This window comes from Xiphophorus maculatus, chromosome 17 (genome assembly GCF_002775205.1).
Source record: "Xiphophorus maculatus strain JP 163 A chromosome 17, X_maculatus-5.0-male, whole genome shotgun sequence".
Lineage (NCBI taxonomy): Eukaryota > Metazoa > Chordata > Actinopteri > Cyprinodontiformes > Poeciliidae > Xiphophorus > Xiphophorus maculatus.
This window is the reverse complement of record NC_036459.1, coordinates 8819393-8940584: the sequence shown is the minus strand read 5'-3', so window position 1 is coordinate 8940584 and position 121192 is coordinate 8819393. Positions and strand designations below refer to the sequence as shown.

At 38.5% G+C, this 121192-nt stretch overlaps 5 protein-coding genes across 10 annotated transcripts in view; 3 read left to right on the top strand and 2 right to left on the bottom strand.

The window, feature by feature from the left end:
• Positions 1-6824: 6824 nt before the first annotated feature.
• On the bottom strand, positions 6825-54101 carry ppp1r12a (protein phosphatase 1 regulatory subunit 12A). Of its 4 annotated transcripts, none has more exons than XM_023350053.1 (26): positions 53774-54101; positions 34906-35036; positions 29905-30023; positions 26540-26699; positions 25281-25425; positions 25129-25203; positions 24948-25039; positions 24700-24857; positions 24479-24606; positions 21841-22065; positions 21351-21442; positions 21094-21207; positions 20349-20501; positions 19007-19165; positions 18751-18924; positions 17617-17707; positions 17205-17384; positions 16935-17109; positions 15770-15891; positions 15582-15647; positions 14862-14878; positions 14653-14770; positions 13845-13949; positions 13700-13747; positions 12788-12838; positions 6825-8514 (listed from the first exon to the last, which is right to left on the bottom strand). In XM_023350053.1, exons 1-26 carry the CDS (start codon positions 54008-54010, stop codon positions 8428-8430), a joined length of 3222 nt encoding a protein of 1073 aa, XP_023205821.1. In that variant the 5' UTR covers positions 54011-54101; the 3' UTR covers positions 6825-8427. The 4 variants fall into 4 exon arrangements, with proteins under 4 accessions (XP_023205821.1, XP_023205823.1, XP_023205820.1 ...); XM_023350052.1 differs by lacking the exon at positions 6825-8514 and adding an exon at positions 10004-11079; XM_023350055.1 differs by lacking the exon at positions 20349-20501.
• Positions 54102-69008: 14907 nt separating this feature from the next.
• rps16 (ribosomal protein S16) lies at positions 69009-70821 on the top strand. Its single transcript, XM_005799965.2, has 6 exons — positions 69009-69064; positions 69156-69207; positions 69881-69982; positions 70141-70237; positions 70317-70364; positions 70636-70821. The coding sequence occupies exons 2-6, from the start codon at positions 69160-69162 to the stop codon at positions 70779-70781; spliced, it is 441 nt and encodes a 146-aa protein (XP_005800022.1). The 5' UTR covers positions 69009-69064; positions 69156-69159; the 3' UTR covers positions 70782-70821.
• Positions 70822-103101: 32280 nt separating this feature from the next.
• myf6 (myogenic factor 6) lies at positions 103102-106141 on the top strand. Of its 2 annotated transcripts, none has more exons than XM_005799967.2 (3): positions 103102-103656; positions 103916-104006; positions 105802-106141. In XM_005799967.2, exons 1-3 carry the CDS (start codon positions 103138-103140, stop codon positions 105909-105911), a joined length of 720 nt encoding a protein of 239 aa, XP_005800024.1. In that variant the 5' UTR covers positions 103102-103137; the 3' UTR covers positions 105912-106141. The 2 variants fall into 2 exon arrangements, with proteins under 2 accessions (XP_005800024.1, XP_005800023.1); XM_005799966.2 differs by having other exon boundaries at positions 103913-104006.
• A 4173-nt stretch (positions 106142-110314) lies between these two features.
• Positions 110315-112519, top strand: myf5 (myogenic factor 5). The gene is made up of 3 exons (XM_005799968.2): positions 110315-110825; positions 111600-111672; positions 111880-112519. Exons 1-3 carry the CDS (start codon positions 110373-110375, stop codon positions 112074-112076), a joined length of 723 nt encoding a protein of 240 aa, XP_005800025.1. The 5' UTR covers positions 110315-110372; the 3' UTR covers positions 112077-112519.
• A 3763-nt stretch (positions 112520-116282) lies between these two features.
• lin7a (lin-7 homolog A, crumbs cell polarity complex component) overlaps positions 116283-121192 on the bottom strand; it is a 30659-nt gene continuing 25749 nt past the window's right edge. The window contains exons 4-6 of one of the 2 annotated variants that reach the window (XM_005799969.3): positions 119913-120122; positions 119305-119520; positions 116283-118079 (exon numbers count right to left, since the gene is read on the bottom strand). In XM_005799969.3, coding sequence (XP_005800026.1) covers positions 119305-119520; positions 119913-120122 — 426 coding nt within the window. In that variant the 3' untranslated portion in view covers positions 116283-118079. The remainder of the gene's footprint in view (positions 118080-119304; positions 119521-119912; positions 120123-121192) is intronic. The other variant, XM_023350359.1, reaches the window with a different exon arrangement.

Below are 121192 nucleotides of genomic sequence, written 5' to 3'. Positions count from 1 at the left end.
AATATGCACAATTTTTAAAATAAAAAATATATTTATTCATCCCCTCGTTTACGCTTATGCGCATCATTAACCAAAATGCTTTCACAAGGCATCTAATTAGTCTATAGGAGCAACACGCGTGTAATTTAATCTCAGTGTAAATACAGCTGTGAAGTGGCGGTGGAAGAGGTTTGCTTGAGAACATTAGCGAACAAACAACATAGTGAAGACAGAAAAACACAGAGGACGGGTCAGGTATCAAGTATAGCTCAGAAGAAGCTCAGAAACTTAAATCATCTCACAGAGCACTGTTTAATCTTAAATGAAAACAACTGTAATCGTACCAAGTTTAATTTAAACTGACAGGTGGAGCAAGAAGAGCATTACTCAAAGAGACAGGCAAGAGAAACAGAGTCAGAAACTTTGAAGGAGGGGCAGAGTTCAAGAGTTCAGATGGGAAAATTTGTTGAGAGCAACAAGTAGTGCAATCTACAAATTTGGCGTTTATAGAATATCAAGAAGAATGCCATGGTTTTCTTCCTGTGCACACCTGCACCCAAAGCAAAGTCTATAAAAACACAAATTATATAGTTTTGTGTTGCCTGTCTTTCACAAAGCCCTGACCTCAGCCTGATAAAACACCATTTGGAGGAAGTAGAGTTGAGGTTGTGATCCTCTCATCCGACATCAATGTCTGACCTCACAAATGGATTTCTCAAACTTTCAGAAACATACTCCTAAACTCTGTGAAAAGCCTTTCTAACACAGTTGAATCTGTTATAGCAGCAAACTGGTGCCATAAATCATTATTAAACTCTGTGGATTAATAATGAGATGTCACTGAAGTTCATTCATCTGTGAAGGCAGACAAAAGAATATTTCTGGCAATCACATATGCTCATAGATCATTTGTTGTAGTAACCCGAGAGTCTCTGGATTAAGAATCACACACAAGTGGATTTTTAACCAAAATAACCATCTGCTATTAATAGTAAAACAACTCGGTTTTAGTCAAGAGGCATGGCACTCCAGAGATATTCAATCATTTTTGCATTCTGCCATTTTCACTTCAAGCAGTGATTTAAACCAGCTATAGGGGTTTAGTACCAGAAATCTAATTTCATGCTGCAAAAACAGACCTACACTCTGCTCTGCTCAAGGGGATAACGTTAATAGATTGCGTGTGCACAACTGGTTCCCAAGGGTGCACTGACTTTCATGGATGTTTGTCACCATTACCCAAACCCGAATTCTTCCTAAAGGATGCATTCACGTCTCCATAGAGGTAAACTTCGTTATTTTTTCCCTTTTTGGCCACGAAGCTCCAAAAACACCTGACGTGCATTCACACCCCACTGGTGAGTGCAAGCCAGATGTTCAGCCATTATCTCTGCACATGCCAGCCCTGATACAGATAATGAGAAAAGCAGGGTGGAGCGAGCAGGGGAGGCACTTTTCCTAAAAATAAACCCTGATCTATGGGCAAAGGTCGCACTGCTGCATATTTAACATATTTCTGCATTCTGTTGGAAGAAAAACGGTGTAAAGGTTGTAGCTGAGCACTTTCCATTCATGCCAACACGAACACCTCTGTCCTGCCGCCAAATAAATCCCCAAAGCACTCCAAGCATACACATTCTCACACTTTACTAAGAATTTTATTTAATATTTATTTAATGCTCTAAACCCAGTCTAATGGGTTTGAATTGGTTTGTTTTCAAGGAGTCACTGTGTGTTTTGCGACCATAATGCATTTAGGGTAAACAAATGAAGCGCTTGCCGGGCTGTAAAATGAGCTCAGCAAGCAGCCACAGATTTATATTCGACATAACGCAGCACGATGGCTGCTCATGCACTCACACATTCCCCTTTTATTTAGCAGTAATGTCTCACTCAGAGGCTATTAGATGCAGCGAGGAGCCCGCATCACGCTCACTTTTCCATGAAATTGTGTATCCAGTAAGAAAGCACTCAATAAACGAACAACGACCCAGATGTTGGGTTTGCACGCAGATGTTCAGTGGGCCTGGAGAGGTGTGGAGACCACTGGAGGGGTTTCCCCTACAAGAGAAAACTGATTCTGTGCTGCCTTTCTTGAAGGGAATGATTGTCAAACTTCAGAAAGAAATTAAAGTAGGTCGATAAAACAAAAGCAAAAAGCAGTTCAACTGCCATGCTAAGGAGGATTAGTGTTTGATTCACCTTTCACACCCTGGTTCCCTTCAGATGATCCTGGATTTGATCTGCTGAGCTGCCTGTTACTGCTGCTGGCCTTTAATCCTCCTCCAAGTCCAGGTCAGGGCAGCTCGGCACCGAGCGACAAGGTCAGCAGCAGGAAGGACACCAAACAGAGATTGTTAGCTGACACACTTTCAATGAATTTCCAGAAAAACACTTCATTAAATCACTGATATGTTCTGGCTACCTAGTATAAAAGAATGAAATAAATACTCAGACATATCAGGTTAAAAAAAAAAGTATTTGAAATGTTTAGCACACTCGCTCAGGTTTTGTCCATATACATGCTGGTGTCGTTTGTGTCGTATAACTTGTAGCGATCCCTCATCCTGACCAAGTATGTGGCAAGACTAGAGAGGAACAACAACTTTCTAAGAACCACATAAGATCCTGCCTGGTTGAGACACAGAAAACCCAGCAGCGGACATTTATGGCAGCTTTAGCTCTGTCAGTATCAGCTGATAGAAACATCAGTGGAATAGGAGTACTTTCAAAGAAAAATATTCATTTAGTAGCTCCATTTATGGCTTAACCAGCAGAAAGACACAGCTAAACACAGAAACTCCTCCCCTAAAGTACTGTCTATAAGACAAGTAAATCCAAAGTGGTACAGATACTTAAACGCAGCAATAACACAGCCAAGCACATTTTCTGAGAAGGAAACACAGCTATGCAAAAAATATTTTCTGAACCAGTTATACTTTCTATAGAAAAATGAAGAGTGCACATAAAGATAAGGCCGTAAAATTTCCACCAATGGTTGTCCAGGAAAGAGACAGGATTACTGGAATTGCCAGGCTTGAAAACGTTTAGAATGGAAAGAAAAACTCTGAATGAATTTGCACCGTGACTACAGAGTATTTGTGTATTCCTGACCTCTGTTTGCATCAATCTGTTATGGAGAAATACAATCCAGCAAAATGTATGCTTCAGAACAGCAATTCATTCATTGTGGTGTAACTGCTGAAAAATCAGCTCATTTTTCAGTCATCTTTACCTCACAGATTTTGCTCTCTCTATCGCCGGCTGTTGCCTCCAAGGGTTCAAATAAAGTTCTGGGTTCAGGTCAGCATGTGTTTACAGTGATGATGTTCGTTGAAATGAGGGTGCCAGGGTGCCATCTTTATCTTCTGGTGCTGAGCTGGCAGCACATAGAAATGTCCTTGAGTTTGCTAAATGATTAATCAACATTTGCATCAGGTCTTTTCTGGTTGCTCTGATGTTTCTAAATCAATAAAATCAGTTTAGATCAGTTTAATATATTTTTTTAGTTTTAATTGGGTGGTATATTAATTTTTTGATGTTTGCTTCTTGGCTCTTTAAAATAATAATAATAATAAAAAAGATTTCTTACATTTCATTTTGTTTACAAAAATGTGTTTTGCGTTCACATCAAATCAGAAGTGCTCTGCTGCCTCAGAACTGATACAAACTCCAGGATTATACTGACAGTGCAGGATATTTAGTTTCTTGCCGTTACAACTCAGCCGGAGTGTGAAAGACGTCTCTATATCCTGTTTTCGACATGCATCCACAATAATCTGCCGTTGCCTTGAATTGCATTTCTCTAACCAAGCATGTTTATCTTTGTTTCGGCGACAGACTCGAGTTGTCACATCATCCGGATGCCTCGATTTGTCATTGTTTGTCACTGGAGAGAAACTCTGCTGCTGTTTGTCCTCTGAGCAGAGTGGTTTTGCGCACCGAGTGTGTCTAAGTCTAGCATTTAAGATTGCAGCTGGGGAGGAGGTTTGTTTGGGCTGCTGTGCTTTCCGGTAGAGGAGACAGGGGCGAATGTGAGTGTCTCTGTGTGTGACTGTAGTTGCAAAGGTCCCATTTCATGTTCATGAATTATTTACGGTGTGAAAAAGCAAAGTTTCTTCTTATAATTCCAACAATAGTAAAAATATGTAATATTTGGGGGGGTGGAAGATAGGGTCTGAGGTTGTGCAGAGTAGTTATGGGTAGTCAGCATCTTCTAGAGGGAATTTTAACAAACAAACTGAAAGTGATTTAAACAGATTACAGAGAACACTAACCTATTTATGATTCAGCATTTGCAATTTTTTCTTTGGAATGCTAACACAGAAAATCCCTCTATTAGCAGATTTTTTTCCTACAGCATATCTAAAATTAAATCGACTCAAGTCATGAATTTTAGTTCCCAAAAAGAAGTACTTATACTTAGTTTCATACTCTTACCTTTTTAAACATTTTGTCATGTTATTCCTACAAACATCAATAAAGTTTATTGACACAAATGAGCAAAATGTGAAGTGAAAGAAAAATAAATGTTTTTTTTTTTTATCAGATAAAAGTGTGGCTTGTATTAGCATCCTACTTTACTTCTCTCATTTGTCTCTACCACTGTCTTGCTTGGTTGAAAAATGCTCCAGGGAATGTTTTTGTGGTTGTAAAATGAAAATGGAAAACACTTCCACTTCACAGTTCCATGAAAGTTGGATTGAGATGTATTTCTAGGACCAGTATTTTATCCTCTTTTCCCCAGATGAATGTTTCTGTGAAGATCTTGCAATCGAGGCATGTTCATGTCACAGACAAGACATGAAGCATACTCGTTCAGAGAGGGCAATGGAAAATCCAGAGGCAAGACACTTAACGTTAGCATGACTGTGTAATTACAGCGCATAGCACAGCTTATCCTCTAAGCTTTATCTGAACTTGGGAGTTCTGGATCCAAGGAGGCCTCAGCAGTGACAGTATGCAACAAGGACCTACAGCAAAGGTGGCTCCTGTGGAACAAGGGGACATAAAAATCACAGTCTGGTTCAGCAATGAGAGCTGGCAGCGGATGCTCACCACGGCTTAATTCACGTCATGGTTGTGTGTACATGTTGTCTGACTCTGGGCTGCGCTTTACTTGCTTCAGACACGCCGTCATGTGGTGCCAAACAGTGAGGCGGTGCTGAATGATGAAAGAGAGCCGAGTCTAAGCTTTAGATTTCTGTTTGGAGACAGGATGTCAGCTGCCTGTTTCAGTATTCAGATCATATTTACATGCTACAGAGAGTACAGAGGAGAAGTTCAAACCACGTCTACTGAAAGTGCATAGAAAGTACACCACCTACTGGTAAAACACGGCATGGCAGCTGAAACCAGCGACATGACGACACTGCGAGGATTCCTAATTAATTTATGCTAATTTTGTAATAACTGATAAGTAGCAAAAAATTGTATTACGAGCTGAATATTTATCAATAAAGTAAAGAAAAAAAAATCTAGCATGCCATTAAATGTAAAAGCTTAAGTGGAGGGAAGCCATATAAACCCTTTGACCTGAGAGGAGAAAGTTATTTATATGTCTAATCAAAAAAGCATTTAATATATGTCGATAAACATATATATATATATATATATATATATATATATATATATATATATATATATATATATATATATTAGTTCAAACAATCTGTTACATCAATCATGAGTCAGCATCATATCCCCGAAGGCAATGTCTTTCTGCCCAATAGATTTTAAGGAGTAATACTGCCACCTTCCCAGGATCCTTAAACATAACATCCTATAAAAAATAAAGAAAAAAAACTTTAAAAGACAAAGGAAAAAAATACATGTAAACATTTTATTTCACATCAGCTTATTAAATAACCAACATACAAAAAGGTCACCTTGTTACTTCCATAAGACTCCATTAAGTCCTTCCTAACCTGCAGCAGCACACCTGTTGCATGGTTAATGAAACATCTGTGTGCTTAATTTTAGATGAACAAAAATCTCTTTAAGGACTCGGAGTATGGGACTGCCACATATACACCAAATATGTACAGGTAATAGTCCAACATGATGTAGAGAACAATTATGGTTCTACAGCAGCTCTGATGTTTTGGGGGACAGAAAACATTTAGGTGGGAGGAAAACAATGCAGTTCCATAAAACTTTAGAGCAATAAAAATCCAACATGGCCCCCTGAGTCAATACTGAGTAAAAAAACCTTTTGCGACAAACATAGCAAAAAGTCTTTTGGGGGGTCTCAAGTAGCTCTGCTAATTCTTTGCAATATAGATTCAGCTTAGTCAAGTTTCACAATCTAGGTCTGGGCTTTGACTTGGCCATTGTAACAATTCAACTCTAAATTGAATCATGCAAGTCTTTTCAGTTTTATTTGAAAAGACTTTCAAATAAAGTCTTTTCATTCAATATAAACTGAATGTTGAAACATTCAGTTTATATTCCAGACTTCAATTAACAGTCCTGTATCTGTGCAATTTAAAGTCCACAGTAACGTCGACTCTAAACCCTTCAAGTTTTAGGCGAACAGCTGTTCCACTGTATCGCTAATGCTAGATTTTAAAATATGTTATAAAATATGCATATTAACTGAACATATACACATATAATCCACCATCTTGGCTAATCATAAATTGCACAAAAAAATATATAGTTTTTTTGTTGCAACACCACAAAAAGTAAAATGTGCTAAAGGCACTGCAGTGTTTATCTTTGACTTGAATCACTTTGTATATATGAGGGATGTATCTAATCACCAAGTTCTTGTTAAAAAGAAAAAAAATAAGTAAAAACAAAAAACATACATATGAACAAACATGAAGGAAGTAAGACACGGGAACTTTAAAATGTACAAGTTTATTTTTAATTAACTCTTCAGTGGTTGGTAGTCACAGCACAGTTTGCATGTATTAAGCCACACACCTATTTTACAATATGACAGAAAAAAAGGGGGAAAAAAGCCTATGCCAGAGCAGACAGCAATCAGTCCATCTGCAGTGATCCTTCTTTAAACTTATTGGACTAAAACTTCCTTAAAAGGCCACTGAAATGCATAAAATGTTGAGTGGAACAGCTGATGGTGGCGTTTCGCTTCAACCTCACAAGACTCCTCACATGGCATTGACAGTGCATGTAGACGTTGTAGAAAGGACTGGGTTAGCAATATCTAAGATATCCTTTTATTTTATTTTTTTTTTTTCAAACATTTTATTTTAGTGACAATACCTTGCCTATAATACTACAGCTTTTTTAAAAGAATGGGAAACAAAATTAACAGCACTCGTCCAAGATACTGAATACAATGAAAGTGAAATGTAGTGAAGCGATTACTCTTTAAATTTCACCATGATGTGAACCAAAAAACAAAAACAAAAAAAAGGGGAGGAAAAAAAAAGAATTTGTATACTTTTAATAGTAACAGACAGGATCCATAAACGCATGCCATGTGCTGCTCTCAAACAAAATACATACAGGTATTTACAGAATCACTCAGTACCTGCTAAAACAAAGTGAGAAATACAGAGTATAAACCGACTACAAACTTAAAATAAAAAGAAAAAAAGGAGCAGAGAGAGAGAGAGATTGAAGCGTCAGGAGTGAAAATCCTACTTGTGATGGACTCATTAAAGCATTTTTAAGAAGAAAGCGAAGAGAAAAAAAAATGCATATTGCACATACAGTGAAAGCTTAAACTCCACCAGATCTGCGAGAATTCGAATGTCTCCCTCTTGGAGGAAGACGCAGAGAGGGACGAGGACGGGGGACGAGGACGGGGGGAGGGGCGAAGGTGTGTGCTTAAGAGAGGGGAGGAAAACAAATAATCAGGATAAATTAGGTGAGAGAAGCCACAGGGAGCAGTTGTCAGGCAGAAATAGCTCTTAAAAAAAAAAAAAAAAAAAAGATGGAGGAGTGAATGTGGGAACCGCACAGCACACAACACGTTTAGAGGAAAAGGAAGCAAAAATTTAAAAAAACAGCAACAAAAAGAATGTGGCACAAGTAAAAATCAGGTGAAGGATAATATCTGTTCTTCAGTGATAGCTGAGAGAGGAGATCAATGCAAGTGTTTTTTTTCTTTTTATGTACAACTAAGGCTTATTGGTTAAATAGTTTTCAGGCTTCCCCGCCCACATTGCTCTCACACAACCCTTCCTTCCTTTTTGCTCTGTAAACTCAGCACTTCTGTCAGAGCAGCAGCCACACCAATCGAGAGAACCACAGCCGAGGAGGATGGATGAACGGATGGATGGATGCTGCAGTGGTGGTGGTGGTGAAGGAGCAAAAAGGGAGAGCCGGAAGGAACAGAAAGCAAAAGGAGGAGTCTCGTCTCTGATGTCTGTTGCAATTAATATCTAAATGTGCAATTCCATTAGTCGCTGCCATGGGGACTAGCGGGTGCAGAAGACCGGGCAGGGCAGGGTGGGGCGGGGGGGTTGGTTTCTACTTGGAAAGCTTGCTAATGACTCGAATGAGCGCTCCGTTCTCGTCCTTTAGTCTCTGGTTGTCTGCTTTCAAGTCTGGGAGCATCTGAAAGGGAAGAACGGGGAACACGGGGAGGCAAGGGCGAGAGAGAGACAGAGAGAGAGAGAGAGCTTAGACGAATCTCAATACATCGTTCAACCAGTCAGGCTGCTGGGCAGTGCATTACCAGCAGCATGAACAAAGCAAGCTCAGGAGTCACACAGCATCTCACCGTTTGTCAGAAAGTAAAACAGGAAATAACGTCTTTAATCCAAGTCAAAAGGGAGAACAGTAAAGGGCGAACACACCACAGGCCAGAGATCCTCAGAAAGCCATGCAGAATCTGAGCGGCTGCTCACCAGCAGCCGGGAAATCACACACAGCGAGGAGGGAAAGTTCTCCTTCCTCAAATCAACTTCAGCTCAGGAACACAGAACCGGCCGCAGACACTACTTCTACAGTACGTGGACTGAGTAAGTTCCACAGCAAGTGGAACAAGATGCAACATTAAATAGGTGATAACTGAGAATCATAAACACAGATTTGGATGTGTGTTGTAGCAAAATGAAACCGGTCATGTAATTCTGGGCTCCAAATATCCAATCTGGATCACAAAACAAGTAGAAATGGGCAGAATGTACATCAGTATTTTAAAAACTAAATTTCATTCAAATTTTGTCTCAATAGTGCTTTCAGGTCTTTCAATGGATTTATTTATTTATTTTACCCCTCCAGGGTTTTGTTTTTGTGGGCTCTAATATCCCTTATATGAAAGTAGGCTGACAGGAAAGGGGGAAGGAGAGGAGGGAAGACATGCGGCAAATATTGTCGGATCGAGGAGTCGAACACGCGACGTCGGGGACTCAAGGCCTCCAAACATGGGTCGCGCTAACCCCTACGCCACCACAGCACGCCCACCTTTCAATGGATTTTAATGGAGATTCTGACTTACTTCCCCTGACAGTTAAATCGTTCCATTATTCTTTTGATTTAAGATGACAAAATTTCATGTGTGCATAAAAGTTCATCTTCATCAAATTTTTACAAAAGTATCTAAAATCTTAGGAGTGACAGTTCAAATGAAAACATTTTAAAATAGACAGGTTTGATAACCTGTGTATGTTAGAGAAACATGCAATAATGTTCAAACTATATCTTGACTTTCACTCTGTTTAGTTTGCTATGTGCTTATGATAATAATTTGCTTTCTGAGTTAGAGCAACATTTGTATATTGAATATAGTGAACTAAAAAGATTCACATTTAGCTTAGATTTTTTTTTCTTTTAAGAAATGCACAACGAAACCAAGAGTTGCAAAAGTATTAATACTGTTTTCACTTTTCCACATTTTGTCACATTTCAGTCACGATCATCAAATAATTTTCCTGGGATTTTAACTTGAAAGTGGTGCATACTTTCTGTTTTGCAAACAGAAAAGTCACATGGCAGACATGATTTTTTTCTTGCAGTCACAGCTGTACATTTTTCCAGGATACAGCTCCCAGTTTTACACATCTGGAGAGTGAAATTTAGCCCAAACTTTTGAAGTGCTGTGAACATGATTTTATTTTTTTTTTTTTTGTGACAAACTGGCTTTGACTGTTTGTCAAATCAGAGATGAGTATCTGGGATTGGCAAAGATTATCCCCCTGCTTCCAATTAACAGTGATCAGATGTTCACTTCCTGTTGAATAAAAGCAGCAATCCAGCATGATGCTGCCACCACCATGTTTAACAATGAGGATGGTGTGTTCATGGTTCAACCTCGTCCCTCTAAGCTGCTTATTATGGTTTTCTTCTTGACACTTTTGGACAAATAGTTGTTTTTTTAAAGTTTAGTTTACTTTAAAACTATATTTTTTCCCCCTACCTTACAGTTAATCATTTCTTTATGTCTTAAGTCCCAATGACATTCTCTGATGTTTCTGTTTGGAATCCTCAAAATGTGAAAAATTCAAGCGGTGTGAATACTTGACGTCCTATTTAAAGTGCATTGGCTGGTAGAGGGGTTCTGTGACCCTTTGGGTCAAATCAAAGTGATGCCGCCGGTAGCTGCTTCATGCAATAAAACCAGAACAAGTCAAACTGATTTACTGAGCTACCTCTGAGGAAAGCATCAAACTAGAAACCACAAAAGGACACTTTCCTTTACAGCGCTTTCAAATACGTTAAAAAACTCACCTTCGCTTTTCTCCAAGTATCTTTTTAGCATGTTATTACTATAGCTTGTTAAGCAGTAGTTTTCTGAAAGCCCACCAACAGTAGCGGACTGTAAAAGGAGAGTGTCCTGCTGGAAAAGGCAAACGGCCTCCCCAATCTGAAAACCAAAAGCTCTGGGGAGGCAGAAGAGGAGAAAACAGTCGGAGTATGGCGGCTGGACACCTGCCTGTCTACGGGTGCGGGGCAGAGCACAAATGGAGCATGAGAAGAAAGAAGGCAAAAAAGGAGGAAGAAGAAGACAGAAGGAGGAGATGGTGGACAGACAGACGAGGCCTAGAGGTCGCCGGTGGGCAGCTGGCTGCAGGCCGACTGGGAGAGCTTGGCCACAACGCGGGCCAGCGCCCGGTTCTCAGCCTGCAGCCGCTCCTTAACTTGCCGCAGGGCCTGAACCTGCTTTACCTGGGGGAGGTTCTGAAGGGAGGGCGGGGTGGAGAAGAGAGACAAAAGGGGAGCAGACAGAGGGTAAGAGTGGCAGAAGAAGAAGAAGAGAAATGCGTTTTAAGACCAAAACTCAACAGAGAGAGGATTAATAAATAAATCGGAAGATAAGACGGGAGCAGGAGGAGGGAAAAAAAGGGGAAACAGGAGAGGAAGATTATTAGAAAATGGGACAGATTTGGAAAACAGGAATGATTTAGAGCTTTCTGTTTCGGCTTGAAGCTTGCAGATAGAATGGTAAAGTGACACTGATAAGCTCAACATCCTTTCCTCAAACTGACAGGACAACACACTTACCAGAAGTTAGCTCTATTTTTATCCTCCCTCTTCCTTCAATTAATTTCCCAAAAAAAAGGAACCATTAACTGTGCTTGACAATACAGGACACTAAACACTGATGGTCACAGATTATAAAGAGGCTAATATTTGTTCAGACGAGCAGAAGCAGATACAAGTCGAGCTCAGTGTCTGACATGGCCATTATGGGCCAGTAATATTTAAACTTTATAGAAAACTTTCTTCACAGCTCGTTTTAACGCCTGACTTGCTCTGATTTCTGTTGCAGTAACTGCTCACACACAGGTGCATCTTAATTTATTCTAAGTATGATTCAAAAAAGGTAAAACTCAAAGATTTATAGTTGCTCATTTCTGTTTATTTTGATGGTTACGATTAAATTATAAAGTTATCCCTGTAGCTTTAGAATTTAGTACACGCTTTCCTTTTAGCATGTACTTTTTTGTTTAATTCTCTGTGGACATAGAAACATGGACAGTCAGGTTATTTAGCAACAGACCTTTGTGTCTTCCCAGCTTTATGAATTTTACAAGAAAGTATAGTGGAAGGAAAAAAACAGGGTCAATTTAGGATGTTAGCCAAAAGTCAGCTAATAAAAAAAATTCCAAAAATCAAAAGTTTGTTGGTTATGTATTGCTTTTCTGACTAAAATTTTAAAACAGTATGGAAACAAAGTATATCAAGTTTCACTTTAATTGAATTACTTGATATAACACTTTCATTATATTCAAATTTGTCAAAGACACAAATGTGTTTTGTTTATAGTGATGCACCAATCGGTTAGTGATCTGAGCTCAAGTCTACGGCTTTGACCAGGTCAAAACTGACAAATGGATATAAATATATATATCAATATATGCATCAAAATTGCAAACACCCACTTCTTGTGATCAGTAAAAAACAACAACAAAATGGCTAGTTCAAAATCAAAACTGGACAAAAATCATAACCAACTGGCCAGACCTGGGTTTTAATACAGTGCAGTAAAACAAATTGATTGGTGATTGGAGCCGGTCGATTTTAGGTCGCCTGGGAGATTTAATAAAAACAAGTCTTACCAAGAAACTGTTTCGGTTACCAACAGAAGACAACCTAAAATTGGCTATTTTAAGTATCACTGTAGTGTTTGAAAATAAGGTCAAAAGAAGCATAGACATCGAGAAAACTATTTAAAAACTAAAGTATGAACAGATATGTCAGCTGTTCACTCAGGTTGAAAGAGTTTTAGCAGATAACAGGAATACTGAACGTGTATCATAGTAAAGCTGTCCTGTATTATTTTGAACCGATAATTAGTGCATCTCTAATTACCAAATTCAAAACTTAGGAGGACAAACTCCTTCTGTAATAAATAAAGTGAATTTATGTATGCAATTTTTGGTACCTTGAGTTCCTCCTCCATCTCAGAAATCTTCCTTTCTAGAGCTCTTCTTTCCTGTTGGGACATAAGAGGCAGATTAACACTGAACTAGAAAAAAATAAAAATACCAACAGATTTAATGAGTGGTGGCAGATGGTGTTGGGTGATCACACACACACTTCACTCGCATGTCCTGTGAGGGGTGTTCAAGCAACAGCCAGCTTACACCTAAACAGTAAGTGACTGAAGCTGTAGTCAACTTTCTACAGGCAGGAATGAGTCTGAAACAGGCAGACGGTCAGTTTGCCTAAATGACTGAAAGACTCAACTGTTTATTCAGATAATTAAATACAGCTTCCTTAAGTGGATTTAAAATAGAGGATTAAGAACACAGATCGGCTGGGTATGAACTAATCAAACCAACTGATATCTAAAAGCATGGAAACACATGCACAGGGTCTGCTAATGTTTCTTTTTTTCAGCATAAAATTGGATAAATACACTTCCACATGTTAAAAACACACGGAAATAAGCAGTCAACAGAGATAGTGACCACACACTGCCACTAATGTTTAAGTACAACAAGTGGAAAAAAAGAGAAATAGTAAAAAACAAAGTGTAGTGTTCTGGGTGGAGAGCCTGACTGATGCCAGCTACCACAGCACAAAGTGAGCCTACAGGCAGCAGCAGCAGAGAGCAGACTGTTATAAAAACTCAGGGTAAGATCATACCACCACCCAGTTGGTAAGAGGGTCTGCTTGTTACCTTCAGACATAAACCCATTAGCAGTGTTACTGGGATGTTTCAAATACGTTTTATTTTAACAATAAATTAGTCTTAAAACACACAGGAAACAGAAAGGATCTCATTTTAGTTGATGGTTATGTAACAGAGGAGTGAGATGGAGGTGGTTAGGTGAAGTAGTTCTGCCATTACCCTTTTCTCCATCTCAAGCTGGGATCGGTCAGCGTAGCGTTCCTGCCTCTGCGTTAAAAACACATCATCAAACTTTAGTTGCTTTTCCAAAACAGTTGTTTTTTTTAAAAAAAGAAAAGATGATGAGCAGTGTAAGTGTGCATACCTGTGTAGCTTTCTCTAGCTGTAACTTCAAGTCTGTCAACTCCAGGTCAGTGTCGCGTAACTGGGCCTTCAGCTTCTCGTTCTCAGCTAAGATCTGCTCATAGAGCTGAGAAAAAAACCCGTCAAAACATGTTTACAGCCCCATTTACCGCCTAACAAAGTGCTGTGCAAGTGTTCGCAATTAATTTAGATTGATTCAATTCAACTTTTCATTTGATGCATTTAATGGACAGACATTTGGAGCCTATTATGGAAAATGATGGCACACCCTCTTTCATTGCCGAGATTTTAAGGTAAAAATGACCTGGACTCAAACTGGGATGAAATTTAAATCAAAAACAGAATCCATGTTGACATTTAAAAGAACAAGGTGAAGGCAAAAAGAAAAAGCTGTGTGTGAAAAACTAAGTACACAAAATAAAATAACAGCGTGTAAAAGAATATTTGAGAAGGAACAACTAGATGTAAATATTCTGTATGAGCTTGGCCTCAATTTCTTAAAAACTTTAAAGTGTTTTTTTTTTGTATGTTTGTCTTCTGTATGTTTAAATTAGAATAAAAAAATAGGTCCACATACAAAAAAAAATAACTTAAAGAAGGTACATCTGATTTTTCCCATGACTGTTAGGAAATATTCACTAAAAGAATTTCAGACAGCAAGATGTAAAAGTTCTGCATCTTACATGAGAAGGAGACCAGAATAACTTTTTAACTTTTAGTTTCTCATGCAGATAACGTCTCGTTTTTCAGGATTTCTGACATGCAAATTTAAATAAAATAAAAGTACAACGCTGAAAGTGGCTGCATACCTTTTTGTAGTCGGTGGTGTCGTCTCTATCCAGTCGGCTGGAGTACGGCCTTCGACTCTCACCATAACTACGGCTAAAAAGAGCATCGTTGCGATCTAAATATGAAGTGCTCTCATTTCTGCAAATAAATAAATAAAAACAGGCGACATTAGCAACCAAATATTGCAGTTGAGCAACAGCATTCAAAACACGGTGATGCTGCAACTTACCTGGACAATCTGTCACTCTGTAAGGAAACAAAAGAAATGTCAATATAAAAGAGCTAAAAATAATAATTACATTTGTCTCACCTAATCAGTCTATGTAGATTTATTTAGGAATAATAAATTAAATAATATTTGCTACTTTTCAGCTCTCTGTTAGTAGCTGGAGAGGCCGTGACCTAAAGGTCTTCCTGTATCCAGAGATAAACACTCATTTCCTCTCGTGGTTTTGCTGCAGTTCCACCCATCGTAAGTGACGGCTAGCAGCTGGAGTTCCTCCTCCTCCTCCCTGATGGCTGACTTCAAACAACAACTGTGTCTCTCTCTGTTAAAACTTCAGATAACCCTCTCTTCCAAACAGGAAGCTCACCCAGAAACTAATGAGTTTGCCAAGCTCCATTTTCTGCCTTATGTTGTTGCATCATTAGTGAACGCCATGAATGTCATGACTAATTTAAAAACAACTTTAAATTTCACTAAAGTTCAAAGTATTTTCATTCCAAACACATTATGACACCTAAAACTGAAGCTAACAGTATGTTTGATTCCTAAGGTCAACTAAGTGACAGACAATTACCAAAAGATTTAAAGAAAAGGAGCAAAAGACAAGAATAAAAAATAAAAGCCAAAGAGCAAAAATCAAAGGGAGAAAGAACAGGACTACTTTGATCTGACTGACAGGCTGAAGTTCGACTTTCCGCCCTCAGTGTGTGTGAGGTTAGTTACCTGCGGTTCTCCCCTGGTGCTGCCCTCCTCAGAGTCCGACTGCTGCTCAGGGTCATCATCTCCACCCTGGAATTTAAAATCAAAATGAAAGTGGTCGTTTTTGGTGTCACCATCAGAAGGAGCACAGCAGAACATCAAGTGTCCTGACCTGCAGAGTGTAAAAATGATAATAATAAGAAAAGTCTTACATCTTGAGTCCAGAAGGACACCCCAGTGGAGCGTCTCTTCTCCCGGGGCCGCCTGCGATCCCGTATGGAGCGGGGCTGAGACTTGTCCTCCCCTTCCTTCTCCTCATCCTTTTGGTCTGATTCTGTCATTGGAAAAGACATTTTACATTTCTTCACATCAAAAAATAAACCTTTAAGATCTCAATATTTGACCTCTAAGTGTATGTATTTATCTGGCAATTTGTTAGAATCATTTAAATGTGAAGTCAACAAAGTTTATTAAACCATTCACTAATTTATTGATAAACCTACACCAAACATCTAGATTTCCTTTACAAGTGCCTCTACAAATCAAAAGGCAGCTTAGGCATTCAGTGCGTCTGAAAATAAAACAGAAACACACCTGCATTTTATAGCACAACATAAAAATATTTATCTGTATGGTTTTATTTTATAATTACTGTGTGAAAGGATATTGAATATTTAAATAAAGTTAGAAAAGACTTGAGCTGCAACAAAGTAAACCATAGACTGTGGATTCAGGTGAACTAAAAAGTTATTTTTTCTTTCTAAAAATCAAAAAAAAAAAAAAAAAAAAAAATCTACTCACATTTGATCTTTTTAATCGTGACATTATGTACTTATTGTATATCAAGTATCCTAGAAGAGTCCAAGTATAATAGCATGGAAGACAATCATTTTTCTTCAAAAATATAGGAAATAAGAAAGATGAATTCACAAAAAATAGTGTTTACTTTGATTATGAGAAGCTATGGTTGTTTCAGAAATGATACCAATTAGTATCTTATTTTTTCCCCTTGCCTCCCCATGAGCACCAAATTCAACCTTTTTATTTAGCATTGATGTGCAAAACAATTTTTGAAGTAAAACATTTTTTTTTTATCCTAATTAAAAAGTGTTCAAAGTTTCTGTGACAGAACCACATTGTCAGTGTTTTCTGCTGCTGAAAGAATAAAATCAGCTTTCTGTTTTCCCCAAGTAAATTTTATTCATGTTCATTTAAAAGGAAAATCAACCATTTTCTGCATCAACCTTCTTAATCAGCTTGTGGCGGTTTTCCTGTTGCTGTGGATCTTAGGAGCTTCACACAGGTTTTCATCTACATATCTTTGCATAAAATAGTGTAGCTCTTATTTATTTTGAAGAGATTTTGAAGAGGACCGACCTTTTTCTGTGTCTCGAGAGGACCTGCTGTAAGATGAGGTGATCCCTGTCAGACTGTTGGGCCTGTTGAGGGCGCTGGACCCAGAGGACAAAGAAGAGCTGGAGTAGGGAGCAGTGGAGGCAGTGCTGACGGTGGAAATGGAAGAGGAGGAGGACGAAGACGCAGACCGATAACGCTGCGGGAAAAACGAGGCATGAAGAGGAGAAATTAAAAATGTGTTAATTACAGTCACCCATCTCAAGAGAGCGATGACAGAGGTGAAGCAGGTACCTCTTCAAAGCTCCGGTACTTCGATCGGTAATCATCCTCCTTGGTCTCCGTCTCCTTCTTCTCCTCCTGTTTCTCCTTGTCTTGCTTCTCTTTCTCCTCCTTCTCCTCTTCGCGGGTCTTTTGGGGACGACTCCTGCCAATTGTTTTTTCAGCCTCTTGCAGGTCAGTAAGAGTCACACCCTGGAAAAACAAGGGGCATTTTCTCTTTAGAAAAATAATGCCATTAAAAATAGTTTCAGCCCTGCAGCAGCAAAGAAACGTCACGACATTTAAACCCTGATGCAATACACAACAGCTTAGGTTCATTTTAATGATAAAAACTCTGCTCTCAATGTATTTTAACACTGAAAAAAAAAAGATTCTTCTATCTGGTTAAGTAATAAGATGAAGTATAAAAGCATTACTGACTGACCTGGGTGGAGCGCCTCGACTGCCGGGCCTGTCTAGATCGAGCTTTCCTCTGAGACTCCGACTCCTCGTCTCGCACCGGTGTCAGGTACGACCTGATGCAGGAAAAAAAAACAAACAAAAAAAACATTTTAAACGTAACTCTTATGCAAGACAACTCTCTGCAGAATGAAAGTATCATGATTGTCCCTTTCATCTTGCTCGGTAAAAAGATATATATTTTCCCCCAGAAGAATTTTTTTGTCCTGGCACTTCATCAGAAATGTGATTTTTCTTTGTTCATTATGTCAAAATAAATCTACAAATTAAACTCGAGCAAGCTACAACTGATCTTGTGGGAGCAGAAATGCACCTGAACTGCTGGAGAGGAAAAATAAATAAATAAATCAAACCAGAAAATTTTTTAAGTAATGTTCATATTAATGTTGAATTCTTGTGTAATGTTGGCAGAAATCTCCACGCTTTCTTAAAGCAACAGTATTATGTGTTTTCCAGCCTCATCGTGCTACTATATAATCAAGTAACTATGTTACCTTCAGTTGTTATAAAAATGCTATATACAAGAAATAAGTTTTTTAAAGAAAAAAAATAAGGTTTTTAATCAATCTTTATTGTTAAAAAAACAACAGTACAACATAGTCCTGAGATAAAATTCTAAGTCCATATCACCAACCCTTCTTTAAACACGAGATAGAAAATTCCTAATGGTGAAAAAAAACAACAAGCAGCAATCAAGTATTCCCAGTTTAAAACTCAAACTTATTTGCAAAAGAACAAACAGAAACAACAAAACGTTGTGGTTAACAGCATGCTCCTGTTGGCCACACAGCGATACCAATGACCCTCAGCCTTCAGCCCACCGTCCTTATATGGGGAAGCAGCTGGAGCGGTCCAGACTGTGAACCTGCTCACACACAGACAGGTGGCTTGTTTCAGCGAGCCACTCAACTAAAGCAGACTTTCTCTCCCTCAGCGTGTGTGGAAAAGAAAATTACACAGAGGAAGATTATTAAACTGGGGGAAAAAAACATCTAGATTGCTGTGAAAACACTTCCTGGTTAATGTTTTAAGCTACTTTAGATACATTTTTCAGAACAACTAAGCTGCAGCGGGGGATTAAAAGTGAAGTGTGTGTTACCTGCGTCGTTCTGGGCCGGTGCCGATGCCAGTGAGGGCAGTAGTGGTGGATATGGCGGTGGTGGTAGTGGTAGACGTGGTGGTTGTGGTAGAGCCAGTATTTATAGTGGGTATAACAGCAGCCGAGTCCTTTTCCTTCTCCTTTTCCCTCTCTGCACTCTCCTCTGACCAGTACCTGTTATCACAGTGAGCATTTTACCAAGACTGAATAGTTTGTCTCTATAAGCTCCAACTGACCACAGGTGGAAGAAGTTTACCTGCTGGTGAGACTGGTGAAGCCAGTTCGGGTGGAAGAGGACCCCAGGCTGGAGAGGAGGCCGCGGTGGCCAGTGGGCGAGGTAACAGACGAGGAGGTGGTGGTGGCTGTGGAGGAGGTGGAGGAGCTCAGGTCCTCGTGTCTTCTGCCGAAAGAGCCGCTGAAGGGACACAGATGTTACATAAGTGATCAATACAACCGGTCTGCTTTTTTCTGTCAGCTCTTTTATCTCCATGCATCGCCTCTGTGCTGCTCCTTTGCTGAGGGTAGATTGAAGACGATCCGCCACATAAATCTGATGAGTTTAGGAGGCCGTGTTCACCAATTCCCCAGAAAACAAACTGAGTCACCAGACTCAGCCGAGTGTCAGTGAGACTTGCACATAAAGTCAGAGCAGCTGACGCCTCTTAAGGGAAAATCCAGCATCAGCGTTACTTAGAGGTCCTTATTATAGGACTGGTGGTAGGATTTTATTGCCGTTTGTTCTTTAACATTATGAGCGAGAGAACAGGTCAGACTGAGACTGACGAGAGTTTGAGCTTGGTGGGCTGAGATGACTCAGATTAGCAAAGACCTCAGCTGATTAGGGAGGAAGATTGCAGATCAGTTATTTTCATTTCTTATTTTCAAAATGCAGTTACAGAGCTTTGTAAAAATATCCATACCGCACTTTTTTCCCCACATTGTCTCAAATTACAATAAACGTGAAAGTATTTTAGTAGGATTTTATGTGATCAACCAAATAGTTAATATTTGTAAAGTGGAAGGAAAAGATTACAAGTGGAAATAAAAACCTCTTAGTCAATACTTCATAGAGCCGAATTACAGCTGTAACTCTTATGAGCCCATCAGTTTTGAACATCTATAGATTAAATTTTAGCTAATTTTTGTTTATCCAACCTGATCACCTTATTCCACATACCTAGTGCCTCCCATATGAATTTTCTTGACAATGGCCTTCTACAAGCCAATCATTTAAAGTCCTATTAGTTTTCCTGTTAAAAAGAATTTCCACCTATTGCTATTTTTTTGTAACTATTGCTTTTATATTTAGGGGTATTATACTGAATGGTTATAAAAACACAATCTGGAATTTATTTCCAAAATTTTCGTAGCTTGAAGACGGGATGTTAAGAAGTTCAGGGTTTTTGAAAGTTTCTCCTGTATTTCAAGTATTCTAGATAAACAAAAATCCTTGAACTTAAACTTCAGAGAGCTGAACAATAAAAACTAAAACTCAAGAGTATGAGACGTTGCTGCATAAACCGAGGGAAGACAGAAAACGTCCAGCAGAGCAGAGAGGCGGACAGAAAGGGCAGCTGGGTGTGGAGGCAGCGGTGTACCTGCGGTAAATGCTGTAGGACGGGTAGTGGGAGGAGGGTGGCTGCCAGGGTTTAGTATTACAGGTGTTAGGATCCAAGCTGGAGGTTGACGAAGACTTGGCTGGCACGTCCCGCGTGCTGCCGCTCCGCCCCAGCGCTAGAGTATGGGACGTGCTAGTGTGTCGGCACGCAGGTGGCCAAGAGAGTTAGCGGTGGAGGTGCGCACGCACACACAAACACAGACAAACATTTACATATAAAACACACAAAACATGTGTAAGTCTATGAAGTTTTGACACACTGCTGCTGCATTCATAGCAACACAAAACTTAATGACTTCTGGGAATAAAAGAACTTTACATTCTGCTTTCTTTTCTTGTAATATTTTCGGTAGGGAGACAGAAAAACAGAGTTTCCAAATTGAAGTTGTTTTTAATAGATGGCTTAAAGCCATAACTTGTCAGGATATGAATGCAGCTTTAGTCTAAGCTTATGTGTCATAAACAGGAATATGATTTATCTGATGCAACAAACAGTAGCTAGGCTTGTTAAAATATCTAAGTGGTGCATTTTAACTGTGGTTTGACAGAACAGGCACAGTCATGCAACAAACTGTGGCCGGGGTTGAGCGGCTACAAATAAAAGCATGTACATACATATCGGCTGATCTGACAATGAAAAGCAACTAGTGGCGATTGCAGCAGGTCAGATCTAAAGGAAGAGAGCAGATGCTGAGGTGAGGGATGGAGGTTTAACAGGAGCTAACCTGCGCTGGTAGCTGGAGGTCCGGTTGGTGGAGGAGCTTCCTTCGCTGTTCTTCAGGTCGTCGTCCCAGCGTCGCCGGGTGTATGAGCCGCTACGTATCAGAGCTGTAGAGTCCCTGGGGAACCACAAGCTCTTTAAGTACCTTCCATTTCTTTACCTCATCATTTGCTTCTAATAACTTCTATAATCAAAGCATTAGCGCATTGAATTATGTGAAATTCTTTTGCACAGAGTCGCTACTCTGCTCCAGGGCTTCACCTGTTTTCCTTCTCGTCGATGTCTGAAGTACTGGCAAGTCTCCTGGGGACGGTTGGGGCCACATACGCAAGTCGGGTTCCTTTGTCTTTCTCCTGTAGAAATCAGAACAAACAAGAATTATGTTAGCAATATAAAACAAGAATTTCTTGTTTAAGCATGACAAAACATTAAGTTATATATATATATATATATATATATATATATATATATATATAACTACCCTGTTATACTTCTAGGCTAATTAACACTTGCTTGGACACACAACTTTCACAAAATTTGGTCTATTTATGGGATAAAATTAAAATAAAAGCCATTCCAGAAAGTTGTTAAGCTCAGTGTGTACTGATACTTTTGCAAGAAATGGTAAAAGCTGGATTACACGACCACAAAATTATGTGTCTGACAAAATAGGTATGAAAGCATTTTCTGCTCGCAGTAGAAACGGAACGCTGGACTGAAAAAACAAATCATCCAACTCATCACTGCCAACCTTTTCTTTTTCTTTGTTGTCCAGGGATGAGGTGAGGCGAGGGCTGGAGGCCGACCGCATCACGCCTGTAGTGTCCTTTTCCCTCTGAGCTTCCTTTGTGGCTGTGATCTCAGAGAGCGCGCCGTAGCTGCCTGTCTTCCTCAAACCCAAACGCCACGAAGCCGGAGACTCGTCCTTCCTGTCCTCCTCCACTTTGGTTGAGACTTTTCCGGCAGGCTGAACGACCTGGAGAATGAAAGGATGATGCAGCAGCTTAGATAACACTGAAATACACATTTATGTTCATGACTATAGCAATATCCTTAGTAATCTTAGTAAGCAACAAAGGGGAATCACGTCAAACGCTTGCTGATTAATTTATAAGTATATTTATCTCCTTGCATCTCTTCCCATTTTGTCAGGTTACATACAAACATAATGTATTTTATTGTGTCAAAACAACACAAATCTGATTACACGAAGAGCAACCTAAGACTTAAGACAGCTCTTTACTTTGACTGGGCCATTTGGACATATGGACATGCTTTCATCCAAGTCATTCCATTGTCATTAGGGTAGAAGGGAAACCTCTACCCAATGCAGGTTTTAAAGGATGGCTTTGAATTGACCATCAGCTCCAGTCAGTTTCCCTAGCCATGCTAACTCATGTAGCATGATGCTGCCATCACCAAGAAAATGCACAATTTGACTATTTGAACCTTTTTTAATAATGGATCTTTCTTCCCACTCTTTAATAGAGACGTGATTTGTGGAGAGACAACCACAGTTAGCTTACCCTCTATATGGGATACTGATTACACAGAATTTTATTCACACTTTTCAGTGTAAATCAGCTGAAAACACACTTTATTTTTTTGGGTAATTAAAAAAACCCCATCTTGCATCATCATGTTTCTTTCTTCAATGCAACTTTCTTGGTTATAATACATAAAAGTCTAAGAAAATACATTTTAGTTTGTCATAGTAATGCGACAAAATGTGACAAGCTGAAGGGGAACAATTACTTATGCAAAACACTTTATACTTTGTTTTTAAGGATAAAACCCCAAGAAGAGAAATGATCTTCCTATTATATTTACGATTTGGCTTCGATGTAAGGTTTTAGCAAATAAAACTTTGTTTCTATACTATTTTAACCTCTACCAAAGGATAAAAGCAGTTGAAAACACAGGAAACACACAAATACAACTTAAAATAAAATATTAGTAGTGCGTTTGTTGATTACAAGTGGAAAAAAGCACCATGTAATGTTGATGAGTGAAAGGAAAGTTCAATCACTTGTTGGATTTTTCCACTAGGGTAGAAGCCATGGTTAAATATAACTCAAAAAAATTCTGTGGGGAATTAAAATTTTTTAGTTTTTGCACAATTATACAAATATTTACTTCATTTGTAAGTGAAAACATAATTGAAAGCTGAAAGTAATTAATAATGTGGTATGTGCAGGTCAAAAGCTGCCGACCCCTGAAGAGATCACAATTTACTGCTGCACAAAATTCTTTAACAGGCCAACCCCAGCAAGTGGAAAAATCCTACATCACCTGGAACAGGTGGGGAGTTAGGGGAGACTTTAGTGCTTTGTGAGTGCACAAGTGCATGTAGGATGAGACAACAACTCTGGTGCACACCAATGCCTCACCATGGGTTTTTTGGGCACAAGAGAAATGCCAGTTTTGCGCAAACCTTGACGCCACAATGCAGGACAGCCTGGCTCCGCCAAAGGCATGAGAGGTGTAATGTAATCAAACTAAAAGGCGACCGTGGCAAGAGCCGAGGATGATAAAACGGGACGGACAGGGAGGAAGACAGAAAGGTTGAAAAAGAAAATAAGACAGAAGCAGAAGCAAAAGACACACACTTTGTGCGCGAGGACTTCAAAGCCGAGTCACACCATCTGGTGCCGAACTAATGGTACTGATCAGATGAAATAATTGCAGTCGGTTGGTATGAAAAAAGCTCAATTATCAATCAGGTGTGGTGTGTAAGAACCAGGCTTTAAATAAGGTCTGGAAGTTTAAGAAGCAGAACTACTAAAGCAGACAGGATGAGTTCAACTCAGTGACTGAGTTCAACACTTCCTGTGTCGATTTAACTTTTCCACAAAGCTCTTGATTCAGTCAGCAGCTCCTGGCCATCCAAAACAGTTCAGTTGCTTTTCCTTAGTCACACAAGCAGCCACAGCAGCTTACATTTGCCATGCTCAGTAATGCTAGAGGAGTTGTTGTGTCTTTTTGCCAGCAGAGGGCAGCAGATCCAAAAGTGGCAACAACACAATTGACCAAGCAAAATAAAATCTACAGCTAAAATCTGGAGATTTTATAGATCCAAATTTTCCAATAACTCGTTCTGAATGCGAATTCCTTTTTGTTAAAGAGCCAAAGAAAAAAAACTACAACTTATTTAACTGATTTTAGTTAAGAGTAAATTAACGTCAGCACTGAGTTTAAAAACTACATTGTGCAATCCTGACCACCTGCATTCACACACAGTGCCTTGAATAAGAAATTACCCCCTTAAACGAGCAGGATGACCGTTGGATCATGCCTGAGCTGCAACTCTGGACTTCCTTAAAAGGTTTATTCAACAACATCTCAAAGACTAAACTGTTTTAATAAGAAATTCACCCGAGAGGTTTTACCTTCTTAACTGGTGAAGTGGGCGTCGTCACCTGATTTGTTGGACTCGTTGGAGACGACGTGCTGACGGTGGCTGGGGTCGTAGTTGTCGTTGTGCTGCTGGTCACCACTGCTGGAGGCTTGCTCTTGTCTTTTCAGCAATAAAGAACATTTTCAGCTATGTCAAAATGACAAATATTCAGCAAGATGTCTTAATTCACATTTTTCTTTTTGTGAACATCACCTGCTTCAGTTTCAGACTCTGAATCTTCCTCCTCCTCCTCCTCACTCGAGCAGCTTGATTCGTCCTTCTTCCCCTCTTCCTCTTCGTCCACCTTCTCCGGTTCTAAGGTCTCGATGCGCGGCGCAGTCTTTTCCGGCTCCAGAAGCAGCGTTTCTTTGCTGAAGCGGAGATTAGAGCAGAAATGTGATCCTGTCATGTAAATATTTGCACAGATTTATTTTTCCTCTCAGGATAAACCCCCCCTCTACCTTTTGAGTGGTTTCAGTGATTGGTTGTTGTCCCCTGTGGTTGTCACCTCAATCAAAGGAGACTTTTTAGCATCCTTCTTCTCCCTCATCAGCTGGAATAAAGACAAAAAGCATGACAATTGGTCTCAGAAGCTCGTCCAAACTCATTAAGCTTGAATGAATTATCCAGTCAGTGACTCACCAGGTTTTGTTTCTTTTGTAGCTCTTCTAAATATCCCAGAACATCTTCATCAGCTACATCAAAAGCCGTCTGGCCCTGAAGGGAAAGAGGTAAAAAATAAGTCAAGTACTGCACAAACACTGCGTGAGAAATGACAAGCTTCCATTACCCACCATTTTATTAACAAGCTCCATGTTGCACAGATTCTCCACGAGTATTCTACACGCCTCCTCTTTGCCCCAGTGTGCCGCTGCGTGGAGAGGCGTCCAGCCATCATAGTCCTTAATATTTATGTCATAACCTGCTTGGATTAAAAGCCTGGACAGAAAGAGTGTGTGAATTAGTCAATGTTGATTCTGCAAACCGATCCTTTAAGTAGCTGCCAGAAACGACAACCTTGAGTCAGATTAACAAAAATCTGTGCCTTGGATTAAAGTAGCTAATGATCACAAGCAGCAGAATATTTCAGTAGAATCGTTTGTGGCGCACCGGGACTGCACTGTAAATAATCTTCACTGCAAAAATATTAAGTAACTTTTATGCAAGATATAAGTCAATAATTACTTAATATTAATAAAAATAAACTAGTTCCACTGGTAGATTATTTCCCTTATAATTTTGGAAAAACATCCTCTTATAAGAAAATCTGCCAGTGGAACTATCACATTTTTAATCAATATTAAGGAATTATTGATTTAATACAAGTTTCAATAGTTTATTGAAGTTATTTTTAAGTTAATTTTGTCTTATTTCAAAAACTCTGAGATATTTGCACTTGAAACTAGACCAAAAAATACTTGGTAAGACTTTGAGTTTTTGTAGTGTTGAATGTGTTTTATCCTAATCCCGATTTAAGCTTCTCCACAACTTTATCCCCGACCTCTCTGGCATTTCCAGACTTTTATTTGGAATAAAAAGGGGTTAAATGCAATTGCAAGAAACACATTTAGGTTCACTGTGGGTTTGTCTATCACATAAAGTACCCTAAAACATTGAAATTTGTGGTTATTATAAGAACGCATGTGACAAGGTTTAAGGGATATAACTGTTTTGCAAGGAACTATGTGAAAACTTCCTTTTAAACTTTGTGAATTGTGTGTTTTATTTCAATTATACTGATAAAACTGGATGGATGGAGAAAACCGACAGCTCAGTGTCACACAGGACCTCGAAGAACCACAGGCAGCGGCGTTCTGGCTGCCATCCCGGAGCCGAGGAACAAGTTACTGCCGCTCCGATGCTCACGCGGCGCAAAGTGTATTAACGACCCACAGAAACCATGTCAAAACAAAGCGAAATGATAAGACGCAACTACGCTGGGAAATCTTGTGTTACGACCGCTGTCATAACCCAACTCCGTCCCTAGTGCTCCTCTGAATGCACCCGGTGAACCGGCGTCATGCTGCAGGTTGCTACATGCAGCGATGCTTACTTTAAAACCTCCACGTATCCTTTGGCAGCGGCTACATGGAGCGCCGTTCCTCCCGACTTCGCGTGCCTGGTGTCTTGAATCTGACCGCTGTTCAGCCATTGCCGGGCATCTCTCAGCATGATGCGCTCCTCCTCTTTTCGGGCAGCCTCTATGTCCAACCCTGGAGCAATAAAGACAAATTAAACTGTAAAGACTACCTGCATCCAAGGAGAAAGCTGCTGCTTCGCCAAATATATTCCCAAAGTGGAAATAGTAGAATAATTCTTGGCACTTTTATCAACTTTTCCACACATCTGATTGGCATGCATACCAGAAAGATGTCTCACTTTGCTTTATTTACAGTTTGTCAGGTGATGTCAGTCGAACTTCTACAAACGTGCACACACACACACACACACACACAAACCGCAAACCACATAATCAGCCGCAAAACAAGCCACAGTTTCAACCATAGGCATCACTGTAATTATCTTCAGTCAAGTCTTTGTGCTATATGCTGCATTTCAGGCTCTGGCAGAGGAAAACCAGACCGTAGATAATTATAGTGCCACCTCTGAATACAAGGGCTTTGTTGAGTACTTGGTGATGCTTTGGGGAACAGTTTGTGCCAATATCCAATAAATTAAACAACACGAAAGTTGCAAACATAGACGCTGCTTAGCTGGTTAAGTGGGTCAGTATGTCAGTGTTATACAATCCATACAAGGAAGCGGTGAAAACAGCCCTGACTTAGTGTGACACCTGGCTGAAACATGGCCTGAAAACTCACTGCTGCGTGCTGCGCTGATTTTCCAGCTGAGCCTCAACTGCATTACATAAACAAAGACCTAAGAAGTGTTCTGGGGTCGGAGCCAAGCTTAAGCTCATCATACAGCTTTTTTGCTCCATTCTGATCAAAAGCTAAAAAAGGAAAGTCTGTGACTGCATGCTCGGGTTGGCAAATGCTTGGTTGAGGAAAAACCGACATTTTAAAGAAAGTTTTGAGAGCAGAAGGAGGAAAGTTAGAGTCACGCCATCTTATTTTACTTTAAACTGGTTCGGAGTTCGACTGCATTCTTATTTTCTCAACTTACAAAATATTAATGTTTTATGATTCAACAAAACAATCAGTAAAATAAATTGTCTGCAACTTGAAGCTCCAGAGCCACATGTTGCATTTAAGACTCCACTGTTGATCTCAATAACTTTGGCTACAAATGCTAAAGCATTAGGCAATGTTTTAAGATGCAAAGGTTTTAATTTATTTATTTTTTTAATCAGCTTTGGCAACTTTTTATATGTATTTTAAAGTAACATGCAAAACATTTATGTATAAAATTACAATAGCAGTGCAATAATAATAATTACTAAGCAATTTTTGTCTTTGTTGCAAATGATGTATTTTGACATTTAAAAAAAAATCTCCAGACTTGAAGTAATTGGCCTTTAATTTAATAGAAATAAATTGTATAGTAGGTTCTATTAAGGTAATTTGTTTCTCTAAACAGATTTTGTTTAGCTGAACCAAAGGTTACTGACCTCTGCTCTAGGTGGTACCACATGGTAGAGACCCATTTGAAATGAATTGCAGCAATAACTGCATTGAAAGGTGGTTGTACAAAGTATCACCTTGGAGACAGAAAACGGATGCCAATCCCGCAAAAAATGATAAAACCAGGCATTATTTTTCTTCACTAAAATTCTGAATGTCTATAACAAACTCTTACTAAAAGCAGTAGAGTTTATCCCAACATGATAACATGAAAACGTTCAAAAAGTTTGAATGTCTATGCAAGGCACTGCATTCAATGTAATTCACCAGAGCATGACAGCAAACTGATGCACATCATTTTACCTAATGTAGAGAATCAGGGCTGACCGGGTCAGCCAGCATCCTTTGATCTCTACTGAAGCAGACAACACAGTCTATAAAAAGCATGGAGCCTAATGGCCTCTAAGCAGCAACACAGAGCAAGAGCTAAGTGGAAAACTTGGCACTTCACAGCTGATTTTTTTAAGTGAGAGAAACGAGTCTACCTAATGTGAGATGACACAGATCGCAGTGCAATATTGTAATATTTGATGATAACATGAAAGCGATGCCACTGCAGCATTAATCTCCAGATGTCAGCCATTACAATTTGAAGATGGAGCTTTGGGAGTTCCCGCTACAGAATCGAGGACAAGCTTTCTAAGATGAGCGATTCTGTTGGCCGCTTGCTAACAAGTTTAACTCTGTGGTGTCCATCTTAAAGCAGAAAAATCAAACCACAAACGCAGGGAAGTGTTACACAACAGCTAGTTGCATAATGCTGCCTACTACCTCTATGAAAAAAAAGAAAAAAGAAAAGAGCAACTGCCCTCAGGACAGGATCGCTGTGAATTCACTCTCCAGTGGAGCTTTGTCATGAAAGCAGTTTCTGCAATCCTGTTTTAAGAAACAAAACTTAGATTTTGCTCACTGAGATCTGGACACTGCAAACAATTTAGCATTATTTAATAATAGAGGATTTGGCTGAGAGTGATCAGAATAAGACAGGAAGAGTTTCCCGTCTTATTCTTAAGTACCTATACCTTAAGTATGTGATACTTAAGGCAAATAAAGATGCCTTAAGTATCACATATAGATCTGTTGAGGTGGCAATGTGTGTACATGCATTGTGACTTGTTGACCGTAAACAAACAAATTGATTTAGCAAATTGATTTAGCCAACGCAGTTGATGCCTCAGACAATGAACCAGATCATCAGGTCTTTTTGTATGAATACAAACTGATGTGCTCTGGACTGGAGCCGGGTGACACGTCCATGAAGGAGTGCCCCAAACAGAAATAGTAAAAACTCAGCTTTTCACTTTTGAATCATCACATGACAGTGAGTGACACAGATGGATGACTTTTCTATAACAAGTTAGTTATATTAGGGATCCAGGAAAGCAGCAGGTGGCTGATGCACCGACTCTTTAGTTCATATTTCAAAAAACACAGACTTGCATGCATGAAATACCAAGCGGCTCCTTCAGGCTGCCATTAAAATTTAAGTGCATTGTCTGATTCTAGACATTATGTAATAAAGTTAGTTCCAAATATCTATACATTCATATTTTCTTTTACATTCAGTTCTGTGTTTTGAAATAGCGCCACTAACAACAAATGTCATGAAGGCATTTATTAACTTCAATTCAAATTGTTCCAATGCAATCCAATCATACAGTAAGATTCAAATCCATTCACACACAGTCCAATAAACCAATCACAAAGTCAAATGTAGTAAGTCATACTTTACCAAATGATAAAGATATTTGCCAACAGCACATTTTTCTAAACTGAGTAATGAGAAGTTTCGTCTCATCCCACAGGGAGTTGGTGGATGGACGACATACTGTACCTTGTCGGTTAATCTCATTTTGTAGAAGTTCCTCCATTGGTTCCTCCTCAGCGATGTCCAGAGGCGTCTCCCCCTCACTGTTCACAACTCCAACATTAGCGCCTTGGCTGATCAGATACCTGCAGGAGAGAATTTCAGAAATTTAATTCCTCAATACAATGTGAAGGGAAACGTTAGCTCCTAAAACCTCTGAGGAAACTGTTAGATAGGAAGGAAGTTTTGAATAATAAAGTTAGCTTTTAGTTCAATGCCAGTGGTGTAGCTCGCTGGTGCATATTGTTTTACAGGTCAGCTAGTTCCAACACTTATAGAAGAAATTGTAATCAATCAATGGCAGTTAAATAATAATAAATGTGCAAAAGGAACTTTCATAGAAGTACTTGCCACAGGAGTAATACCTTACACTTTATTCTGCAACAGGGTTACATAATGAGCCAATAAGATGACAATGTTAGATTATGAATGTTGTATCTGCCAAAGAAAGAAAACAATACATGTAGTTTGGTACCAAGCTTATTCTGGTCAGTAAACATGGCATCAACTGCACCAAATAAGGATCAGAACCACAATCAATGGAAATTGCATAAATATTTAAACATTACATGCATTTCCATAATTACAAAGAATTCATTAAAACGCCCAAATATGAATTTGGGATAGTTTCCGCACAGACTTGCAAGGCACCTTAAGACATTGCAGTAATTTGCTGTCTCCATTTTGCATGCATTGACACTGGGATGACTAGTCCAGTCAAATACATTGTGCGGCTCTAATATTTATTAGCCAAGATCTTGATTTAATTGTATTTGTTTCTCCATGTCTCCTAAGGCTATGAAGAAAGCGCAGCAGATTTAAAACTAAAGCATAAAAAGATGAAGTCAGATGAAGAAAATGTCATTTTAATTTCAAGGCCTTGTTTCCTGCAGCAACTGAAGACATTTAAACCATTAAGCCTCTCTTGTTCAGCTGCCTCCAATTAAAGCGGTGGTCACACTCAGGCCCTTCTCCTTAGATCAACAACCCACTTCAAACACTCTTGAATTTCACACAAATAGAAACTGACCAAGAACAATTACGTCAAATTTTCAACCTTTTTGATTGGACGTTCAGTTCCTTCTCTTCCAAGGTTGGCTCAATAGGTTCTGTGGTTTTGTGGTCTGCAGTCCCACTGAGTTTCTTACCCAGAGTCTGAATTAGGTTGACCGTGGTGAGAAGGGAGCTAAACAGATCTGGCTCTGTTCATTGACTACAGCAATTGTGAAAGAGGATGCTGGGATTTAAATGGACCTACTGAGAGCTCCCAGCCTACGTCAGGTTGTAGAGTTTCTCCCTCTGTGACATGATGTCTCCATTAGTCACCCATATCGGCACAGCCACTTGACATTTTCCCTTAAAATGTTCAACAAATGACTTCTTGTTTTCTGTTACACTGCCTCTTGCTGGTGTGTTCCTGAGGATCCACTCAGAACTGACTGATTATGGGGCGTGCTGTGGTGGCGCAGGGGGTTAGCACGTCCCACGTTTGGAGGCCTTAGTCCTCGACGCGAACGTTGCGGGTTCGCCTCATTCTTTGAACTCCCGGAGACCTTTGCCGCATGTCTTCCCCCCTGTCTGCCTACTGTCGCAAAAAATACGAGCCATTAGCGCCACAAAAACTCTTCGGAGAAAAAAAAGAAAAGAACTGACTGTTCATAAACCAAAACGAAGCAGAATTTTTCAATACGTTATTTAATACGTTATGTTTGTTTCTCCCCTGCCAGCTGCAGTTTTTGGGAAAAACATATCAGCCCAGCGCTAGACTTCTGAAATGTAACCCTAGCAAAGCAGGTCAAAGAACACTCCCACTATGCTGAACAATGAGTACTACTGAGCTCCTTTAGCCCCTTCAGCCTGTTTAAATATCTCCTGATAACATCTATGTATTGGTTTATGCCAACATGAGCCATCTTCTTACCTGACAAATACAAAAAGGGCAAGAAATACTAGAGTGCAGCTCTAGGTGTAGAGAACGACCCTAATCTCTTACAATTCAACAACAACAAAACAGAGTTTCTATATCAAGAAGACACCAGAACTAGTAAATATTGAAGGAGAGTTTAACAAATAGCTATAGGGAGGTTACTGGAAGCGAGAATGCAGCGGTTTTAAAACAACCTGTTGATGTTCACTGCTGAATGACAGAAGTTCTCTGTTCCCTGTCTCATAAGATAAATACTGCGTTAAAAAGTGGGATTAGCAATTTCTTTTGTCGCCAACAATTGTTTGAAATATTCAACATTAATACATTTTCATTTTATCTGTTAATTCAAATAAGTATTCTACAGTCAGACCTAGTAAATAGTTTATACTTGCAACTTTCGCTGCATTCTTTATGACTGGCAGCAATGTTGGATATTTTGTATGGGGTTGTTTGACGAGAATAGACTTTTTCCAAAGTACGTTCTTGTGTTTTTACCACAAAACCCAGAAAATTTTTGTTTGTAGTACTAAAAAGAACACACTATTAACCACAGGGAGTATTTCTAGATTCAACAAAACAGGCACTGCTTTGAAACTGAAGGAGCACCAACCATAACTCTGGATGAGGTAATGCTTTTTTTTAAAACTAGAGTTGACTGATTTAAAGGATTGTCTTTGCAGGAGTGATAGTGGTGCTGCTTTAGTTTCCATATCCTGAGTGTTCCCAATTTTGTGGCCTGAAATATTTTCAAATTAATACAAAATTAGAATGTGACAAATACTCCCCAATGCTAAAACACATCTGAACCGCAAAGCCCAGCTAAAAAAGGAGTCACCCCCTAAATTTAACTTAGTAAAGATGAAAGAACCTCCTGTTGTAAAATTACTGAGATGGCTATTTTGTTTCAGCTGGCAACAAGTCATTCAACCCTCACTGATGCGAGGAACATCGCCTCATTCTTTGAACAGCAATCTTACATGGTTTGAGAACATCAGGATTCCAACTTCAATTATGAGTGAGAACTTCAAGGTCAAAAAGCCCATTAGTTTCACAGTTTGGACCTAGAAGTGATAGTTTATAATTTTTTTATGTTTTCTTGAAAAGGTTATTTTAATCTCAACAAATAACTGTTGGTGTCTAGATTTAAAATATACTCAGAATTGTTGGACCTAGAAGCTGAAGCTAAGGCTAGCCAAAGAGACGGCGCTACGACCAAAGCACACTTCCACAACCTTAAAAACAACTCCAGTTTAAAGTCATAGTCACACTGTTTGATGAATCTTTAAAGAGCCCTGTTTGCATTATTCAGCAATTTACACATAAGACAATTATTTACACCAGAAACAGATAGGAAACAATGTGAAAAACAAAAATATTCTAACACAAAGTGAAGAAATGAGTTCAACACCAGAACATGTTCTATTCTTGGGCTGTTTGACACAATCAATGGTATCACACCATTTACCTCCATTTCCTGTGTAAATAACTCCACAGTGACATTCTGGAGCAAATGAGTTTGCAAAAATTGCGAGAAGATGGCAGAAGTCTGCTTTCATATTGGTTAGCCGTTAGCTTCAGCTTTAAGAACCTCAATTAAAAAACTCTGAACTCTGACAACCCTAACATTAACACAAACACACAATCTCTATGGAAATTCTAAGCAACTCTGGATGAAAACAGTTTTTGCGGCCTGTTGTATTGGAAATCAGTTTGAGGGGCCCATTAATGCTGAGTAGCATAATATCTGTTAAGTGTTAGATTTGTTTCAATCACCAATATCACAGTTGGAACTTTATATTTAAATATTACACTTCGCGGTACAAATCACTAGCATTTCTACATTCCTGAGAACTTGAGGAAATTGTGTCACAATAAATGATTTATTATCTAAATGAACGCCTTTGTTATAAGTGAGTAAATAAATTGTCGCTGCTTTTGAAGGATCTCTGGGGAAAAGAAAAGCTTTGTTTGCAGCTGGAAGGAGTTTGTATGCACCATTAAATGCATTAGTTATTTTTTCCATGGGCTACGTCTTTTGGCTTCAATCAAGCACTGTTATTAATTAAGAAAGTAACTCGTAGGGAGAAAAATTGCTTATAAAAGTACGACCAGGTGAAGGGTGAAATTTATCGACTGATGGTCGATAAATTTGTCCAATCTTAATCTCCATCTAACGCCATATCAACATCTTCCTCGGGTCCCTTTCTTTTCGTCTGAAAATATTTTAACATGCTCATCTGAAAATGCAACCAGAAATGAGTCAATAGAAAAAATACCCGACATTAACCCATATCGTGCTGTCCCAAATGTAAGATACATGAAGACCAAACCGCATTAACTATGTTACCGTCATTCAAATGCAAGATGCATTGATGTTAAAGTCGTTTTCACAGGCATGAACCGAAAATGCATTTAACTTAAGCTTTCTTAGGTACCTTTCTTTCACCTTTTCTCTCCCTCTACTGTGGACTGTCGTCTCTAGTTTTCCTTCACTACTGAGAGCAGCACAGCATTCTGATCAGAAAAACTGACAGAAGGGAAACAAAATCAAAGAAAGCCAAAGACACTGCCAGCTTATGTGAAGATGGTCAGAAAAGGTCAGCTGCTTGCCTATTCTTGACCGCAGCTCAATTGTTAATAAAAAAATACATGTTCTATTGATAATAGTCGAAGAGTGTAATACAAAGAATTTACCAATAAAAGATAGTTGTAAGCACCGTTTTGTTAGATTTTGCCAGCATCAGCACTGATGTGGTAAAATAACATTGAAAAATATCTTAGCTGTTTTGCTCTGTGTGTTTTAGTAGTGTTAAGGAAGTTTCATCAAAATCAGACAACACGGCAAAGAAAATAGTAAAATAAACAGGCTCAAACTGAATTCATGGGTCCAACCAGTCATCCATTTTTGTTTTGATCTTTAGATTAAAGAGTGCAGCATTCAGTGTAAAAACAAGACAGGATGTAAAGGATGAGTAAGCAGAACTCAAATCTGATGAAGCTGATAATGTTTCCAAGAAAGAAAGAAAGAAAGAGAGACTTACTCTGCTATGTCTAGGTATCCACAAGAAGCTGCAGCATGGAGGGGGATCCATCCCTCATTGTCAGGCTGGTTGACGCTGGCTCCGTGTTCCACCAGGAATGTCACCATGTCAATGTTGTCATCTATGCAAGCCTAAAAGAAAACGGGAGCAGAATGAGACCACAAACTTCTCCACACACACACACACTACGACGCAAGTTTATGTCAGTGGGAAAGAGCATTCGAGTCCTGCTTATGGATCGCTGTGTGTCCAGAACTGTTGAGGAATTTAGGCAGCTGGAGCTTTAACCAAAATGCCTGCACATAGCAGGGGTGCTTGAAATACCGCAGAGTGTAACGCTACGCTGGCTGATACAGCCGTTGACGTGTTGCGTTTATATACTGATAATTTATGAAGAGAAGGGGGAAAGTGAAATAGGTCAGCTATAAATCATAGCCAAACATTTTGTCCCAGAGATTCAGGTAGTTTCATCTAGATCAGTTCTACAAATTAAGTTTTATAATTATCAATTCATATATAAATATAAATGATACCAACTCATTCATTTACTCAATAATTGCACTTTTCATTAATGTATTGGCTCCAACAAATTTTAATTAGTATAATAGATTTTGAATATTTGCCTGATTATTTATTGGATCTTATGAACATGATAAAGTACATTGCCCAGCAGATTTTTTCATGTGGAGAAACAGAATGTTTAAGTAACCTGAAAAAAAAAGAAAGAAAAGTAAAACCACTAAAATCTCTACCAAAACAGCTCCGTTCATTCGATTAAAAGTTACACGTAAACCACTTTGTCACCCCTGGAAGCAAAACGCACAAATGTTTCCTTTGAATGAAAATGAAATCGGTGAAAACCATCTCAAATTAGACAGCAGTGCTGTTCGAACCGTGTCCTAACTAACACCACCCACAAACCAAGCTGACAGTGACAACACAAGTGATGCCCACGAGAAATAAATAAAAAGAAAAAAACAGCAAGTGTGGGAGTTCTAATTTAAGACTGATTTAAATCATGATGGAGGCGTTATGATGACTAAGAATTTGCACAAAGAGTGAGCAGGCTTGAGATTCTGACGTACATTTCATTAACTGGTAAGGATTATGAAATGCTGGATGGAAAAAGTATGGCGATTTTACACTGGTTTGAAAAAAATATACAAACAGTGTTATGTTTTGAAAAATGTAGTTTTTGTTTTTCTTAAATGCACGTTTTCTGTACTGGTGGAGTTCCAAAAACAGAAAAAAAAAAAACAACAACTGTATTTTTATTTTGTACAAAGAAATCCCTTTCAATTAAAATACTTTAGGTCAAAGATACAGTTAGCTGCGATTTACTTTTAAGAACAACAATAATAAACAGTAATAAAAAAGAAAAATACAAAAGAAAAAATAAACAAACGCCTCCAACCCATGACCCCTTAGCTGCACTCTGAACCATGTGCCTCTCTTCTCGAGTTGCTATGACAACATAAGCATCCACAAGAGAAACAGACACACATGAACGCATGCCGGCCTCCTGTTCAGGGCACACTACTATCTGAGTGGAATCCTTGTCCAAATTTGGACCGTTTTGGAAGCACTCTCCTGGCTCTGAAGCATTAAAAGCCTCGCTGCGCTTATCTGACAGTAACCGTCTATTTGTGTTTGATGTGCATGATATAATTGAGATTCATTTATATGGTCCGGCTGTACGTAGGCGATCAGTTCCTAAAAGAGAGAAAGCTGTAATTCACAGGGGGAATTTTTCACAGACTGTACGTTTTGGATTTTAAGCAGTTTTTTTTCTTTGTTATAAAACAGAAAGTGATGATTAATTAATAAAAGTTGAAGTAGCCTTCCAAATAGAGGCAAGACCTCCAATTCACTGCACATTGTACTGTTACAATTCTACAACTATAAAACAACAAATCCTGGTGGTCTTTATTGATTTCAGATAAGAATATCCAAAAATATCAAAACTCTGTAAAAAAACAAAAAACTGTTGAACAGATATTTTTCTTCAAGGTTTCTGGTAAAGAGCAGCAAATTGTTCAGTAATTGAGCAAAAGTCCCACACCATTAAACTACCACCACCATCATTAAAAGTCAGTATTAAGGTGTTATTCTGAAAGGCTGAGTTGGCTTTACACCAGGTGTAGCAATAAACACCTGCCAAAAAGTTCCACTTTTGTCTCATAAGTCGGCAAAATATTTTCCCACGTGACAAACGTTTGTTGGGTCTGGAGTGGTTTTGGTCTTTAAAACGGGAAGGATTCTCGTTCTTGAATTATTCTTGCTAAGGCATGTGAGAAGTGCTTTTAGTTGTTGCTCTGTGTTCCTTTTGGACCACCGAGTCGTCAATCTGCTCTTTGGGTAATTTTGTTAGTTAGCAAGGCACGCCTGGAAAGAGGCAATACTTTTCCGTGCATTCTCCAGAGCTTTGTAACTCTTTCCACACAGATGTCACTGAAATTAGTGAAACTCAATGAAAACCAACAAAAGCAAAAAATAGATTACTGCTCTTTCAAAAAGTATGGTGGGTGGGTGATTATTCTCCCAAGGTGGTTTGGTTAGCTTTTAACTCTAAGTGTAATCCTCATTTGAAAACTAGTTTGTCTTTACACAAGCTGGTATAAAGCCTGATATTAACATTTGATCATCTGAAACTCATAAGTGTTACTACAAAAAAAAAAGGACCGATACCTTTTTACATGACTATTATTCCTGTGCTATGTGTGTGCGTTCTCTAATATAATTTGATTTGGAACAGGTAATCTGTACTGAAACATACTGTAAGTGTTCAACAGCAGCCAAGACGGTAAAGGAAAAGAAAAAATAAAAACATTAATTCTCTGCATAGTGAATAGTGTTACATCACCCATTAGTGCTGTCTGAGTTTTCACTTTTACATTTCCATTAATAAATACCCATAACAAAGAAAATCACCAAAGTCTCTCCTTATTCCCCTTCAACTTGTCACAATGTGTTTCAGTTTGTATTTGAGAATTTAAGGGGGATTATCTATGCAGATTATGATCATAGGGGACGTTTACACTGTATGTTTGTCTTTCTACACGCTTGAGAAAGCTTGTAAATTGGCAGCCGCCCGTTTTTACGAGACAACAAGATGAAAATATGCAATCACGGTCGCAGAATTCTGTCTTCTTCCTCGTCGAAAAATAGAAACAAGCCTCTTTAGGCGGCCATTGATGATGGCGAACGTCCCTTAAATGCGTCAGAGGCCTTCCTGTGAGGACTGCTCCAGGCAGCTACCATTCTAATTCCTTGTCGTGTTTTGTGGTTGACAATAAGGCTTGGTGTCGTAGCCTGAAGGGAACATTTTCAAACATCCCATCTAAAAGCCTGCAATGTGAATATTCTCCTACAAATAGTAATGCATGGAGGCAGCACACATTTTTGCATACTGAACAGACCTAATCAAGCTTTTGATACCAAGCAGCAGACAGTCATCACACACTAAATAAAAGGGTATCCAGGTAATTAATTGAATTTATACCGGGATTCTCATTAGCCAATCAACTCAGCCACTGAAAGACCTGTGCTAAGCCTGCATACATCAAACGTGACGCAAGTCCTCTTCCTACATACGTAATGCTTTAAACCTGTTTGGGTGGTGTCATTCAGAGAGGAGGAGCCGAGAAGGCAAGCCAGCTTTAAACAGACCAGTGTACGCAAGAGAAAGCAGGAAGAATATCTTTTAAACAGAGTTTAAAATTATCATTTATAGTTTGTTTGTTTTTTTTAAACCAAAAACAAAATGGTTTTAAATGTCATGTAAAAGTGTAATAGCCTCGACTCAGTCAGCTGATGAGCAGTGAGGGGGGAGTGCTGAACCTCACAGCTGGAGAAAAGCGTTTCGTCCTGAATGTAAATGAAATAATTAGTCATACTACTCTGTTATGTTTAAATTGGATCTATTTATTGATTCTTTATTAAAAAAAACAACAAAAAAACAAAACAAAAACAGAGCACATAAAAAGGAAAAATTAGCTGAAACTCCCAAGCATACAGACCATTAAATGCACCATAATTGATGTCACTTAGTGAGACAAACAAGCTGCGTTCCCGCCGCTGGATCTGATTTAAAAAAAAAAAAAAGCCCGTGGATAATGGAAACTGACACTTCTGGGAAGTTGATGCAACAGCAAAAATACAATGAAGCACTACGCCAAATCAATGGACACAGGAAGCTCCATTTAATTGGTCGATACAGTTTAATGTGGGCTGTGTGATCAGCCTCTGAAAACAGCCCTGCTAGTCCATTAGGGTGCATACAGGGTGCTTATCAATGCAGCAGCAAAATAAAGTCAGAAATGCAATTATATAGTAATTTCATGTTACAATTTTGGAAAATGTGCAAACGAACATGCAGATAAGTTTCAACACATTTGCTTTTTTAATTGCACTTTAAAAATATCCTGCATTTTAATATATACAAGTGTTTTTAAATGCAACTTATTACCATTTTGCTATGATTTTATTTAAATAACCCAGGTGTACTACAACCATACTTTCTGTAAACTTATCCTATTGGAGGCCTGAAAGTCCAGACCAAACATTGATCTACATAGAGATGTGCACATATTTTTTATACTTTATCAGTTAAAAGTTCTCGCATCTGACTGATGTCAGACACAGCCATGGGATTATCTTGGAATGGAGTGGATCAGAACCAGGTAAGTGCAGAAGGTACATAAGGAGTTGTATAATCCTAAAATAATAAGATGGAATTAAAGTGGTGTCGTCCACTAGAACCTTAAAACAAAATGGACAGCGTCATTCCACTGGGCACCAAACAGACAAATGGGTTGTTGTTTGGCACTACAGCAGAGCCAAAAAAAAAAAAAAAACACAAAGAGAGGGCATGGGTTGAGGTTTTGTTTGATTACATTAGAAATGTAAATAAATAGAGAAAATCTCATTTTAAAACACAGCAAGGTTCCATGGAAAGCTCACAATGCATTTCTTTAAGCAAACTACAGAAAAACAAACAGCAGACCAATGTTAAACGGAGCATATCTTGCTAACTTTAAGATTTTTCCTTCTAATATACGTGAGAGGACAGGTATTGCTATTTTTGGTTTATTATCTAGGAAGCCTTTGTGAACAGAAGTCCAAATTTAACATCAAGGAGACACTTGAAGACCCCTCCCATCCTTGACTTCCTCTAGCTGCTTCCTCAGATGTTCAACTCAAAGCTCAGAGAGATAGCGGTTTGTGGGAGCTTCTTCTTCTTCTCTCTTTACAGCAACAGCCACTTCATGTTGCTGCTGGAAGAAACCCATCTAAAAGAATCACTGTCATTACTATAGAGGAGACATTAATAACTGGCATTACACAACAAAGATAAGGTTTATTGCATATCAGCATTATACAACACCAATAGAGTATATATGAATACTAAAAAAATGACTTTTGACTAGGGAGGAAAAAAGTATTCATTGGGAATATCTACATCCAAATAAAGTCTAGGTGGGTTTGTTGTTAAAAGTTCACTGAGAAATTGGCTTGTGTCCGGATCGGATTATTTACAGCGCGACCTGCCCTGATAAGAGATAGAGAGTCAAGAACCTTTTGCCTTCACTGAAAGCAGCTGGTAAGCAGTACATGCTAGCAAGCGTTGGTAGGTATTGCTTACTTCCCATTTTCAGTATCAGCGAGGGATCTAAAAATGAAGTTTGAGAACGCATAAAGCTATAAGAAGCTATAAAAAGAGGAAGCGGTTTTCTAAAATATGCCAGTGGGTCACCCAGGTTGTGAGAGAGCAGGACTTAAAAGATATGAAGAGCTTTCAACTTTTATATCCTAAAACTTGCCAACTATAGAAATAAAGACTCATGTTTTAGAAATGCTAGCAATACTACTAATAGAAGATTCAGAAAACTGTCAAAATATTACTTTCATAATAATAGGAATGCCCTAAAAAGACTCATGATAAGATCAAATGTCTACAGCAAGTCAAAGCTTTAGAAAAAGTGGGGTTCACAACTTCCACACAACATTTCGAGTTATTCTGTTTCATTTAATAAATAAAACTGAAAAAATAATTTAAAAAATATTGTATGTAAGGGGAAGCTGTGGGAAAATCTTTAACAGAGGGTCAGAGTGTTCTTCATGACTGTTGTGATAAATTTTAGTTGGAATTAAAGTTCTAACAACCACAACACATTTGGACTATCTTTAAAAACATGATATAAAACTAACACATTTGGTTAAAGAAATTCTCTTGCTTTGTGATTAATGATTATCAATACCATTTTATACAATGGGAAGTTACAATCCGGCAGATTTATATAAACTGCCATTTTAACACCTAGAAATTCAATGCCACACTATTCCTGTGGTTTTAATGAGATGGCAGAAAACATGCTGCAGATTTACCTCCATTCACACACTGCCACTTTTACAAATCACTTCAGTTAGAGCAGGGGTGTCAAACTCCAGTCCTCGAGGGCCGCTGTCCTACAGTTTTCAGATATGCCACAGGTACAAAACACTGGAATGAAATGGCTTAATTACCTCCTCCTTGTGTAGATCAGTTCTCCGAGTCTTAATGACCTAATTATTCTATTCAGGTGTGGTGCAGCAGAGATGCATCTAAAAGTTGCAGGACTGCGGCCCTTGAGGACTGGAGTTTGAGACCCCTGAGTTAGAGGTTTATTCTATGGATCAAAACCTAAATAAGTTAAAGTTTTAAATAACCTTATTTTAATTAGAATAATGACCATTTTATTTTTTCTGCAGCCCTATGAATAATTCTTGCCTTTCCATTTTAAGATCTTCAGCACGCTATACGTTTGGCAGGACATTTGGGTGGAATGGCATCGTGTAAACAGCATTTCTTACTCAGGGTTATAATAGTCAATACTCAACAATAACTGCTGTGATAACGTATTTATGATTGAAACGTTCAGAGGAAATAATCATTCAGATAGTAATCTATGAGCTTCATGTGTATATAAACATGTCAGAAAGGAGGAAGAGGATATATAAATTTAATCTAATTAATCCCGCATACCTATTTTTGAAATGTCACCTTTCTGTTTACAAAAAAAAAAGATAAAAGAAATTAAAGACTAGTTCCCCCGACCCCCTGCAGTAGTACTGCTACTTTCCCCAAAACTACCTAGTCAGTAGGACTAGCATACCAGGGTAAATACGGTAATACTCCTAGTCTTGAGGCTTCAGGCCTCGGTGCTCTGGCCCCACCTCCCGGCCTACGTCATTGGCTCAGAGGTGCACAGTCACTTCCACAAAAGGAATTCCTTCTTACAGCCTGCATGCAAGTATGACTGCATTATGTCTCTGAGTTTGCATATTTCTGAGCACTATCAAGGTGAGCCAAGCACTTTTTAATTGAAAATGCAATAAAAGCACACAAATATGGATTACTGGGCCTCCTGTGATCAGAGTACAAAGGTTTTATTGGTGATGTGGTGAAGCCTACATCTGTAAGCGTGAGTGCACCGACTCCTGAGACAAAGAACTCGCAGCTCCTGTGCAATTGGCAGGATTTGGGAGGCCACAGGGTACAAGGGGAGGGGGCTGGGGGCGCTGCAAGGCGACCAGCTGGGTCCCTCAACTAGACGAGCTCTGTTTGGAGATGGAGCCAAACTACAAACACTCTCTCTCTCTCACACACACACACACACACACACACACACACACACACTCCTGCAGCCTTCGCCTTCAGCACTCCAACTCCTGCTGCTACCGAGGACAACCATATATGGCCCTGGGATTCCCATGGACAAAAAGAAAAAAAGAAAAAAAAGAAGACCAGTGGGGGGAAAGAAAATGCCAGCAAGATTTTAACTGTACATTTCATCTTGGCTTTCGCTCAGCAGCTCAAATAAAAGCCCCGCTTCAGAGCCAACTATGTTTCCATGTGAGGGGTCAAAAGGGGAGAGAGAGAGAGAGAGAGACAGAAAGACGGAGAGACAGAGAGAGAGAGGTCAAATAGTCACACAGATACAACTTCTGTTGACGTATTCACTAACAGAGCCCTTATTTGCTGGCTTCCGCAGCGGCAGACAGGGGATGGAGACTCACTGACAGAGCCAGACCACAACAACCTTCTCTGGCATTACGTCGCTCCTCATGCCAACAAGATCAAAACCCAGCAGGTTAAATAGATGGCATGGACACCTGAGCTCGCTTCGCAGGACTCCAAGTGATCATCAGCAAGGATTAGATATTTATAACGTTACAGAAGCACAACTAATTCAAGAATGAAGCAGTGAGGAAAAATGTAAATAAGGATGATCAGTTTCTCTTAGGCATGGGCTGAATGTTTGTAAAAAAAGACATGGCAAGATTTTTATGTGGTACAGTTTGAATAAAAAAAAAAATACATCCTACAGTTTCACATGTTTTTCATTAAAATGGCAGAAAAAGTCAGAGTGTTTCCTTCCCCTACCTGTTGGAAACAGGTAGGGGAAGGATTTAGTGAACGGGCAAATTTAGTGAACGAAACTTGCTTTTCCTATATTTTTGCTTATGTCCATGCTAAAAAAAATAATGTTTAACATATTTGTAAAAATAATTATTTGAAGCAGCAGAAATAGTTACTATTCTGTTAAAAAAAAAAAAAGAAATCTGATCATTCCCCTTCATTAATCATTTGTGAAAATATTGATACCAAGTGGACAATGTGATGAATTTGTTCCCAATCCAATAAAATAAAATAAAACAGTAAACTGATGAAACTGCACCATTGTTTGGCGGGGAGCGCAGACAGATGTGTGAACCACTACAAGTGTCCATGTTCTGCTGCTGTCAGTGATTAAAGCTGAGGGAATGGAGAAGCAGGCTCACAAGCAGAGTCTCAAAGAGGAAATGAGAAAAATAAACAGCCACTTCCTGTTCCTCTCGGGCCTAAAATCGCCAACACAGATCCCTCCTACCTTGACCACCTTCAAGGGGCAGATGAGCAGCAAGTAATATTTCTCAAGTTTAAAACACCGAAATTAAAAGCACCAAATTTTGCTTTCCTTCTAGCTAAATGTACGTTTAACTTTGTCAATTTTATTTTCTCTGAACATTTTAGCAGTCTCTTTTCAGAACTATAAACTACTCAGTTTGATCATGACAATATAAGGAACATGACTAACGAGCTATAAACACCTCCGCCCTACATAGAGATCATAATTTATACAGATTGCATGCTGTTGAATTTTTAGTGTGCTGTACAGCAGCCTGAGTGCTTTGGGTCATTAATTATTCATTTTATAGTCTGTTAACTTCACAGCATGACTGACCCCAGTGACCTCACATTTATGCTCTAGAAAACATGGAAACAGGTCTTTGTCTGAGCAAACTACAGTCATACAATGCATTCAGTTTCCTTCCTCCCAACTTAACGGTAAACATTTGAGCTTTGTCTCTTGTATGCATTATGATCTAAAATATCAATATGACTTACGACGACATGCAAATGAACTTGGAATGAAGATATTAAAAAAACACCCACACTCTGACATGAGTAAAACCCACATTTGTTTCTAGTACTGGGTTTTAAAATCTAGCAGGTGTAGCAATGACCAACAGTTTAAAAGAGATGAAGAAATGTTCTGTCAAATTGTGCGCTACCTGTGTGTCTCCTTTTGCTGGCAAAAGATGCAGCTGCTTTAAAGAGTGGGGGGGAAAAAAGCACTTCCACCGACAACAAGTGGACACGTGCATTTTCCCTTAATTGTGCTGGCAGCTCTGGAAGACAATGAGCAACTCGTGAGCTCCGGGTCCAGGTGTTTTCACTTTAAAAACCAGCTCATAAAAACACACTCAGCGTGAGACATGCGACTGCCGCCAAGCTAGCAACAGCAGAATGGCTTCAAGAAGACCTGGCTCTAGCGGAAGACAGGCACACAGTGCCACAGGGTAGGAACAAAAACAAGCTGAAGTCATCCTGCAAACATTTCACAGCAGGTCAATATCATGCTGTGTTTGGAAACATGGAGGCAGCACGAAAAGCAAGTGCTGGTAATTAAACGGTTAAAGCACCTAAAAAGATCATTTATCATTCATCTAAACAAACTTCAGGCTATTCAGGACATTCTTTTTATGTTTAACACACCTTTTTGGGTTAGTGATAAAGATATTGTTAAAACAATGAAGACATATTAAAAAGAAACGTGGCAACAGGGTTTACTGTCGCACATGGCTAATTACCATAACAATACTTTCTAAAACAACTACTGCTGCATGAATACTAAACTTCTTTTACACAAACATGACTGTCAAGTCACTAAATCACTGAATGAGAGTCCAAAGAACACATCAGACTGCCAACAATCTGCAACACTGCAGCATGTTTCTGCAGCTTGCTCCACTGCTGTCTTCAATGTCAAAAGCCACATAATCATCCGCCTGAAGCTGCAATTAATGCAACAAGTCTTCTATCAGCTTTGTAAATCCACACATTTTCATTGAAGAACGTCTCTTATGCATTTCAAAGTCCTGTATTAGATTGTCAGTCAGCACAGATGTGGACTGTCTGCCATTCTAACAGGAATGTCCTTGAAACTGAACCACTCCATGTGTCTGAATGTGTGTTAAGGGTCGTTGATCTGGTGGAAAGTGCAACTCTACGCCGGGACGAAGTGCTTCGCAACCTTAAATGGGTTTTCCTCAGCAGTCTCCTCTATTTAGCTCCAATCCGACTTCCCATCAACTCTCGCCAGCTTCCCTTTATCTTCTGAAGAGATGGGGATGGTGTGTTCAGGGTGATTTGCAGTCAGTTTTCTGCCACATGCAATAGTCAACAAGTGACCGGAGGTCCTTCTTCTACACATTTGCTATGAAAGTCACTTTTCTGCTTTAAAACATATCAAGAGCCACTTAGTGCAGTGTAACATACAAGTCACTGATTCTACAAAATCTACAAATGCATTAAAATTTCAATTTAAAGTAGGACACAATCTCAAGACGATGCGCAGGGAAGCACTGATGTGTCACAATCAGCAAGATGACCGGACATGTTTGCAAAGTGTTGGTGTGCAAATGCCAAAAAGACTTCCTGATGTTGATTATGGGGTTGGCAAAGAAGTGGAATGAAACTGTGAGTAAGGCCAGCTTGACAAGGAGACACCTGCCAATTACACAGAGGTAAAATATACATATTGCTGGGCTCCGTTTCTAAAATTAACATTCTCAGTCATGGAGCCGGCTCTCGTGATTCTTTCAGACTGGAATCCAGCGCAGCACCTGCCTTGTACAGCAGGTTACAACATTTAAATGGGGGAATTACATCCATCTTATTTGGGAGTGGAAGCTTTCATTCCCATTACAGCAAATGTTCTTCCTCTTTTTGGAAATGTGTTACTTCTACTTTTCTTCATTTATTTTTTTAGAGTATTAATATGGTAAAGCTGTCTGATAAATACTTAATTTTGCAGTGGTAGCTGACTAAAAACAATATCAAAAAGGTCAAGAAAGTATACACAAAGTAATCTCAAAATATAATGAAATTCAGTTGTTCTTCGTCCAACCTCGAGCCAGACAAAGAATAAAATCTAGACTGTTTGTATCCAAGACTATGAATTATTAAACTCCATCTTAATTTATTCAGCAATTTGTTATAAATTTATGAGATGAACTAATGGTTTTCATGAACAAGAGTCAGCCAATAAGAAAATCTCCAGAAAAGAAATCTACTCAATGACAAAAACTAAGCATATAAAAGTTAAACAAAGGGTTCTTCTCAAAAAAGTTGATTTTGCTATCAACATATATTATGAGATGGTGCAGTTAATCTGCACTTTACAGATTAACGCTGATATTAGAGATGCTATTTTAAGGTCTAATCTGTGGATTAGGACACCTTAAAAACGGAAAAATGTCAATGATTGAAAAAACAAATATATATGTAATCTTTTAACCTTTATCTGGTTTTAACTTTCTAAAAATTTGATATATATTTTGATTTACATCGGCCACAAATTGTGAGTTATTAGTATTGACGCATTAATTGAAAGGAAAATAAACATTTTTTATCCTGATCTCTGATCAGAACCAAACCAGATGATGCAGTAGCACAATGCAGATGTCATCCTCATCCTGAACATGTGCAATACTGTGAAGTCTTTATCCAACACTCTCCAGATCTCTAATTTGTGTAGATTGTTGAGTCGAATATCGGACAAATTTCAGCAAACGACGTCTTTCAGTCACTAAGCTGCATTCATCTACAGCTAAAAAAGAAGGATGTTCTGCCTCAGGCGGTGACTCTGGATGCGGGGGGGTTCATGACAGGATGTAGCGCTGCTTTGAAAGGACAGTGACGCGTCAAAGGCGTTCTATTTTACTCCTCTCAGTGGCAAACTGCAAGCCTGGACGCACAGCCAAGAATATCAGAGCCATGCCTGCAGTAACGTTCACAATTATGCAATGTGTTAACATAACTGATGCTCATCTGGACCAGGAGAAACACAGCCATCTTATCATCGTTAGCCACATGCTCAGAAATGCTTCCATTACCGACTTGTGAGGCTGATTCTTGTTTGGAACTGCAGCACTCAGCCAGACGCTCGCTCTGCACAGTCTGTTATGCAACTCCCACTCGGTCCATGCAAATCCACCAACACGAGTCACTGGTAACCTTCCGAGCAGTCGTCATAGAAACGGCGCAAGATAATGTTCATAGACTTTAAGGCTGTAATGAGGGTGTGTAATGTCAACAGACAGAGGCATTGTAATGTCCAACTAACATGTTGAGCTTAGCTGAGCCCTGCCTCCCCCCCCATTCACACACACACCCTAGTCTTTGGGATCAGCAAAGTGTATGACTGCAGTCGGAAAGTTCAGCTGTAGGTCAGTGTGGAGATTTTTCGAACGTGACGGAACACGCCTCCATTCCCTCCACTTTGCCGGTGGAGCTTAGTGGGCAGAATTCAGGCCGGCCGGAGAGACGGAGGGAACGACCAGACAGGAGGGGTAGAAGTGACAGCTGAGGAATGTCTTCTGTGCTCCCTCTTTGCTATGGTTTCCAGCGACCGTCATGTGAGGAATGCCCAGGGTAGGACAGCAGGTCTTGGAATGTTACCCTCTAAGACCAGTTTAGCCATTGGAATAGTAAATATCTGTAATCTGGAATATCTCAGGACAACCTCTCAGTTATCCACCTATAGTGCCTTGCAAAAGTATTCATCTCACTTTAATTTTTTGTCTTTTAAAAAGGTAAAATTCGATGTAGTTTACTGAAAACCGTTACGATGAAACAAAGCATTGTATAGTTGGGAGGTAAAAGGAAAATAATATTTATTTCTTGAAGGATGGGTTAGAGTTCTCATGGCTTTCTTTGTGACAGGTCAATGCCATAATCAGTCAGCTGTCAAAACTTTAGATTGGCATCAGTGACAATGGGCCCGATCCATGACGGCAAATCTATTCAGTCTAGTTCTATGCTTTGTGCTTAGTAATGTCATGCTTTATTACTTATTTTACATTATATTCAAAATTACTAATTGCACTCTTAACCATTTGAAGAAGGTTTGTTGCAGTTTATTTTTACATGCTTAACCAAAGTAGTCAAATTATTATTATTGTCACTTTCTCTATTGTTTATTCTACATTGGCTGTTGTACTCCTAATTGACTGAATAAATTAAAGATTTGTTGTTTTTACATATTTGACCAAGACTGTGAATCTATTGGTGTATTTAAGTGTGATGTACTGGTGCAGAGTTACCAAATAAATGTGTAATTCAGCGCATTTATATCTTTGCTTAAAAAAATGTTTTAAGTCAATTCAACACTGTTTTTCTGTATTGGATCAGCACAGGCTGATACTAAACCTCAGACATCTGTATCAGAAGTGAAAAACGTGGATTGGTGCATCCCTACTGAAAACCAATGTTATTTTCCTTCCACTTCACAAGTATGCACTTTAGCAAGGCATTGTACATCTGTAGTTTATTGATGAAAATATCAGCATTAATCAATGCATCAGTTTCTTTACATGTCCTTCACTTGCAGCAAGTCTGAAATTTGGACACAGACATAACCTCCTGCCTAAAAGACACCAGGCCGGCAGTGCAAAGCAATGCTGCAGACTGAGTCATACCCAAACTTAGTATCATATCCTGAAACCCAGTTAGGAGAACTTGTGGTGGTGGTATTTTTAACCCTGAACTGGTCACCAGGAATGGCAGAGATATTGCAAGTGTAGAGCAAGCCATTGTGAACATGGCACACAAACGCAGACAGAGGTCAGAACATTTCAAAGGATGTCCTACAAATGTATTACCATGCAACAATAAATAAGAGCATCACTACGACAACACATCATTTTTGTGTGTCAATATTTTTTTTTTTTTTTTAAAACACAAAATCCAGACAGCTAAGCTCTGCTGTGCAACTAAAAGGTCATCAGCTTCTCACTTCTAGAGACCATTCGACAGGAAGAGTCAACAGCAAATTGTTCCTGGCTCCAGCTCTTCCCTGGACACAGGTCCAAATAACAATGTTTCCACCTGGTGAGTTTGAACAGGGGCCTTGCTGACTCCAGATTTTATTATAAGAAACTCAGAGCAATGAAAATTGTATGCTAACCAGAACTATCAATAAACACAAAGAAAGACATTCTGTGAAAGAAAACACAGCTTAGACTAAAAGGCATCCATATCAAAAAACTGATTTTACAACAATAGAACAGAAACCTCTGAACTTAATGACCTTCACACCTTCTTGCTAAGACTAAACACTTAGACCCGAGCAACCAATGGTAATGAGTAACCTGTGTATACAAGATCATTTTAACTTGGATCCTCCACTTTTCCTTCAGAATGGGGACTCATTAGGAATCATTAGAAACTGATTCCAGAACTACAACTGTTTTCATTTATTATTTACAGTAGCTGCTTAAATACTATAAGTTTATTTCAATTGCAACCAGGCAAACACCCATCAGCGCAGCATACTGAAGGCAATATATGTTGATTATGTTCCAACATTTGAAAGTCCAGAATGCTTCAAATTCCATTTCCAACCCAAAATCACCATTTGTACAAATCTCCTCTCTCCAAGCAGACCATAATATTCCCTAAATGTGCACCGAAAGTATAGCTGCCCTATTATTAGTACTGGATCAGCAGGGCTCCAGAAAGCTTGTAAATAAGAAGTGTTGCATTGTTTGCCTTGAAAAGATTTGAATCACATGGTAAAGAACCTCCTGATGTCACAGAAAAATGACTGCTGGCCAAGCCGGGCTAAAACGAGCAGCGTTAGGAAAATTCAGTTAAGTTATTGACAAATTAGGAGAAATTAATCTTTTTCAGACATTCTAGAACCGTCTCTCCACTGTAACAGTCTAATAATCTGTCCCCAGGTTCCCTCTCTGTCTCAACCATGCAGGTGACAAACAGACAAAAATGAAACTGAAGTAGTGGCATTATCTATAGATGCACTGATAAAGCATTTCCCAGCCATGCTCCACATTTCTTTGACGCCTAACTTACTGGTTTCAAATTTTTACATTAAAAACTAGTTGACTCATAACAGAAAAACAATATGCAGAAGCATGATGCAGTAATCTAAAAATTTCTCAAGCTACACTTTAAACAACAGCTTAAAACCAAACACGGATGTAACTTGGCTGCGATTCTGCGGCTGCAGTTTTATTCCTGTCACTGGATTCAGTAATCCAGTTCACCAACTAATTTGTTATTTGTCTTTAGAAGCCGACATTTTTCAAAATCTCAGTTAAGTTAATACATTCAGAACTGAATTTGTTATTCATCCAATTCCTGTTAGGCTGTATACAGTAGGGCAAAAAAGTATTTAGTCAGCCACCAATTGTGCAAGTTCTCCCACTTAAAAAGATGAGAGAGGCCTGTAATTTTCATCATAGATATACCTCAACCATGAGAGACAAAAGGAGAAAAAAAAATCCAGAAAAATCACATTGTCTGATTTTTAATGAATTTATTTGCAAAATATGGTGGAAAATAAGTATTTAGTCAATAACAAAAGTTCATCTCAATACTTTGTTATATACTCTTTGTTGGCAATGACAGAGATCAAATGTTCTCTGTAAGTCTTCACAAGGTTTTCACACACTGTTGCTGGTATTTTGGCCCATTCCTCCATGCAGATCTCCTCTAGAGAAGTGATGTTCTGGGGCTGTCGCTGGGCAACACGGACTTTCAACTCCCTCCAAAGACTTTCTATGGGGTTGAGATCTGGAGACTGGCTAGGCCACTCCAGGACCTTGAAATGCTTCTTACGAAGCCACTCCTTCGTTACCCGGCGGTGTGTTTGGGATCAATGTCATGCTGAAAGACCCAGCCACGTTTCATCTTCAATGCCCTTGCTGATGGAAGGAGGTTTTCACTCAAAATTTGACGATACATGGCCCCGTTCATTCTTTCCTTTACACGGAGCAGTCGTCCTGGTCCCTTAGCAGAAAAACAGCCCCAAAGCATAATGTTTCCACCCCCATGCTTCACGGTAGGTATGGTGTTCTTTGGATGCAACTCAGCATTCTCTCTCCTCCAAACATGACGAGTAGAGTTTGTACCAAAAAGTTCTATTTTGGTTTCATCTGACCAATGAAACTGGGATATTCTCCCAGTCATCTTCTGGATCATCCAAATGCTCTCTAGCAAACTTGAGACGGGCCTTGACATGTCCTGGCTTAAGCAGGGGGACACGTCTGGCACTGCAGGATTTGAGTCCCTGGCGGCGTAGTGTGTTGCTGATGGTAGCCTTTGTTACTTTGGTCCCAGCTCTCTGCAGGTCATTCACTAGGTTCCCCCTTGTGGTTCTGGGATTTTTGCTCACCGTTCTTGTGATCATTTTGACCCCACAGGGTGAGATCTTGCGTGGAGCTCCAGATCGAGGGAGATTATCAGTGGTCTTGTATGTGTTCCATTTTCTAATAATTGATCCCACAGTTGATTTCTTCACACCAAGCTGTTAACCTATTGCAGATTCAGTCTTCCCAGCCTGGTGCAGGTCTATAATTTTGTTTTGGGTGTCCTTTGACAGCTCTCTAGTTTTGGCAATGGTGGAGTTTAGAGTGTGACTGTTTGAGGTTGTGGACAGGTGTCTTTTATACTGATAATGGGTTCAAGGAGGTGCCATTAATACAGGTAACTAGTGGAGGACAGAAGAGCCTCTTACAGAAGAGTTACATGTCTGTGAGAGCCAGAAATCTTGCTTGTTTGTAGCTGACCAAATACTTATTTTCCACCATATTTTGCAAATAAATTCATAAAAAATCAGACAATGTGATTTTCTGGATTTTTTTTCTCCTTTTGTCTCTCATGGTTGAGGTATATCTATGATGAAAATTACAGGCCTCTCTCATCTTTTTAAGTGGGAGAACTTGCACAATTGGTGGCTGACTAAATACTTTTTTTGCCCCACTGTAACCAGGCCACAGCATGACACTGCTAGGTTGACAAAGTCATGATTAAGAAGAGTAGATTTTTAGTCTCTTCATGTTTTCCAGAACATGCATGCCAAAAATCTACATATCATTTTAGGTTACAACTTTTTGCATGTTTTAAAGTAAATTAAGGCTTTAATTATCGAATAAAAACACAGCAAAGCAGAGCTTTATATCTCATGTTTGTGAAACCATCACCAAATAAATGCGTTCAAAACTAGTATTAAAACTGCAAGAATTTCGGTCTTCGCTGTATTTTAATACAGATATTGCATTAAAGGATCTGTACAGCTTTACGACTAGCAACGTACCCGGCTAAATGTTACCAACAGCTTGATCTGCATGTACACGGATGAAGAGGACAGTATGTTCATTGCCGAATGGTGGAATGCTTATTTTATACTTTTCTGACGTGTATTTCTACTGATCCGATAGCTTAAATCTGCCGCAAAGTCTAGAAATCCTGCAAGCGCTGAGCGAGGCTAGTGGATGTAGCTCAAGTGAATAGCGGGCAAAATGTTAGCTTGGGACGGATGACATTACAGCCAAAACATCCAAAAGTCAGCAGTATAGACTTTTTATTCAAGTAGACAAACAGTAGAGGGTATAGTTGATCAATTTTAGAGGCCATGTGTATAGCTGAAGTAGTCAGTCAGCTCAGCTAATGAATGAATTAAGCTAAAGTCCAAAGCCGCAAGCGACAGTTATTTTAGCATGCTAACGCAGCGCTAGCTTACCCCTAAATACATTAATTTCTTTCTCCAAAATAACATTCCCATATGGGTTATGAAAACGACTGTTAAAGCCAACCACAACCTTCCGAAGAAAACATTGCAATGGTATGGTATTGGTATTGGTATGGAACAAGATACCAAAACTAGCCGCTTCTTCCTCTCCAGAGAGTAGTCACCGTCGCGGCTCTGGGTATATCAACAAAACGACTTTTACTGTTAGCCAGGTAGCAACTCTTCACCGCTGAATGCCCAAGAAAATCCATCATTAATGACAATTCCTTCTGATGTGGCTAGTTTAAAGCATCCCATATTTGATCGGCAACCAATACTTTCTCTAAAGGACAGGAACACTTTTGAAAGTAGTTCTTTCACATCGGCTTTGAATGTGAAATGCAGCAGAACAGCAATTAGACTGCACCCAAAGGTTTCAGATATGTGGTCTCAATGTAGCTAAAAAAAAAAAAGGTAAAGGAAAATCGGTCCAAAAGGGGAAGTGTGCGAGTTAATACCCATTCTGCAAATTGTGAACATGTTGTACATAAGATCTTCAAGCTCAGGCAGCTAATGGCTTCAGTCCTCTGCGTCGAAAAAGACGAGTCTGCTCGGTAGGTAAACAACGGGATGAGAATGGCTTCCATTTGACAGGTGTTCCAGGGCATGCAGTTGCTCACAGTAAAGGGATATTTGCGTCTAGAGGTGCCAATGAGTAATGCTACAAACAATGGCAATGAAGCACAAACCTGGTGGAGCGCAGTAAGACCGTCTACATTGGCGTAGTTGATGTCAGCGCCCCGGTCAAGCAGACGGAGCACCTCCTCGGTATCACCGCTTGAGCAGGCGGCCAGAAACACGGCGCCATCATCGAACTTCACCTTCGTCTTCTTCTTTTTCAGAACAGGAGGCTCCTGATCCGTCTCCGAGCCCAGCCATCGCTTTAACTGTTCATTCCTTTTCTGTTTGGCGTCCGCCATCTTCATCCCCCTCCTGTCTCGGGCTTCTTATCGTGCTCCGAGAGAGGGTACACTTTATAGAGGCACTATCCCACAGCGCACTGGGGCGTGGGAAGGGAGGGTTGGGGAGGAGGGGAAAAGAGGCGTCTGGATTGTTTTCCATAACCTCGCGAGAACTGGCTCCCAGGAACTGCAGTACAAAAGGACAATACAATTTCATACTGTATTATGTGTCGTACACATTGACAGGAGAACAGGTTTCACAATTCAGAAAATGTAGTAAATATAAATAAATTTCAAAAGTACAATTAGTGAATAATATTTAATTTTCTTCCTCTTTTTTATGCATTTATTTATTTACATTCCTGGTGTCATGACTAAACACACAAGAGCTGCAAAATTGTAATTTTCTTAATTTGTTTAAAAAAAAAAAAATCTTAATCAAACAAATTAATCAATTCAATATTCCTCAAAATATATAGTTGATGATCTGATTATTTTTGTACAAACTAAATGTTATACATGTTAGGGTACGTCAGTCAATAGAAGAAAATATAGAATAGAATAGAAATGACCTTTGCTGACCCACAGTGGAAGAAATCTTGGTGCCATTGCAGCAAGCTAAGGTCAGTGAGAGCATGTACATTCACACAAAGGTGAAAAAATACATGTAAAAGAAAAATCGGACAATGAACGGCAGGGACAAACATAAAAAATAATACCGTGCACTAAAAAATACCATACTCAATTTAAAAGTAATGTTCAGCAGAGTACACTGATTTAGAGAAAGAAAACATACAGGATGTGCAGAAATTTGTGTGAATAAATAACAGCAGACTAGAAATAAAAAAAAAACACAAAATATATATACATAATATTCTTTGATCTAAACCATGCTATTGTAGCTCTGACTGTATGTTTATATAAAGGTTTACATATCTTCCCATCTCCAACCAATTTGTGGTTGTTTTGTGGCAAAATGTAGAGAGACACTGCTTTACAGCATATTATGGCAATATGTTGCAAAACAAATCATTTGAATATCATTTCTTACAAAAAAGAAAAAAAACTGTGCCTGTCTTAAAGTATATATTTTAAGTTATTTTTATTTTCATGAGTGCTATGCAATGGCTTTTATTATTGTAAGGCATGATGCTAATAAACTGTCAACACTGAGGTGGGTAGTCTTATCTTTTCATTTCAGGAAGTGGAAGGAATTTTTTTTCATGCTAACCAAACAAACTTTCATTGTCAAGGTATTTTCACTTTGGTGCACACATAAATGCATCAATGACAGGGCCCTGCCAGCTTTGTCCCATGTGATCTATTTGTTTCCATGTCATGGAAACTCACCGCTTTTCACAGAGAGAAATAAAATCCACCTCACCAGAGAGCACCTGTAGGAATTTGATAAGTAATACTTGAAGAGCTTGTAATGTCTGGAGGACTAAAGCACCTTGGTGGTCCTTCTCAACCTGGAGCAAAAAACAAGGTGGTCAGGCATAAAGTCTTTTTTATTTCAACACAGCCATCTGTTATTGTTGGCAGGGAACCCCGTATGCTCAGCATGAGCTGCAGTATTACCTTCTCACATGTAAGTTGACGGTATGAATTGTGCCCCTGGTATTGTTTTTTTTCCTCTCTGAGGAGTCACTACAGATGATAATGAAGTTATCTCTCTCTCAAAAGTGAATATACATGATTAGATGCCACCCACCCACTGAATGTGGATCTGACATCCTGAATTAAAATCTGTTCAAGCAAAAATATTAATCCAAAGCATGCATGCAACTGTGAGCCATTCATATAACATTATTATTTTCTCATTTAGGCACAGAAATTGTGTGACTGTGAAATAATTTTGGTAATTTAATTAGGCAAATGTTCTAGATTTTAAATTAGGAGGAATGTTTAGCAGATATGGAGTGGGGGAAACGGTGTGGGTCATAAAGATGAGAAACATCATCGGCTTCACTGTCAGAAGGTTGTTGTCCAGAGGCTTCAGTCAGTGCTGTCATCAGTGAAGTTTAAAGGGAAACCTAATAGTGAAAACTGATGTTTTTCAAAGTGATTAACCATAGCTCACCATGCTAGCATAGACTTAACAATTAAGCAAAATTCGGGTCCCATATGCTGTAATGCATGTAATGCATGCATGGACTTTATTTTATGAATGTAGTTGTTAAATATGTTGTAAATTTGCTATTTATATACATATTAGAAGAGACTACCTGCTTTAGTAGAAATAAAAATTAAATAAAAGCAAGTTATTCTTCACACGAACAATGAAATCCAGTATTGAGCCAAATCAGGTCTATTTGATCAGACTGTGGCACTACTGAGCTATAAAGGTAGCCATGGTGGCTTTAATGGTTCCAGCTTGTCTGCATTACTGGGTGTATCATCTTCGATGCCTCATGAGGTTTAGGTCAGGCGAGTCGGCTGGCTGGTCAAACACAATGATATCATGGTCATTACACACCAAACTCTTCAGTTTCATCCATCCATCCATCCATCCATCCATCCATCCATCCATCCATCCATTTTCTAACACCCTTGTCCCTTAGTGGGGTCAGGAGGTGCTGCTGCCTATCTCCAGCTAACGTTCCGGGCGAGAGGCGGGGTCACCCTGGACAGGTCGCCAGTCTGTCGCAGAGCAACAACAGGACAAAACAACCATTCACACACACACTCACACCTAGGGAGACTGTGGGAGAAAGCCGGAGAACCCGGAGAGAACCCACGCATTCACAGGGAGAACATGCAAATAGGCACTTGCCGATAATCATTTCAAACAATTAGTGATGTGAAACCTGAGGTTTTCCCAGGTAGATTTAAATGTCTGACACAAACCATGATCTGTCGGCACCTGTCACTTTGATCTCCTATGACTGTTGCTCCTATTCCCTGAAAAAATAAAACTCTGTGCAAGTGACTCAGGTTTGTCAGTAACAGAAAATTATGTCTGCACTCTCTTTCTGTTTGTCTGCAGCATCTGAGACGGTCATGTGTGTTGATTAACAGCAAAAACACAATGTCTCAGTGTAGGCCTGTTCATAACAGTATGACATCAGTGCCACTACTGATGTCTGAATTCTCAGAGGAAGCTCTTCTTGACTGGTTAGGTCGAGTATTTCTTAGGGAAGATACTTACAAGTGTGGTTTGTGAAACCAGATGAGGTGTGCAAGTCAAGTGTGCAGTAAAGACAGCTGGTGAGGGGGAGGCTGGTTGTTTGTCTCACTTTGTAAATGCACAAGGGTGCAAGCATTTTTATTTGGTCTACTGAGGATTAGTCAGTTTCAGCTAGCCCCTTTTTGGGAAGTAGAAGATGATATTGTCAAACAGTTATTGAGTCATCTAACACAATAAACTGATCAAAATTAGATTCATAAAATATTAATTTAGGATTTATACCATCCATTTATAGTCACCATAATATTTCAAGGGTTTTGTATATCAGGAGATAGCAAAAATAATCTGTTTTTTATTAGATTTTCACATACCAGAGATTACACAATGTTGTTATTCATTACACAAACATAAAGATGACTGCCTGGCCTCAACACTACAGAGCTAGTTCTGTAGTGTTTAGGAGGGCTACCTTCTTTCATGTAATTGGTTCGGCAAACATAATACCTGCATTACAAATTTTATAATGGAGGCTAATAACATGTAGACCACCACATTTTACATAGTTAGGAACCTCATATTGAAGTTGTCATGTGAAAAACTCAGATTAACATCAGTTCCCAAGAGAAAACCACATTGCTAATGTTTTTGGAAGCAGACAGAAGGGATCTGTTCCTTATGACCTTATGGGTGACAAAGCAAGAAACGGTTCTGCTTGAGTTTTCTGCTGTGCAAACTACTCTGCAATGAACTGCAGAAGTCACGGCAGCCAAAGAAGAAGCAAGTTGTCTCTGCTTCAAGCTACCAGCGTGTCAGTGCAGGTGACCCAGACAAATAGCACTCAGAGACTGGTGACTGGTGAAGTGTGGACACCTCGGTCCCATCTGAGAGAAGCCAGACACCACACTTACATGCTCCCATGTCACCCAAAAGCCTGTTGTTGGCGCCCCCGACACTGACACTCTCATCTCCCTTCCCAACAGCCTCTTTATCAGGACAGATAGAAATAGTTATGCTTTGATGTTATCAGAAGACTTTTAAAAAGTGATGTTGATAATTAGGCAGATGGGGATTCATCAGGCCTTCTGACCCTCTCAGTTAGACACCATGAGGCCTGTCTTTATTGTGTCACAAAAACGATTTTGAAACTGTTCCACACGTTAAAAACCGCAAAACAAACCACTGTAGCAAAAATGTATTTGTTGCTGACTGCTAGGGGGAAAAAAAATCTTTCACAATTTTCCCAGTTGTTTGGAAATCATTTGGATAGTGCAAATATACAATTTTCTCACCACAGTCAACATCGGAGCGCCATAAGAAACTGAACCATTTATACGCTCATTAAACTCATACAAAATTGTTCTGGTCAGAGGCTTTCATCTAATGTCATTTAAGTTTTGCACTGTCAAGCATGGTGGTGGTAACATTATGATAGTGGTAATTGATGACTACAAAACTGTGTTTTGGGGGAACAACGCGAACAAAACGGGGTCTAAGTTTAAAGTTTTCACTTTAATTAAATTTGAAAACATCCACAATGTATCCAGCTTTACTTTAAGTTGATCTTTTTAGCTGATTTATGCGCCTGGGTCTTGGTTCCTCTTTGCATGTGGCAGCAATTAATGTTGCAAATGCAGCAGAAATTTTGAGAATAATGCACAGACATGAATTTGTGCCTGCAAACTTCAGTCAGAATTTGAAGATAAAATGTTAATGCGTTTAAAGTCTGCTTGCACTGTGCTAATATGCAGATATATCCATCCTGGGATTGAGCAGAATTGGAGGAGGATTACTTGCAGACAACAGCTGAGCTGTAACATTGAACAAAAATAGGGCCATTGCTTTTACTCAGCGGGGCCTACATCACCAGAGCATCACTTGATTCTGCTTATTCAGGCCCACACTATTATGCTGGCTGGATAACAATGGAGGTTTGACAGTGTTAACTTGGTTCAAGTGTGTGGAGGCTGTGTTATGTCCGGCATTTGCAAATGAGCAGAGGACTTAGTGCGTGATGCAGACACATTGATTTCGACAGTGCATGTTCCTTTAAGACCAAATGAGTGGCGAAAGCCTAATAACACTGGGCTATTTGAGTGACCTTGTTTCCTGGAGAAAAAAAGCTAATAATAGGGCAAAATCTGGAGCTGTGGTGGAGCTTGTAATAGGTTAGAGCTAAAGGCTACAATGAATCATTTCATCCACACAAACCATAAAAAGAAAGGACATCATTTTCTGCTGTTGGAAATATATATCGTCATTGATGCAAAAATGAAGAGGAGCGTATATCTGTATCCACATGATTGTAGTGGATGCTGTGAGACATATTTAGTGCAATCTTTCAAGTCTCCAACAGCTCTCATGTGCCCACATGCATACTCTGACTAATTATTACTTATGTCAGCAGTGGACATGAAGTGGTGCTTGTCCAGACTGACTGTCTTAACCTGGTGAAAAACAGTAAGCAGAGTAGTTTTGTTGAGCTCTGATCATATTAAATATATGTAATTTGGTTATGAAAACCACAAGTTTGTAATTAAAGATTATGTACAAAACTGTTTATTTAGACTAACGTGGTTTTGAGGAAAATAATTTAATAGATATTTAATACAAATATTTAATATCTTCATGTCCTTTCAAAGATTTAGTCTTGAGTAAATTACGTTACACAATGAGGTGGATGTAGAATCTAGTTCTTATTACCTAGATACTGGTCATATGTTTACAATTATTTGAAATAAGGAAAATGTAAAAGCAGTTTAATGCTGAATCACTAGATTGACAACTATAGCTAATAGTTTACAACAGTAACAAATTTTAGATAATGAACAGCTTGAGCTAGGCTAGGCTAAATTCAATTTAATTCTGAAGAAACCTTACTTAATTTTGCAAAATGTTGAGTTATTTATTCTATTGCTTCTTTGGATTTATTCATATTTATTCTACAAGCCCGAGTAAAGAATTTGAAATATAAACTCAGCTACAGCCATGAATGTTTTTCATTTAGCTGATGGTTTGATTAAATAAATATAGATTTAGCTATCTAACTAAATTCAACACAAATTAATAATCCTGTAGGCTATCCTAAGACTGGTAAACTCAAGAAGAGTTAATAAAAAGAAGCAGAAAAGTTTTTGAAGCTTGTCGATCTACACTTTTTGAAATATTTTGGGTTTTTTTAAATCCAGTTTGTGAGTAAAAAACCGTATTAAATCTAATTAAAGTGCAACAGTTGGGCAGGAAGGTTTCCTTGAAATAATTTCCACAGCAGCTGAAACATACATTCCCATACTTTGTATTGTTCCACTGCCAATACTTATCTCCTAGGTCTTCTCAAGGCTTTGGTTATCCTGTTTTATAGTTCTTGATTTAGCTATAGAGCCCTGTGCACTCATTATTTCCATTCACCTTGATGAAAAGGATCATGAGCGGAAAAACAGAGCTGTGTTTGGTGTCTAAAGCCTCTGCTCTGTCAGCTTTAAAAATACCACTTACACGCTGTGAACTGAACTCAACCCCGCGGATGGTCAAGGTTTGTAAGTCTGAACAATTCATATTTTCAGGCCAATGGTCACAGATCGTCTCATCATTCTGTTACCAGGTGCCATACAGCTTGTTCCTTTAATGTGTTAATCTCTCACAACCTTCATATTCCTAACACTTACTGAAAAGATATCATTGGGACTTCGTCAAAGCCAGCAACAATTAATGTCAGCTTAAAAGAACTACCCCCCAATACAATTGTAAAGGAAATTCAAAAGTACTTTATACCATGTGTCTTTAGCAATCAGCAGACAGCCATTAAATCTGCATTAGCTCTCTCTAGTTACACAGAAAATGACATCTGGCAAAGCTCCAACACCATACTTCAGAAAGAAGGCCTGAAGCAGCAGCTTTAAATAGATAAGCATTACTTGTGCTACTCAGCTGCAGTGAAACCACCCACATATGATTATAACCCTTTATGCAGCTATCTGGCAGTATTATCTGTACTAGCTACAGCAAACCTTTGCATGTGCTTCAGTATAAGTTTCAAGATAAACAGAAATGTATTCTATTTTGTCTCATTTAATAAGTGTTAAATATATCAATGTTTTTTCACAAGGTGAAAATCCCACTTCACTTTGTGTTGATTTTGAAACTGTGGCAAACAGAAATGAGCGAAAAGGTCAAGCTCCTTCAAAGTTCACATTTATTTCTACCATTTTCCTATAATTCTTATATTATAATTTGTACAAAACACGTTTGTCTTGTAGAAACTAGAGCTTGATTAGAGGGAGTCTTAAAAACTGGGTCAAGAAGGCAGCTGCCAATACATAATCCTCAATGAAAAGTTTATATTTTAAAAAAGTGGATGAAGTCCTGGACATATTAGTGGCATTTATCACATTGGCTGACTGTAAATTTTGACTCAGCAGTGTTATCAGTTAGGTGTCGACCTCACAAGAAGGTGTGGCAATGTTGCAGCTGACAAGGTGAGAAGTGACGCTATCACATATGGTATCTTTTAAAAGCTCCACTTTGGTCTTGCAACAAAGAGCAAGAGAATGGAGAGTTCTATGGGAGTGGAACCTAAACAGAAGGTGGATTGGGGAAAATTGAGGTGATTGAACAGAAATGACTCTGTGTCAATTTGGTCTTTTTGTAGCCTGTTTCCTACCCATGAAATGCCAATTCAATTTGTTTTAGTTTCTTATCTCTGTTGTTTTCTGTATATTCTCATTATATATTTCAGAGAAGGGCCCCTTAACTTGGAAGATCAGAACTAATTGTTATGCTAGGCTAACAGTAAGCTGTAAAAGTTGATAACAATATGTTTTCTGAATGTTTTGCATTCCAGGACTAATTAAGTTCATCCACATATATGTTGTACATCTATTTGACTTATTCAACAAGTCACGATAATCACATGTATAAATAAACAGCATACGTCTAAAACTTTAATACATTCTTCTTATATTATTGATAAAAAACCACACCGACTCAATGACAATCTAAACTTTCTAATAATGGAATGGAACAAAAAAATATGAACTACTGAGTGACAGAAATCTTTATCAAAAACAAATTATGTTAAAGTTTGGTGCTATTTCCAGATATACATGTATAAATAAAATTGACCAAACCTTTTTATCAGTGTAGTGATGCTAAACAAATCCCAAATTCTTATTTTGACAGCCATTTTGACCAATAAACAAACAGAAACAAACATAAAAAATGTTTTTGTTTGTTTCTTCCTATCTTGGATTTGATAGGAAGTCCAATAAAATATAAACAGTCGTATTGTTTTTAAAAGGTTGTGTGACATCATCATAACAATCTTTGGTGGAGGGCCGGTGCTAAAAATAGCAGAGAAGTCAAAGTGGTGGGACATATATGTCCATGAAGTGTGCAGTGAACATTCTCCAGATAACAGCAGATGGCTCTTAGAACACCACCATCAAGGTGTTGGTGTTCACCTGTAGAGAAGTGAAACTCTTCCAATATGGTTGCTGTATTCAACAAGGGGATGTTCATTTGAGCGTTTGTAAGCATAAAGTAAGCATGTGTGATCTTAATCACACGTTACAATGGGAAACAAAAATTGTTTCAACCTAGAGCAGCAGCTGTGCAAGAAGTTACACCATAGTTACACCCCAGTGACTGACCATCAGTAGCTTTACTGTACAGTGCGTTAGGAAAGTATTTAGAATCACCCATACAATGGGAATGTTTAGATCAAAGCACTCATTTGTTACAATGACTGCAGTTGGTTACACTCTTAACCAACTGAGAGTTACAAAAGACTACTTCTGCATCTCCTGTTGCTAAGGTGCTGCAGCATTTCTGCTTTTTGTGAACTTAACAGCAGCTCCATGTTTCTTTTAGAAACAAAAAGCTAACCTTAAAAAGATGGTTAAATAACACAGCGTGAATACAGAATACAGTGAAAAATCCCCAAGTTCAGGAAATCCTGAGTTTCATAACAAGCTTTTCCCAGCTGATGACGGATGGAAGCCCTATTTCAGCTGAATGAAGTCATCATCGTCGTGTGTTTCGCTCATGTGCTTGATGAGCTTGGGCCAAGACTGGCTCTGCTGTTGGGCTTCTCCGCTTGCTGTGGGGAGGGAGGAAAAAGAAAAAAAAAACATAAGGAGTGTGGGGGGGAGGACAGAGTCCACGACATCATCTCTCCAGACCTTTTATGGAGCTCTCCAGCGGAGGGCTAAGAGAGCTGGCCCACTTTCCCATCAGAGCTTCCCAGCCCCATCTCCTCTCCCTCAGGGACCCTGGAACACAGTGTGTCTGAGCAAAGAGATTCAGCGTGATAGGAAACACAATACAGATGTACTTCAAGGGCAAATAACTCAACTGATAAAGGGAAAGAGTGGTGATGCAAAATATGAGCAGGCATGACAAAGCTTGATCTAACGTCTGACAAGAAACCACAAGTTGTAACTTAGGGTTGTCATCGTTTTTTGACTTTAATTGAATCCTGATCATAGGCTGGAGGTCTGTCATCCAGATCCCATCTAGTAGCGGGGAGGAGGGAAGAAGAGGATGAAGAATAAGACAGGCTTCGGTGCAATGATGATCCTCTAGATGTCATCCAGTCCTCACCCCACTGCTGTGCCTCATGCATGAACCCTGACCAGAGCCGACCCACACCCACAGACAAACACTCGCTCTGAAAGGGCAAGACAGAGAAAAATACGTAGGGGGGGATGAGACGGAGTTTGAGATGGAACAAGAGAAGAAGGAGAGTGATGAAGCAGATAATGTGGGCGAGCAAAACATGTGTGCATGTCAAAAAAGAGACAAAGAGATGGATAGAGGGGAAGTACCAGTGCTTGTGAGACAACATGAACGAGAAATGAAGAGGTTGTTCTGTTTGCAGGTTTGGTCCAGCTCTGTTCCCAGATCAGCTGTTTGAATTCTGTTTTTTAAGAGAGGCCTTGAGCCCATCAACTTGCTCCATAAACAAAAGGCCTCTGAAATACGTAAAAGGGATTTTAGAGCAGCTGGATGTGGTTTGTTGTTGTGATAGTTAGATTTCAGTCCAGTCAGAACAGTCCATTCTAAATCTTTCTCACAAAACAAGAGCTATTTTTATAATAGGAAATGACATGCACATATAACCACAGAGGTTCATATGCACTTATAACCTCTCTCTTTGCAGGAGGTTATGATGGTTGGAGATTTCTACCCTTCATATATTTTCTCATGTTGGTTTGAACACAAATGTTGCACCTTCAGTTGCTGTATCTGAAAAACTGAATCAGTGCCTGGCCTGTTTTGAAGTTGTTTGAAGGCACAGTGAATTTTATCTATGTAAACTTGTAAATTTGAAGAAAGGCATAAAAAAATTGCCTGAATAATTTTCTTTTGTATTATTCTGACAAAAAACGGTTATGTATCTTGTTTTTATATCTAATTCAAACTGCGCATTGTGTATGTTAGAACCTTTTCTGGCTAAACTTTTCCTGCTGGTAGAAGAGGCTGCAGCACTTGGCCATTACCTGACATTCAGACTCCAGAAGACCTCAGGGGAGCTGACAGATGACGGGACAGCTGCACGGTCTTTTGCTATGCGACAAATGTGAGCTAAAATAGCAAATTAATGAAACAGGCTCAAGTTCAGACTGGGGCTCAACAGCAGGCCATATTATTTTGCTCTGAGCTGTCAAACTGTTCAATGGATATCAATTTTAACAGCTGCTAAGGCATAATTATGCATGGTGGTAACTCTTAAATCTGTGAAAATGCTACAATTGCTGCATTGGTGGGCTATCTTTTAGTAAAAGGTTAAAATATCGCTCAAATAGTGTGAAGGATGCTAAACATGAACAAGCAGTTCACAGTTAAATAAAACAAGCCATTTATGGATTTTCATGCGAGGATATAAAAGGTAAGATCTGTTGTCATCCAATTCTCCTTCCTTGCAGATTTACGGCCCTCACAGCAGTTTCTCAGAGAAGACACTTTTCTGCCTCATGAACCCAGAACTGTTTCTCCCCCGTTGCCATGGCGTCCTCACCTCTGTGTACCTCACTAAACCTTCAGCCGCCCCGCCAGGCCTCACTGCCTACCGAGCTTAGCAGATCTTCTCCTTCTGCTCAGCAAAACTTCAGCTACCAGCAACCTCTTTTTCAGCTGCTGTGAGGCCTATTATGGTCAAATGAGACAGTATGGCTGTCCGGGAACAGCATCTTCTGCACTGTAAATCTGAAAGTGTTGCCTCATGCTCAGGGTCCTGTGACAAGACAAGGTCCAGAGGTCGCGCCTCCAGGTGATGTGTTTCCATAGGCCCGTGGAAAGGAAATGCACATATATGGTGTGCTCTTTATTTATTGCCAGCTCTTTTACTGGATGAGCGCAGACTTTCTCCTCCTGCAAGCTCTGCAAGTCTCGTAAAGCCGCAAAGTCAGTTCTCTGTGCGAGATTTCGGTGTCTGATCTTTTTAAAATGCAACAATTTTTATCGACTGTATAAACAGAGAATAACCTGAAGAGTGGATGTGGAGTTTTCATCGTCTGTAAACCTTAAACCAGAACAACTCAAAAGCTGCAATCTCACAATGTAAATAGCAGAGAGCTCTGGACACTGTACAGATGAAGTTGACAGCTGGTAGGAGAAAAGGACTGTATGTTTTAGCAGGCTGCTGAACACAGCAGGAAGTCAGGAATGATACAGCAGCCTTAGCATGCCTACCATTCAGACAGTGATGGTGGTGGTCGACTGGTTTCCGACAGGTTTATGTGGAAGCTTATCAAACATTACTGAGTTCCCAGTTAGGGTTTCTTCCGTCTGTCTGACTCTTATGTAGATACTGGCAGTCTCGGTCCAAAGATACATCCTCTATGTTCATCTATTGGCTTGTAAACATTCATGCATGAACAGAAAAGGAAATAGCTAAGAAAAACGAGAGTTCAAGAAAAGAGCACATGGGATCCTCCTTATGATGACCCCACAAAGCCACAGAAAGGACAGAAAGGATCCACTTTTACTATTATTTATGCAGCATTTCTGTCCATATACTTTGGAAAGAAAGCTCACCCTAGTGTCAAACCTGTGATTCGGGAGAAGCAGTACAGCTTTCGTTCTGGATCAGTGCACCAGACCTTTGAGGAGTTTACGACCATGTCCCCATCAGATATTTTGACAACAAGAAATTTTAAGATGGTTGCTATCAGAGTTTGTTGTCTAGTTTTAAGTGATGTTTGGCTATAAGAAAGGGCTGTCCTTTGTCAGCACAACTGTTTGTGGCATTCATGGACAGAATGTTAAGGCGTAGTCTTAGCAGGGAGGGAGTGTAGTTGTCAAAGCTCTTTACTTTTTGTAGATGATGTGGTTCTTTTGGTATCACAGTGGTCTTTCATTTCAGTCTCTCTTCCCCCCCAAAAAATCACTGACCCCCAGCTTGAATGACTACTGGCTGGTAGTACTCATCTCAATGTGGATAAAGCATTTTAAGATGGTCTGGAAACACTGTTAGTGGTGGTGATTTTCTTAACAGGAAGTGGAGCCCCAAGTCAAATTCTGCTTAAGGCCACATACAAGCTTGGCCCAGCCCTGCTTTATAGGCCTACGCTTGAGGCACATAAAGCCATATAAAGAAACAGGGAAAGGACAAGGACAGAGAGTTTAGCTGCTGAGCTTTCTCTGAATCAAATAAAAACAAAATATGTGCATGGAGCAACAAGAAAGTGCAGAAATCAAAATTGAAAGCGTTTTTTAACATTATTACCCATCCAGAGGAGGCCACTCTAGAAAGAGAGCAGTCTCTGACAATAAAAGAAGCCAGGTGCCTGTTCACCCGTGGCTGACACCATAAACACCAGTCTCACCGCAGTAAATGTCAGACATAGGTAGGTACAACACAAATGACTCACTTCTCTGTATACAGATTCCCAAGATGCTGCCTGGCCCAACCAACCCACCGCCTCCAACAACAAGATTGTCCTGTTAGGCTGAAAAAGTTCTTTTTGCGCTGAAACACAAAACACATCTTAAGAGAGATTATATATTAGAAATATGCTACTGTCACATTAATCAAATTTAAAGCAATCTTTATATATTGCCAGTTTATTTCTTTCCTGAGATACATAAAAGAGAGTTTGATGTCATACCTTACCTATGAAAAGCAGGAGGTCTTTCAAACATTGCCCATGTTTGTAGCCTGGATTTAGCCTTATAAAAAAATATAAATCTATTTTCATTTTTCCTTATTTAAACTTCTAAATTCCTCAGACACAGCATTGCACTCCTAGCACAGTTGGATCCTATGATTTCTGAAGGAAAACGTACTTAGGGAGGTATTAATTGTAACTGATGATGATTTATTCCAGGAAAATTATCTTGTTTTTGCCCAGTATCATGCAAGCAAGCAAGCAAGCATGGTGTTCCACTTGAAACTGATAAGATTCAAGTAACCTACACTAGAGGGAGCTGTTGTCTTCTAAATTATGAGGCTAAGTTTAGACTGAGAACAATTTTATATGAACAAATCCTTATCAGCTGGTTATAGAAGCAAAGTGGAGCTTATCAGTATTCTTAGAAACTTCTAGCTTAAGAAACTAATGTTGCTTTTTTCTGATAGCAAGTTGAACATTTTCCCTTGAACTGGCAGAAGACAAATGGACCGACTTTCTCTGTTGTTTGTTGCTTTGACAGTTATGTAACTTTTTTAACATGGTGACACACAAGGGGAAATTATATCTGTTTCTGCACACCTTAAGGTTTTTAATGTACTATGCATAATCTAAATGGTTGGTGCAAAGAAACGGTAACTGTGATGGCTAACAACATTTAAGATGTGATTTTTGTAGTCTGAGGTTCATAATTCATTGCTGTAAGCAGGGTCATGCGTGACCTTTAAATGTGGCGGTGCAGAAAGATTAAACAGAATGATAGGTTTATTTTCCAGAAGAGCCACAGAACATAAGCTTTAAAGATACTAAAATAAATAAATAAATAAATAATCTCGCCATGCCTACTTTAATTAAAAAAAACATGCCAAAACAGTGTAAACTTTAATAGGTTGAATAATAAAATTATAGAAAATTGAATAGAATAGAATAGAATTAAAATAGAATTCAACTTTATTGTCATTGCACTGTCACAAGTACAAGCAACAAATGCACATACATTTTTACATAGATGTTATACTACCATTCTATTTAAATTGGTGTTCTCTTTAAATAATGTGCTGTTTTCCACCTGTCAGATTAATGATTTGTTCCCCTTTGCTGTTGTGTTAAGCACCTTCTCTCTCTGGTCAAATGTGGAATATTTTCACACACAGAAGAATGAAATGTATTATTTTATATAAATGCATCGAGTTGCAATTAGGTAAATTAATGAGCAATTACATTCTGATGATATAAGCCTGGCAAACTGAATAAAATAATCAAAATACCATTTCAGTATTATTTGGTCTATTTCAAATAAATGTGATGCTTAGTGTTATTTATTTATTTCTGTTTCATTCCACTATGTTTCAAATTTCACTATTTTCTAACAATTTTTTAAAATCAATCAATAAACCATATTTACATTTTCATTTAGAGGTCTGTGTACTTGCATCTGTTTACCACGTGCTCTATTAAAATCCCATAGAAACCAAACTTTAGTGTCTTACCGCATCTCCCTATAAAAATATGCAGTGATTATTTACGTTTTGATTACTTAATAAATAGAAAGTGAAGCTTTATTGAAAGATCTCTACGTATATATTTAAGTTGTAATAACAGAAAACCCTTTGGAAGAAAAAAAGAGTCGGCTCTTAAGACTGAAGCAGCCGAACAGCACAACCACAGAAACGAGGCGGAATTCCCAAATTACAAAAACGTAAAGTTAAAAGAACGGTCGAAAATCTACCCCAAAGCTCATTCAATTGTCGTGAAGTAGCCCCTGATGCTCGGCGTGTGAAACCCCATCGGCCTCTTCGTACAGCACCCTAGCTGAGAAAGGTGCGTTACTTCTATTGATCGCCCCTCAAGTCATAAAATATACTTTAATCTATTGTTTTCTGAAGTGGGGGTTGTTTTGTTTATGTTTCAGAAACATGCCAGCGAAAGGTCCACTACAATCTGTCCAGGTTTTTGGACGTAAAGTAAGTATTTTACTGAATTTAACACACATGTGGTGTTGTAGCTATGCTGCCTCGCTAGCGGACTTGAGCTAATAGTATCAAACACTACCCTCGATTTACTAAGTATTCGCTGCTGTAATGTTGTTGATTTGTGCTTATATGTAACTAAAAACTTTTACGATAGTATTTATCAGTTAAAAGCTTCGTGCAGTGCCCACTTTAAACTAATGATGGACTGTCACAGGTCAACAAGGCTAGCTGTTTTAGCTTAGCTAGCCTTGTTTCTGGTTTTCCTGTAGCTTATAAAATCAGCGTGCACGAATCCACATACGAATTGAAATGGTTATACTTGCTCTTATAAAGTTAAAAATACATGTTTCATATTGTTAGCCTGAACTTGTAAGGGTAGTCTTTGTACAATGCGAAGATATGTGGCAAAAGTGGTATGAGTGGTCGATAGCTACCAATGCATTCCGCTTGTAAAGCTTATTAAATAATAATATGTCAATTTGGTTTCTCCACAAACCAGAGACTTGAGCATTTTTGTTAAATATATTATGTTTCAGTGAGACTGATGCACTTCTACTTTTGTATATATCTTTGGCAGCTAGATTATTATAGCTGACCATATTTTTGACCTGTTGACATAGTGATTTGCTACTAGATATCTGAATTCACTTGTTTGCTTTAACAGAAAACGGCCACAGCAGTCGCCCACTGCAAAAGGGGAAATGGCCTGATCAAGGTGAATGGCAGACCCCTGGAGATGGTGGAACCTGCCACACTCCAGTACAAGGTGAGAACCTCAGAGAATGGGCAGTTCATGTTCACAGCTTTACATTTTGTTACAGTGTGAGGAAATATTGATTTAAATTTGATTAACTCTTGAAATATTTGTAGAAAATGCTGTAATTTGTCTTTGTTCATTTAAAATATAATCTTTTTTATTTCTAGCTTTTGGAGCCTGTGCTGTTGCTTGGGAAGGAGCGTTTTGCTGGCGTTGACATCAGAGTCCGAGTGAAGGGTGGTGGACACGTTGCGCAGATCTATGGTAAGCATATCTCTGTAGTTCTTGAATGCTGTTCTTGCAGGTTATAAGACAATTTCTTTAATTTTTCTTTCTTTCACAGCCATCCGTCAAGCCATCTCCAAAGCCTTGGTTGCATACTACCAGAAGTGTATGTATTATTTTTTTGACTTTTCTTTATTACATTGCTGATCAGACAAGTTGCTCTTGTTTTAATAAGAATAGGAACATTCATTTAAAAACAGGAATGTGAATTAAACGTCTGTCCTGTTGAGGAAACTTATTGCTTGGGAAAATATATTTCTTTGCCGTAAGGATTTCAGCTGGTATCTCCGGCTGAAATCCAGTTAAATTATGCGTTTTACAACTTTATATAAAGTTGTTTAAAATTTGTAAGCTGGAGTGTTTTTGCTTTGCCGCAGATGTTGACGAGGCCTCCAAGAAGGAGATCAAAGACATCCTGATCCAGTACGACAGGACCCTGCTGGTTGCTGATCCACGTCGCTGCGAGTCCAAGAAATTCGGTGGACCTGGAGCCCGTGCCCGCTACCAGAAGTCCTACCGTTAAGCGCTCTGTACATTTTCTTAATAAATTGGAGGAACATAAATGTTGGGAGTTTTTCTTAAGTCTTTGAATGATCTTCTCACTCCATTATGAAAAAGTAGGGTGGTCCAGTTCAGTATGTTACAGAGTCAACAGATCCACGTAGAAATGAACTCTAATAGAATGAAAAGTGTTTAACTCCAGTTTTAGAGGCAGAGTGGCTCGACTTTGGGGAGCAGGTTGAACACAAACCTTCATGTCTGAAAGCTCTGCTTCAGCAACAAACTGAGATCAGGCCATGTTCTTAAAGCTCACACAAGGTTTTATAATTCAGAAGAAAATTAAACAGATTAAGTGGGAAAATGTATCTTATCTTTTGCTTGATTATTTTGTGGTTGTATAATATCGATGCTTTTCAGCTAATCCTTAATATTTGGATTCAAAAACAAGAGTAGGCCATTGTAAATTAAGATGTAATCGTGTTAATGAAAAAGCTGAATTCAGTTTCTAAATCATATTACAGTACATAAAATCAGTCTTTTAGGACAGTTCTACATAAATGATTTACAGATGCTGACCCTCAAGTTATGCTTTGCACAGTTTACCATCGTACATTTTCCTTCCACAGAACTTTCCAAACATATACTTGGGTACAGCATGTTGTAAATATCAATGGCCTTTTGTGTCTCTGTGGAGTCCCAAAAAATGTTGCCCTACTGTCAAGTCAGCAGTCTTCACCATGATTATTTAAGCCACAGCATAACATTTCTATATAGGAGTCCTTTTTCAAACCAGCCTGATGTAATGTTTTTTTTTAATTCAGTATTTTTTTTAGCTGTAAGCCACAGTCATCAAATAACACCTTAAATATATAACTTTGTGCAATTAACTTTTCAAAATTAGATTATTGAGGTGCATCTATATGTTGAAAGTCAGTTTTGGAACTATTCATGTTATAAAATATATCTGCAGCATATTTTATTTTAGAACATGTAAAGTTAATCTGGTTAACTCAATACACTAAAAGAAACATTAAGTTTGTTTTCTAGATTTTATTGTTTGATTTTCTGATTACATTGATGAGAAGATCTGAATATCTCTTCAGACCAATATAAAACGCATTTTTGATCCAGAAATATGGGCTTAATGAAAGTGTGTTTAATGTTGGCTTCAGGGTTATCAAAGTATGAAATCTTACATTAAAATATGACTGAATTTTTCCAATGATATTTGGAAAAATTCCAAATATTTTTGGAATTTGATATTTCCAATGCATACTTTTAGGATTTTTTTTATCTGCAGTACAATAGGTATATATTATAAATTTTTGTTAATTATTTGCAAAGCAGAAATGAAATTGCAATGCAATTCTAGTTTTTATATTGTTCTGAATCTTACCAGCAGGGGGCAGTACACGGCAATGTAAAGATGTGACGTGAGGATTAAGAGTATTGCACATCTGGAAACCATTAGAAAATGTGTTCAGCTGGCTCCTCGCATCTATGAAAGGACAAATGCATGCATATTATTAATATATTTTTGTTCTATGTAGGTGAGAAAAATGCAAATAAATGTATTTGCTTGGTTTATTGGGTGATTTACAGGATAATGGATCCAAAGCTTTGCTGGTCTTCTGTTTCACTAGTCATTTTTAGTTCAAATTGTGGTTAATGTTTCTGTTTTACATTGTTATTTTTTATCTATTTTTTGATCAGACCAGAACCTCAGCTTAAGGTTAAATAAAAATCATGTAATTGAGGCAGTTTCACGGCAGCATATTAACTTATTCAGTTTTTAGGAAGACATGATCTGCCTTTGGTTAGAATTAGTGTGATGTTTTACTTAAAATCTTCCCATAATTGCAGCTGATGTGCGAGCCCACAATTCATCGCAAAAACAAATCCCAGGGAGGAGGGCTCGGGCCCAGATGTTGTTCGACTTTTCTGTCGGCCGCCTGCGTTAGCCGTTCCCTCTCGGTGAGACTAGGCCTGTTTACGGCCCTCTAATAATCAACCCAGCAGGGAGAACCCCACTCCCCACTGCTACTGTTGTTTACTGCTGTTTACTTTCTGCCCCTGCTCGCCTTCATCACCCCTGAAGGCCGTAATGTTATGGAGGGGGACATTCTGCACCTGTGAAAATGGCTGCAGGAAACCAGGGCTGGGAGCAGACGGTAAATTGATGCAGCGTACCGCAGAACAAAAGGAAGGAAAAACTCCTCTGAGTCTTTGTTTTAGCACATTATTGAGTCATTGAGGTAAAGAAAAGCTTCATTTCCAACAAACTTAATTATAAAACTGGAATAATCTAGGAGCTAAGGAAGAGCAGCTCCTTAGCTTATGTGACACGTTGCATGATGGAGTTATAAGACCATCATTCAGTGCTTTTTGTCAGGAGACCAGAAACCATCCCACTCTGACCTTTTACAAGACTTTTACTTGCAGAAAATGTCAATATACAAGCTGAGCATGAAGCTCATTAAAATATCTCGCTCATCATGAAGATGTATAACTGCATAATTTATGAGTGTTTCACCCCGTATTTCTAAATGGACCTAATAATGAGTTGAAAACGACTGAGGAAATGTCTTGCTTAAGCTCCCAACAAAGAGTTTAACTTACAAAGCATTATGCCAATTGCGTATTTTTTTAAGAAATCAAATTGCAAGTTACAAGAAATGGAGAAAATGAAATGAAATATTAGTGTTGCAGACTAATAAAACATGCTGTTAACAATTAGAAAATAAAAGTAATTTGCATAAAGTATTTTGGGTAGATGGGTAGTTTAACAGCTAAATTACTAATAAATAATGTAAATTCCAACTAGCTAACTTCCAGTTCACTAGAGATATGGGTTAAGAAAATCAGACAATACAAGATTTCAACAACAGCAGAAAGAAAACCCCACATATCTTATTTTCACAAACGAAGCTTCCTTTAGTCACAAACTGTTTAAAATGATCTGCAATCAATCTGATATAATTTAGTTCAGTGTTGTTTTTTTTAGGTGGTTCTAAAGCAAACGGCAATAAAATTGCTTTCTTGGGTTTCTTCTAATAAAGTTAAAAAGTTTCATAAATACCAAAATGTCTGTCAGAATTTGTAGTAGACAGGTTTTTTGAAGAAAACAGAAGAACATGATAGCGGTATTGTTTTTGGTGGCTAATGGCTGGGCAGTTGCTGGATTCTCACAGAACTTAAAAATATTTTTTATGTCTATTGTTTACTCAAAATGCTTCCAAATCATTTCAAAGTGTCCAACGCTTCTTCAATGCTTGTGTTGCCGTCTTTCTTTGCCAACTCAATCAAATGGCTGAACAAATTTAAGGCTATTCTTTTTTTAAATCTAAAATTACACCATACCACCAATCTTAAAGTGTCCGGTTTTGCACAAGGCTCCATAATTGTAAATCTTTGCTAATGCCAACCAGTAGTGTAAATCAGATAGTATTAATATTTCAGCTTACCAAGCTGCATTTTCTTTAGAATGTTTTAGAAACTCTATACTGAAACATCCTCAAATAGGAAGGTTTTCCACAAATAATTTTGAATCACGTTCCACAGAAACATCCACATATAGATGCATCTGCAAATACTGAACTACGAATAGGCAGAGGTTCTTTGTAATTATTTTTATACTTTTTTAGTTTTTGCTTATTGTGCTTACTTTGTGTTACGGTGGCCCAGAAGGTCAACAAACTGTAAAAGCTACAATGCAACAACAAAAGCTACAACAGACGTAACGCCTGGCTGGACCAACATCTACAGTTTAATTCTAATCAAAATGTTGTTGAACATTACATAAGTAATTAATTGTTAATTACAATAATTTACAATACTTTCATTGCTAAGATTTAAAATCCTTCAAAATTCTTTTTAACAATGCAATGTTTCAAATGTTTTTTCATGCATTATTAGCATTAATTAATATCAATTAAAAGGGAAGATGTAACACGTTTTTACTCATTAAGCTGTTGTTTTGACTTCAGTTCTGAGGTTTCTCTGCTCTGTTAAACTAAGAAAATGAGACACTGTGATGGTGGATTATGTAAATTTAATCTTCAACATAAAGATATGATGCAGTCAGATTTATTTTCTGGATTTAGTTCTTTGTAGCAAAACACAAACATGCACACTTGAGGCTGGCACCTGCCTTTCCTCTGTTAACACCTCAGCCTTTACAGGGCTCCTAATCCCCCAAACACAGAAGTGTTAGGTCAGGATGCACTTTGTCATCACTGTTGCCCCCCTTGTACCTCTCCTCTAACGCCTTTATGAGCACACACTTTTCAGTTAACATGAAAAAGCAAAATATTGCACCCATTTCGTCCAGCCTCAGATATCATATCCAAACCTTCTCAGTGTGATTTTTGCACGTCAAAAAAATGCATAAACAGTTGGGCGAAGGTGCCAGGTGCCAGGGCCCTCAGCATCCAGGGACTGCAGGAGGTAGAACCAAATGTCGGATTTATTTGAGAGGTTGCAGCTCAGCAGGGCGGCATGCTTCTGTTTGAGCTGGGAGTGTTAATGAGGGCGTTGGTGCTCATCTGCTGCCTTTGAGAGGAGCCCATCTCTTCAAATGAGTGTGTTCTTTTTGCAGCAGCACTTAAAGAAAGTGTTTCCTCGGAAACTGAGCTGGATTAAGCCATCTTTAGCTGTGCCATATGTCTTCCTATTATTTTTCTTTCCACATTTGCAAATATGTAGAAGTAATTAGGAACAACAGAGATTGATAAGTCATTTTGTCTGTAAGACAATTATTTCAAAATTCTAAATAAAACCCAGCAGCTGTTGTACATGCAACTAATACAGCTTTCTTCCTAATGTCTTTACACTGAAGTTGTAACTGGGCACACATTTGGACATTTATCATCACTAGTTGCTTTCTTGAGTCTGAGCTGGTTGCTTAGCAACTGTTCGAGTTGAAGAAATCTCCCTAACTTCAAATAAAAGTTGTACAGAATTGTATTAATATTGAGAAGTTAAATGAAGTGCAGAGTGTGTGGTTGTGAGCTTTAAATTGCTTATTTAAAGATGCTAACAAGTTCTTAAAGCTCAAGGATCCTGAAAGGAAATTTATAGAATTAATTAAATTAAGTTTTTCTGATGTAGTTTCTGCTCTAAGAAATGATAACAATTCAAATTTTCTTGGCTGATCTTTAAGCGCAGCTGCTAACCTTGTCAGTCGTCCTACTTGCTCCTGACTTCACTGAAGGCACCATCTTTTGTGTATATTTACATTTCATTGTCATCTTTTTGTTTTTTCATGTTTGAATGAAGGCTTTATAGCCATGTCTCTTTTGTTTATGCCACACTCCCACGCTCCCATTAGTCCCAGCTCTCTTGCCAGTTCCCCTAAAGCCCCTTCGTTACCATCAAGGATTGAGAAAGAACATGGGGCTGATGATGGATTTATCTCATATGTTTCACTCTCAGTCTGCTTTTGGTCAGAAAACAGCCAGAAAAGGGCTCCCAGTGACTGACCCGGTCTGTTAGTCACACTTTCTGCAGCCAGCATTGACTCATTCTCAACGTATTTAACCTAGACTTGAACTAAAGCAGAATTAGTCCCAGAAGACTCCCGCTGCTGAACCTTTGTCTCCCATTAAAATATCTGTCTTTCCTCTCACCGTCTTTATATCTTTCGTGTCTCTTTCTTCCTCCATGTTTGTGAGGCAACGCCGGCCGTGTCATTGCCACACTGGACACTATGAGCTGGGTCATGCAGGGGTTTCCCCCCTGAGAGCTCGACTTTTACGCCTGAGCTAAATCAAGGGTCATAGGCTACCTCACACGCCCGTCCAATCTTTAAACCTCAGCTCAGGCTCTCGCACTCTGATGCCCGGTGACAACCTGCAGAGGGCCAGTGCTGACACCCCTCAGGGGTCAGCACTGGATTCACTTTACCAAAAACCTCTCCTGGTTTGCTGCACCGATAAGAAGATGAAAAATTATGATATTAAAGACAGCTTTGAATTACGGAGAATGCTTTTTACTTTTGGCATATTTGTTGTCATTTCTGTTAACATAATAATTAAAAGAATCAGTACTATCATACATTTTCTTCATGAAAATCATACAAGGAATCCTCACAGGGGTTTGATTAATTCATTGATGTAGAGCTTTAATTTCATGTTGTTAGTTCAGATCAGATTAAAACTGGTAATAACTCCTCTGCGAAGAAGTAATACATTATTAACAGTTCTATGAAACTGGTTGCAAAGAACTTTTCTGTTAAGGTCATTTTCAAAAGTTTTTTTGTCATCTCTACTCAAAAAAAAAATAAAAATCTTGACGGGATATTGTATATCACAACACAAAACATTACAGATTTCAAACAAAAGTAAATTAAAAAAATGAAATAACCATATACGCTCAACAGAATATACAAATTAGGGTTAAAAACATGGCAAAAAAAGCAATAACTGTGAAATTTCATGAAGTGACACCCTTAAACCTAAAACAACCTCTCTTTTAGAGCATCTTTACATTTACCTTAGTAATGTTAAATTTTATTGTGACTTTAAGTGCAGTGGGTGCTGTGAAAGATCTGGAATTAGACAATGAGTATGCTGGCCTAAAAGAAAAGTATAGAGCCCACATGAGAAAAGTGATCTTGATTGAAATTCTATTACTTGATGAAGAATGTAAGAAAATAGAAAAGTCCATCTGCCTTCTGTTACAGCACCTGTGATTATTCTGCATTGATTACTGCAGAAAAAGAAATCTCCTGAATCTGATATAATAAGAAGTTTAAATCTAGCTCTACATACAAATAAAATACATTCTTGATGTAGTATGTGTGTAAAGATGCAACGTGTTTAATTTACTGACACTAGTGGCCAAAACTATAAATTACATTCCTCCACAAAAATATTTCTCACCACATTCTCCTTTTATAGGCATGTTTAGAAACTAGATATTCAGTAAAGCAAAATTGAAAAATAAAAACAATTTTTTCATTATATACTTTTCCTTTGCTTTCTGGTTCTGTTTAAAAGAAGCTTTAGCACAACTAAAACATCATTTTAACCTTTCCTTGCCAAAAAGAGCATCATATCCCATTTATTTTCCCTGAGACCTGCTCTAAAATGTCATCTTTTATCACTTTACATCTCGAAAAGCATTTACAGCATTAGGGGACAGGTGAATTTTATGGTCAATACCCCTATCATAAACTTGGCCCACCTCCCAAAAACCTGCTGCACTCCAGTAAATGATCGGATCCCCAAGTCAGCTCCACTAAACACTGCGGAAAACACGAGCGGGTCGACTCGGACCTGTCAGGAAGTGCTGTGAAGAATGTTACTGAAAGCGAAGGCTGTGAATTGATTGCCCTCTGGCTGCTGCCAAAAGGCGCTCGGTGTGCCATCCTGTGTTGAGTATGTGTGTGCGTCAGCCTGTCATGCCCCCTGTATGTGGAGATATTGGGGGACATGGCTAATTAAATGGAGTAAAAGCTGTTGAAAGGGGCTGGACACTGCCAGCACGAGAGGACTTGACACCCATGTGTTTCGAGAGGCAGAGAGGGCAAGCATGACGGAAGAAGGAGGCCCATGTTACTGCACCCCGCCTGGCTGCAAGAGCTCAGTCATGGGGCAAAGACCCTTTGGGAGGAGGAACTGGCGGTAAACCATAATGTAGAAGGCTGGTGTTTGCATTAACTGCAATTCCAGACCCTTTTTGGGGCAGTCTTTTCTATATTTGCCCTATCCAGCGAAGAACTTTAAACCCCAACACCCTATCCTGCTGTGACACACACACATTCCAGGAGGAGGAGATGGGAGTGTGTCAATTGGGAAACAACGGCTGTTAGTTACAGAAAATGCATTACGGCATGGGCCCCGGCGAAAGAGCGAAGGAGAGGAAGTGGTGAGATTACGCATGGGTCTGTGCGAGAAGAACACGGGGAGATTTCCTCCCCCTTTCTGCCGTAAACTGTCCAGATTTACAAGGACTCCAGGGATGGGGATATCTCATCCTCGTCCCATCAAACTTTGACAGCTCCTGATTTAAAAATAATCCTAAATCAGCGTGTGACGGATGTCAGTGGGATATAAGGAGGTCAGAGGAGAAAAGGCATCCCTATTACTGTCTTAACTACCTTTCCAGTGCTAACACTGGTAACGTGAACTTAAATTTAATACTTTACATATGAGCAACAAAGCTGTTTGAAGTTTATTTGGGAAGAAAATTAATTTGCAGCGCAAGTTTTAACATCCCTGTTATTATGTTTTACTTATTTTCTTTCTCTTTACCTGTCATAAACAAACTTGTACATTTTTGACACATTAAAGCACTAAAAATGAAATCATGCATTCCTTTAATGTATATTGAGCATTTTTTTTAAATAATACAGATGTTTTGGGACTTTTATTTTGTGATCTGTGTTGTCCATCACCAACCAACCCCTGTTTGGTGATGGCAGATACTGCCTTTTTCCAAAAGGTTTATTCCGGTTTAAAAGGAGAGTTTTCCTTTCCACTATCGCCATATGCTTGCTCGAGAGTCAACAAGTCGATACAATTAACCAGGCTTATTTAGATGGCACTGTGTAATTTTAAAAAAATTGCCTGAGTTGTATTTTAATTAATAGAAGAGAATTAGGGGCACTGAAAAAAAGTTCTGATTTTAATATCAGAATTCTGACTTCCATACATTTGAGAGCCTGGGAGCAACCAGCGTTAATGGGAGAAGTGTTAGTTATGCAGGAGGAGAACTAAAGTTCTGGAGGAACAAGTCAGATAAAAATTATCCCGTTTTATTAATGCCATACAGTCAGACTTCTGTGATTGAAGTCAGAACTCTTTTTTTTCCAGCGGCCCTCATCTTTCTCTGTAATAACTGTAAATTGAACTGCACGTTATTGGATCAGAATGTAACTGTATAATTGGAATATAGTTGACCGGTTCTTGACAAGACAGCTTGTTAATTGTCGGTATAAAAATGGAGGTTAGAAGCTCATAAAATTGGAATTTTACAATATGAGCTTTTGAAAAAATAAAAAATATCCTGCAAGCAATTCCAGACCAACATATAAGCATTTTCATAATTACTGACAATATTTTAGTCTCCCTCAATAGATTGAGCATCTTTGAATTTTTGTGTTTCTCATCCTAAATGAGGGAACAACATATTTTAATCTTGACAGCGTGAGTAAAAGTAACAAAGTTATATAAGCTTGAAAAGGTCACTATGCGCTGCTTCCAATAGTACCAAAAAGCGTTCCTCCTTCAGCTGCATCAAGCTGCTTGCTGAGTGCTCTCCCCTCATCTGGTGAAGATATTTCTCCCCTCATTCCTCACAGCAGTAAATAACAGTAAATAACTGTCTCCATTCTGCCTTGTTCCAGCTACTGCTCCGCTGACGTATGTTTTTTTATTGTGCCGGCATCACTCTAAACCGGATCTTGCTCACCTGCTTCTCCTGTGATCACGGCAGGCCTCTGAAGACCCCCTGAACAGAAACAGGAAGCACTTCATAGCTCGGGTCGCGACCCCTCTCACTCAGCCCCATGAGTCAAGGCAGGGCCCACCCCGGCGAAACACGGGAAAGTTCCGGTCCCATCAACAAGGTGTGGAAGGATATTCACGGGGGGAGGAGGTGTGCAGGGCTTCACTCTGTCTATCGGAGCATGCCGGAGTCAGACAGAGAGAGGCGCATATCTGCGGAGTGGAAGCCATGTAATGGTATTACACACACGGCCCAGAGAGGCACATGTAAATGCAACTACAGCTGCATCCAGAACAAAACTGGACATCTGATTTAAGACAGTTAAACAGTTTGGAACTGAATACAACATACAGTAGATGCCTGTAGTAAAACAATATTCCACAACCTTTTTTAAATAGATTTTAATCTTCATTTAGGCGTCTACCTTCAGCAGTAATTGGGCTAGAGGTGGGATACAACTGCAGGCTATTGGCCCATAGTAGGTACTCTAAGTATAATATGAATTCTAAAGGTAAATACTAGAAAAATGCTCATAATTTCACTTAAGAGTGAAGATTTTGGATTTAATACAGATTGCATTGTTTGATGTTCTGAACTCTGAAGAATCTGCATTTTCTTAAAGTAAACTAAGAGCAGATTATTAAAAACAAACTTTAAATATAGACTGAAAGGATTTGTATTTACTTGCAAAATGCTTTAAAAACGCATGTTTCTGCTGGACAAAATTAGGTAAACCACACAAAACAAAATTACTGTATTAGCTACAATTACTGTGCTGTTTGTTTAAACAGTTCCATGCACAAAATAACAATTAATGTTATTGAAATCGTGTTTGTTGATTGTTTGTGCTTGTCTATCCTGTTATGAGTAGTGAGTAAATATTCAATTACATTCTTGATCCAATTAAATATAAGCTTTTTTCAACTTTTTGGGTAAAATATCATGTCAACTCTTTATGTGTTATTTTAGTGTAAAGTACCCAGGAACGGTACTGACTCATTGATTTTGAAAAGTTAGAAAATTGATCAATTTCTGACCATTAATGTATTCCAATGGAGTCCATGATAAATGCACAAAAGAGAGGAAATCTTAAACAAGAAATGCTAAAAGGTAGAAACTAGGCTGAACATGCCAGGGGAACTAAGGATGTAATACACGATGCAAGTAACCATCCAATGATATGAACTCCTTTCCTTATTTCAGTACACATGCTGAAAGGTGTTCAAGGAACATCATCTTAGTCATTAGTTTAGATTTTCTTTAAGAGTTGCAATTGAGTCCTGTCTGTTTGTATTTTCTTCTTTTATTCCCAACTGTTAAAGCAGTTGTGCCTTATTTTACATTATGCTTCATTTTCTTCTTTAAAATTTTTCAATTTGTATTCTGAACCACAAAGCCCCCATAACGGGCTCCAACATGATGATGCAGCTAATTAAACACGATCTCTATTAGTGGATGTCCTGAGCATATTCCCCAGCATGCCATTTTGCATTTCTAATGGCACATGACTTGGAAATTTTGCCTTCATTTTACGCATATTAAAATGAATTGAAGCCCAAATATCCCGAGTGTGTCACCTCATGTTACATGCCATGCTTTGACTTGTCTGAGAAAATAATTACACCATTAAATAACTTTTAAGTTCCTTTTTTTTTTTTGTCTTAATTCTTGGCTGCGACAGATTTTTCATGTTAATGGAGGAATATTAGGGTTGTGAACTGGAAGAGAAACTGAAATCAACAGGCATAACAAAGCTACACTGTTTTTCCTTCCAATATACATTTCTCAGAAACGCTCTGACATTATCTCCTTTCTCCTGCCGGCAACTTTTCAGATAATCTTGACTTAATGGACTCCTCTCTGTGGAGGAATTATGCAGTCATCTTTCTCTAACTGCAGCCAGGTTTATTATAATGTGCCTGAAAAATGTGTGAAATCAGTACTTGGCAGTAGGGCAGTTTAACTCATAATAGGAGTCAAGTCTCTTTAAAAATGTTGGCTCCAGTTATCATAATGTTTCCAGTTAAGATTGACCTAATAAATAATTTTACATCAACAGTAAAACCCACAACTACATGCTGTTCCACACATGCTGTTCAGGTGATAAACCTAAATAAATTACCTCCAAGTTCTTCCATTTTCCTGAACATGATTAAAATGTCTCATGACCCAGCTGACAAACCTGCAATCTGAAATATAAAATATAAAATGTCCATCTGTGTACACAGAATCTCCAATGGAAACACTTTCCTCTATGTTTGGATACACTTAAAAGTCAAATATAGCTTGCTTTGTTATCTAGGGTATCGCAGAAAAAATGCACACTTCACTTTTCAGATTTTTTCTTGTTAAAAAAAAAAAGAAAAATTGTATAATTTTCCTTCCACTTCTCAGTTATAGAGAAGTTTGTATTTTTATATCTCGTGGCATAACAATGAGGCACATAGATGGTCTTTAGTTGTGACTTGACAAATTGTGAAAATGTTATAGAGATGTGAAAGCAAACCAGCACAACAAATGAGAACACTGGCACTTTTGGAATGAATGCAGCCCCATATGGGCCCACATTCCAAATTTTATTTATAGATGAAATGTTTTCTAACTCAAATTGTGTTTTAAACCATTTGTGATTTCTGAATCATTCAGTCCAGGTGGTTTATTCTATATACTGAAGTGGGTGTTTTTGTCTTATAATCCCCAAAAATAAAAACGTTAATGCTCCCTTTTGTTAATTCACAAACAGAACAGAGGTTATCTGAATCTCACACTGTTTTAAAGAATATCGGGTTAAATGAAGATCAATCCAGCTCAGGTCTTAACAAGCTAAGCATCTGTAATGTTGACTAGAGATGATCAAATATCATCCAGATTTCTTTGATTAGATTGATATAACCCTTTAATAGTGCAGAATAGCACTCACTGATATCAGTGTTAACCTCCAGTGGGTCATATTCTTTTTACAGTGCTTAAACTCTAGCAACAGAGAGGTATATGTATATGCAAGTAACAGTTCTGTTACTTACTTGCAAAATAAATAGGTTTTCTAAAACCTATTTATTTTGCATGATGGAATGGTACCCTGAGTAGTGAATTATGTCATCCATGTTAAAAAACCTTTTTTACTGAGATAATGCATATTTTCAGCATTTTTTTTAAAGTAGTTTCTTTCTGATTTTTAAGACATCCTGTTGATTTTCACATCTTGAACCACCTATTGCATAATCATATCATGTATCCACTTTAGGAATCATCTTTTTAACAAATGAGCTGGCCTTTCTCCAGCTAAATTTATGCCTTGCCAGTTCTGGTATCTGTGCTTTTGCCAGCTGTTTTCTTTCCTGAAGTAAATCTCTATAAATCAATGGGAGTTAATCTGCTGAGAAGATTGTGTGCTTACCCCGGCTACGGGTGCACTCCTTCTCCATTGGTTACAGAACATCCATCAAGCACTCAATGAAGGCTCCAAGGAGCAGAGACAACCCCAGTCCCCTTCTAACCCCATCAGCCCACCAACCCCCCAACGTCACCTCTCACTTTTTCATATTCTTCTTCTGATAACTGGATTATGAAAGCTGAATTGTTCTTGAGAGATAAAGAGTAATTGCCTCATGATTTGGATCAGTTATGTGTTTGTTGAGTCTCACATTCTTGAGATGCTTCATCTTTATCTTGGTGTCCTTTTGGCCTCATCGCAAAACATTTCCTCCTGCAGCACTGTCTCTTGGGCGGCGGTGTCTCACTGCATTGGAAAGTTGATCTGATTACCCCGTCATTCATCATGTAACTTTAACTCTGAGGGGCACAGTGCAGCGAAGGGAAATCTTTGCAGTGACATAAAGCCAGGGCTGTACTGGTGCAAATCACCTTTATACTCTATTTGCAGAAAGAAGAATGTCTGAGTGCTGCCATAATGGTTTCAGTAGCACACAATCCAAACGTGCACACTGTCTTATTGTTTTATTAAAATGTTGAAAGAGTGCTTCTAAACATTTTTGGGGGTGTTTCACAAACTGAAATATATCAAACCACTCTATGTGAACTCTAAGTGACCCGACTAGGTTTACCCAAATTATCCTACAACTCCAAACAACACCCAAATTATTTGTAGAAGCAGTCTGGATGCCTCAGTGTTGGATTGTATCCACTTGTAGCCACTGAAATAGTAGGAACACCTGAAGTTGATGACTTGGAACTGGTTTTGATACATATTTGTGGTCATTGTCCTGTTACAATACCCAATAATGTTCAAATTTAAATAGTCTTACGCAAACTACCTCCTCAAATGAAATAAAATTGATCTGGAAGTTCAGGAATGTACAAAACAAGCAGATCACTCAGTTGAAAATGACTGTGACTATACTGAAGCAAGTTCTTTATGCTCTGAAATGCACCGTGTGCACAAACCTGTGCAAATAAGTGTTGTTTTTAAAAACCACTGTAGTTGTTTGCTGTTTAATCATTCCATACTTGGATAAAGAACAGCCTAAATAAATTATTTAAATCATTGAAATCTAAAAACATTATATTTGTGTCGATAAAGAGTGTACTTAATGTAAATATTGTATGTAAATGTAAATTATGAAGAAACATCGTCATTAGACATAGATACACATAAATGCCATGATGGTTCTTGCTTCTCATTTTGCTCCCTGCCTTTTGCTGCCCTACACACAACAGACAAATACAAACCCAGCAAAAGATGTGCTACAAAAAAAATAACATTTTAGTAATGTAACTTATCAGAATTATTGAAAATTTAAAAATAAATATTTTAAATTTGACCTCCAGCCTTTGACCAATGTTTGGTCAAAGGTTTTTAATCAAATACCAATTTAGGCTTCATTTGCCACAAGCACTGGGGAAATAAAAAAAGCATCAGAAAGTCTACTTGAGGTGCAACGGAGAGGAAACATTTTAGTTTTGCAAATGCATGTGCTGACCTAGACTGTCAGCTATAGGACCTAAAATATGTTGTGGTGCTGTACAATTTAGTATTTTTCCATGCTCAGTCATAGTTGAAAGGTAGCATTATTTCCAATATAAAAAACATGATTTGTTTAAGCAATGTAATCATAGATTGTACCAACAGTGCAAATACCTGAAAAACTTGAATACAAGAAAACTTGATATTGTTGGATGAACAATGAAGTGTACTTCCAGCTGAAATCAAATGCCAATGAAGGATGACAGTTTTTGATGTTTATACATAGTTCAACCAAATAGATTTTGACTTTCTATAATTATTAAATTAAACCTGGAAGTATTTATGTAAACATAAGGTTAAATATAAACATAGATTACATATAATCCAAAGTAGAATCAGTGAAACTGTAAACGAGTAGGAAATGAGTTATGAAGGGATCAGTGGTTTGGATTTCATGCATGCCAGTAACAGCCGTAGGCCTGCGAGTGATTCACGCAAGTCAGACAGCTCACACTTTATTACAAATTATAATTGGAATTTGGCAACTATGCTCTGAGCTCATCACTACTTGCTGTTATGCTTTCATTTAGAAACTGGGACTCATGAGGAAAGTGAATTTCCTTTGAGAGCCTAGAGGTGGATGGTGGGATGGTGCCAGACTGAAAACAAGCAACAAGCAGCAGCAAATAAATGCCTGAAGGAGAGAGGAAGAAAATGCATCTGGCTGGTGTGCAAAGAAAGAGAACTGTATCTGTACTTCTTTGCATGAAATTACAGGCAGTCATTGCATCATTACACAATAGACAGTTATACATTTACATTGTTTCTGTGGTTGTGAATGGATTGATTTTTTGACTAATTAGCATAAGTTTTATTGACTTATTTTCGTCCAAGCCAAGGATAGCTATAATAAATAAAATAAAGTAAATTAGATACATTAACAACAGCAAATAATCCAGAAGCAGAAAACTTTGTTACTTAAGCTGGCTTCATATTTAAATAATAAAGCATATATGGAATATGTCCAGATGGGTTTTGTGTGTTCTATTGCTCTACTGGCACCACTTCTGTTTTTTAGAAGTAAATACATAACTGTTTTACACAAATGTGTCTTATTTATCAGTTATGAACTTTACTTCACAATAAAGCAACTTATGTAAGGAAATAATACAACTTATACCATAAATTCTTTCACCATCTAACCGCTAACATAGATGCATCCAAAAAAAAACAACACATTTTTTATTACTTCCCAGATCTTGACAGCTCTTCACTGTCATGCTCTATCTCTTCTAGGCTGCCAGAAAGTTTAGTATGTAACTTTTCTGACAGCAGTGACAAGCAATCTGTCTAAAATCTTGCTTCTTTCTCTTTTAATAGAGAAAATGATATTCATTCTCCAGTGATTTATTCTACAATACTCTAGGTCCACTAGGTCTTAAAGTTATTTTAAGCAGTGAAAATTAGCAATTTTAGCTTGATCAAGCCTTCTCAGAGCATTCTAGCTTAGTCTGTTTTAGGATATCAAAAAATAAGTACACAAATAAGAGATTTATTGTAAAAATTAGTATAGGTTTGTTATATGAGAATTTATTTTAAATAAAATTATATTAATAGTACTGAAATGTTAGTATTTTTAAGTCTATATAGTGAGATTGTGTGCAGTCAGCATCTTACCTAGACGAAAGAATAGATCCAGATCACACATCTAATTACAGCACAGTTAAGTCCAAAGCAATCATCTATCTAAACTCAAAAGTTTGCAGTTTGTGGATTCACATATTGGTATATTTTTCTGTGGAATGTAACTCTGAATTATTAATGAAAAATTCACCTATTTGCTGATTTTTTGCATGATGCTACTTGACATGCTATTGGCTCGTTTGCAAAGAAGCCAATCTAAGATACCGCTTATTTTCTTTGCTGCTGATTGGCTGTACCTCCAAGAGTGGTAATAAGGAAGAGTGTAGATATTAGCTTCTCTGTTTGTGCTAAGATGGTTTCTACTGTGTGGACTAATGTATATTAAGGTATATTTGGTGTTTGAAGTATGAAAATGAAAATAGGCCTGACCTGTGAGAACATCGTGGGTCCACTATATTGGTTCAATACTTTTTATATTGAATTTAATGCTGCAATAGTTACTATCATGTAGAATCTCCTCTCTTATCACATTTCCTTCAGCTAAAACTGAACTGGTTTCCTTATGAATATCAGTGTCAGAAAGCACTGTATTGTTGATTTTTATGTTGCTTCAGTTATTACGGTACACTTTCCGCTGTGTTTTTTGAACTGATATAACCTTGAAGCAGAGAACATGAAAGAAGGTGAACCAGTTGACATGATTTACATCTAAGAGATCTGGCCAAGTAATTTCACGTCTGATAAGAAGCTCTAACTACTTAAAAAATATAAATGAAAACCCCACCATAGAAAATTAATGACTTATTTAAATAAAACTTTAAACTTAAAGTTAATCATAGCAACAAAAAAAACTTAGTACTTCCCTGAGAAGGAAAGGTTTTCTGTTTGTATTGGTGTGTCAGTCTGAGTGAATTATGCTTCTGGTGGGACTAAGTAAGCATATTTTAATACATCAACTGATTTCATGTTGTTGGGATTTGTACACATGCCGTAAGCTTTGAATGCTCCTGGGGAGATCTCTGCTGCAACATCTACCAACTCTGCTACCAAGTCGAGCCTCTTTTCTTATTCAAATCGCTACCTCTCCCCTGAGCCAGGAGGCTGTTTGTGAAAGCAGGTCTGGGGGGACCACATGGAGAGGAGGAATCAAGAAAAACATGTCCGACAGACACAACCAACAACCGCTGCCGTCGCCTTTCATCTTCCTCAGTTCGGAACAGTAAGAGTAGGTGGAGCAACAAGATCTGCTCTGGAAACAGCATGTTGTTAATTATTAAATTCTACGCTATGAATATGGGAATGCTCTGTTTTGCTAGGAGGTACTGCATGAGTAAGCAGGTCAGTGCTAGACAGCAGAGCAGAGGGAAAATAAGGGGAATCACCAGTTTGAGATGAGACAATTCCTCTCTACTGTTCATCATCCTTATTTTCTTTCATTTGAGAGCCGTGAAGAAATGACTCAGAACTCAAACACGACCCCTAAAGGAAGTCACTCACAAAGAATGTCCAAATGAGCAATAGGGTCTCTGTCATCGGTGCTGCTCTTATAAAATAACATCTAAAATCCCCCAAAGTGGCGAACATAGAGAATAAGCTGCCATTTTTTTTACAGCTTACAACAGAATCTGGTTTGTGGGAAACTGAAATACTGTCTAAAAGAAGTTTAAAGCTACAGTTTTGTTTGGGTAATCTGACTGGCAAGAGGGTGGTTAAGCCTTAATGAGTGGAGCGCTGCTCTGTGATAGGATTGGGCATGGTGATTAGTTAGGGGAGTCAGAGATGAACCCAGGGCAGCGCAAAGTTTCAGCTCCCTACTGGTGTAAACTGTGGGTGGTGAGGAGATAAAACACAAGGAACGCTCACAGCATTGTTTATGCTGCTTGTTTGTGGTCTGCATTCATGCAGGAGGGTGTGGAGGTGTGTGTGTGTGTGCGTGCGTGTGTATTAGGGGGGTGCAGTCCTTATGTCTCTGCAATGTAGCATAGGGCTGCTAAAACCTCCCACATTAAGATTGAGATGTTATAACTCAGCTTTTGTTTAGTCAATATTTGCTGTCTGATACTTCTTTCTGCAGATACTATGCATCTAAGTTAATGGTTTGTGGGCCAAAATTAACTAAATGCATCAAAAAACATTTACCTGAAAATACACATCAGGAAAGACGAGTATCTTCTCCCAACTGGGGGTCCAGGACTGAGTATTGGGGGGTCCTGTCCCACCTGTTCGCCTGCCCCAAGCAGCCAGGGTCAGTCACCAGGGAGGTGGTCCTGCTTGGCTCCATCCACACCACGAGCCCACCCTATCAAGGCTAAACAGTGTGAAACAACACATTAACTAGTGGCCTGTCCAAATGTCAGCCAGGACAAGTGCTATCTTTAAAAACGACCACCACAGATCCATTTGTCTTGCTGTGTGGTCTTCACATAAACTTAAGTTAAGTTTTTTGTTATTGTTGGACTGTTGCTAAAATCTGCAATAAAGACTCAACTGTTTAATTACATGTAATCTGAATACATAAGAATTGTGTTGGACGTCTGGAAGGAGAATGAACCAAAATACCGTTTTAGGTCTCTAACATCTGCTCAGTACAATTCTTCATATGTTTGCACCAAAACTCTTCTTACCTTGCTACAGTTTACTAATCAGCCTAGAAGTTGTTTTATAGCCATCTAAAGGAAAAACATGGCCAGCAAGATGGGCTTTTCATAAAACAGTCATGTAAAAGTCAGCCACATTCAGAAGTTGTGTAGATATTGGGATGAATATACAAATAGTATCAAAGATTTAGTGGCATGACAGGGTAACAAACAAGGTGAAGCAGGTGGAATCTTGCAAAATTTTTAAAATCACAAACAGAAAATTCATCTATGTCCAAAACAGCTTGACGGGAGACTGTCAAGTTGTGAAGAACTAAAATAAAAGATGAGCTGAAAATTAAAAGCTGTTCACACCAAAAACATATTTAAGGTGTTATAGAGGTGTTTTGTTGTAGTTTTCGTAATGTACAAATTAGCAAAACAAGAACGAAACAGGGTTAAAAAAATGGCACCAAAAGCACAGAATCACACAGGTTATGTTCTATCACACAAACAGAATGCACAAAATAAATGGCAGTAATAGATGATTCTGTTTAAGAAAGAAGAACTGGGCCTGGTGTACCATCTATGTAACTAAAACAAAGATAGAAACTATAGAAAACATTAACCATAACTGCATTCTATGTAACACCTACCAAAATCAATCCACCATAAGAGTAACAGTGATATTAAATCACTGTTTTAATATAAATAGCATAATTTTCTACCTTGAGAAAATTAAGAGGAAATTGTTGACCAAACATTTCACTATGATATCAGCTATAGGTCAGCATTATTTTAAAAAAAATTAAAACATAAGGCATCTTTTTATCCTAATTACAACATTATTTCTTACATGTCACTCTAGTGCTCAATAACTGAGAGTGGAGTGTTTTGCCATTAGAGTATTGAACACATTTGTTAAAAAAAAATCTAATAATTACAGTACCGTAGTGAATTTTTTAAAGTTTTATACATTTTAGTAGATTTGGTAGGTATAATCTTGCTTGCAGAAAACTGTAATTTTTCCCTCATTGTGAAATTATTCTTATCAGAAATATCTGGTATTTAGAAAATATGACGATTCCAATTTCGTGAACTGTGTGAAGACAAGAATTTCACACTTACCTTCCTAAACTTTTAAGGAACTTTAGGGAAATATGTTTCTTATCGAATGGAGGCAGTTTGAAGCAATGGGAAAAAAAGTCAATTTAGGAACAGTGAATGTAATCAAACTCTACATTTCTTGCATTAGTGATACAATCCAAGAGGAATTGTGTTCAAGAGCAGAAATAAATGAAGTTAATAAGTAAACTCAGTTGAAGTTGATATATTTTTTTCTGAACTATTACACACACATCTTTGGCATTGGAAGTTCAGTTCTGCCGAGGATTAGCATCGCGACACTTTGGTGGTATTGTGCAACCCAAACCCTCACTACTGTTCCACACATAAATCTCACAGAGCGTGACTAACCCAGCGGTAACAAGATCTGGGGACTGGCGGTCCCCGTGGACCCTGGCCTGCATGTCAGTGTTTCAGACTGCTCTGCAGCAAAAAGCAGCCCCAGAACCTCCCCTGGCCCCCGGAGACCCTGTGAAACCAAACAGTGAGGTCAGCTCTGGGCTCCCATCTCACTGTGAGGATTACACAGTCTCATATGCACATACAAAGAGCTCAGACCATTGAGACTGAACTTGGATTAAGTCATTAAGAGCAACGATCCACTAAAACCTCAGCCAAGGGCTTTCTCTGAAAAAAAATCTTTTTCTCACAGCATCTGATGTTCTGTTTGCATTCAGAGCAGATGAGCTTCTTTTAGTAAAAGACACTTTCTGGAGTCATTATTTCATTTGTTGGGCTTCGTTTACTGTGAAACATCCCTCCTTGAATACTTCCTACAATAAGACCATGAAATGAATAAAGCTTACACCGCCGCCGTTCTATCAATAATACCACATCCGTCTGACCATTTTCCTGTATGCACCTGCATCACTTTTAAACACACAATGAAATTCAATCTCCAATAACTTCCACAACAGTAATACAAGATGTTTTATAGTATAAAACAGGTGGTGATGATCTTCATGCCCAGTGAAATGCATGACATTGGGCACGCTCTTCAAATTCTGACCACTTGTGTGTGTATGTGTGTGTATCTTTTTGTTGCATTTTGCTCCAGGTCTGCATGCAACCGCAAAGATGCACCTCCTGAAATAAAATGTTCAATTCACTGCTGTGTTTCTAGAACTAGGATGATGCACATGCGCTTCGACAAAACTCTGCATGTGCTTGAGTCGATCTCCTGCAGATGCAGAACTGTCAATAGTCAATAAATTTCTTCTTTGTTTTGATTGTAACGTTAGTCCAAAAAGTCAAAAAGGTTTTGGATGGGGATACAAAACCTGTTGGGAATAATTCATGCGAGTGTCAAAAGTGAGAATCTCTGGATTTTCTTACGGGGCCACACACGTACGGATGGCCCACATTCTAAGGATCAATTTTAAATCCCATTTTATTTGCTGCTTTCACACAAGGTCAAAGGATCGTAAATAACCAGGTCAAAGATTTGGCTTTATTTGACATAGATATCCAGAACCCATATTTTTAAATATGTTAAAATTCTGCTGGTAATGTTCATACATTTGCAAGCAGCATTTTATTCAAGTTAAATAGTACAAAAGAAAAAGATCTTTCTAGAACAGACATACAAACAAAAAAATAACTGGATGAAAATGCATTTTAATGATTTACTGTGTGGTCTGAATGTAAACAGACTTAGACCAGTAACTTCTGGTGCTCAATGTCATAATTTATTATGTATTGTATTAGTAAATAAGTAGTTGCACTTTAATTTACTTGTTAAATTATCTACTTTAACCCTAATTAGTTGTTTCCCTGAGTTTTTGCTCAGCTCCTGGAGTTAAATAATAAATAATCAACCACCTTCTCATTGTCAGGAATCACAATCCTCGATATTTATGCGCCTGTATTTTTATTGTTGTAACTGTTTCCTTGTGTTGCCCTGTCTGTTTGCTTCCTTGGTCCATAACATGCATTAATCTTTTAAGTTCAATATTTTTAATAAATTTCTCCATCTTCACAGACGTTTTGCTCATGTAATCACAATATTGACCCAATTTGCAACTACGTCACTTAATAATTTGAAGCGCCATGATGGAAGTAGGAAATGAGGATCGGGAGTGTTGAACAGAACTTTCCAAAATTGTTTTTGCCAGTTTATTCATGGCATCTTCTTGTTCAAGGGAAGCTAATTTGTCTTTGAGCGTAACGTACCTGTTTGGGGCTCATCGACAGGAGCTTGAAACAGCTAGCTCACAAACCGACCCGTACTTCATCCCTCCTGGCGTGTTGATAAAATTACCGAATTTGCCTGAATTCACACTACATGATTAATATCACTGTCATGTTTAAGGGGCGTCTCCCCTTAAACCGGACCAGCCTTAAAAACGTACAAAAGAGAGAAGCTAACCACTTTTTTTCCGTACATGCTAGGCTACGTGACGGTGGAGTACTGTTTCCATGGTTACTGACAGTTAAGACGCGTACCTTCGCCATAATGCAATATTTGATATTTTTCAAATCTTACATACTTATAAATTAAATGAACGTTAATCTTTTTACCTTGTAAAAAGTGTTCGTTGCAAATCCGCGGTTACACCGAGGGCTGACGGTCTTTATCCATCGCCGCCGAATCTTTCCTCGGGTTTTATAATAAAAGTTTGGTTTTCACCGTTGTTTGTTTGTGCAGTCGACCGCGCAGCACCCTGTGACCATTTTTTCCTGCAAATTAAAGTAAATAAAAGCGATATTGTGCGTTTTTTTTTACTGGTTTTGCATTAGCGCATAGGTTGTTCTGACGTCTGTCATGGCGGAACGGGCGGGGTTTCGAAGAGAGTGACGTCACCTGCAAAGGGCCAATACTTGAGTAACAAGGGAAGAGTCCATTTCAAGGGTTTTCAGATCAAACCAATCTGGTAGTTTAAATTTTTTATTCGTTTTTGATTTATGATCCAGTCCAATATAATAGGCTACAGAAGATATGGGTGAAGTGCACTGAGAATGACTTGAAGACTTGACATTCTGATGGTAATCATGTGGCATAAAGTGCGTAAAAACATCGCAGACCTTATCTAACATCCAGAGGTGTAAATCCATTCAGAGTGAAACCCAACCGGAACCAACAGTTCTTTGTCTTTTACCGTGAAAGCATTAAAAAAACCAGCGTTCCATCATTAAGCTAAACAATGTTTTCATTGTCTGCTTCACCAATGCCTCAAACCTTATGTACCACCAATTTCAAATACGGTAATACTCGAGTTTATAACATGTCAATAACAGACCCAGCCTTTAGCAATTCATTATATAGGGAATGATTCTGAATTTTCTAAACCTAACCCCACAAGGCTTCATGGCTATCATATTATCACCTCCACTCAGCACTTTCTGTGGCCTCATCTGTTGTTTTAATGATATACCCCCATAAAACCAATTCTACAGCGCAGCAGTCCTACTCTTCTCGCTCATCAACACTGACATTTATCAATATCCAGTTAGTTTCTCCTGGAGTTGGGTACTTTCTCCCCCCAAAAGCAAAGGTCTCCTCTTGTTTTTGTAGTCTTTTTTCAATGTAACAAAACTCGCTTTGTTCTAGGCTCAGTCGCTTCAGGAAAAAATAATATTGGTGGATCATTGTCATGGGGGTTGCCATGGTTGCAGTCACACTTGCTGATGACCGGATTCATTTTGTATTATCGCTGGCGACATCCTTGACTCCCAAAGGCAGCGTGATGCTGTTGATAATGTCGCTTCATCATATCATTTACAGGCTGCAACATCAAAGGCGCACTTTTCTTTTGATTTAGATTCGGCTTCCAAAGTTTTTGTGCATGTATCTTAAAGCAAATGCCTCTCATGATATTTAACTTTTGAAAAAGTGCATTAATATAAGATGGATAGAGGGCCAGACGCACTAAGAGCACTGGGGTCAATGCCTCACCTCACTGGGCTAGACAAAAGATCTACTATCGTCTGTTGCTGGGTCAAGGCCAGTGGCCCCTCTAAGTCCCCATCAGTGGCTTTGTCTGGTGGGCGCAGGAGTACAACACCAAACTGACCGAGTGGCAAGAGGGTAATCCATCACTCTTCCGAATGAGGACAGAATCAATCAGGAGTGGCCTTCAGATCACTCCAAACTAAATTACCATTGGATGTCAGGTGATAAGCTGCAAAGGGTCACTCTCGGTGTTTATTACAACTGAAGCAACGGTGGGACAGAAATGCTAACAGCTGGAAAAATCTGCCAACCTCTTAAGAGTGGCTTCAAAAAACCAAATATGGTTATTATTATTCTTTATGTCCATTTGCAGGAACAACCCTTTAAGCCACTCCATCACTACCGGGCCATTTGCAAGAGGGCTATTGACATTGCCTGACCAGCATGCAACACAATCATCATGTCTCATAATGTAATGGTCTGAGGTCACGCAGAGTTTGCCAGTGATTGGGGAAGTTAGCGAGCTCTTTCCCTTGCTAATTGATGCACTTGAGCTGCTGTGCCTTTGAACAGAATCCTTGCTCCATCCGACAGAGAGAAGGCAGATGCCATCAGTCCCCCACCTCCTCCTCTTTAGCCTTTGAAACCCAAGCCTTCAGTCTAAACCATACAGCTCAGGGCACGAGTGAGAGGAGCCGTCTGTTAGCTTAGCTCCAGAGACAGTTTCTCTCTGATTTGTTTGACCACCATAGAGTCTGGACTGTGAGTTTGAGTAAGCCAAGCCAGAACAGATTAGAAGATGGTATCACGCAGGCAGTGAGACCTGTGACACTGTCTCCTAGTTCCTGCTGCCCTAAAATGAGGAGTCATTGTTTGCTCAAGAGTTTAGCCTTGTCTGTCTCTCCTCCATGCAGAACGACTGTCACAATAAGCAGGTGTTGCACAGAAATAGAGAGGTTTCAGATAGTGTATGAAAAAAAAGTAAACTCGGTGCATTTCCAAGTCTCCACCAAAGTGGTCTGAAGCTGATAACGAAATCCTCATTTTCAGGCAAAGCCCAAAAATGCACCAGGAGCCCAAAGGGTTTTAAAGCTTTTTAAAAACATAACTGATAACCTTCTCTGCTGAAGGAAATGGCATATCCAGTTCATGATATTATCAAATCTCTCATTTCCTGCCACATAATTTAAGGCTGCTGTCTGTAAAAGGAGGGCTATAGGTTAAGTAGTTGAGCTCTGTGGCAGAATGATTAATGAACAGAAACTGGGGATCATTTTTGTTGATACCCCACCGCTGAACTACACAGAGCAAGGTACTCAACATTTTTGAGAAAATCAAAGCATGTCGTGCATTTATTTTATTAGTAAAAGGCTGGAGATTATAAACATCTATTATACCTCAACATTATCTCTGTGTTTACAATGCTTCGCAACGGTATTTCCAACACTCTACTACATTTTGTCACATTACAAAAGCAAAATTCAGCATATTTTACCTGAATTCTTGTTACACTCTAGTGAAAGGTATGCATTTTTTTAAATTGTGAAGATGAAGGTAAATGATCAACAATTTGTACAAATAAAATCTGAAAAGTGTATGTAGTTGTGAATTGCTTGTAGAGCCACCTTTTTCTGCAGTAACACTGCAAATCTATTGTGGTAAATCTTTATCAATTTGGCTGTTTAAATAATGTTACCCCAAAAAATTCCTCACAAAACACCTGGATTTATATCGACAAACTTGGACAACATTTACTAATGAGAAGAGGTTGAACTGGAATTATTACTATTTAGGGGTGTCAGAGTACATGAGATTAAAAAAAGTACATTATGTTTTTATTTCCCATTAACCATTGTTGATTACATGAAATCCCAATAAAGTACATCAAGTTTGTGATGGTAATGTGAAAGAAAAAGCCTTTTTCTTGAAGGCTTTTTCAAGAAAATCTAGCTTCCATTTAAAAACTTTCAGCTAACATGAGACTGATTCTGTTAAAAACCCAGTTTTTTTCAGCAAAGGTACATTGTGTTTTTGGATTTACTGTGCATGAAAGACCACATAGTTTGTATGTAAAAGTAAAAGTCACTAAGTCAGAAAGTGAGCCTGAAAACAACACCTGCAACCCCACTTTAAATTTCAACACATGGTTTTTAGCCTTGTTGCGAGAAACAAAGAACCCATCGGATGTGTCACAAACCAAAGGCTTCACACAGCCATAAAAAGGGAACATCTGGTTAATATTATAAAATCAATTCCTTCACAAGGAGTGAAAAATTCTGAAAATGTAAAAATTATACAGTTATTCACAAAATTTATAAACTGCTATGTCTAGTTTAGAAGCTATGTATGTTTACACACATAAAAACAGAGGAAAGAAGGAAAATTACTGATAAATATTTCTATGGTTCGCTTATTAATTTAGCACCCTAAAGGCTAAAAAAAACAGGAAAAAAAGAAAAACCTCATTTTCTTACAGTCTGTTTTAAAACCACCTTTTTTCTATGATTCATAAATGTATTGAGACATGATCCACTTTCTGCAGGCCTCTCCTCACAGCCTGAGTCCGAGGTCCGGTGACCCCGCAGGTCGTAAGGGTGTGATCTCAGGTGAAGTATTGTCATCAGGCCCATGACCAGAGTACTTAACCCCTGATTGGCTAATTCATATCCCAGGTGTGGAGCTGGGTTATATGCTGTGTGTCCGTCACGGTGCTCAGCATTTCCTCTCCAGCAGCCCAGTGAGCCTGTCTGAGACAGGACATGCTGTTAGGACATGGAGGGGGGGAGTGGGTGAAGGAGGTGTTTGAAATGGTAGAAAGTGAGGTGGGAGAACAGGGCGAAGGTTGGGGGGAGAAGAAGAGTCTGCTTGAGGTGGTCCTACAGTTCATGTTAATTATCAGTTCTTTCTGTGACCCCCATGTCAGCAGCAGCCCTAACTGGATCCTGCTTCTAACACCCCTGTGAGGGAGAAAAATCACATGGACGTGACATGTGCATACAGAGCATAAGATGCTGGAGAACATGATAGGCTTGGAGGTTTTGCATGAACTGTTGAGAAGTGCTAAAGAGAGTTATTAAAGGAACCCTGGCATCTAGCTGGCAAATACTAATATGATTTGTTCAATGTGGCAAAATTGTGGAATTTTCAACAGACTCTTGCAAAAATATTCTGAGAATGTAACTTAAATATCTCACTTAATATTTTAGGTTAAGTGAGATATTTTACATTGTAGAGGTCAGGAATTCTGGTCAGTGTCATGTAAGTTGTACATCCTGCTTCAGTCTTTATTAAATGCTTGTTCAGTGTTTTTATTCCATTTTAATTCAGTTTATTTATATACCAGCATTCGCAACAGATGTAATCTTAAGGCCCTTCGCAAAATGAACAGATGCAATTCTGAAATACATAATCAAATTAGTCAGATCAATCATATAAATTCAGATGCAGAGATTAAAATTGGTTCCTGATGTCGAATTCAGTTTTTAATGCTAAGTGTTAAAAAAAATTATTAACCTTAGGAACTCCATCTGTTCACACTGAGCATTAGGTTGGCAACAGTAGAAAACAACAAGAAAATGTAATCTCAATGCATCTTCATATCCTGGATGTGATTTGAATGCAGGATCTTCTTCAACAACAACAGTTTCAGGACAACAAACAAAGATGCAATCAAATCCAATTTAAATTCACTTACATGTAATCCAGTCAAATTCTTTATATTTTAATACAACCAGAATTAAAAAAAATAAAAAATACACAATTTAATTCAGTAAAGAATAAAATCCTAAGCCAATCTGAAGTATCCAGCAGATGCAGGATTTAAAACCATTTATATAATAGCGGTTGCTTTGCTTTTTGTTATGGAAGGAAATTGTTAACTTAAGTCTCTTTCAATCTTGAATTTCTCTGTCCGTGTCATACAAGCCCTGTGATGGACCTTCGACCTGTCCAACAGTCCGATGACAGCTGTAGCACCATGACAGCTGGGAAAGGCCTCAACAACCCCCTTTGACCCTGAACAAGGTAATTTTTGCGGAAAACAACTGTCATGTTGTCAGATTGCTTTAACCTGCCCAAATATTAGCAGACTAATGACCTTCTATGACCAAATAATTTTTTTTTTTCAGATAACTGAATTATAAAAAGAAATCACCAACTTGCAAACAATTTGTGTGGCTTCTTCTTAGGAAATCCAAGTTCACATATAGATTTTTTTTCAATTCCTCTTTTCACCTTCCAGTCAAACAACCTCTAGACATGCACCTACTATTAGAATGGAATAATTTTATATTACACTTAGTCACATACTCCAAAAGAGTTGTCACCATTGTTGCAAGAAAATGTTGTTTTTCTGCAGAAGTAGAAGGTTGGGGGATTTGAGGGTGCTGGATTCAAATATTCCTAAATTAAACTTTAAAACATGAGTGGAGAAATTTAGTAGACTATAACTCGAGAGATTCTAAAATGTGGCGACGTCTGGTTATTGGAAAAAATAACCACTTCTTAGTTAAAACCAAACAAGCCGCACCCAAGATTTAAAACTTGTTCTGTTATTTAAAACTGCCTTTAGGTAATTATGCTAATTTATGCAGGATGCAACTGGGAATACAGTCTCTGTGAAACTATTCAGCCAGATAATTACAAATTTGCTCTTATTGTTCAGTAGTTTTTGTTTATTAGTTGCTGCTGATGCTGCGTTAATGCAGAAGATTAATAGCTGCCATGACTAAAGTTCCTGCACTCGCTGGATCTGTAGGAATGGGAATCTCCTGTTGCAACAATGGGTTTTGCAGATTGTTTAGGTAAAGCCCCCATGAAAAGTGTCTTCCGGTGCACCTGTTAATTTGAGAAACAGAGATGTGCCAGTAAGCAAATGTCTTTATCCTTGGACAGAACCAGGATAGCTTTCTAAAACTTTGCCAATTTTTTTCTTTGCAAAAGCTTTAGAAACATTCATCTTTCTGTCCTGTGTTTTATGCTTTTTTTAGCGAGACAATTTAATTTACTTTGGATAAGCATAAACACCATGTTTCATGTAGACATTTTAGATACAGATACTGACTTGACTCCACTGTATTAGACTTTGTCCGTTAGCTGTAATGCAGAGGTGCCAGCTTTGTGGCTCACTGAACTCCAGACTGATTTACACTTTCTGCTCTCCTCTCTGACTCCTTTTTCCAAAAGAAGCCGGATCCTCCAGTTTGAGTTTCTTCCCCAGATAACGCCATGATTCTTCCTGACAGCTGAAGCGTCAACCCCTTGGCACTGACGGTAAATTTATGATCAGGCTCAGAATGCACAGGGTAGCCCTGGAGAGAGAATACACAGTCGTTGCACAGCAGGGACAAGACTCTATTAATCTCAAAGATGTGTTAAGTTCGCCACAGGATAATAAAGGTCGATTTTGATCTCACATGAAACTTAATTTGAAACCATTTTCTATTTGTAACCCACTTTATTCATCATCACTCCTTCATTGTCATCTTAATTACATGCCAGTGTATTTTTTTAATAGGAAACTGAATAAGAAGCTGTGCTAGCAGTTATTGTTTACAGCAGCATAGAAGGTAATAGTTCATTTTGACAAGACACAGACTTAAAATGCTCTCTCAAGAGAACTGTCTTATGTCGCTTGGCAAGCTCATAACATAAAATGCTTCATAAAAATGTATGCACTTCTGAATAATTCATGCCTGAAAAATATCCATTACATTTACCTTTTATGATATAGTGTACATTCCAAAGCATTCAATACTTTTTGAGCAAGTGCAGAGATTTCAAATAATTATATCTGTATGTAAAATGTGTGCGCTATCAGTAATTGTGTAAAAATAAGACAGTTTCAACTTTTTGTGTGTAGATATTTTTTTTTATCCAGGTGAAATGTCTCAATGAGGTTAAATTCTTAACACACAACAACAAAAAAACCCCTAAGAACAAATAGAATATAATTAACTTACTTCTAATATGTTGTTGTTGATTAATTGTATCATTTGCATTTAAATATGCTCCGGTGTTGTGAGGTTTATTGGGGCGAACATTAACTGACATTAATTTCTCTATCAAGGTTGCTTCAAAATGTCCTTGAAGAAATATATGTTTAGTCAAAGCAACCAATTCCCACAACTGGCAGTGCAGGTTCCCCAGAATATGGGAATAATAAGACCTTGCTGGGTTGTTACTCTAACATTTGTCTCAAAATATGTCAAAAAATCTTCTTATGTAAATAGATTCAAAAGCACAAAAATATTTGCATAATTCATAATTGATAACTTTGAATAATGATTACTGGTTTTCTGTTATTCAGTGGAATGATATCTTTTAAAAGGTGAATGAGCACTTTTGAAATTTACAGAGAATGACACAGAGAGTGAAGTGCAGGGATCCTAATGAGCCCTGTGGAACTCCTCTTTACAGTAGAAAAGAGGAGTGCTACCTATAAAGTTTTACCTATAAAGCGGACACGTTATGTTCAAGTTGATGGGCAATTTGTCAACACTTGTTGACAAAACCACAAGTTACTACAACAACCAAAATTAGATGTGATTGGGACTGCTCAGAGTCTCTCACATTAAAGAATTTTTAACATTTGATTCATTCAGAAGCTTCCTCCTTGGGAACCCATGTTTGAGGCTCTCAGTCCACTTAAATAGGCTTTTCTCTCAAAAGCTGTTGCCTGATCTTGTTTTATTTCAATGCACAAGGTCATGCAGCTGCATAGAAGCAGGAATCCCTCAAATTCCTGCCTGTGAAGTTTCCAATTGTAGCCCTTTAAGGTTGCAACAAATATGCCACAGGCAATACGTCACCTTCTCGGATGCTTTTATGTTTTTCTCTGATCTAAAATGAATGAGGCAAGTTTCTATTTTTAATGTCCTATGCACACATTTCGCAAAGCTGTTTTGACACTGCACATTCCTGTCTATATTTACCAGGAAGTTGGTTGGAAATTCATTTCTTATTGGTTGAAAAGCACCAAAGAAGAAATGCACTGTCTTTTTTCCAACGGAAAACATTTAGTAGCAGAAATTAAAATTTCTAAGTTTGCCAAAGATTCTTATACCATCCTGAAATGTACTAGGTCTCAGAATTTGATAAAGTGCTTCCTAATAAGTAATAAGAATGATGCCATGATTAAATGCTGTAATTCCCGGATGTTAACAATCTGTTTTACTAATTTTTAATCATATGAAATAACAAATTTGTTTTAGGCACAATAATAAATTATCTTAACTGTGCTTGAAACACAGTTATCTACATTTAAAGAAATAGAAAAAATATGCTTCACTGATTGAAATTGTATTTCTGTAGTTAAAAATCCATTGTGGAACCTTGGAAAAATACCAGGTGTTATACCAAAGATAAACAACTCAAAATAGAAAGTGTTAAAATCCTTGTGGGTTTTTTGGTTTTCATTTGTGTTTTGATCATTTCCTCGTTGTTCTTTTATATTCAATAAATCTTGGCACTTTTGGCAAGATGCCTTTATTGTTAGAAAGGTATTGTCATATTATTTTATTCCTTTGTGTTTAGTTTTTGGTTTGTTCTTGTGTTCTGTTCTTTGTGTGTTTTTTTTTCTCTTAGATCTGTGTTAGTTTAAATTCAGCTCTCTTTTCCTGCTTTCCTTCTGGCACAGCTTTTCCATATCTGCCCTGTAATTTCTCCATATTGTTCACTGTTAAAGAACTCTGTTTTTAGACACTGTCAATGTCTGCATTTAGGTCCTTCCCTTACTACATTATGACAGAAGATGAAAACCAATGGACGTGGACTGTATCCATTTATATCTTTGTCTTTGACATCAGAGGTAATTCTTTACATTTTTCCCTCCATGTCAGCCAGCCCTTTGGTTTCCAAATATAACCTTAGCAAAGATGTTGAAAGTCAGGCATGTTTAGCCAGTATCCTGTGAATTTCAGCACTTTTCAAAGACATAACATAATCATAAAAGTAAAAAAAAAAACTTTTGTTCTGTGGCCCACAGTATAAAATGATACACCGAGGTTGAGCAGAACAACTCAACCTGCATGGGCAGCCATAACAAGATCATTGTGCCTTTAATGGAGAAGTCTCAGTAGAATGTTGTGGCTGAAAATCAGTTTGAAAAGAATCAGAAATTGGTACCAAAGCAAATAAAAATTTGACTCAGCCTTCTGTTAGATTTTAATAGAATTTTACAAACGAACAACAGCTTTACAAGTTTCTGAAAACTATGCTTTCTGTCCTTCTTATAAGGACACTTTAATTGTTCATTCCTTCCTCTTGCCCCTCCCTTTATCCCTGATCTATATCACTTTGAAGTGGTCCAGCTGGCTTTTAACATCCAGTTAATTGCGTTATTGCAAAAAAAGTGGAAATACCATTAAGTCATACAAAGAAAGATATGATTTAAGCCATTTTTTTTACATGACAACACCTTAGTTGCTCCTATAAAGTAAAATCGAAAAGTGAAACAGATTTTGTGTTTCCCTTTAGACGTTAAATAACACTATAATGCAGCCATTTTGTTCAGATGTATTTAGTTATAGCACCTGTCATGAAATTTGAGGTGACTCTTTAATAGCTTCTGAATGCCTCAATGTATTTATTCCCAACACAAAGTCAGTGTGCAGCAGAGACCCATTCAAAACTAATATGCTTGTTGCAGTGTGGCAGCCAGTGTTGGATAGAGTTTCACATTCTATATATAAGTCTGTTGACTGTGTCTCCACTGCTCTATTTAAATGCCAGAGTTCCACTGTCAAAACGGAGAGAAGGACGCAACAATATGATGGACCTTTTTGAGACCAGCACTTATCTTTTCAGTGATTTGCGTTACTTGGAGGAAGCAGATCATGGATCATTACAACACATAGACATCACAGGGGTCTCTCCTCTGTACTCTAACAGCAATGACAGCCCGTTGTCCCCAGGCCAAGATAATGTCCCGTCGGAGACAGGGGGGGAAAGCAGCGGAGAAGAGCATGTGCTTGCCCCTCCGGGTCTCCAGTCACACTGCGAGGGCCAGTGCCTCATGTGGGCCTGCAAGATCTGCAAGAGAAAGTCAGCACCGACAGACAGACGCAAGGCCGCCACGCTCCGGGAGAGGAGAAGGCTGAAGAAGATCAACGAAGCATTCGACGCGCTAAAAAAGAAGACCGTGGCCAATCCCAACCAGAGACTACCCAAGGTGGAGATTTTACGCAGCGCCATAAGTTACATTGAAAGGCTACAGGACCTGTTGCAGACTCTGGATGACCAAGAGAAAATTCAAAACGGAACTTCTTTGAACACCAAAGAGCTTAATGTAAGCTTTTACAGATTCACTCGCCTCAGAGAAAATTCCTCCTAGCGTCCAGTTGATATTCTAAATCTGCTCCAAATTGTGCCTGGGGGAATGAAATGACTTTCAAATGACATCAAAGTCCGTACTTGAACTTTAAATGGAATTTTGCCCGTTTTGTTACTATGTATTGTTTACTTATTTGAGCTTGTCACCAACATTTAGGAATTCTAGATTTATTCACGGGTAGGATGAGTAAAATCTTTCTGTCTTGCTTCAGCAGCTTGCCAGTAATGAGTATGAATGGAAGAAGTCCTCTGAGACCTGGCGGACCTCTGCTGATCATTCCAATGCAGCAATGAACCAGAGAGAAGGTACATCTGTCAGCAATTTCTTGCAATTAGCAGTTAATGAACTAAATATTGCCACAACTGGCAATGTGCAGGTTCTCATCTCTTTCAGGCTTGGCAAAGCTAACTGCTGTGACCATCTGCAGGCCAAAAGAGAAAAGCAGATCTTATTCAGAAATGTCGTGAGGCAGTCTGAGCTGATGCAAACCCAATAATCAATCGTTTTCATAGTTTCATCATTGAACAGATGATGCTTCTTCACTTTTTGCAAGTGACACAAATTGTTTAGCAAAGTTGCATCATTGTTGCCTTTTCCATGAATTGAATTTTTCTAGTTGAAAATATTGACTGCCAGTGGGATTTGCAGGAGATATCGATCTGGACATTTAGATGTTTTCTTTACATCGTTTTATATTCTTTCATTGGCCACGTAAAAAACACACTTTAAATCTGACGTTCCTCCAGAAAGTTAGTTCTCCCCCTTCTTGCTTCACACTTATTATTGATGCATTAATCAGATTTCTGATATTAAAGTCGGAATTGTCTTTGTTTTCAAATTGTGTTTAATGGTCCTAATCCTCCTTAGATTTGGATCACATTTGTGGACCTGCACCTAATGTTTTGTTATGTTGCCAAGATTTTTTGTCTCTAAGTTATATCTTACAGGAGCAGATGAGGGTACAAGTGACACCTTTTAAACTTTGCCATACCTAACTTTCTGTATTTTACAGTTTTGAGGACAATGAACAATGTTCCATTGTTATAGTATGGGCTCATATTGGTAGAACATTTATGACTTTAAGTTGTTCAACATCTCAGATATTTGTAAACCACTCTAGCTCTCAGTCATCCTCTGGTATGTTCATTTCTCTCTTTTTCTTCTAACATACCTGAGATTTTTCAGTTTGCTGTAGATAGATACAGATTTCTGATAATGAATTCACAGAAATCCCATTGCTTACAAAAGATCAATGCTTATGGGCCAAAAGGAAGAAGAGCTATGTCCTGCTCTGCTCTACTTATATAAATTCATATAAATTTCATCAAACAGATATAGAAAAGACAATGATGCTTTCTAAGTAAACAATATGAAATTGTCTGCATCAAAATGTGTATTATGGGCCTCATTTTCAATGTCTTTGGTCTAAATTTGGACAGAACATGACAGCTAAAAGCCCACTTTTACTGTAGTTTTTCTTGTCTGAATAATTCTATCAATAGAGGTTATGTATCCAGGACAATTACACAAATAGACCCACAATGTGCAGTACTCCCAGTGTTGATCATAATAAAGGCAGAAACAAAGAGTACATATAAATCAATTGTTCAACCATTGTGCAAATTAATTAGAAGTTAATGGTCCATGTTAAAGCGGAATTTGTGTACACTGATTGATTGACTTCACTGTCAAACAAGCTTTGGTTGACATTTTGCCTTTTGAAAGCAAATGCATTTTGGTGCACCATGCATTGTTGCATTTATTTAAAGTTATTGAGCATGTTTTACTACATTTACTCTGCCCTCCGCAAATATTAGAAATGTTTGCAAAAGCCGAACAATCAGTTGTTGTTGTGGACATTATGTAACCCCAAGAAGCTAGTCTTTGCAGCAGTTTTCTTCATTAAGTGTAATGCCAACTTGAAATAACAGAGTTATATTCAAACCAAATGTTGGATTTTTGTAAATTTTTCCTGACATAGTGCCTTGGCAGTTAAAAATTACTTAATGTTATGTCTTTTTGTACACCATGCAAGCATATTACCCTGGTTTCATATGTCTTTTGATTAAAACACAGTAACACACTTTTCTTTGCTTTCAGTGACCAGTGAGTCTTCTGCGTCCTCCAGCCTCCTGCGTCTGTCCTCAATTGTGGACAGCATCACAAATGATGAGAAACTCATCTTTTCCGCTGAACCCTCAGAAAACTGAAACAGTCTGAAGAGTTTTTTGTTTTATTTAAAATTTCCAATGTTTTGCTCTAATTTGTCTGGTTGTGATGCATAATTTTGGCTTTTTCTCACTTGAACCAGGAGGACAAAAATTTGTACATATTTTATATTGACGTGAATTATGAATGTATTTATTTTGCTTTCAATGCTTAACAGATTGTTGAAACTTTGCATTTTATTTGTACACATAGCTGACCAACAATAAATCACTTACTCTGTTGAAAGTTGTTTGCACAGTTTTTCTTTTTCAGATTTCAACTGCATGCTGACGGCTGCCCCATTGATGTTTTGTCTTACAAATTTTTTTTTAAGTCTTTGAAAACCAAAGACATTCTTTGTTCATTTTACAATTTGCATCATGCCAGTATTTATCATTTAGTTGCTTATAAGGACAAGCAAACACAAGTAGTAAAAAACTTAGCACTCACACTGGCATTCATGGCTATTAGAAGTCCATAAAAACAGTCGAAACTGCTCTGGAACGGTTCGCTGCCAGAGTGCTTGTCTTTGTTCACCAGCAGGCCTGATCCCACTGCAGTAATCCGAGTCTCCTCCAAACACTGCGTGCCTCCACACTCCTCCCCTATCACATGTTGGGAACACGGAAACTTGGGCTCCAAGCACGAGTGCAAACCCCAGTGGGTCAATACAGTTATTTTAGCCGTTAGGTCTTAATTCATAATCACTCGAGTCTTCATCACATGATAAAGCGCTTACATGAAATGTGTGGCTCAACGCCAGTGGCTTGGAAATCTAATCAGTCCTGTTTGTCATGTATTGACGTGACAGAGAAGGGGACAGGGTTTGATGCTTGATCTTGTGTTGCACGATGGCTTGCTCTGATCTCTGCAGACGACTCACAATGCTCGTCGACCTTTGGGACTCAGACAGATAAAGCCACAGCTGCTCACCAGGTTTAAGGACAAAAGACCAAGCAATAACATCAACTCGGTAAAGAAAATAGCTAGGTAAAACATGAAGAAATGTTACTCCAGGTTTCAGCTTACAGGAAGTTTCTTCAAACAATGCTTACATTTGAAGGTCATTTCCTCTGTAGAGATCTGTGTGTGCTGAGTAACTGCTTGAGGATGTTACAGACTCTCACCAAGACTTTTTAGAGAGACATTTGGAACTGTTGATGTGACATTTTAATTATTATTTTTTTCCACTTGTACAAAGTGACTTTAACTCAATGAATTACACTCCTATTAATATGTTTAGCTCCGTTTTTTACCTTTTAAAATTCTCCGGTCTTAGTACTGACTTGAATTTGATAGAGAATCTGCTGAAGAAGCTGCAGATTAGGGTAATAGCATAATAGCCATCAAGTCCCAAATACTGGAGCCCAACAACCAAATATTATTCATAAAAATACCAGCAGAAAGATGTAAAAAGCTGCACATACCCACTTTACTAATGCTTATAATAATTTCATATAGAATATTAAAAAAGTATAAATAGATTTTCTTAAATAAAATGTATATAAAAATATTTTTGGTATTTTCTATCAGAAACAAAGTGTTTTGATGAATATCTGAACGACACAACAACATTTATTTAGCATATTTGTACCTAAATCTGAATAAATTTAGGCTTAAATTTCTCTTTCGTTTAATTTTCACCTAAAATGAACAGATTGTCAGCCTGAACGGCACCGCTTCGGGTAATTGTACCGCTGACAGCTCGTAAGGATACAATGCGGATATTTCTCACAATGTGCCAAAACGTTTGGCGAGACCTGTTCTCTGGGAACCTCTCACACCTAAGAAAACACGCAGGACTCGCAGCCCCTGAACTGCAGTCAGAGTTTGTCCGAGGGGCCACAGCTGAAGAAGACATCGGCCCTGCTGCAGCTTGTTTGGCCGCTCAGAGGATCAAAGGCAGCTTTAGAGGCTGAGAACGACGTCGTCAATGAGAAAACCTGCCTAATTGAGCCCCGGAGGTTGATTGGCGCAGCACATGGCGCAGTTTTTGGATGCAGAGAGGGAGATCATACTTGCGCACTGGCCCAGTGATGTGATCTCTGTCCCAGACTGGTCTCTTGGGAACTCTCTAAGGTTGCTTTTCTGTTGTTCTCAAGGGTCAACGGCAGAGTTAAGTGAGGGGCGGGGGGTGATCTTTTATGTCCCACCTCCCCCACGTCTGATAACCCCATTTCCTCCAAAAGGCTCCGTGATCTGAATGAAAATATGGCTGGGCGTTATCACAGCACATTTTTTTCAGAATGAGTACAAAAACATTAAAAAAATGTATTAAAATTTGTATTGATCTGCTGGTACATTTAAATATTATTTTTCTGCATATTTATGAATTAAGGCGCTTAATGCATTTTGAAAAGTGGAGTGAAATATCAAAGAAAGGCACAATAAAATATCTCTCAGGATTATTTTCCACTCAGCATGAAGCAAAAGAAATGAAAAAACCGACACAATAAGATTTTGAGTGGCAACACCATTTGTTTGGCAGTGAGCAGAGAGAAGTGTGCTGCCAAACCCTGCAGAATCTCAGCGCTTCTCATGGCAAGATGTTGAAGGAAAGTTCGGGCAACTCAGAGCGCTCAGCTTCCAGGTTTGATCCCCCACCTCACCCCCCTGTTATAGCATTCCACCTTTCATCAGCTCTGACTTTTAAAACACTGCCTTCACAGACTAATGACAATTATATGGTGTCATCAACAACACAAATCCCAGCAAGGTCAGGCATGAGAAAGGCCCGTCATAGTTTCCTTTGCTTTGTCTAAGTGCAGATATGAAAAAGAATTACTCAGTAAGGTTCACAACACAATTCACACAGATATTCACAGCTAAATGATTTCATAAGGAAGCTAAAGTTAGGAGTATAAACTGTTTATTTTCTGCAAAAAAACCAACTAGAAACTTGATAATTGCCAACATTAATACAGTTTTAGTGAACCCCGGGTCACTCAGTCATCTAACAGTTCTTTTCTCTGCTGTTTTAATTTTTAATTTCTTCATGCTCTTACGATATAAGATCAAACTAATGATAATTATTTAAGCTTTTTTTTAACTGAAAACTACAGAGTGGAGAAGCCAAGGAGCTCAGAAGTGTACACACCTTTTTATTTACTATACTATGTAAATAACAGTATGTTTGACAATGACCATATTTAGTTAAGCAGAATCTTTCAACAAATAAAAGAAAACGTGTTCGACGTTAAAGAGAAATTGTCTTCTTGTCATTACATTTTATGAAATTACGATAAATTTTAAAACTAATGAGAAGATTCGATTTTATGTATTTCACTATATTAAAACAATGTTAAGTTAAAACACAGAACAGCTTTATTTTATATTTTCTTCTATTAAAGACAACATAAGAAGCACATCATTATTGTGCTAAGTGGGCACATGTTGTATTGTGATGAAGTAAGTCACAAACAGGTCTTACAATTAATGAGACAAAATGAATCTATCACTTAATGTGAAAATGTGGACGTATTTACAGCTATGTTTTATAATAATTACACCAGAATGATCAGGTTTGAATTAAAAAGCAGAATCTAAGTGCAAACATTGAGCTGAGATGCTAAGATTTCCAACCAATAACAGCTCTGCGTTTAAAGCCTGTTAAGCTGTTGGTCGTCCACTTGAATAAAAACGATTTCACCATCATGGCCATCTGTTGGGTGCTGTAACGTGGTGCTTAACCTGCGTCATTACCTTTTAATGGTTAAAATTTGGTCCACGGAGCTGAGGTACACAGCGGTGTCATTAGTTTTAATGAGCTTTGGCAAACAGGGGTCAGCTCTCTCTTGCAGCACCTTAAATGATGACATTGGGCATTTAGACGGTTTGCCACTGTTTTGTGAATTAGCTGGGGCTTCAAATGTTACACCTTCCTTTGCAGCTGGGCTGCATCTGCAACGCTGTGGTCTCCACGGTAACAACTGGCCAGCATACTGCTGGAAGTGGTCGCCCTGCTTTGCTGCACACTTTGGCCGAACAGATCGAGCCCTCGGTTGTTTTGCTAGCAAAGTGTAGCTGTAAGGTACAACATGGGGCTACTTATAGATTAGCTAAGTCAAATAAAGCCAAAAGACTCTTTGGAAAAAACAGACCAAGCGGCAGATGGAGTTTGAAACACCTTGGAAAGCTGCATGCCCAGCATTCATCGTGAAAATGGGGATGAGTGGGAAAACACCAGTAGGTGCAGATGTGGGAAACTCTGCAGGGTACTGGGGGGTGAGGTGGTGGTAGGGATGAGGCAGGGAGGGAACTGAACAAACTCCAGCCTGCCTTCTGGCTGGGCCAATGGGCCATGGTAATTAGATCTGACCAATGTAGGCCCTGGGCTTTAGCCTAGGGGCATATAAGGGGGGTCTGGGGCAACAGACCCCTCATATCACTCAGAGGTCTCCTCTCTTTCACCCAGCAACTTTATCCTCCTTCTTTCTATCCTGACGCCTTTTCTCTACCAAGCCATGGATGTCTTCTCCCCATCCCAGCTCTACTACGACAGAGCTTGTGCTTCCTCTCCAGACAGCCTGGAGTTTGGCACCAGCATGGAGCTCACAGGCTCCGAGGAGGACGAGCACGTCCGAGTGCCCGGTGCCCCTCACCAGCCTGGACACTGCCTCCAGTGGGCCTGCAAGGCCTGCAAACGCAAATCCAGCTTTGTGGACCGCCGGCGGGCCGCCACCATGCGGGAGCGCCGACGGCTGAAGAAAGTGAACCATGCTTTTGAGGCTTTGAGGCGCTGCACCTCAGCCAACCCCAGCCAGCGCCTGCCCAAGGTGGAGATCCTGCGCAACGCCATCCAGTACATTGAGAGCCTGCAGGAACTGCTGCGGGAGCAGGTGGAGAGCTTTTACGGCCTACCTGGAGAGAGCAGCTCCGAGCCAGGCAGCCCATTGTCCAGCTGCTCTGACAGTATGGTAAGACCACTTGCCAATATGTTTATTGGGGTTATTTGTGGCTATAAAACTAATTCAGTTAAGAACAAGTACTGCATGATTATTATGAAGCTGCAGCAGATTTGCTAGATCTCATTACCCAGATTGTTTAGAAACCTTTTATCTCAATTTCTAGGAGTTTCTTTGCAGGTTGTAGTGTTATAATACAACACCTATTGTACAGCCTTTGCTCTGTCTTTGTTGAGTTTCCATTATCCGTTCTTCTAAATTTTTTTAACACTAAGTCTGACCATGTATCAGATTATTAAAAATAACCAAATGGACTAATGGCTTTCCCACCACCAAACACTTTATGGCCCCAATAAACCCAACTAAATCCACCTTACTTTAGTCTGGCAGCAGAACCAGGGCGCTTTCCCCCACATTCCATCCTGACTGCATGTATCTGCACCACTGCCAGGATTTTCTGCAGATTTACTTGGAGAAAGTGTCATCTTGCACAAACCGGTGTTGCTTCCACTGATACAATCGATTCGCCACACTCCAGGCTGGGAAGGGGCGGGGGAGTGCGCCTGGGCCACTTTGACTTCAAGGTGGACATGAAATAAAGAAGCCCCAATAATGCTGGAATTTAGGATTTATTAGCCCATCCAGAATTTGATAAAGGGCACTGGCTGTTTTTGTACTTTCTTGGCCTTGTCCTACTCAAGATTCCTGTATGCAACCATAACACATGATATCAGTCTGTTTTGAGAGATATTTGTTGGGTCAATTTGATTTCTTGTGTTCTCACAGGCTGGAAGCAACAGTCCAGTGTGGCAACACCTGAATGCAAACTACCGTAATGGCTTTTCATTTGCAAAGAATGGTAAGACCGTATTGCTGTAAAAGACTATTAATTGTTCAACTAATTAAAATAGAGGGAAATTGCAGGAACATTGTTTATTTAAATGTAGCATAGGTATGACTTTTACTTTATTATAAAGGGTAGATGTTTCTTTTGCAACCTCCTAAAATGACCTCTTAGTTAAGACATAAGTGAGTGATGTTTGTGTCTTTTTTTGGTCTTTTTCAGACGGTTTGGATGACAAAGCCCTCGGCGCCTCCAGTTTGGAGTGTCTGTCTAGCATCGTGGACCGCCTGTCTTCGGCAGAGTCTGGCTGTGGACCGGCCTCTCTGAGGGACCTGCCCACCTTCTCCCCCGGCAGCTCCGAGTCCCAGCCCAGTACGCCGGAGAGCCCGGGTTCCAGGCCCGTCTACCATGTCCTGTGAAGGAAAACCCATGCTTTGATGTGGATAGATTGCTGCGGGGGCACAACAGTTTCTTCAGACACCAGCTGCTCTTGCGACAAAATGATAGTAAGAAGAAGTTTTTGTGCAAAGCGAATAAGGACAGCAAAGTCTGAGGAGCCTTGGCAAATATCCTTCATTCTTTGAATGATATTTTGTAAATATGTAATATAACGCCAATTTATTCTACATGAGCTTTTATACCCAATGTGACATATTTAATGTAATGCATTACTCAGTTTTAAAATATTTAAAATGTTGTGTTATTTCCGTCCATGTTGTTGTGTTTATTAAACTTTATGTTTTAACGTTCTGAGGGCTTTAAGTTTTCTATGACTTATGTATTCATGTGCAGCAATATTTCCAGAAAGGCAGAAGCACATTTATAGTTTTCATCTTTATATTTGTGTGATTATCACTCCCCATTTAGGCTGTTTGCAAATTTATTTTCCAGTTCTTATTAAAGAAAATATAAAATGCTCAATTAGAATAACAGATTCTTTTAAATTCCAATGAATTTTGGTGCTGTGGCACAATTGGCAGAGCTGGTTATTTATTATGTATTAAACACAGAGTTTGTCCGTGATAGTCTCGCCTCTCTACAGCTAACAAGGCTTCGGGATCACGTTTGAGGTCAGCTGACATCATTTGTTATTTTGTGCTGCTGTAATCACTCATGTGGCCTTTTGTGAATGATCTTAAAATCTATGTTTTCATGCCAGAAAAATAAGAAAAATGCCCCTTGCAATGTAATCAAGGAAACAAATGGAAATATCCCACTACTTTTAAGGTGCTGGTGTGGTTTTCCACACTCTGTGTACCTGTTTGCTCTCTCTAACCAAATGTGGGTCATCATTAGCACCCCTCATTATACCATCAGCACTAGTGTGGAGAACAGATGGCCTCTGATGGTACTTATCGGGTGACTTTAGGAGGGGGTGGTCAGGTCTTATTGGGCTGCAAGTCAGCTGCGTTTTTTTTTTTTTTAATGCACCACTGGCAAATTTAAAAATAAAACTTTTGGTTCCCTAAATGTGCTTTTTGCTACTTTCATTTTCTGATTTGATATTAAAAAAACAAGTAGACTAGCTAAATCACTTCTTTAGATTTAAATTACTTGAAGAAACAAAAGAATGGAAATATCATCTGATATATAAAAGTAAGTCTAACTTGATTACATTGATCAAAATACTAACAATAATGATGAACAAATCATGAAATTACAACTTTCTTAATGCTTATTTCTGTCACTTGTAAAAATGAATAAAATATTAATAAAGTAAAACTTACATTTAATGGCCAAAATATAATCTCAAAAAGAATTATAACTTTTATTTAACATTCTTCTTTCTGCAAAATGTCTCTTATTTATATATCATCCACCTTAGTATTTTTTAGTTATTCACAAAAATGGTGAATGACAACAGTTTGAATAATGGGTAAGAGAAAGGCATATTTATACCCCAGAAAAACAGGAAGTCACGGGTTATGAATAAAAACCTCCTTTATACACGAATCAATTCGAAATTAAAAGTGCTTTAGTAAGGAATTGTTGTGCCTTAAAATAATAATTTAAAAAAGTAAACAGTGGATTTTTCTTCCATTGAATAAATGTACTTATACTTAAGAATTATTTTTTTCTCTCTAAATGTTTTAAACTGCAGATTTTAATTTTGAATTTTACACATGTTTACCAGAGTGCCAATGTAAAACTGTAGTGCACAGGTATTAAACTCCAGTCCTACAGTGCCAGTGTCCTGCAACCTTTAGATGTATCTCTGCTTCAGCACACCTGGCTGCAATATTAGCTCATTAGCAGAGCTCTGTGGAGCCTGACTGCATGCTAGTGAGAACGTTTGGCCATTTAATTCAAGTGTGTAGGATAAGGGACACAGCCAAAAGAGTCGCAGGTCACTGGCCCTTTAGGAACACAGTTTTAACCCACTGCTTTAAATGTCTCTCTGCGTCAAAAGACATGCATCACATAATTAGGTAATTTGCAGGATTCTGCAGAACGTGAGTGCCTAAGGAGTTAATTCAGTCATATAATTCAGGCTGGCTGAAGCAAAAAGCAAGATGGATGACATCCGCACTTGAGGACTGGAGTTTGACACCCCTGATCTGAAGGATAAGGATTACAAACTACAGAGACAAACAGCTAAGTCCATACTTGTTTCTACTACTTTTGATCATTTATCCTTTGCAATGAGCTCCAAGTTGGTGAGGTAAACTTGTTTCCTTTCCACAACTCTAATCCTTAGTTCTGCCCAAAGATCCTCTATCAAATTTAGGTCAGAACATTGACTAGGCCACCAAAATTGTTAATATTGCTTTCAGTCAGAAGAAATTTACTATATTTATTCAAAATATGCCAGAAGTGTGAACTATTTTAGACGTAACTGATTCTGATTCAGGTAGAAATGTCTCAGAGCCTCTGGAGCTAGTGTCTATTCTATGTTTTTTTTGGATATTATTGTATTGCTCTCGTCATTATTCATCCAGGAATAAGGGAAATAAGGGCCAAGGGAGACATGGCCTAACTAACAGCTGTATGATGAGAAAAAAATCTACAAACAAAACTTCTTAAACAAAATGAAATGAGAGAAAGTTGTTTAATCTATCTCTTAGTTTTTTATTTTAAAAAAAATCTAAGATGGAAAATGCAGGACAAACATCAGGTAAGAAAGCAGGGAATAAAAATATATTTTATCCAGATGAGGGGACAGAAACAAATTCACTCTGTCACTTTTCCTTGTCTTAACTTTGAGTTCTCATGCTTTTCAGGGGAGATTGCTGCAAAACAATGGGTCATGTATCTCTGCATGTTTGTAGCTCTCTTCCTCTTTTTAGCAATTGGCAATATATCATCTGTTGCATTTGACTGCATTACGATGTAATTTGGATTGAAAAGACTGTTGGATCTGGATCTGTCTTTATGGGTTGGCTTGATTTGTTTATGCACTTTATTTCTAACAAAATAAATAAGAACTGAGTTTATTTACACTGACAAAATAAGATCGTTAACAGCAGATCTGCTGATGAAATCATTCAAATAGAAAGTGTATAAAATGTGATCATTTATTATGGAGTATTTTAAAATTGTACTTGACATGTTCAGAAAGCTTCTATGATGCTGTTTTATATTTTGGTGATTACAACTGTCAGTTTGATTTTACAGAATGGTTTCACCTATTAGACACTTCTTTTTGATAAAACTAGAACTGAAGTTCTATTTAAGCTCTGCAAATCCACTTCTGCCTCTGAGCTAGACAGGCTTTTATTCCTCTATTATCAAATGCAGATTTCTGTTCTCCATTTGCACTGAGATATTCGGAGTGTAACAATGCCTGAAGGCGAACACAATCAGTGTAACGGGGCTCCCTCCCTCTGATGTGTTGCTATGAAACAATCCAACAGGGGCTTGTATTACAATAACCTCCACAGATGTATGCAGCCCTAAAGAGTCGGCTCTAGTGCACCAGAGTTGCTAGAATGAAAACTTTGATATGACAGAAAGTAACTTTTATCACTTCTCTGTCATCACTGATTGATATGAGAGTGAAAAACAGCAACAATGAGTGAAAGCTGTTATCACTGTAATACTCTGTGACACCACAAGGGTGAGGTGTTTCATGTACATCACACATCAATGTGATGTACATGACTTTAATCTGTCCAGAGGCTGTTTGAGAAAGGAGCTGCAAAGACAGACCACAATACTGTAGATGAGGCAGCAACTTTAAAACCAGATGTTTCCATTGACCGATTTTTTAAATTTATTATTCACTAAGCATTTAATCGAACTAAAACCTTCCTATTTTACACAGAATTATCAAAATGGCTATTTATTTAATGCCAGAATAATAAGAGTCTTATTTCATACACTAGTTTAGTGTATTTTATAAAAACACCTAATGTGTGACTGAAGAGACAACAAAGCAGTACACTGTACACAAGAACATATATTTATTTATACAAATATAGTATGTATAACAATTGCATATCAACAGTTTGTATTTTTTTTGTCATCTTTACAATACAGGACTATCATCCTTCAAAGTGTAAATCAATTACAAAAAAGTACCTGTTTTAAAGATACAAAAATGATATTTATAACAACTGCATTATTTTGGGGAATGCTCTGATTATATGTGTTATTCAAAATGGTGTCAAGTCTTCAATATTTTATAGTCCTGGTCAGAAGCTTGCTTACAGTCTCCATGTGCTTTAATGTCATTATTTTTGGCTGTCTTCTTTTTTCAGGGTTGATCGATTGTAAAAGATGCAACTTTGAGCAAATTTAAACACAAGAATTGGGTTCAAAAGAGCTGATGTTTTGAGAGGGTCACTCTAAAAGTGTTGTGTTAGCCTGCTATATTCATTGCTAAGCCAATTTTGATATGATCTTTGTCTAATTTAAGCACATTGTTCATAAACCTAAAGATCCTGACACACCAGTGTCACTAGACACAGAGAAACAAGTTTAAAAATGAATTGTTTCAACCACAAAATATGCTATTGTTTTATAATTCTTACTTAATGAATCATTAAAAGCTCAAATTTAACAAGATTCTCGCCAGTGGTGAGTGTATGTAAACTTCTGACCATGACACTAAAAGGAAATGCATTCTTATGACCTTTTAACTTTTTTACATGACCTATATTCTTTTATCACTCAAAACATGTTCAGAAAGTGTTTTTAAAAGTCTAGGATTAATTTTGGAATAAAATGTAGGACAGAAAATCCAGAGCCAAACTCACATAGTCAGGGAATCAAAGAAGTGTCGACAACAGAAAAAGACAAAATATAAAACTTTAAACAAAAAACACAAAAGTCTGACAAAAACGGGAGCACTTTGCAGCAAAGGAGGGAACAAAAGTAAAGACAGGCCTAATGGGAAGATTACCACTGTAATTTTGTAGATCAGATGCGTTGCTTAAAACAAACAAAAAAACCCCAATAATTTTTAAGAGGCAGTGAACTAAATCCCAGGCCTTCCACTCATGATTGTTAAAAAGGGAAAACATAGATTTATGTTCTATTTCACAAGACATTTTTAAATAATAATCTGCACGTTTAAGAAAGAATATATATGAAATGATAAAACTCGAAATCTCTAATATATAATATTCTAAAAAATAAACATAATTCTAGCATACTCTATGTAATTGGATGACATTCTGTTAGTCTGTCGGGAACACAAGTTTGATATATCTCTTATATATTTTCTAGATAAATTTCAGGGGAAATGATTGATTTGGAGTTTTTTGTTTTATAAATATTGCACGGTAATTTTATATTTTACCAGTAAACCAACCTTAATCTCTTCAAACGGTGCAGTGGATTTGAATTCGGAAGCTGCCTTACAGTAAATGCAACTCTGTTTGCTTTACTGCGATTTCAATCACTCATTAACTCTGCGCATGTATTTAATCATGAACTGAACCAAACAATGTGTTTTATTGCTAAAACTACAAGATATAAAATCTGTTCTTGCTACAGTATAGAAGGTAAAAAACAGTTTATCGAAAAACGGAACGAGAAATCATTCATATGGGACACAAGCACCAGAATTGAGGATTTGATCGAAACACCACGGTACAAATGATATCTATGGCAAAATGGCTGAAGCTCTACTGCATATTAGATGGAAGGGTTAAAATGAACAAACGGAAAAATAAGCAACAAATGCAAAAAAAAGAGGGGAGATTTAAAAATCCACAGTTGGGGAACAGAAAACTATAAAAGGAGTACAAAGTTAAACTGGACAACGTTCAGCATGTTCGTCAGAGCACCAGTTTCACACCAAATTCTCTCTTTGCTCAGTAATCGGTGGTTCACTGGAAGGGAGAAAGAGGAAGTCAAGAGAGTGTTTTTGCTGATTTCCTCCACTACAAAGAGATTCCTTTGGGATCCTAAGTGCATGTAGGCAATCTTTGAGATCCACCCTCCAGGGCTTTTACTTCTTCTTCTTCTGGAACAACCTGTGGATCACAAAACAGACAGAAAAAGACAAGCTGAGAGCCACGACTTCACATTCACCCAGAGTCCTCTCTAACCTTTTCCCCCAAAGCATGCAAAACTATGTTGCACTCTGGTCTTGTCCTGTGACATCAGCTTGGCTGCTGGAGCAAAATTCTGTGGTCGATAAAACAAGATCTCTTTTCAGATAACTGTTTGCACTGCAACTCCTCAGCACAGGCATGTTACAAGCTCCCAGATACCTTCCAACACAGGCAATGTGCCAAGTTTAAGTCAACTGTTGTGCTTGAGGGATTACATAAAGGCCACAGAGAACCTGGATGCTTGCCTCTCCCCAACATGTCAGACAAACACTTGAAAAATTGGAGATGGCTTTGCAGAGTTAGGAACTGCATGACACGATCTCTCTAATGGTATTTTTCCCAGTGGCTTTAGTGGTCTAGGTCCACAGGGAACCTGTTTTGTTTCCATTGAGAAACTGACATTTAAAGCTCCATCCAACAGAGTTTCTGGCAGATACAATATGTCCCCAAATGGGCATAAATGATGTGATCCAGATTCGTAAAAACACGCAAAACAAAAAAATCTTTTCTGAGAAGAGTCTAATCAAAACAAGATTTTACCATTCAAAATAAAAACCAAGTTTAAAAAGTACAACTTTTGTTTTAGTGACAATTAACTGGAAACAAATGATTAACAAGTCACATCAAAATGGAAGGTAAACTTGCTAACATCCTCTAACTGTTCATTGTTCATCTTATTAGAAGTAATGCTTCTATTAAGCATCACTTAATAGAAAACTTGATTATGTGTCAAATCAGAGATATATTTAGAAAAAATAACAGAGGTATGTCTGTTTCAGGTTTTTAGCCCCTGAAAAATCTCTGGTTGATTATGGTGACTTACAGAGGAAACATTTACAAAACTAATCTAGGTTATGTATTGCTGATGAAATAAGGTCACTACATTTAAAACAAAATAAATTCCACACCATAAAATTGGTGTTATTTTGATGTATTTAAACGGGCATTGGTTTTGGCAAAGTCAAATATTTAATGTCTTTGATCAATATTGAGTTATAAAAAAATAATATTCCTTGTTCAAATTGTTTTTTGGCCCTACTTTGTAACCAGTTCAGGGGGCTCTAAACACAAGACCTCTGGAATAAAACAACGCATGCTGTTGGATCCCCCCACCCCTCACCCTTAAAGTAATGAAGCGCCTCACCTACGACATGTGATTTTGCTGAGTAGCCAGATTCTGCTGCTGCTGTTGCTGCATCAGGAGCTGCTGCTGCTGACGCCGCCGGGCCGTGCGGAGCTTCTCGAAGCGCGCCTCCATCTCCTCCAGCACTTTGGGGGTGTAGCGTACCACCAGCTTCACGCTGTCTTTGGCCGCTTTCAGCAGCTCCACCGCTTTCTCGTGATGTTCTCCTTCTACGCTCTGCAGGGAGGGGCCGCAGAAACGGAGGGTTAGAACAGGTGACTGTTTCAATATATTTTTAAAAACACTTCCCTTCACATTAATAGCTTCAGATTTTGAAGACATGAGCAGGTGGAATCGGTCTGTTTTAATAAATGCTCTAGTGAGTAAGGAGGTTTCTACTGCCCACTCAGGACATGCACAGCATTTTGACCTTCATACAGCTGCTCTCCTAATTGCTCAGACTTGAGATCAAATGCTTCATAAAAAGCTGATGAAAATGCACCAGTAAAGAACAGAATTTATTCTGACAGGTTAAAAAAAAACCCAACCATAAATCGGCGCAGAGAAGCTTATCTAAAATGTATCTGTCTTTATTTGCAGCATAAAACTGAAAAGATGATCAGACCTACCACGCCGTTGACAGACAGCAGCTGGTCCCCTCGTTTTAGACCGCCGTGTCTCTCAGCCACGCCTCCAGGAATGATGCGGGAGATGTAGATAGGTGAGTTCTGCTCCTTGCCACCCATCACATTAAAGCCTAACCCTTCCTCTGTTTTGGGAAGCTCCACCACCCGAGGGTGAGAGTGACCTTCGCTGGCTGCAAAGGCTGCAACTGTGGCCTTAAGGAAAGAGGGGGAAAAAAGTAAAATAGTAACCGCTAAACAGAGGTTGGTTGTAACGTAGGGCTGCACACAAAAATATCCTTTATGTGCTTTGTTACTAAGTACATCAAATATTATGTTTAGCAGTTCTTGTGAAACATGCATGAATTATAACAAACACATTTTCAATCATATTCAGCCATAAGACATAAGCTCATGTTAAAGTAGTTTGGCTACTAGAGAGATAATTTTGAGTTTTAATTAGATTTAAGCAATAATGATCAATTAACAGGAATATAAGTTAAATATATAAGTTTCCATGGAAAAAAAATGTACGTTTTTTTCTAAATTACTGAAATGTAAGCTGTGCTTCCAAGAATTAGAACGTTACAGTAATGTTCCAGTTAAATATGGCCACTGATGCATGGTGACAAATAACTAGCTGGAATTTCCCCCCGACATTAAACCAGTATTTAAAAACTAAAACAAGTTGTAAAATATATATATATTTAATTTTTTACCTGCAAGAGAAAAATACTATAAAAGTGCTAAGATATTCCTTGAGATATGTAGAGTTTTTGCTACCTTTTGAAGGAGATTGTTTTGTAATTACACTAGCTGAGTAGGAGGTGGCAGTCTGAGGAGGGAAGGGTTCAGTGAAGCAGCTTGCATGTGAATATTTGTCCAGCTGTTAATATCTGTCATCTACAGTCACCATTATTCATGAAAGCTTTACGAAAACATCCAAATGAAGTAAAACGCGACGTAACCATTTTTGTATTGCCAAAGATGTTTTTATGACAACGCGACAGGATTTAGTCAGGGCTGGGGATTTTATAGGTTACGTGAGAAGTTTCTGGCTTTCTGTGCACATGGATTAGCACATCTAAGTTCAGGACGAAGAAGCTGCCAGACAGCTTTCCCCCTCGTTATCTCCACCAGCTGTGGGGTTTCTTTGAACCACAAGCCTTTCGCTTTCAGAACAAAGCACCATGAATCTTTTTAGCCAAGCTTAGGAAAGTTAATGGCAGAAATACACTGAAAGAGACACTCCTTTCCCACTGTTTTCCATGGGAGCTTCTGTGTTA

Coding starts and splice junctions, on each gene's coding strand:
- ppp1r12a (XM_023350052.1), bottom strand. CDS start 54,010: ATGAAGATGGCGGACGCCAAACAGAAAAGGAATGAACAGTTAAAGCGA. Junction 18,925..19,006: donor TTCACCAGTCTCACCAGCAG/GTAAACTTCTTC, acceptor CTGTGATAACAG/GTACTGGTCAGAGGAGAGTG. Junction 17,708..18,750: donor ACCGGCCCAGAACGACGCAG/GTAACACACACT, acceptor TTCCTGCATCAG/GTCGTACCTGACACCGGTGC.
- myf5 (XM_005799968.2), top strand. CDS start 110,373: ATGGATGTCTTCTCCCCATCCCAGCTCTACTACGACAGAGCTTGTGCT. Junction 110,826..111,599: donor CCAGCTGCTCTGACAGTATG/GTAAGACCACTT, acceptor GTGTTCTCACAG/GCTGGAAGCAACAGTCCAGT. Junction 111,673..111,879: donor CTTTTCATTTGCAAAGAATG/GTAAGACCGTAT, acceptor GGTCTTTTTCAG/ACGGTTTGGATGACAAAGCC.
- rps16 (XM_005799965.2), top strand. CDS start 69,160: ATGCCAGCGAAAGGTCCACTACAATCTGTCCAGGTTTTTGGACGTAAA. Junction 69,983..70,140: donor CTGCCACACTCCAGTACAAG/GTGAGAACCTCA, acceptor TTTTATTTCTAG/CTTTTGGAGCCTGTGCTGTT. Junction 70,365..70,635: donor GGTTGCATACTACCAGAAGT/GTATGTATTATT, acceptor GCTTTGCCGCAG/ATGTTGACGAGGCCTCCAAG.
- myf6 (XM_005799966.2), top strand. CDS start 103,138: ATGATGGACCTTTTTGAGACCAGCACTTATCTTTTCAGTGATTTGCGT. Junction 103,657..103,912: donor TGAACACCAAAGAGCTTAAT/GTAAGCTTTTAC, acceptor GTCTTGCTTCAG/CAGCTTGCCAGTAATGAGTA. Junction 104,007..105,801: donor AGCAATGAACCAGAGAGAAG/GTACATCTGTCA, acceptor CTTTGCTTTCAG/TGACCAGTGAGTCTTCTGCG.